The sequence below is a fragment of the Rhinopithecus roxellana genome, chromosome 3, assembly GCF_007565055.1.
Source record: "Rhinopithecus roxellana isolate Shanxi Qingling chromosome 3, ASM756505v1, whole genome shotgun sequence".
In the NCBI taxonomy this organism is placed as follows: domain Eukaryota; kingdom Metazoa; phylum Chordata; class Mammalia; order Primates; family Cercopithecidae; genus Rhinopithecus; species Rhinopithecus roxellana.
The window spans coordinates 164653159-164784127 of record NC_044551.1 but is presented as its reverse complement, the minus strand read 5'-3'; the positions used below and the strand labels follow the sequence as shown (position 1 = coordinate 164784127).

The following is a 130969-nucleotide window of genomic DNA, read 5'->3' as shown; positions in this document are numbered from 1 at the left end:
GGGTGGGGAGGGCAGGGAGCACTGCTGGGCTCTCCCAGACTCCCTGGCTCACCTGCTGGGTACACAGAGGTGTGGAGCCCTGCCCAGGTTCATCCCATGAATCCCTGCCAGCACCCCTTCCTCAGCCTCCTTCCTCACTGAACAGACTGGAGCAGGGAAGCCGGACGTAATGAGACCCCGTGCTTCCTTGGTGGCTGCGGCTGCTGTGGGCAGCTCGGTCCCTGGCACAGTGGGGTCAAGCCTCACGGGAGGGCCCTGGGGATAGCACCAGCGCTTGTGGGCCTGGGCCCAAATTAGTATTGGAGGTTTGGCACTGCTGGCTGCCAGCCTCTCACTCCAAGGAGGACAACTGTCTAAAAAATGGGAGCTGAGAGGCCGGGCGCAGTGGCTCACACCTGTAATCCCAGCACTTTAGAAGGTCAAGGCAGGCGGATCATGAGGTCAGGAGATCGAGACCATCCTGGCTAACATGATGAAACCCCGGCTCTGCTAAAAATACAAAAAATTAGCTGGGCATGATGACACACACCTGTAGTCCCTGCTACTTGGGAGGCTGAGGCAGGAGAATCGCTTGAACCCAGGGGGCAGAGGTTGCAGTGAGCCGAGGTTGCACCATTGCACTCCAGCCTGGTGACAGAGCAAAGCTCTGTCAAAAAAAATAAAAATAGAAAAAAGGGAGCTGTGAGACGGCAGAGGAGAATGAGGTATGAGGTCCTGGTGACATCCTTTGAGCCTGGATCAAGCTTTGCCTGAAGGCGGAGCCATTCCTGGAATTTCAGTCTTCGCTTAAGCCATGTGGGTCAGCTTTTCTGTCGCTTTCACCAAATGCCCTGAACCCACAAGGCAGGAACCTGCTCCCCCTCCCCACAGCAGGGGAGGGCCCCGGACAGGGAAGGGGAAAAGGAAGTGGTTGAGAGCCGGATCAATATTGACCCGGGGACGGTGCTGCAGACGGGCACTCAGGATGTGCCCACGACACTGCCCAGCACCCCAGGGCCCACGGGGCCGAGCTACGAGGAAGGAGGACGGGGGTTGCGCAGGGGGTGCTGGCAGGGATTCATGGGGCGACCGTGGGCAGGGCTCCACGCCTCTGTGTACCCAGCAGGTGAGCCAGGGTGCCTGGGAGGGCGCAGCAGCACTCCCTGCTCTGGCCTTACCTGCCGGGCATTGCCACACCCCAGCCTGCTCCCCACCAAACCACTTCCCACTGGCACAGGAGAAACCCGGAGTCCCCGCTGGAACAGGCGAGCTGCCTGTCCTTGTGGCCTGCTCAGGGCAGCGTGAGGGGGGTCTGCTGCCGGCCGCTGTGGTGACCCTGGTCAGGAAGACTTCCCCGGGGGGACTTGGGGGTTGTGCTGACCGGGGCTGGGGGCCGAGACCAGGCTATGGCCTGGAGCCCCCACAAGTCCCTTGAGAAAGAGTCCCAGGACCATCGGGAAACACAGGGTGCCAGCTGATGACACCAGGGCTGCCCATCGGTCCCACCTTCGGGTAGGAAAGTTTGCTCAGAAGGAGTGAGGAAGGGGGTCTTGGGGCCGGGGTCCAGCGCCTGCAGACATAGAACGAAGAACAGTTTCTATTGGAACAGCACCACAGACTCTTCACAAAGCCCAAAATCATTACAGCGTGGAGGGCTAACCTAACCAGGGCCCAGCCGCCAGGACACCACATGACAGCCAGCCATCCCAGGAGAGCAGCGGTGGGCATGGAGGGGCCCCAGAAAACTACAGCAATGAGCAGTCACCAAGATGCCTGCTCTGGGGGGAAGCTGCACTCACCTGCCCAGGTGAGCATATCAGAGAGGCATGAGTGTCCGGAGTTCAACCCAGTTTGCTTAATAATTTATGTACTGAAGGCATTAGGAAGAGAGGGCACCAGAGAAAGAGGGATATCAAAGAGAGGGGCATCACAGAGAGTGGGGGCCTCAGAGAGAGAGGGGGCATCAGAGAGGAGGGCATCAGAGAGGGGGATGGAGGCATCAGAGTGGGCATCTGCTGCCTGGACAGCCCTCCACAGGTGTCTGCGGAAGCACCGCCACAGTGTGGGCTGGGCAGAGGCACCATGAGCCTCTAGGCTCCCCCAGCAGGAGCACCCAGGGGCTGAGTACCCTGCTCCAAGGCCCTGAGGTCCTTCAATGGGCCCCGAATTCAGTATCTGGCCCCTTTCCCAGAACCGCAAAGTGCTTCTTTACCTTCCAGCTCTTCCTGCATTTCGTGGGAGCGAGCAAAGTGTGCGTGTTTGTTTTGGCCCAAAAGATGCCCTGCAAACACCGCCCAGGACAGGCTGACCGTGTCATCTGCAGACAGTGCCAAGCACTTTCCCAGTGTCTCAGCAGAGCTGTGCCCGCAGGGGCTGCGAGCAGGAGTGGCAGGGAAGGCCAGGCTGATGTGAGGACGCTGTGCACCTGCCCCGTCCCACGCTGGGTGGACTCTGACACCCACCCTGGAAGCCTCACCTGGCCTGGCCTTCAAGGGGCAGGGCAGCAATTAGAGGGCATGGCAGCCCCCAGGTCCATCCACACCCCAACTCCTGGAACCTTAGAATGTTAAGCTCAGCAGGGACAGTCTCAGCAGCCTGATTGGGGGCGTCATTGTGAGATGGGAGGACTGTCCTGGATTACCTAGGTGAGCCCTAAATGCAACACCACACACACTCATAAGATGGCGGCAGAGGTTTCACACTCACACCCACCCATACACACACACATTCACACACACTTGCACACAATTCAAACACACACACGTATATCCACACCTATCCTCCCTCCCACACTCTCACTCCCACATACACTCAGACTCACATCCACACACACTTGTACACACATTCACACACTCAAACACACCCACAAACACACCCACACTCACTCCCCTTCACACACACAGTCTCATTCTCATTCACTGTCCATCTCTCACACACACTCACACACACACACACAAGAGGAGGAGGCCATGTGACCAGGGAGGCAGAGACTGGAGTGATGCCGTCACCAGCCAAGGGACCCTGGCAGCCCCCATAAGCAGGGAGAGGCCAGGAGTGGATAAGCTCCTCCAGCCTCTGCAGGAAGAGCGGCCCTGCGGACACCTCGCCTTCACCCCTGTGACACCACACTTCTGGGCTCCAGACCTGTGAGTGGTGTAAATGTGTTGTTTTCAGCCACCAGGTATGTGGTGACTTGTCACAGCAGCCTCAGGAAATGAATACAGGGGCAGCCGCTGACCCAGCTGTGCAGGTCTAGGCGCAGGCCAGACCCTCAGCCTGCCTGACCCCCAACTGCTGCAGAGGCTTCGCCAGGCGTGGTCCCCAGAGCCAGTGTGGGGGTGAGGGGCTGGCCCAGCCTGGGGTGACCACGGCAGCTCAGGAGAGGAGAGCCCATCCTCTGGCCCTGTCAGCGGTGAAACGGGGACACGTTTCTCTGGGGATCTGGGGGATGGATTTTTGGAATTTGAAACCTTGGGGCACTGTCAAACGAGGGCCTGTCACCACCCTGCTGGCTTGTGGGAAATGGGAACAGATCCACCCGAGGCACCAAGAGCCGGAAGGGGGAGCAAGGTTATTTTGAAGACAAAGAATCCCTGGAGGCAGGTGCAAGGGGCTGCTGGAGTGGCCAGGACGCCAAGCGCTGCTGGGGACCCACGGATGACCGTCTCCCCTCCTCTTGGCCTCCACATCACCTGGTCTTTCCACAGGCAGTGTTCTCCGGTCCCCAGGCAGCACGGGGAAAGGTGGCCCCAAAGTCAGCTCCCAAGATGCGTCCACTGTGATTGCTTGGGCCAAGGCGCCAGACCCTGCTCGGGAGAAGAACAAGCATCACGAGGATGTGGAGACACTGGGACCCTTGTGCGTTGTTGCTGGGAAGGCAGCGTGGTGCCGCTGCTGTGGGAGAGATGGCAGATCCTCGCCAAATGACACATGCAAATACCACAGGCTCCAGCCATTCTACCTCTCAGGAGCCGCCCAGAAGAGCCAACAGCAGGGTCTCAAAGAGGCATTTGTACAGCCGTGTTCATGGCTGCATTACAGCAGCAGTTAAAACATGCAAGCGCCTATGCGTCCACCCACAGGTGAAGTGAATGGGTGAAGAAAATGTGGCACAGCCGTGCAGCGGAGTAGTATCCTACCCTAAAAAGGAAGGAAATTGAAGGTCGTGAATGAACCTTGAGGATATCACGCTAAGTGAAATAAGCCAGACACAAAAGACAAACACTGCCTGATTCCACTCACGAGGTGCCAGGCGGTGCCAAATTCAGAGATAGAAAGCAGAATGGTGGTGCCAGGGGCTGGGGGAGGGGAGTGAGGAGTTGTTTAATGGGCTCAGAGTTTCCGTTTTACAGGAGGAAAAGAGTTCTGGAAATGGACTGTGGTGATGTTTGCACAACACTGTGAATCTGCTTAATGTTAATGGAATGTACCCTTAAGATGGTGAAGATGGGCTGTGCAGGGTGGCTCACACCTGTAATCGCAGCACCTTGGGAGTCTGAGGCGGGAGGATTGATTCAGGCCAGGATTTTGAGACCAGCTTGGTCAACAAAGCGAGACCCCATCTCTACAAAAAATAAAAATAAATCAAGCCAGGCGTGGTGGCTCACACCTGTAATCCCAGCACTTTGGGAGGCTGAGGCAACAGTATTGCTTGAGGCTAGCAGTTCAAGACCAGTCTGGGCAACATAGTGAGACTTTGTCTCTACAAAAAGTAAGCAAAATTAGCTGGATATAGTGGTGTGCACCTGGAGCCCTAGCTTCTTGGGAGGCGGAGATGGGAGAAGCGCTTGAGCCTGGGAGGTGGAGGCTGCAGGGAACCAACATCACATCACTACATTCCAGCCTGGGTGACAGAGTGAGACTCTGTCTCAACAAACAAACAAAAAACAAAATCAAAATCCACTGAGTGTGGTGGCTGTCACCTCTAGTCTCAGCTACTTGGGAGTCTGAGGTGGGAGGATTGTGTGAGCTCAGGAGTTTGAGACCAGCCTGGGCAACATGGCAAGGCAGTGTCTTTACCACCACCAAAAAGGAATTAATTTCAAAATGTTTTTTAAAAAGAAAATGTATTTCCCATTAAAATTACTTCCATGATGACCAACAAAACACAACACAACCAAACTCCAGATTTATAATGCAAAAATCTCCCAAACAAAATAGTCAAGAAAAAGCGTAAGCGACACGCCTGGAATCCCAGCACTTTGGGAGGCTAAGGCAGGCGGATCACAAGGTCAGGAGATCAAGACCATCCTGGTTAACACAGTGAAACACCGTCTCTACTAAAAATACAAAAAATTAGCCGGGCGTGGTGGTGGCGCCTGTGGTCCCAGCTACTTGGGAGGCTGAGGCAGGAGAATGGCGTGAACCCGGGAGGTGGAGCTTGCAGTGAGCCGAGATCGCGCCACTGCACTCCAGCCTGGGCGACGGAGCGCGACTCCGTCTCAAAAAAAAAGAATAGAAAAGAAAAGAAAAGCGTAAATGAACAGAACAATGTGAATGCGTGCACCTGTTCCTGACAGTTAGCAAGCCACAACTGTCTGCAGGTGCGGAGGAGGCCGCAGTAGCTCCGGGTGGCTGAGGGATAAGACATGCTATCAGCCATGGCAAAGGCATTCCAGGACACTGCCTGAAGAGTCAGGTCTTCCCACCAGGAGCCAGTGTACCATGCATGCCAGCTACGCTTTACAAAATAAAAGAGAGGCTTTGCACCAACGAATGCTGAGATCAGCCATGAACCAAAAAGTGAGTCACTCAATGCTCGATGCCTGGGGTCAAAAAATAGAGGGGGAAAAAAGGGCTAAAAGCAAATTAATTTATGTATCATTTACAAAACTTTTCAAAAAGTGTTTTGCTCTCCATCTGTCACACTTCTGCAGTGACAGACGAGTGAGGACATTTAGAGAGACTCTGGAACAGACGAGGCCCATCCACTGGTGTCGAGGCTAGTTTCGAAGACAGAAAAACGCCCCAGTTCTTTCTGTGTTGCAACTATGGCTGCCTGTGGCCCGGCCAGGGAGGTGGCCAGGAATGAGGCCTGATCGTCTCTGGCGCCTCCACCTCGGCTTCCCCAAGCCCAGAAGGCGCCCACGAGGACCCCCATTGCCTGACATTGCCACGGTCTGGGATCAGAGGCAGGGACCACCGACCTGCTGCCGTCTCCCAGCCGGGACCTGCGCCGCCCGCGCACCTGCTCTGGCGCGAGGGAACCTCCGCCTCACCAGGGCCCAGCCCTGCAGTGAGGCCCACGGGGTCAGACCGCAAAGTGAAGGTGCGGGCCGGGTGGGCCTCGGGGAGACAAAGGCCAGGCCTGCCTGCTCTCAGACGGCCCAGCTCTGGGTCCCAGCCCCTGCCAAGAGGAAGTACCCCAGGCAGGGAAGGGGTCACTGGCTTCCCAGGGCCCGCCGGCCGCAGCAGGAAGTTGGCCAGGGCTCGGCCATGAGCGGAGCAGGGAGGGCTTTCTCAGGAGCATGGGCGAGGCCGGCCTGGAGGGGCGAGGACCGGGTATATGAAGCCCCGTGGCCAGGCCCGGGCATCCGCAGGTCCCCAGCGCGCCCCGAGCCCCTGCGCCATGAAGCTCACCGCCGCCCCCCTGGGGCTCTGCGTGGCCCTGTTCTGCAGCTCCGGTGAGCGCCCCGGGCTCCTGGCCCGCACGGTGGGGCCTGAGGCCGCGGCGCCCGCCGTGCCCCGCCCCTGCCTGCGCCGATCCTGGATCCCAGGGTCCTTCCAGCCTCGCCCAGCGCCCAGGGGGCTCCGCCACCCCGCGGCCCGTCCCGGGGCCCCGCGCCTGCGCTTCCCGCGCCTGCAGCCCTAGGCCTCCCTCCTCTCAGGGCTCTCTCCAGCCTCGAGCCAGGACAGGGGCCGCGCCTGGCCTGGGAACAGCCGTCTGTCCCCTCATCCTGCAAGGTGCAGCGCGAGGGTCCTCTCCTTTGGGAGCCCGCCCTAGAGCCGGCACAGAGTTCACCGGTCCTTCCGCCACCCTCAGGCCACTCTGGTGTCCCTGCAGCGTGTCCTCGCGGGGCCGCCTCCCCAGAGTCCCCTGTGTCCCGGGGGCTCGCTCCCGGCAGGCCTCGGCGCAGGAGGGAGAGGGCGGTCAGGGAGCCGGGCAGGGCGCGACGGTTCCTGGGCGCCTTCCGCGGGGGCGCGTCCTGGGCCCGCCTTCTGGGGACCCCTGCGCGCAGGCGGTGACCCCTCCCTGTTTGCTTGCAGCTGCTGCTTTCTTTGTGGGTTCGGCCAAGCATGTGGCCCAGCCTGTCACTGAGCTGGAGTCGGGAGCAGAGGCTGCGGCTGGGACCCTGGCCAACCCCCTCGGCACCGCGGCCAACCCCCTCGGCAGCCTCAACCCCCTCGGCAGCCTCAACCCCCTCGGCACCCTCAACCCCCTCGGGACCCTCAACCTGCTGAAACTCCTGCTGACAAGCCTGGGCATCCCCGTGAACCACCTCGTAGAAGGCTCCCAGAAGTGTGTGGCTGAGCTGGGCCCCGAGGCCCTGGGGGCCGTGAAGTCCCTGCTGGTAACGTGGGCACCCCGGGAACCCTCCCTGCACGGGCGTCCCTTCCCGGCCAGCCTCAAAATTGCACCAGAGGTGTCCAGGCCCTACGTCAGGGCTGTTTCCTGTCCAGCCCCTCCAAGCCCTGTCCCTGGAATAAGCCTGGGTTTCCCGGTGGGAACTGGGTGGGGCACATCCGAGCTGCAGGGGCGGGGAGGGCTGAGGTGGCCCCGCGCGGGTGCGCATACCCCGGAGACGCCAGCGGACCCGCCCCGCTCCCACTCCCGACAGAGCCGGCCGCTGCCGCGCCCTGGCCTGAGTTCTTGGGGGCCCTCAAGCTCGGCCTCTGCTTTCCAGGGGGTCCTGACAATGTTCGGCTGAGCCGAGAGTGGAGTAGCTACACCTGAGGACAAGACGCTGCCCACCCGCGGGGCCTGAAAACCCCGCCACGGGGCGGACCGTCCCATCCCCTTCCCCGGCCCCTCTCAATAAACGTGGTTAAGAGCAGCTTGAGCCTGATATTTTCTCACCCAAATGCTGATGCCTGTGGGGGACCGAGAGTGCCAAGTCCCAGATTTGGTGAGGGGGTGAGGGAGAGAAGGAGAGAGGGAGGGTGCGAGAGTCTGCGGGTGGCACAGAGATGGGGCCAGCATCAGAGGTAAACTGGATTTGGAAGCAAAACTGGCAGGTCTTTCTTCCTGTTGTGCTCTGTAACTGTTTAAGAAGCATAAACATTATCTACTCCTTGAAGACTGGCGAGATTGCAAACGCGCCAAAGTTATTTGCTGCTAAAATTGGAAAGTTTTTGTTTTTTCCCTCTGTAATTGTAGATTTCTTCCTCGGAAATGGGGAAGGAATGAGGGCTTCAGGAAATTCGCTGCTGGGCTTGTTTTCCCTGTGGTTTCTGCTGGTTTTGCTCACATAACCTAGCGGCTTTGATTCCTTCTGCTCTGCCAGAGAGACCACCTTTTGTCCCCTGATCCGAGTGTTGCCGGGAAGGTGCCCAGGGAACCCAGACGTCCACGTCCATTTCAGGGGAAGCTTCCCAGTAAACTTCCTTGCCGGGAAAAATAACTGCCGCACGTGGCTTGAGCAGGGCTTCTCCGCCCCCCCCCACCATCGTGAATATCCACACAAGATTTAAAAATTTTTTTGGTTGGGCACAGTGGCACACACCTGTAATCCCAGTACTTTGAGAAGCCGAGGCAGGTGGATCACTTTAGTCCAGGAGTTTGAAACCGGCCTGGGCAACATGAGGAAACGCCGTCTCTACAAAAAATACAAAAACTTGGGGGGGGGCGGGGCGCGCGGTGGCTCATGCGTGTAATCCCAGCACTTTGGGAGGCTGAGGAGGGTGGGTCACGGGGCCAAGAGATCGAGACCATCCTAGCCAACATGATGAAACCTCGTCTCTACTAAAATACAAAAATTAGCCGGGCATGGTGGCTCGAGCCTGTAGTCCCAGCTACTCAGGAGGTAGAGGCAGAAGAATCGCTTGAACCTGAGAGGCGGATATTGCAGTGAGCCAAGATGGTAGCCGGGCGCAGTGGCTCAGGCCTGTAATCCCAGCACTTTGGGAGGCCGAGGTGGGCGGATCACCTGAGGTTAGGAGTTTGAGACCAACCCTGACCAACATGGAGAAACCCCATCTCTACTAAAAATACAAAATTAGCCAGGTGTGGTGGCACATGCCTGTAATCCCAGCTGCTCGGGAGACTGAGGCAGGGAGAATTGCTTGAACCCAGGAGGTGGAGGTTGCGGTGAGCTGGAGATTGAGCCACTGCACTCCAGCCTGAGCAACAAGAGTGAAACTCCGTCTAAAAAAAAAACAAAACAAGATCGTGTCACTGCACTCCAGCCTGGTGACAGAGTGAGACTCCGTCTAAAACAAAACAAAACAAACCCCAAAATACCAAAGTTATCCGGGCATGGTGGCCTGTGCCTGTAATCCCAGCTACTCGGGAGGCTGAGGCGGGAGGATCACTTGAACCAGAGAGGTCAGGCTGCAGTGAGCCGTGATTGCACCACTGCACTCCAGCCTGGTCAGCAAAGAGATAACCCGTCTCAAAATACATAAATAATACAGTAAAATAAAAAGTTTGGCCATTTTGATGAGTTCACAAGCAAACCACAACAGGCAAGAAGCCACCTGGATCCAGATGCCATGAAATCTTATCCACACATTGTCCCCAAGGCCCTGCAGGGCTGTGGATCTCCACGGGGTGGGGAAGGCTTTGGTCTGGACCAAGAGTGAGAATCACAAGGTCATGCGGACACTGACTCCACCATGACCCCAAGCCCACCTCCCCCAGTATTATATATCCAGGCTTTTTGCAGGTTGTCTGCTAACAATTCCTTAACTAACTGGATTAAAACATCCGGGTAAATCATTATGGGAACATGTAGAGCCTGTTGGAACTGACGGTGGGTGGGCTGTGGTACTATCCTGAGATGGCCCTGCTACCCTCCACCCCTGGAATCTTTCCAGGAAAACAACAGGGGGAAAGCGAAGTGCTTAGTAAAAAAGGGAAACTGCGAATACCAGTTGAATTTCCAAGACCAGCTACAACGTCTAGCTTCCTTCCTCCTGTAGATTCCTGGAAGAGAGACCAACATAATCCTGGAGGTGCTGGTCCCAAAGATACTGTTTGTCAGTGAGCAGGTATATGCAGACCTGCCCCCAAAGACCCAGGGAGCTAAGGGGCTGAAGAAAGAGTCTGACAAGTTCAGTTTCTCAGAAATAAACATTTAATAGGGACTTAAAACCAGAAGCCATGTCTCGGGTGGACTTGAGGTGGTGCATCCCCCGCTGTCAACTTCCAGCCCCAGGCTGTGTACATCACGGGGAAAAGGTACACATGCTTCAGCAGGGACGTGAGAGACAACGGAAGTCGACCCCTCAAAGGCAAGAGTGCTTATGGCCAAAGTGCTGGGACTGAGGCATGACCCATGGCGCCCAGCCCAAGGATAAAATGTTTTAAAATGGTTACTATTTCAAAAATATTTCATATTGCCACAAAAGACCAAACACATTCTTTAAAGCAGCCTCTAAAAGTGGAAGTTAGGAAAACAAATAAACTTAACTTGGTTTCTAACGGGGGCCTAACCACCAAGGAACTATTCTAAGTAATGTAACAATGTAGTAATTTAATTTACGCCCTGGGATGGGTCCACCCCAAGGACAAGAGGAACTGTGAAAACAATTTTAAACTTCTCTTATTGGCGGCATTGCTATACTGAGGCCGTTCTGTGCATATTCTGTGACAACTCAGATGTGTAATCAGGTTACTCTCATTGAAGTCAGATTTCTGGCAAAGTTAAAAGAAGATGCTGATGATGTAAGAGTAAGTAAAACCTTAAGGCTCAAGATCACACTTGGAAGTATAATTGTAAATGCCTGATGTTTTTAGATGTGGAGTCTCACTCTGTCACCCAGGCTGGAGTGTAATGATGTGATCACAGCTCACTGCAGCCTTGAACTCCTGGGCTCAGGCGATCCTCCCACCTCAGCCTCCCAAGTAGCTGGTACTATAGGTGTGAGCCACTGCACCCAGCTTTTTTTTTTTTTTTTTTTTTTAATTTATGGCTGGCATGGTGGCTAATCCCAGCACTTTGGGAGGTTGAGGCAGGAGGATCCCTTGAGCCCAGGAGTTCAAGATCATCCTTGAACAAGGGCAGTAAGGTAAGACTTTATACAGAATATTTTAAAAATTAGCTGGGTGTGGTGGCGTGCATCTGTAGTCCCAGGTACTTGGGAGGCTTAGGTGAGAGGGTCACTTGAGCCCAGAAAGCGAGCTGTGATTGTGCCACTGCACTCCAGCCTGGGTGACAGAGTGAGACTCCTCTGGGTGCCAAAGCAAGCCCCTGTCCCACTCCCCCCAAAAAACACCCCAGCATTAACAGGCGTTTGGAAGAAGTTGATTCCAGTCTAATGGATAACCAAGGGGTTCAAGGCTTCAGGTAGTAACTGCAGATGTGATAGCAATAACAAGAGAACTTGAATTAGAAGTGAATCCTGACTGAAGATGTGGCTGCACTGCTGCAACCCCATGATAAAACTTGAATAGGTAAGGAGTGGAGTGAGGAGTTACTCCTTATGGATGAGCAAAGAAAGTGGTTTATTGAGACGGAATCTCCTCCCAGTGAAGAGGCTGCAAACCTCACTGAAATGACCACATAGGAGGTAGTTTTAGAAAAGAGTACACACACTTAGTTGACAAAGCAGCAGCCGGTTTTGAGGGGATTAACTCCAATTTTGAAAGAAGTTCTACTGTGAGTAAAATTCTATCAAACACAATTGCATGCAACATAGAGAAATCTTTTGTGAAAGGAAGAGTCAATGCTGCAAACTTCATTGTCTTATTTTAAGAAGTTGCCACAGCCACCCCAACTTTCTGCAACCACCACCCTGATCAGTCAGCAGCCATCAACATTGAGACAAGATCCTCTACCAGCAAAACGATTATCACTCACTGAAGGCTCAGATATCTAGGCAATGAAGTATTTTAAAATTAAGGCATGCTCCTTAAGACATAATGCTATTGCATACTGAATAGACTACACTATCGTGTAAACATAACTTTCACATGCACTGAGAAACCAAAAAGTTCACGACTTGGTTTACTGCAGTGGCCAGAAACAAAGCCCTCAGTATCTCCGAGGTACGCCTGAATTCAGCTGTCCCAGCACTATTCATTGAGGATGCTACACTTTCCGCTATTGAGATATCTTGGCAAGTCTGTCACAGATCAATTGATGAGAAATGTAAGGGCTTATTTCTTAGGATTTAAATTCTATTCTATTGACCAATATGCTATCCTTATGCTAGAACCACACTGTCTTGATTACTGTAGCTTTGTAATTAGTTTTAAAATCAGGATGTTTTAGTCCTCCAACTTTGACCCTCTTCAAGACTATTTGGCTATTTTGGAGGTCCCTTGGATTTCCATATGACTTTAAAGATTAGATTGTCAATCTCTGCAACAAACAAAAAGTCAGCTGGGATTCTGATAGAGACTGCATTGAATCTGTAGATCAATTTAGGGAATATTGCCATCTTAATATTATCCTTCAATCCAAGAACATGAATTCCCTGCTTTCTCGGGGGAAAGTCTTAGTCTTTCATCATTAAGTATAATATCAACTGTAGGTTCAGATTGAGGAAGTTCTGGGTTTTTTTGTTTGTTTTTGAATGGAGAGTAAGTTTTGTCAATGATCCTATGCTTCTCCTTTATTCTACTGATACAATGCATCACATTAATTGCATAAATCCCACTTGGTCATGGTGCAAAATCCTTTTTTATATGTTGCTGAATCCTATTTTGCTAGTATGTTTTTGAGGATTTTTGGATCTATATTTAAAAGTGATTGGTATGTAGTTTTCTTTGAGATTATCTTTGTCTGGTTTTGATATCAGGGTAATACTGACCTCATAGAATGAGTTAAAAAGTGTTCCCTCTTCTACTTTTTGAAGTTTGTGAGCAATTGGTATCAACTTAAATACTTGATAGCATTCACCAGTGAAGCCATTAGGGCCTACGCTTTTCATTTTGTAGTTTTTTCCATTACTAATTCAATCTCTTTATTGCTGTACATCTATTCAGATTTTCTTTTCTTCTTGAGTCAGTTTTGGTAGTGTCTTTCTAGGAATCTATCCATGTCATCTACATTGTCTAATTCATTGGCATACAATTGTCCATAGCATTCCATAGTAATTCTTTTCATTCTATAAAGGTTGGTAGTAATGTCTCCCTTTCATTCCTGATTTTAGTAATTTAAACAGTTTTTTATGTTCAGACTACTTAACGGCTCATCAATTTTGCTGATCTTTCCAAAGAATCAGTCTTTGATTCTCTACTGTTTTTTTTGTTTTGTTTTGTTTTGTTTTGTTTGTTTGAAACAGAGTCTCCCTCTCTCACCAGGCTGGAGTGCAGTGGTGCGATCTCGGCTCACTGCAACCTCTGCCTCCCGGGTTCAAGCAATTCTCCTGCCTTAGCTTCCTGAGTAGCTGGGACTACAGGCGTGCACCACCACACCCAGCTAATTTTTCTATTTTTAGTAGAGATGAGGTTTCACCATATTGCCCAGGCTGGTCTCCAGCTCACGACCTCGTGATCTGCCCACCTTGGCCTCCCAAAGTGTTGGGATTATAGGCGTGAGCCACCACGCCTGGCCCTATACTGTTTTTCTATTCTCTATTTCATGATTTTCTGCTCTAGTTCTAATTACTTCCTTCTTTCTGCTTGCTTTGGGTTTGGTTTACCATTTTCCATTGTCTTAAGTTGAAAAGAAGATTTAAGATCTTTTTGCGATTTTTGAGATGGAGTCTTGCTCTGTCACCCAGGATGGAGTGCAGTGGTATGATCTCAGCTCACTGCAAGCTCGGCCTCCCAGGTTCACGCCATTCTCCTGCCTCAGCCTCCTAAGTAGCTGTGACTACAGGCGCCTGTCACCACACCTGGTTAATTTTTTTTTTTTGTATTTTTAGTAGAGATGGGGTTTCACCGTGTTAGCCAGGATGGTCTCGATCTCCTGACCTCGTGATCCGCCTGCCTCAGCCTCCCAAAGTGCTGGGAGCCACCGTACATGGCCCCAAAACCTTTTAAAATGTGTTTATAAATTTAAGTATTGCTTTCACTGCATCCCCATGTTTTCGTGTATTGTCTTTTCATTTATTTCAAAGTATTTTCAAACTTCCCTGGTTTCACTTCATTGATTGGATAATATATTTGGTATGATTTCAATCCTTTTGAGCTTATTATGGCTTGTTTTATAGCATCGCATATGATCTGTCCTAGAGAATATTCCATGTACACCCGGGAGAAATGTATATTCTGGTATTATTTTACTTGTCTATCAGGTTCAGTTGGTGTTTCCTATTCACATCGATTAATGCCTAGCTGTTCTATTCAGAGAAAGGTACTGAAATTTCCATTTATTATTGCTGAATTGTCAGTTTCTCCCTTCCATTCTGTCAGTTTTTGCTTCCTGTAGTTTGGGGCTTTGTTGTTTGTTGTTGCTTATCATTAGAAGATATCCTTCTTTATCTCTAGGAACATTTTGTTTCCTAGTCTATTTTGCCTGACATTAGTATAGCTCCAATTTTTATAGTTCCTGTTTGCATGACATCTTCTTCCATGCTTGTACTCTCAGCCTATGTGTCACCTTTACATCTGAAGTGCATCTCCTATAAATATCACATAGCTGAATCTTAAAAGTTGATTCACATACCAAAGTTGTACCAAATATACTTGTTTTATAACTGAATCAAATCCCCAAAATCATTTAAAAATTTTTTTTGGACCCACATCAACAAACCTGCTATTTCCGTTTTATGGGAATCTATTGAACTTTGTAGCAAAAGTATTTGTTTCTAAGTACTCACGAATTCTTGCATTGACTCTAGAATATGAACATCAAATTCAAAGCAGTAATGCATAATTTAAAAAACTCTAAATTTTATTTTTTCGAGACAGGGTCTCCCTGTATTGCTCAGGCTGGTCTTAAACTCCCAACCTCGAGCAGTCCTTCTGCCTTGGCCTCCCCGAGTGCTGGGATTACAGATGTGAGCCACCATGCTTGGCAGCTACTCTAAGTTTATCAGTGTATCAACAGTGTTCTTCAAATTTTACTTGTAGTTTTTGCAGCTTATAAAATGTTAAATTACAATTAAAATTTTAAATGTCAGAAAATGCATCAAATTCATATTCCTGATATAATTATTTGCATTATAAAGTTTCAATTTCAACATAAATTATTGTACCTGTCTGTGAACATCACAAATAAGCTTTTCCTTTCTTTGGAGCTTCACCTTTAGTTCACTCATATTCAGTGTGATATTGAGAGAAAATGTGCACCATAGACTGACGTATTTTGCTTTAGATTATTGCATACATGACAGCATTCCTTTTGTTGCAAAAGAATCTTAAATTGGAATCAACAGAACAATGAATCACTAAAACTCCTTCACAATTCAGCAAATAATAATTAGCAAAGATATGATCTTTAAACTGTCTTATTTATTATCGTTATATTTTTTGAGATAGTCTCGCTCTTGTCACCCAGGCTGGAGTGCAGTGGCACGATCCCGGCTCACCGCAACCTCTGCCTCCCGGATTCAAGCAATTCTCCTGCCTCTGTCTCCCGAACAGCTGGGCGCCTGCCAGCACGCCCGGTTAATTTTGTATTTTTAGTAGAGACAGGGTTTCACCAGGTTGGCCAGGCTGGTCTTGAACTGCTGACCTCAGGAGATCCACTCACCTCAGCCTCCCAAAGTGCTGGGATTACAGGCATGAGCCACCACTGATTTTAAATTTAATAATTTGTATGTATATATGTGTGTATATGTGTGTACATGTATATCTGTGTGTGTGTGTATATATATATATTTGAGAGTCTCCCTCTGTTGCCAGTCTGGAGGGCACTGGCATGGTATCAGCTCATTGCAACCTCTGCCTCTTAGGTTCATGTGATTCTTCTGCCTCAGCCTCCTGAGTAGCTGGGACTACAGGCACACACCACCATGCCTGGCTAATTTTTGTATTTTTAGTAGAGATGGGGTTTCACCATGTTGGGCAGGATGGTCTCGATCTCCTGGCCTCATGATCTGCCTGCCTCGGCCTCCCAAAGTGCTGGGATTACAGGCGTGAGCCACCACACCTGGCCTCATGTATATTTTTTAAACTAGAAAAATATGAACATACATCTCACTTTACTAATTAGGATTTACATAGGCACAGTAACTGTCTGCATATAACATTTAGATAAATACACTATAATGTTACTTTGGTTAGTAGTAAAATACTGTTAGAATGAAGTCAATTCTTTGATACCATCTGGCAATGTGTTTATGTGTCATACAAACAAGCAATGTATTGGTTCTCTATCTTAAACAATGCAACAATTAAAAGATAAATGTGATCCTATAAACATGTGATCCTATAAAAATCGTTTTGCTTAACAAAAAAGAGTATTTTTCAGTACCAGTCACAACAGCCATATTTCAAATGCTCAGACGCCACACATGGCTAGAGGCCACCACGCTGAACACCGCACATGAGTGGGGTTTCGCAGAGCTGAGGATTCTTGGATCCCTCCCTTCACCGGTTGTGTGCTGCTCTGCCCACACATCTTCCAATGCTGGGTCTTACCAGCAACCTCAGAAAGGCAGTCTTTTTACATTTAAACTATTTTCAGTAATACAAAAAGTCAAAGGGAAACAGGCTAAAAGAATTAATTTAGCATCAAATGCTACCTTTTATCATTTTCTGGAATTACTACGCTGTTTAGTAGGGGCACCATGGATCTCTCTTGCAGACTAAAATCTGAATAAATGATAATGGGGAATGAAGTAAAATCCAGCTTGAGAAACAAGATTCTTCAACTAAATACTTTTGTCAGATGGGTAAAGGAAAAATGGGGGCCTTGGTGGCAGACACAGATTTTGAGTCAGGGTTAAACAACTCATTTATCCGTCTCTTCATCCACACAAGGCAGGAATTGATATTATTACTTCCCTTTCCTAAATATTTCAAAATTTCCTTTCCTTTCTAGGCTTGCTGCTCTGCAAGCCCGCCTCAGCTTAGCTGTCAACTGGACCACACCAGAAACCAGCTAACTAGTGTGACACCAAGTATCCATCTCCCCTTTTAACGCACCCTGCACAGCGCCGCTATGGCTACCTTCCCAGTAGCCCGTTTCTTCCTCCACACCTATCGCATCTTCAGCACCCAGTGCACTAGATTTACGGTCAACGAACAACTGGAAGGATGATGCCTCTAAATCTTTATTTCCAAACTAAGCACAGAGTCTGACAATTGCAAATCTCTCAATTTTAAGTAAGCTTAGGCAACTTACTACTGGGTAACTCTGTAAGCCCAGAAGCTTTGATTCACTTTGCTGGTAAGCTGGAAGGTATCCAGCAATTAAAGCTCTTGAAGCTGGCCTCAGGTCGGGCTTGACAGAGCAAGCCAAGTTTCCTGTAACAGACCCAAACTCCTTTAACAGATTTTGGGGAGATTAGAGTGATCTAAAAGTTTGTGATTCAAAGAAAATGAGGAAACTGACATCTCCTCGTTCATTTGATTAAAAATGTTAAATGTGCTGAAACTGCAGAAACTGGTTTTCATGTTACTTTGCAATCCAGCCGTCCTCCCAACCCCTAGCTAGACTAGCTGGTTAGACTCATTTATGTAACAATCTATTTAAAATATTATTCAGGGGAAATCTACTTACAAAAACATTTCTCAAATTCTCATAAAATTCTAGTAGAAAACTATCTTCTACAAGTTTCTTCTAATACATAACCACTCATTATGTTAAAATTCTTTATAATACCTGTAAAAGCTTATTTTAAAGTCAATTTGAATACCTAAATAATAGTCTAAAAAGGGAATAAAACTCTCAATATATAACATTGTTATCTAAAACCTAAAAACTTTATTCTAAATATATTTCAGTTCATGTCTTTTTAGGTACTTGTTCCTTTAAAGAACATTAACTGGAATTTATCAAGTAACATGGCACATACTTCATTAATTTTTTTGTTTTTTTTAAGACAGGGTCTTGCTCTGTCACCCAGGTTGGGGTGCAGTGGTGCCATCCGGGCTCACTGCAACCTTAGCCTCCCGGGCTCACGCAATCCTCCTGTCTCAGCTTCCCGAGTGGCTGGAACAATAGGCATGCACCACCATGCCCAGCTAATTTATATATATATATATATATATATATATATATATATTTTTTTTTTTTTTTTTGAGACGGAGTCTTGCTCTGTCACCCAGGCTGGAGTGCTGTGGCCGGATCTCAGCTCACTGCAAGCTCTGCCTCCCGGGTTCACGCCATTCTCCTGTCTCAGCCTCCCGGGTAGCTGGGACTACAGGCGCTGCCACGTCGCCCGGCTAGTTTTTTGTAGTTTTTTAGTAGAGACGGGGTTTCACCGTGTTAGCCAGGATGGTCTCGATCTCCTGACCTCGTGATCCGCCCGTCTCGGCCTCCCAAAGTGCTGGGATTACAGGCTTGAGCCACCGCGCCCGGCCTAATTTTTATATTTTTTATAGAGGTGGGCTTTTACCATATTGCCCAGGCTGGTCTTGAACCTCTGGGCTCAAGTGATCTGCCCACCTCGGCCTCTGAAAGTGCTGGGATTATAGGCATGAGCTACTGCACCCAACCTATTAACTTTTTTATACTTATTTTTTGACAATTATATGGAGGAAGAAAAACTAGAGTGGTAAAATTGCATAGTCATGCACCGTGCATAATGACATTTTCGTCAAAGACTGACCACATATATGAGGATGGTCCATAAGATATAACAGAGCTACCTATTCAGATTTTTTTTTTTTTCTCAGAGTCTCACTTTGTCACTGAGGCTGGAGTACAGTGCCACAATCTCCTCACTGAAACCTCCACCTCCTGGGCTCAAGCAATTCTCCCACCTCAGCCTCTTAAGTAGCTGTGACCACAGGCATGTGCCACCACGCCCAGCTAATTTTTCTGTTTTATAGAGATGGGGTTTCACCATGTTGCCCAGTCTGGTCTTGAACTCCTGGCCTCAAGTGATCCGCCCACCTCGGCCTCCCAAAATGAGATTACAGGCATGATCCACTGTATCCAGCCTCAGACATACCATTGTTTTGACTCTGTCGCCCAGGATGCAGTGCAGTGGTGTGATCTCGGCTCACTGCAAGTTCTGCCTCCCGGGTTCACGACATTCTCCTTTGTCAGTCTTCTGAGTAGCTGGGACTACTCAGGCGCCCGCCACCACGCCTGTTCTTTAATATTTATTTATTTATTTATTTTTTGAGGCGGAGTCTCACTCTGTCGCCCGGGCTGGAGTGCAGTGATCGGATCTCAGCTCACTGCAAGCTCCGCCTCCCGGATTTAGGCCATTCTCCTGCCTCTGCCTCCTGAGTAACTGGGACTACAGGAGCCCGCCACGTTGCCTGGCTAGTTTTTGTATTTTTAGTAGAGACGGGGTTTCACCGTGTTAGCCAAGATGGTCTCGATCTCCTGACCTCGTGATCCACCCGTCTCGGCCTCCCAAAGTGCTGGGATTACAGGCTTGAGCCACCGTGCCCGGCCTTATTTTTTAGTAGAGACGGGGTTTCACGATGTTAGCCAGGATGGTCTTGGCCTCCCAAAGTGCTGGGATTACAGGCATGAGCCGCCGCACCTGGCCTACTCTATCTTTTCCATGTTCATGTCTTTTCCATGTTTCCCGGCCTATTCTGTCTTTACCATTGTCTTACAACTGCTTACAATGTTCACTACAGTACCATGCTCTACAGGTTTCCAGCCTAGGAGCAACAGGCTAAGCCACAAAGCTGAGATATGTAACAGGCTACACCATTTAGGTTTGTGTAAATACAATCTGATGTTCACACAATGGCAAAATCGCCTAAGGATGCATTTCTCAGAATATATCCCCCTAATGTGCATCACTGTATTAAGGATTAAGTAGAACATGCCTACTTTAAAAATTGGAGATCAAAGCAAATATTCATTTTATCTAAACTGTCCAGATTTTGAATTTTTCCCACATGTACATAAAAATTTACGTTTGCTGTAGAAGTAGTTTCTAAAAGCAAAGGAACTCATGTTTTCTCAATTGTAAGCTGACATCTGAAGACTTACGAAGTCACACGTTTTTAAAGTTTACATATACAACAAAATAGAGGCAACAAGTAAAACATTTAATGAATTATTATAACCCCGACACAACGTTTGCTACTGTATTTAAAAGCATTTATTTAAAATATGTCAACCTCCTTCCAAAAGACGGAAGACACATGAGCCCATTTCTTATATCATGAGGTATAAGGTAACAACAACGAAAATCCTAAATGCAAAAGGACCATCAGTTGCCTAAATATAAAATTGAACTTTGGCAAAGATATAAGTGTTATACAGAATAACAGCCAATAAAGAAATACATTAGTTTACACCATTTCCCCATATCATGGCCCTGTCCCCCTGCATTCTTCCCTTTGGAAGGGTGAGTTACAACCCTGTCCCAGATGATTCAGAATTTTAAATACGCGGTCTGCTGATTAACATCTATTTTTCCTCAAACCTCAGTACTACAGCTATACAAATTACACTTCTAAAATATTTGAAACAGATATTGAATTTATTGGTTGGCTATGAGTAGGAAAATACATCGGTAAAGAAAAAAGACCCTGTATATAAATATAATACTAGCTAGTTACAATTTGACCAAGAAGGTTCCACTGAAAAGAACAGTACAAGCCCTTGTCACCACCAGTCCATATGGTATATTCAGTTTCCCACCACCCTCATCAAAGAGCTGCCTGGGCGAATGGGACATTCTTTGAGCTTATAGTGCAGATAATGTGCTGGGTTTTGTTACATGAATGGTAAACAAGAGTTAGTCCAGTGCATTACACAAGATAATGTACTGTGAATAAAGACTAGATACTTTATTTTAGACACTACTTCAACATACCAGTTACTAAAATTTATGTAACCAAAAAGAAGAGCAAAGTGAACATCTTAAAATACTGTTTATGAATGGTGAAGAACATCTGCTAAAGGAGTTCTTGGAATTATCTGCAACATTTGTACTGGATATTCTGATAGCTTTATTAAAAAAAACAATGCTGTAATTGTTTTGCCTAGCTTGGTTTCAGTCCTTATATATGACCCCAAAACCTTAGAAGTCAATATGGAAACTAGTTTCCATAAATTTAAATAGTACAAAGTGAAACTCTAAAACTTGAATGTTATTATTGAGAACCTGAATCTCAAAAGAGCTTTGAAATTTTAATTTAAACATTTAGAAGTGCATTCCATCCAATTTAATAATGTCCCTAAGTTTGAAAGTGCTAATAACCCCAAGTAAGTTTTCCTGGTTGTCACTAAATCATATTAAAAACACACACACACACACACACACACAAAACCCATATTTTTGGAGATGTTCTCTGCCTATCTTTGGGACTATTAAAGTTGCACTCAACAATTCATTTCTACAACTTTAGCTTAAATTATGCCATAAATTAATTTAAATTCTCAAAGTATAAATAATTACCATTAATATGGTGAAGCTGTACTTCAAGAGATTTGCAACAAGGACTTGAGTGCCTTCAAACTTCTGATCTTTAAAACAGAAAACATGCCCTAAATTTTTTGTAAAACATTTCTAAAATGGATTTATCCAGCAAAAACACTGAAATTACATTATGGCAACACATTAAATATATTTGTTACAGAATTTTTGAAAAAAAATCTACACCATGAAAATATACTAGTTTTTATTGCATTTGAGGGAGTATAGATTATTGAAAATTATTTAGGACACAGAAAATACCTAAAACATGAAACCTTTCTTAACAAAAGCATCATTGTCTATTTTGGTGTGACTGTTTATTTCCTACAGACCCCAAATATTTCTTCCTCTTTTGAAGGTTACAGTTGTAAATCTACACTCTTGGTTCAATTTATCACTGTCCAAATAAGGTGGAGAAGCTGTTCAAACTGATCCACAGAATGCAGTATGCCTGGAAGAGGCAAAACAAGTATTTTCAAGACATAACAGGCCATTATATCTTAATATGCTGCCCCAAATTCAAATATATTGTAGACAATAACAAATACAGATGAATACATTTTGTGTAAAGCTCAAACCTTTAGCATCTAACAAGTGCACTCTAGCTCCAGCATCTATGAAAAGATGACATCCTCCATTAACAAACACAAAATGAGTAAGTGCTCCTTCTCTCCCGCTTCCATAATGCTCTCTGGACCTGTGATTACATAATGCAGATCGTAGGAAAAGCTGCTTCCTCAGCCTCATTAGTCTAACCAGCTCCAGCTCACCTTCACTGGAAATTGTCATGATGCATATTACCAACACAGTGTTCAGGAAAAATGAGTAAACATACCTTTTATTCACACTCTACAAAAAAACCAATAACAAAACCCCATACAAAGTTATGCACTGGTTCTACATCAATACGAGCTTTCCAATGTTCTGATTATAAACTGGATGTGTTTGGTGTCAGCACAACTTAAACAAAAAGCAGAAAACAAAACCAAAACATCACAATGAAATCCTAGAAAAAACAAAAAACAAAAAACCCTCAAAGGAAAGAAACAGGTCCAAGACAAAGATTCAACATCAAAACCTTTTGGAGAATTTTTTAAAAGGAAAAAAAAAAAAAAAATCATTTCCCAAATGACTCATTCTCTATATAAAAATTGTTAGTAACAGTCAATATTTTTTTTCCTAATGCTCACATGGTGTCCTTTTGCTCCCCTGCCTGCAGTTGAAACAAAAGCAGTTTGACCAAACTCCCTCTGAATTCATTTGACTTTTGAGAGAAGAATTAATAAATGAGAACAGACCATGTACACATTCACTTTGCAAAGTTAAAGCTGGTTTTCATCTCTATTCTACTAACGGCACTACAGGCAAAATAGAGGGTGTGATGTAACTTTTATCTTGGTTGACACACTAAAATGACTTAGTCATTTAAAAAATGATCTGAAGAATTGTCTTAGGGACCTGTTTTGAAAATACATCTAATTCATACTGCTTCATAAATGGAAAATTACTTCTTCTTAAAAAAGGATTAAAAAAAATAACAAAAAGACTAAGGAATACACGGACAACAAAAAGAATTCACATGATAGTAGTATTCCGGGTGACAAGCAGCACACTGCAACGACACCGAGAAGCAGTGCTTGGATCTGGTGAGCAAAGATCCAGGGACTCACCCTATAACATGTTCCAAAATGTGATATTCAATGCTTCACAATGGGAAAAAGCCACAGCTCATACAAAAGCATTTTCATAAAATTCTCACAAATGTTAAACAGTATTTTAAAAATATAAAAGAGGATGCACAGATTTTCTCTGCATGCACAGGCAGTGCTTGGTGAGAACAAATTTAGGCAGGCACAGTGGAGATTGGACAGGAAGTGTCTCAAAAAAGAGTTAAGAAGCTGTACCTAAGCAGCTGTAGTTTTTTAACTTAAAAAAGTTAGATTTAAAAATATCAGAATGTACATATATCAACCATTACATTCAGTCCATAAATGTCTACAGATCATCACTGTTTGGCTTATCTGTCCTGGTAGATAGTTTTCATAAAAATTCATGAATAAGTTGCCTCTGGTCTGAAAACATCCTCAGGTTTAAGCAGATTTGTATGTAAAGAACCATGTTCTCAATTTAAAAATAAAGTAGTACAAAAGGGCTAACAAAACCCTAAGAGTGCAAACCACAAGCAGAGAAAGTCTGTTGCAGCTTCTTTTACAAGCTGGCCTTTATAACACATGAAACGGGTTCTTTTTCTTTAAAAAAAATTTAGCCTTAGTTTACAATACAATCATTTCCAAATGATTTTTTTTAGTACAAAATTTCATAAATCAGGTCTTCTGTGGATCATATACAATCATAAAGGCTAAATTCAGATTCTGTATTTTACAAACAAATCTGAAAAAGGAGGGAGTAAAGTATGGAAGAATGGTCTCTGGATGTTACTACTGGCCTCAAAAAAGTAGTGCTACAGATTTCTGTGCAAAGAGAATATGCTGTTCAAACATTTTCCTATTTCAAGGCATGAAAATATTATATTGGATAGAAGAAATAGGAAAATTTCTTATAACAAATTAAAGATAGGTGCAAACACACCAATCCCTGTCTAGCAGTATAAAGCATATTGGGCTCAGAATTTGTCTGTTGCTAGCACCTGGCTTTCATACTATATCCTTATCAAATAATCAGATTGAAAATCCAAATCATTCTTAAGCAAACAAAAATCCTCAGTGGCCATACCTCACTCCCCTATGTTCAGATTTTCACAAGTTTACAAGTGAATCAAGGCTGTCCTCTGAAGGTGCTTGACTACCTCCTGCCAGGAAGGTGGATGCCGTTGACTTGGGGCAGGAAAGGCAGTAAGAGCTCCAGTTGTGCAAAAAGTGAGAAGTGGTCAGAGGGAATGAGGGGGTGCGGGCAGCCACTGATGTTATTCTCAACCAGCCAGTGGTGGTCCAGAGGGCCCAGGATGCCTAAGGTATTCAGCTGAGGTTTAGAATAGAAAATGTAGTCGATTATACCCTGAAAAACAACAGAAAAAAAAGATAAGCACCACATAAGACAACACTAAAATCCTGAGTGCTTTCAAGACAAGTCTTTCCTGTCATGTTTGGTGAACAGAACAAAACAAGTGAAACGTACTAGCTTGTAGGATGAGGTCTGTACTACATACACCAAATGGTCCCCTTGCAAAATGTCAAATCTAGCAGAACGAAGCATTCTTCTTATCTGGATCTTTAATAAGACCTAAAAGACCCTTTAGGATGCAGCCTCTGCTTCTCTTTCCTAGACTAATTTGTGCCACTTTCCCTGCTGCCACACTAGCCTTTGGAGTTAGAAAGGGGTGAGGATGGGAGGGGAACCTGTAGGTACCAAGTTCTTTCCTGCCCCAGGACACACACACACACCCCACACTCCACCCAGCATTTTCCTGCCCCAGGACAGACACACACACTCTCTCTCTCTCTCTCTCTCCCCCCTGCCGCCATTCTGCCTGGAACACTTTCTTCTACTTGTTATGAGGTCAATTCCTTCTTAATCTTTCAATGTCAGGTTCAACTGCTTTCCAAAGACCTTCCTGAATCCTGCTCCTACCTACTTAGCTACCCTACCTCCCACCACTGATTCACTTCCCTTGCTAATGGCCATCTCAAGGTGTATTTATCTCTTCATTTGTGTGGTTGAGACTCATCTCTCATCACACCTCAGCTCCACGAGGGCAGGACTGTCTCTACCTGACCCCCTTTTCTCTCAGCAGCACCCCGCCATGGCATCTAATAAACTGTTCCCATCTGATGGTTCTGCTCCTCTCCTCGACATGCTCTTGGCCAAATGTACTGAAGGACAGTCAAGTATCTTCTTCCTGCCTCTGTATCAGCAACAGAAAGAAAACCCTAAGCTTTCCCACCCTTTGGTTACTATCCATGCCTTCTCTTCAATGTCTCCTGAAGAATCTGAAAGGAAGGGGCACTTGAGGATCAACAGGGGTTTACTTTCTATGCTCTAAGGTGCAAGAGCTCCTGAGATACTGTCTAAACTCTTATTTACACTCTGACAATCTCATCTAAATGATTACTTTTCCAGCAGCTTAGAAACAGAAAGCTGGGAGTTGAGAACGCAGAAATGCAACAAGTAGTTTAAAAGGCAGCTGAGTCAGATGCGGTAGCTCCCGTCTATAATCCCAGCACTTTGGGAGGCTAAGGCAGGAGGAATGCTCGAGGCCAGGGGTTCAAGATCAGGCTGGGCAATATAGCAAGACTCTGTCTTTACAAAAAATTACCCAAAAAAAATGATTTGGGTATGGTGGCGCAAACCTGTAGTCCTAGTTAGTGGGGAAGCTGAGGCAGGAGGGTTGCCTGAGTCCAGGAGTTAGAGGCTGGTGTGTTATCATCACATTACTGTACTTCAGCCTAGGCAACAGAGTAAGACATCTCTTTTTAGAAAAAGGACAGCTGAACACAAGAAAGTGACAGCCCTAAACAATCGCTAACGTTAAAAATGATGATAGTCTGACCAGGGGCGCCTATAATCCCAGCACTTCGGGAGGCTAAGATGGGTGGATCACATGAGGCCAGGAGTTTGAGACCAGCCTGGCCAACATGGTGAAACTCCGTCTCTACTAAAAATACAAAAATTAGCCAGGTGTGGTGGCAGGCGCCTGTAATCTCAGCTACTTGGGAGGCTGAGGTATAATAATCACTTGAACCTGGGTGGAGGTTGCACTGAGCTGAGATCGTGCCACTGCACTCCAGCCTGGGCAACAGAGTAAGATTCTCTGGGGGGTAAAAAAAAGATGTGTCTTAGAAACACTTAAAAATGGCTAATATAAACCACATTTTGGCATGCAAAAGAGTTTAGTTTCAATTAAAATGTTAAGAGACGGAACATCTTACCCCAAATGTCACCCAAATTAGTTACTATGATGCTGTATATCTAGCTATTAGTAAGCAGAATATAAGAAACATAATTGTGGCCAGGCGTGTGGCTCACGCCTGTAATCCCAGCACTTTGGGAGGCCAAGACGGGTGGATCACGAGATCAGGAGATCAAGACCATCCTGGCTAACACGGTGAAACCCCGTTTCTACTGAAAATACAAAAAACTAGCCGGGCGAGGTGGCAGGCGCCTGTAGCCCCAGCTACTCGGGAGGCTGAGGCAGGAGAATGGCGTGAACCCGGGAGGCGGAGCTTGCAGTGAGCTGAGATCCCGCCACTGCACTCCAGCCCGGGCGACAGAGTGAGACTCCGTCTCAAAAAAAAAACAAAAACAAAAACAAAAAAACAAAACATAATTGTCCCTAAAAGGTGAAAAAGTCAACTTAGGAATTTTACAGATTATTTCATCTGACTTCTTATCCTGAAAAATATTAGAATAAGTATCTACAAAGGACTTCTAAACAAGGCAATAAAAGAATATTACTGGCTGAGCACAGTGGTTCAAGCCTGTAATCCCAGCATGCTGGGAAGCTGACGTGCAAGAATCATTTCAGGCCAGGAGTTCAAGACCAGCCTGGGCATAGTGAGACCCCCCCCCCCATCTCTACAAAAAATACAAGAATTAGCCAGGCATGGTAGTAGGCGCCTGTAGTCCCAGCTACTAATGATGCCGAGGTGAGAGGATCATTTGAGCCCACATGGTTGAAGCTGCAGTGAGCCATCATTGTGCCACTGTACCCCAGCCTGGGTAACAGAGTGAGACCTTGTCTCAAACAAAAAACAAAGAATATTGCTGTCAATCAATTCAAGATTGCTTCATTCCAGTCTGAACACATATCCACATTTTTAAAGACATAGTGATGCATCAGAAGACTTGCTAGTAAAATAGAGGTTTGAAAAACTTATCAGTCTCAAGACACACCTTGAAATCAAATGTGTAATTTGTGTAAGGCATCAGGCCACTCTCATAGGCACTCTTTAACTTGAAACCATGAGTGATCCTTCCATTGGTGGTTCCATTCTTCCCGTGGCAGCTGAAGTTGGTAAGACTTTCATTATACCTCAACTCCTTAAAGTCTTTGTGATTTGTTTCTACTCCACCCGTGCTCAAATATTCTACAACACCTACAATGAAGACAAATTTTTTTATTGTCAAATACAATATAAACAAAAAGTAATTTTAAAAGATCATGCAATAGTAAAAAGTTTTTAACTATACATAATCCCACGTTCCAAAATGTTTCCTTTTACATTTGCCAGGACTTATCCAAATCTATTTTTACACAGCTGTAATCACAGAATACTGAATAGTTTATACTTTGCTTTATGAACATGTGTCTTCCCAACTATCATTCTTTAATGCACAATGCAACTGGGCTGGTGGATAATATTTATGGTTACTTATTTTGTAAAATGCAGGTAGTTTCCACTTTTTACAAATAATTAAAGATAACACCACAATCAACATCTTACTATGCAGACTTCCTGCTTATGCTCAATTATTTACTTGGTATAAAATCCCAGGATTAGGACTGAATGTGCCATTTTATGATACTGCCAGCTATGGAACAGAATACCACCAGCTAGTTACAGAGCAAGCGTCCACATCCCTAGTCAAGTACTTTCCCAATTGACTAAGCACAGATGGGCTCTGAAAATAAACTTCCATTTGCATTTTATTCACAAATTAGCAAGGCTGGACATTTTCTGACCTGCCTGCTATTATAATATTGTATTTCTCAATGCTGAAATGGGTCTTGGATATTAATGTGTGACTAGATTTTCTCTTTACCCCTCAGATACTTTGTAGCTACACAGAAAGTAGAAAGCATGTAAAGAAATTGTCAGAGACTACTACTCAACTGCTTCAGCAGCAGTAATCCCCAGACAACCTGATGAGATGAAATAATTACAGATTTTAGATAGCTTTGATTTTCCCTGAAATCGAATTTTTTTTTTTTGAAACAGAGTCTTGCTCTCTCTCTCAGGCTGGAGTGCAGTGGCGTGATCTCGGCTCACTGTAAGCTCCGCCTCCCAGGTTCATGCCATTTTCCTGCCTCAGCCTCCCAAGTAGCTGGGACTACAGGCGCCCGCCACCACGCCCAGCTAAATTTTGGTATTTTTAGTAGAGACGGGGTTTCACCGTGTTAGCCAGGATGGTCTTGATCTTCTGATCTCGTGATCCACCTGTCTCGGCCTCCCAAAGTGCTGGGATTACAGGCGTGAGCCACTGCGCCCGGCCTGAAATCGAATTTTAACTCAGTTTCTTTCTTTCTTTTCTTCGGAGATAGTCTCACTGTCACCCAGGCTGGAGTGCAGTGGGACAATCTTGGCTCACTGCAACTTCTGCCTCTGGGGTTCCAGTCATTCTTGTGCCTCAACCTTCGGGTAGCTGGGATTACAGCCTGTACCACCACGCCTGGCTAATTTTTGTATTTTCAGTAGAGACGGGGTTTCACCATGTTGGCCAGGCTGGTCTCGAACTGCTGGCCTCAAGTGATCCGCCCGCCTCGGCTCCCCAACGTGCTGGGGTTTTCTTTCTTCCTAATGGCTCTATCTATTGTGATGTCAATAATGTGCTTCCCAATGCACATGTGTGTGTGTTCATGCATACATTCAAGTCCAAGGAGAAGTATTCCTGTGTGTATAAATGAGTAGAAACACGAAAAGGAAGAAATAGTTTGTTATTACAAGGGCTATTGTTTATTGCATACTATCTATGGAAAGAGCATTCCAGATCAGGCTTTCTGTATTCTACATTTTAATAATCAAGATCTTTGTTAAAATCGCTTGACTGATATGTGTGTAAATAAAGGAGCTCAATTTCTACTTGAGGTGTATTTTTCTAATCAAGTTACAAATACGTGCAAAATTGAGATTCCATAATTTTAACTCAAATTTAAACTATGATTATATTACCAGATGCTGGAATCCTAAAGGGGTTGTCTCAATAACCATAATTATCTCTGACTTGGGGGTAATAAAACGGAACTACATACGTTCTTTAAAGAGTTATTTCACGTTATTGGTTATGTGTTTATTCAAGATGATTAACATCCTTCTCCTCAAGTTTCCATAATATCATTTCATCTTCAAAATGGCCCCTCCACCCCAACGTGACGTTTAAAACCTGCTCACAGCTGCCATTACAAACTGAATTTTTATTTGCACTTAATTTGGAATGATCAGAAACAAAACATTACTAAATCATTTTACGTCAAAAAATATTCTACATAAAATCACATTATTTTCTTACCAGAGTCTGGCAAGGAATTAAGATCTGCACATAACACAAGTGGAATAGTTCCAAATTCTCCCAAAACACTGGATTTGAGGTTGCGAGAGGCTTTATCAATAATGTTCTTCACTTCTGAGAGGAACATCATAGTCTGCACCAACTTCACATCGGAGTACTCAGGGTCCCAATGCATGTGCGCATTGGCCACGAGAATGAGCTGTTTTTCTGTTTCAAGATGTGGCTTTCCAGCTACATTAGATAAAAACGAAACAAAGAAAGAGACAAAACCCGCCCATCAGCCCATATATTCTTACGGCGTGTGAAAGCAAATAATCTCTGAGTCCCAGAATAGAAAAGACACCTAAAATTTCCACCGGATGCCTGAATGTGCCCTACGACAAATCCGAGAAATACACATCTAAACCTGGGTTGGTGCTTCCAGCACAGGGCATTCACTACTTGTGCAAAAACAGCCCTATTTGGGACAGCTTGATTTTTAAAATTCTGTCTCCTTGAAACTTTTGGTCTTAGTTTGGATGTCCTATATCAAGCCTCACAAAATTACATCTAAACCCACTTTCTTAGATGTAAGTCCTATTTCCATTTTTTCTATACTTCACATTAACTATCTCTAGTTCCAACTGTTCCTCAAGGGACACAAATTTCAGCTCCCAGCATAACGGTCACTTGAAATATACTTTCAATTTGAAGTGGTCCATTTATCCCAAACTCAAGACCTTTAAAATAATTATTTTATTTTATATTTTTCTTTATTTTTTTGAGAAGCAGTCTCACTCTGTCACCCAGGCTGGATGCAGTGGGGCAATCTCAGCTCACTGCAACCTCTGCCTCCCAGGTTCAAGCAATTCTCTCCCTCAGCCTCCCAAGTAGCTGGGATTACAGGTGCCTACCACCACAGTCAGCTAATAAAATGATTACTTTAAATAGATCAGGAAAAGAAGTCAGCTTACAGGATATCCTTGCTTCCAAAAAATTATAAACGTGTATGGAGTTCTTACCCCTGAGCAGTTATTTTAACTAATATTTACTTCAACATTTCTTTTTTATATGAAAAATTCTTAAGCGCAAAAAAAAAAGTTTCTTAATGCTTTTCAAGGCTTCTAATACTTTAACAGGCAATGCTTTCTCATGTTGTTTTGTGGTAGAGAAAAAGAGATACATTTCAGGAAAGACAACTTCTCACTGAGTTTCTTCAGGTGTTAGACAAGACCGTGAATACACAATGAAATTTCTGTTTTCTATTCTTTTGAAGATTTCTAGTCAGAGCTAGTCAATTTTACAGGAAGTGAAGGGCACTCACACGGCATTTCAATCGATTCCTTCCGAAGTTCTAGCAGTACTGCAACCCCAATGTTATCTTTTGTCATGACTCTGTTCAGCATAGCTTCAGACCCCTCAGAATTTGCCATGGCTAGCTGATTAAATTCAACAGTGTGTTTCTGAACCAAAGTAAATCTAAAACAAAAACAACACACAACACACACAGAGTTGGGAATACCAAGAGGTTAGCTTTGTGGGAAATGTAGTTTTCCCAAACTTCCTTCACAGATACGATGGCACTTAAATCACATTATGGAAAATCCTCCACGGTTAGCACCAAGGTTCGCACATCCATTTAAAGTTGCTCTCAGTCTGTTATTGATACAAATAACAACTTGAAATACTTTTACAACTGAAGAAAATGTAGTAATCTTCTGTTTAGGTTTTATGTTGGAATATTCTACCTTGTAATTTTTAAACAATTCTTTTCTAAAGTATGGGTTTAAGAATCCCTGTATCGTCCTAGAGGGAATTTTAAATACATGGTATTTCAATTAACAATTGGAGTTAAACCCTAGTAAACACCTGAAGAAACAGCAGTACTTTAAGCATGTCTCCAAAACAAGGTTATTTCTGATGATTAAAAACAAACAATCCCCTAGGTCAAACAGTATCATTTTCTTGAGTAATAATATAGTGCCTCATTCTCTCATTTGCCAATTCATTTCCCCACCCTTGGCCCCCACCCTGCAAATACTGAGAAAATGTTATTTTTCAAAAATAAGATGACTTACTTTTCTGTCTTGAAGAATATTGCACAGCCATCAACATGTTTCCTTTCTTGTTCTGACATTGTCCTAGCTCTAGACTTAGGACTGAAGAATCCATTATAGCCACGTTCTTTCAGTTCTACCAGAAAAAAACTGTAATACTGTTCCGTTTCAACCTCCTGAAAAATTGTAAACAGCACAGTCATTTCATAAGAAAAAAATTAGTCTGCATATTAACTTTCATGTATAGTTTGAGAGCTTGAAATGATTTCCAAGGACTCGTCTGCAGATTAAAGAATGTAACATCTTTTCACACCAGGCTTGGTGGCTCATGTCTGTAATCCCAGCACTTTAGGAGGCTGAGGCGGGCGGATCACTTGAGGCCAGGAGTTCCAGAACAAGCCTGGCCAACATGGTGAAACCTCTTCTTTGCTAAAAATACAAAAATTGGCCAGGCGTGGTGGTGCATGCCTGTAATCCCAGCTACTAGGGAGGCTGAGAATTACTTGAACCCAGGAGGCGGAGGTTGCAGTGAACTGAGATCATGCCACTCCACTCCAGCCTGGGGGACAGAGCAAGAACCTGTCTCCCCACCCAAAAAACAAAAAAAAAGAAAAAAAAAAGGTAACATCTTTTCAATGCTCTTTATCTGAAACCAACTGGAACACCTACTTGTCATTTTACAGGTACCAGGTGCCAAGGACAATTCATTGTTGTTTAGGAACAATGAATGAAAGACACATACTTCTATGTATGTATATTTCCTTATGTCTTAGAACTGATGTGGAACAAGAATCACAGAGATCGAAGAACTTTACAAATCATAACTTCAGAGCCTTGGGGAGAAAGTAACATGTCTAAGATTATGCAAGTGACTATAAGAGCTGGATTGAGAACCCAAAATGATCGTGTACCAGGTCAGTCCTTTTTACACGGTGCCTTAATTGTTCTAGTAACATGGTCAGCAATGCAAAGTTATAGCTTGACCATGCCAGAACTTCAGTAACTTTGCCACCCAATTCAAAAATAGTGCAGGGGCACTGGAGGAAGGAGGAAGGTGAGTATTTAGTGGTCATGGCAAATGCAAAAAAACCAGCGTAACTCATTTGCTTATTTTGCAACACAGCACTGCAAAGCAAAGCAGGCAGTACTCCCAGGATTCACTAATAACAGCAAAAAGCAGTACTTTAAGAACTACCGAAGCTGAAACTTCAAATGTGTCAGTGTAATGTAGTCCTAGTTTGCTCCTTGCTTTATCAATGCTAGTTCGACTCTCTTCTGACTTACCTGAAGACTTACGATATCAGCATTGCAGCTCAAGATTTCTTGAATAATGGCCTTTTTCCTGTAGTCCCAGTTTAGTGCCCATGATGGACAGTAGCCGTATAACTGCCGGGTCGCATATTTATCACAAAGAACATTATAGCACATGACAGAAAACAAGGCTGTAGGAAAGATAACTTTACTTATTCACACACGTGGCAGAAAAAAAATATATAATTAATTTCAGTAATGGTTTTCACTTAAATGTTAAGTTTGACTGTATTCATTCAATCTATAGTCACTGAAAAGCTACCATATGCCACACATGGGGGATAAATAAAAGACGGTAACACAAGCAGGATAGATAAGTGAACAAGTTAGAATACGACGTACTACCTGCTACAGAGGCAGGCACAGAGGTTTGGAAGTAAAAAGTCTAAGCTTGTGAGCCCTTCGGTCTCTGTCTAACATTCCTCATTTCTATACTCCTACCATGCTACCAACTGTTCATGTAAGATGTGGAAACTGGATAGGTAGTCCTTAATAGGCATGCCTCATTTTCTTCTACAGCACAACTATTATTATCTCATGCAAAATGAAAACAGTATCATAGACCAAATTTTGTTACACGCGCCATGAAAGCTCCCAAATTATTTTCATAGAATTTAGGTTAAAAGGAGATGAGCAGTCATTAGTTCCACTTTCCTCTTAAGTAAGGGTTTAGCTCTCTTGTAACTCGGTAGTGTCAAATCCATTTGGAACATGCTAGGATTTGAAAACTTCTCACAGAGAAAGATTTGGGTGTATTCATTTTAAGTGAATTTCATCAGTACATTACAGAAGGGTTTCTCAACAAGAGTGGCACTACTGACATTTAGGTGAAGTCTGTTGCGGGGGCCTGTGCCATGTACTACAGAATGCTGAGCAGCATCCCCAGCCTCCATCCACTGGATGCCAGCAGCACTTCTCCCCGGTTATAACCATCAAAGTTGTCTCCAGACATTGCCAAATGCCCTCTGGGGGATAAACGGCCCATTTGAAAAGCACTGCTTTATAGTACACTTTCTATATAGCACAATGTAATACACATAGAGGTCATGTGAGCAAGAATTCTTTTTCATTACCTCCCAAACCAAATCAACCTTAAACATTCTATCTTAATGCTACCTGTAATCTAAGCATGCCGACAATACTGTTAGGCTTATAATAGAGACTGAGCAAAAATAACAGTTAAAAAATAAAAGACTACCAACCAGTTGGCCTTGTTCTATCTGGTTCTTGTAACATAATCCAAGACCTTGGAGGTGGTTGTTCTGTTGTAACTAGTGGAGTAGAAAATACAGAATTAAGCAATATTCTTACACATCTTCCTAATAAAAAAGTATAAACAAATAACCACTTACTTCTTTTTGCAGTACCTGACAAATTATCAAGCAAATAGTTCAGCAGCCGTCTTGTTCCATCTGGTTCCTGATAAAGGTTCAATATATCCTGGGTAAGGGGATTTCCTGGAAATAATTTTTAAAAAGTAAAATGAAACTAAGCACTAAAATGTTTCAAAATTTTATCACGTACCAAAATTATCAGATCATCTATAACAATGTTATAGTTACTAGCAAGATGTCAAACTACAGAAAATGTTTTTTCAGTTTTTGATGTAAGAGTAAAAATGATTCACACCATGTTCTATATACACATTCAAAACATAACATGAATGGGCCGATGTCAATCAGAAAGGCTCTAGCAGTGCTCTGTATCTGACCTGCCTTGGCAATATTTTCAATAACACAGATGGTTATAACAAACGAGAGCCAGTAAAACAGGAACACGGCAGCCAGGTGACTGGGGGAGTGAGTGGGCAGAGGAAACAGTGAAAGGAAGGATGAAAGCCAGCGTAATGCATCAGAGAATCAAAACTCTACAATGTCCCACAGCTAACAACAAAACATCCTAATGACAAATAGACACTTGCACTTAGATCTTTTAAAGTCATACTGAATAAAGCAACAACATGGGGCTGACTTGGCTTAAGAATTAACTTACTAAGGAGCGGGAAAAAATCCCAGGGCCATGAGCCGTCTGTAAATTCAGTAACTGCTTTGTACCAAAATGAGAGCAAATACAATGATTTACATACACCCACAAGAGCCTCAAAATCTCTCAGAAGGATTTCTTATGTACATGAGAAATAAAAGTACAAATAACAACAGTACAGTGCAGGGTTTCATGGACCAAAGTTCCTATCCATTCTACACAAGCGTTGTGTATTATTCTGGATGCCACAGCGCCATTTTAAGAAAACCAGACAAATTCTGCAGTTTGAAGAAGGCAGATAAAATGGTCAAAGATCTTAACCATACCAAATGAAGAAAAACTAAAGGATATAGTAGATAAGAATGATCACAACCTAAAGGAAGTGTTTTTTCCTATTCTCTCATAAAAGACTGGACTCAAAGAGCAGAAGGAAGACTGAGAGATAAGATCTAACAGGAAAGGCCAAGGCAGAATAGAAGAGGTTGGCAAACACTGTTAGCTATTTGAAATGCCCTGTGCTGTGGGGCAGTGGAGTATCCTTCAAAGAAGCTGAGTTGCATGGATGGGAAAAATGGCAAAGTTCATTTACCTTTAAGATCTCTTTCAGTTTTAAGATTCTAGGATTCTAAGAATTATAAAAAGTAAAAATGTGCTGCTCTAAGTGCAAAGTAGGTATTTGCAGGAAGACAATTACAAGAGCACCAATCTCTCACATGTGTGGTTCTTTATACCCACCAGTCTTTTCATGTTTTCACTGAGTCACAATCCTGTGAGATAGGCAGTTACAACCTGAAGCTTATCAGGACCCTTTGTGAAACACATCTTGAGAAAACGAAGTCAACCGAAAACTTCTCAGTATCAGGTAAACAACTCATTCTAACCAGACCTACAGCGATGCTGTTTTTTTTTTGTTTTTTTTTTTTTTTTGTCACGGAATCTCGCTCTGTCGCCCAGGTTGGAGTGCAGTGGTGCGATCTCGGCTCACTGCAAGCTCCGCCTCCTGGGTTCACGCCATTCTCCTGCCTCAGCCTCCTAAGTAGCTGGGACTACAGGCGCCCCCCACCATGTCTAGCTAATTTTTTTTTTTTTTTGTATTTTTAGTAGAGACAGGGTTTCACCGTGTTAGCCAGGACAGTGTCGACCTCCTAACCCTGTTATCTGCCCATCTTGGCCTACCAAAGTGCTGGGATTACAGGCATGAGCCACCGCGCCTGGCCGATGCTGTCTTTACACTACTTTCTAGTGCAAAGAATATTGACAGGTGACTGCTTCTACCTATGTGATCCCCCCTTGTAAGATCTTGCTTTATAAACTAAAAAGCATCCCCAAATACAAAGACCTACTTATGACTCTAATAAATGCACCTGAAGCCCAATGGTGTGGTGGACGTCACCTACATCCGCTTGCTTTCGGGAATTTTTTTTTTTTTTTTTTTTTTGAGACAGAGTCTCGCTCTACCACCCAGGATGGAGGGCAGTGGCGTGGTCTCGGCTCACTGCAAGCTCCACCTCCCAGGTTCGCGCCATTCTCCTGCCTCAGCCTCCCGAGTAGCTGGGAGTACAGGCGCCCACCACCACACCCGGCTAATTTTTTGTATTTTTAGTAGAGACGGGGTTTCACCGTGTTAGCCAGGATGGTCTCAATCTCCTGATCTCGTGAACCGCCCGCCTCGGCCTCCCAAAAGTGCTGGGATTACAGGCGTGAACCACTGCGCCCGGCCGGGATTTCTTTTAAATTGAAAATTAATCTGCTCTTCACTACCTGGAAAAAGAAAACAATATACATGAATAAAGTCAGTAACAATAAAATTCTGGAATTAAAACATTATACTGAGTCCTGAGAAAGGAACAAAAGTAAATGAGAAGTTAGAGTAGATGGAGTAAAAACACTTTTCTCTGTTCATCCCGATAGGTACAACTAAAAGCACTGTATATTATGTGTAAAACAAACATAAAACTCTGAAACAAGGAGAGAAGGAAGAATAGCCAGAGAATGCAGGACTGACGAATGGCACAGGGGTGAGTTCCCATGTTTACTTTTTGCCTCAGATATTCGAGACATGCAGCTAAGGAGCCACTAACATGGAAACACCAATGGGTACGGACCCAAAAAAATCCCAACAAAAGCCAAAGGACCAGGGAAGGGCTGCCTAAAAAGACAAAAATTTTAGATAAGAACCACTCTACTCAAGCTTAACACTAAGGAAAAAAACGTGGTCCCATCTCTACCCACACCAGCATGAGCAAGTAGAGAGCCTGGCAGACCTTCTGCTGCAAGAGAAAGAAAGGAGGTGATATGGAGCTCCCCCTCCTCCCTCTGAGGTGGTGTCAGAGGAGGCCAAGTAGAGTCAAGACTTTCACCATCTCTCTACAATAAAGAGGACACCCCGTCGGTGGAACCACGTGAGGAGCCAAAACTACCACCTCCACCAGCAGTAACAAGGAGTCCCTACTCCCAGGTGTCAAGGAAAGCTAAGTGGGACCTGAACTTCTACCTTCACTGGCAGTAAGGAGACAATGCCCTGGTTCCCTTGCCACGGCAGTGCTAGGGAAAGAAAACCAAACTAAAGAGTTTAATGAGATCTAGAGTCTCATAATATGAGTGAGTCCAGTTTCAAATGAAAATAGCTAATCACACCAAAACACGAAGATACCAAATGCAAACAATAAATAGCTTCCACCCTGAGATGACAGAAACAGAATTACCCAACCAAGACAAAGGAATCATGACAAAAATGCTTCAATGAGAAATTACAAACATGCTTCAAATAATAAAAAAAACCAGGAAGACTGAGCAAAGAAAAAGAAGGTTCAGGCAAATAAAACATTTAAAACCAAATGGAAATGTTAGAATTGAAAATAAAATAAATGAAGGCTAGGCATGGTGGCTCATGCCTGTAATCCCAGCACTTTGGAGGCTGAGGCAGGAGGATCACGTGAGGCCAGGATTTCGAGACCAGCCTTGTTAACACGGCAAAAGCTCGTCTCTACAAACAAACAAACCAAACTAGCCACGCATGGCAGCGCGTGCCTGTGGCCCCAGCTACTTGGGAGGCTGAGGTGGGAGGGCTGCTTGAGCCTGGGAGGTCAAGGCTGCAGTGAGCCAAAGACAGTGCCACTGCACTCCAGCCCAAGACCCAAGCTCCTGATTGACTGATTGGCTGATCAGAACACAGACCAACAACAATAAAAAGAACAAAGTCTCTGGGACTTGCGGGACTATAACAAAGGATCTAACATTCATGTCATCAGAGCCTTGGATGCTGAGGACACGAAGGACAGGGCTGAAAAAGTACTCAAAGAAATAATGGCTGAAGATTCTCACAATATGGCAATAAATATAAACCAACAGATTCAAGAAGCACAGTGAACCCCTAAACAGGAAAAACCCAAAGGAATCCACAGCAAGACACATCACAATTAAACTTCTGAAAACTAAAGACAAAGAAAAAACATCTTGAAAGCAGCCGGAGAAAATAACACCTTACCTGCAGGAGAAAAACAAATCTGAATGACAACAGATTTCTTATCATAAGTCATGGAGGCCAGAAGGAAGTAGCAAAATATTTTTCAAGTGTTGAAAGAATTGTCAAACCCAGAATCTTATATCCAGTGAAAACATCCTTCGGGAATGAAGGGGAAATAAAGACAATCTCAGATCACAAAAAAACTAAGAATCTGTTGCCAGCAGATCTACCCAAAGGGAACCACTAAAAAAAGTTCTCTAAATACAAAGGAAATGATAAAAGAAGGACTTTGGAACATTAGGAAAGAAAACAATATAGGTAAACAAAAAAATATGGGCAAATACGAGATTTCCTTAAGTTTTCTAAGTCATGTTTGACAGTTTAAAAAATTCTGGCCCAACATGGTGGCTCACACCTGTAATCCCAGCACTTTGGGAGGCCGAGGTGGGTGGATCATAAGGTCAGCAGTTCGAGACCAGCCTGACCAACATGGTGAAACCTTGTCTCTATTAAAATTCAAAAATCAGCTAGGCATGGTGGCGTGTGCCTGTAATTCCAGCTACTTGGGAGGCTGAGGCAGAAGAATAGTCTGAACCCGGGAGGCAGAGGTTGCAGTGAGCTGAGATTGCGCCACTGCACTCCAGCATGGGCGACAGAGCGAGACTCCATCTCAAAAAAAAGAAAAAAAAAAATCATAAAACTAATGTGATTCTAAATTTATGTAAAGAAAATATTCTGAACTGTTATCAATGGCAGTGAATGAAAGTGAATAAAAGGATGTAAAGAGAGTTAAGGTTTGATATTTCCCTTGAACTAGTAAAATAACACCCACTTAGACTGTGGTAAGTTATACAGATAGTGTGACACCTAGAGGAACCATGAAACACATCTATACAAATAGACACACTCAAAAACACTACAGAAGAATCAAAATGGAATCTAAAAACTGTTTAACCCATAGGCAGGCAGAAGCAAAGAGAAAAAGACAAAAGATGAAGAAACAGAAAGCAAAAAAATAAAATGGCAGACTTACATCCTAACTTAATTAACTTTAAATGTAAATGGTCTAAATATACCAATTAAAAGATTGGTAGAATGGATTTAAAAATATGACCCAACTATATACTGTCCACAGAAACTCACTTCAAATGTAATAATAGAGGCAGGAAAGGAATGGTAAGAGATATATAATATAATGCAAAAGTTGATCAAAGAAAAGCAGGAGTGGTTATATTAGTATCAGACAAAGTGGACTTCAGAGGAAATAAAATTGCCAGAGATAGAAGATAACATTATGTAATAACAAAGGGTCAATCCCTTAAGATGACGCAGCAATTCTAAGTGTGCTTCCAAACAAGAGAAGTGCAAACTATTTTATGCAAAAACTGACAGAACTGAAAGGAAAATAGAGTCTACAATTACAGCTGGAGACTTTAACACCTCTCTCCCCACAACTGACAGAACATGACAAAAACCCCACTACCATCGACCTAAAAGACATTCAGTTAATATATAGGAGCTAATAGATATTTATAGAACATTCCATCCAAAAACAGAAAACACATTCTTTTCCAGTACTCAAGAAACATATGCCAGGATGGACCATATCCTAGGCCATCAAACAAACTTCAACAAGTTAAAAAGAATTGAAATCATACAGAATGTTCATTTTCTGACCACAATGAAATCATATCAAAAATCAATAACCGAGCTGGGAGTAAAGTGCTTGTAGTCCCACCTACTTCAGAGGCTGAGGTGGGGGGGATTGCCTGGGCCTCAAGAGTCGGAAGCCAACCTGGGTAACACAGCCAGACCTCGTCCCAAAATAATAAACAAATAAAATATACTGAGCTAGTGAAAATGAAAATACAAATATCAAAATTTGTTGCTGGACATAGCTTCTAAAGCAGGGTTGGGAGGAAAATGCATAAAGACAAAAGTCTAAATAAAGACAGAAGCCTCAATTCAATAATCTAAGCTATCGCCTCAAGAAGCTAGAAAAAAAAAAAAGCAAATGCAAGAAGGAAGGAAATACTAAAGAGCAGAACTCAATGAAATAAAAGTCTCCATATTGTTTTTATCTAAAAAGCAATAGCAGTTTTTTTTTTTTTTTTTAAGTTGCTTCTGCTGAAGGAGGGCGCACCTTCCTGGGCTACGCTGGAAGCACCGGCTACCAGGCCGGCTTTAGGCCACACTGTGAGGAGCAGGGGGCCCAGCCGGGCCAGCCCCAACCGCCCAAGGTCTCACTCTCCACAGGGCCCTCCTCCCATGGCATGGATCCTGCACCAGGCTCTCCACTCATCACGCCTCCAGTTATCCAGGTCCTTGCCATCTCCCTCTCCTCCCATGCGTCTCTCTTGGCCTCTGAGACTAAAGAACACTTCTTTTCTCCTCTCTGTGGACCACGTCCTGATAAAAGTGCCAGGTCACTAGACCCCAGTAGCCTGGAGTGTGTTCCCTGTGGCCACACACGGCTGCACCGTTCTGAGGCTCAGTCCAAAAGCCAGTTCCTTCCTGGGGCTTCAGAACTGGTTCTGCAGATGTTGGCGGAAGGATGGACACTTAGATCAATGAAACATAATAAAAAATCCAGAAACAGATTCACACAGATATGCTCAACTGATTTTTGCCAAAGGTGCAAAGCAATTCAATGGAGGTAAGATCATCTTTCAGTAACGCTGCTGGAGCAACTGGACATCCACAGGCCACATACGCACACAAAAAGAACCTTGAGCTACTCCTCACATCTTTTAACTCAACCTTAAGTCAAAATGGATCATAGACTTAAATGAAAAACATAAGACCACAAAGCTTTTAAAAGAAAACCTAAGGGAAAAATCTTTGGGACTTAGAGCTATTCAAAGAGTTCTTAGACTCGAAACAAAAATCAGGATCCATAGAAGAAAAAACTGATAAACTGGGCTTCATTAAAATTAAAAACTTTTGCTGTGCAATGGCCTTGTAAAAAGCTACATACTGAGAAATACGTGTAAACCACATATTCCACCAACGACTAGTAGCTAGAATATATAAAGGACTCCCAGTAAAAAAGCAAACAATCTAATTAGAACACGGACAATGACAAGAAGAAATGTCACTGAAGAAAAACATTACAGATGACAAATAAGCACCTGCAAAGATGCTGAATATCTTTAGTCATTGGGGAAATGTAAATCAAAACCATGAGATGACTACACACCAAAAGGCTAACACAAAAATAGTGACAACACCAAATGCCGGTGAGGATGCAGAGAAAGTGAATCACCCGTGCACTGCTGGTTAGAATGTAAAACAGTACTGACACTACAGAAAACCATTTAGCAATTTCTTAAAAAATTAAATACACAACCCTCAAATGACCCAGCCACTGCCCTCCGGGACATTTACCCTAGAGAACTGAGTAACTCACACAATAACCTGCACACTGAATGTTCACAGCAGCTCTTATTTGTAACAGCTCCAAATTGGAAGTCATCCAGATTTCCTTCAGCAGGTAAATGGTTAAACTAACCACGAGACATTTCTATCATAGAATACTCCTCTCGTCCATTTAAAGGAACAAATTATCAATACATGCAACCAGGACAAATATCCAAATAATTAACCTGAGAGGAAAAGCCCATCTCAAAAGACTGCATACAGTATGACTCCATTCAGTGGCATTCTTTTTTTTGAGACAGTCTCGCTCTGTCGCCCAGGCTGGAGTGCAGTGGCGCGATCTCGGCTCACTGCAACCTCTGCCTCCAGGTTCATGCCATTCTCCCCCCTCAGCCTCCCAAGTAGCTAGGACTACAGGAGCCTGCCACCACGCCCGGCTAATTTTGTTTTTGTATTTTTAGTAGAGATGGGGTTTCACCATGTTAGCCAGGACGGTCTCGATCTCCTGACCTCATGAGCTGCCTGCCTCAGCCTCCCAAAGTGCTGGGATTATAGATGTGCGCCACTGTGTCCAGCCCCATAGCATTCTTAAAAGAGCAAAACTTAGAAGGAGTGAGCTGGGGCAGGAACAAAGTAGGTATGGCTATAAGAGTGCAACAAAAGGATCTTCTGGTGATAGAAATGTTCTACAATCCTTTTCTAAATGGACATATAATTGTATATGTTTATGGGGAACGGTGTGGTATTTCCACACAGTTATTCACTGTGGAATGATCAAATCAGACTAATCAACATATCCGTCACCTCAAATACTTATTTCTCTGTGGTGAAAACATTTAATATCCATTCTTTTAGCTGTTTAAAAATACAAATTATTATTAACTACAGTCACTATGCTATGCAACAGATCACCAGACCTATTACTCCTGTATATATGAAACTGCGCACTCTCTGACCAACATCTCTCCTTTCCACTCTGTCCCCTGTCCCCAAGCCTCTGGGAACAACCATTCTACACTCTACTTCTATGAGTTTGACTTTTAAAGACTTCACACATAAATGACATCATGTTGTTTTTGTCTGTGTCTGGCTTATTTCACAAAATATTCTGTATCTTGACTATTCTGTGTACGATAATGTGAAACTATAGTTTTGAAAGATGCTACTACTGGAGGGAGTTGGGTAAACGGGATAGGATTGTTCTGCATTATTTCTTGTAAGTGCATGTGAATCTACAAGTATCTCAAAATAAACAGTTTAAGAAAAAAAAAAAAGTGAATGGGCACCTAAGGTCACAGTCCTGCCTTTCACTGTAGCACAATTTTGAAGAGCATTTAAAAATGTAGAGGAAAAGGTGAAGGCTGCCAGCCATCCTGCAACAACTTCAAAGAAAATGGTATGAACTGATTCATGAGGCAGAAATACTTTGGTTCTGCAAGAATGTATGACATATAATAGCAAACAAACATGACTCTGAACTAAGTGATATATATTTTCTCTCTTCCAAGCGGATGCCAGGAGAAATCAATGATAGTTTTCAGAAGGCAGAGATGACACAATTGCTTTAAGAAGTAAAGCAGCAGATCTACCCCAAAATGGATCATTCCACCCAATGTTCCGACACAACATTAGAATTAAAGCGTAAACTGCAAAAGCTCAGAAAAATAAAAGGATTTGTCCAAAGGAGGTATAAACCAATAAAAGAAGACTGCTATGACGAATGTGTAATGCTGTCCAACAGGATATGTGAGATAAACAAATGTCTCTTTGAAACTACACTTCCAAGAAAGAAACACAGATGTCTAGAGGTGATAAAGTAAAGCATCTGAAATGGAAAAGCAAGGGATCATCAAAAATGAAGGAGCCATAAAGAACTGCCCCTACCGCTGCAGCTGCAGGCATTTACACTTAGAGGCTTTCATATACATTAAATCAGTATGCAAATTTACGGCCGGGTGCAGTGGCTCACACTTGTAATCCCAGCAATTTGGGAGGCCAAGGAGGGTGAACCACTTGAGGTCAGGAGTTTGAGACCAGCCTAGCCAACATGGTGAAACCTCGTCTCTGCTAAAAATACAAAAACTTAGCTGGGCATGGTGGTGGGTGCCTGTAATCTCAGCGACTCGGGAGGCTGAAGCAGAAGAATCGCTTGAACCTGGGAGGAGGAGGTTGCAGTGAGCCGAGATTGTGCCACTGCACTCCAGCCTGGGTGACAGAGACTCCATCTCAAAAAAAAAAAAAAAAAAAAGAAAAGCAAATTTGTGACTGGTGACCCTAACTTCAAATAAAGTTTGTGAAAAGCCTTAGTGAGTACGAATTACAGTTTGTAAAACATATACTGTAAGATTATGAAAACCCTGAATTGGAAAAATATACCTCTGCCATGAGGAAGACTGGAAAAACAAAGAGGGTCTCAACATTCTGTAATGTTCCATTTCTTTTGCATTAAAAAAATTATACATAAAAATGATAAAGTATTCACTGTTAATTCTGGCAGTTAGTATATGGACACTTTGCCACACAGGACTTTTCTGTTCTTCAAATTTAGAAACAGCTAGACTGGGAAATATAACAGAAAAGGGCATCTTCATCTTGCATTTCACTGGCCTTTATTTTTAGAAGCCTTAGCTAGTTCAGCCCACACAGAAAAAACATTCCAAACCATTTACAATGCTGATGTTTGTTGAATATGACTTTCCATACATTTTAAAAGATATATTTGTATTTTTTATTTTTTTTAAAAACTTATTTTATGATATATAAAATATTTATAGGACTAAAACCTTTTATATAACTATTTTTAATAAACTAAGAGTGGAATTCCTTTTTTTTAAAGACAGAGTTTCGCTCTGTCACACAGGCTGGAGTGCAGTGCCACAATGTCAGCTCACTTCAACCTCTGCTTCCCAGGTTCAAGCAACTCTCATGCCTCAGCCTCCCAAGTAGGTGGTACTATAGGTGGGAACCACCATGCCCAGCTGACTTTCGTAGTTTTGGTAGAGATGGGGTTTTGCCATGTGGCTCATGCTGGTCTTGAACTCCTGGCCTCAAGATACCCGCCCACCTGAGCCTCCCAAAGTGTTGTGATTACAGGTGTGAGCGACTGAGGCCGGCCTACGGGTGCAAATCTTGGAGCCTTCATCCAGTGACTTTTTTGAAGAAGCAATTGTACAGTAGGCTAGACACACCTACCCAGGGCTGGTGAAGAGCCGCTTAACATGATAAAAAATTTATAGGCATTGATGCATTGTCAAAATGTAACTTTTAATATTGTTGGCTTAAAAAATATTTATTTTCTAATAGTTCTTGCTGGATCAGTTATAGCCCTATAATCAAGTCCTCATAAATCAAGAAAAATATGCTTAAATCTTGATCATCAGCAGGTTCAAACGGTCAAAATTTTCTACTTACTGTTTTCTGTATATATGAGCGGCTCCATTTTTTTGAGATTTGAATCTAAGAAAAACAGCTGTTTATAACATTATGAAATAAAGAAAGTATAGCCCCAGGGAAGTATCCCCAGAACACAGGGTTCATTAAAACACAGTCTAGAAAAGAAGGGCTGGGCCCGGAGCAAAAAAAAGAAAACAAAGACTAGTAGAGAGTCTATAGCTGAGCAGAGAAGAATAAAACCATTGCCATATAGCTAAGAAACTGATGAAGTCTGGGGGAAAATGAGTCTTTAAAGAATCCCCTAGCAGAAAGATTCTTGCCTTCTTTAGATTCAAAGACATATATACAAACCATAAGAAGTACAAATACGGAAGTCATACCTTTCAGGCCTAAAGTCTGCAACTGAAACAGTTTTCCCAGCTCAAAAGGTAGAACTCGTAACAGGTTGTTATTTAAATGGAGCTCCCTGTTGATGTAAAAATTCCAGGAAGTCAGAAAACTATGTTAGCCTTTAACAGTTAAAATCAACAACACAGTTTCTAGGAATATAAGCACCTAACAATGAAAAAATGTTACATTATATTTCAATGTCTAGTACAGCATTTCTTAAACTACATGTGGTTAAAAAAAAAAAAAAAAAAAAAAAAAAAAAAAAAAAAAAAAAAAAAAAAAAAAACTGCCAGAGAATAAAAGAAACAAATTACTAGAAAAATGAAATAATGGGGGAAAAGGACAAAATACAAGTCCCAATTTTTAAAAAGTATTAGATTTAACAGACATATAAAATTACTCAATTGCTATATTAATCTCACTGCAGACTGGCAAGACAGTTTGCAAACTGGCCCCAGGTCACAGACCACACTGAGTATCACTGGTCTAGCACATGTGGGGTCTACTACACATTTAAGAAAGTGGAAATGATAAACTAGCCTACCAGGTGAATTCTTAAAAGAGAACTAAAATAATCATTTATGACTCAAAAGAGCTTATAACAGCTGCACAATTAAGCTTATGATTGCTATTAACTAAAGTTGCATTTAAAAAATAACAGTAGCTGTATTAACTATTCATTATTATTCTTAATAATTTGTTTTGCAGAGATAGCCATAATATAAATATCAAAGGAATCTTCAAGGGTTGCGGCAGAGCGGGGGGAACATTCGGGGAAAGAACAACCAGAGACCCAATACTGACACAGTGGCAATGTTAACACATTCAGTTTTATCTGTCTTTTTTTTTTTTTTTGAGACAGAGTCTCGCTCTGTCGCCCAGGCTGGAGTGTAGTGGCACGATCTCCCCTCACTGCAAGCTCCGCCTCCCAGGTTCATGCCATTTTCCTGCCTCAGCCTCCCAAGTAGCTGGGACTACAGGTGCCCGTCACCATGCCCGAATAATTTTTTGTATTTTTAGTGGAGATGGGATTTCACCGTGTTAGCCAGGATGGTCTCCATCTCCTGACCTCGTGATCCGCCCGCCTCGGCCTCCCAAAGTGCTGGGATTACAGGCGTGAGCCACTGCGCCCAGCCCTATTTGTCAATTTTTAAGTGTGCAGGATATATATTTCTAAAATCTTTGGTTTTTGACATTTAAATGAATCTTGGTTACCGAGCAAGCCAGAAGGTCTGTGTGGCTGTAAACTGAACAAGAAGAGCTAGTTCTGATATCTGGCTCCTGTTTATTTCCAAACACAACACACAGAAAAAAGGAGGTCCCTTGGCTGGCCGCAGTGTGATCCCAGCACTTTGGGAGACTGAGGCAGGCAGATCACTTGAGGTCAGGAGTTCGAGACCAGCCTGGTCAACATGGTGAAACCCCGTCTCTACTAAAAATACAAAAATTAGCCGGGCATGGTGGCACACAACTGAAATCCCAGCTACTCAAAAGGCTGAGGCAGGAGAAATGCTTGAACCCAGAGTCAGAGGTTGCAGTGAGCTGAGGTCACACTACTGCACTCTAGCCTGGGTGACAAGAGTGAAACTCCATCTCCAAAAAAAAGGAGGTCCTTCCTCTGTTTCCAATAAAAAAAAAAGGAGGTCCTTCAAGTAAATTTGTTTCAGAGGACTAAAAACAGTCATAGAATAAACTCAATAATTAAGCCTAAAAAAAAGTAGCTGGGCACGGTGGCTCACTTTGGGAGGCCGAGGCGGGCGAATCACGAGGTCAGGAGATCGAGACCATCCTGGCGAACACGGTGAAACCCCGTCTCTACTAAAAAAATACAAAAAACTAGCTGGGCGAGGTGGCGGGCGCCTATAGTCCCAGCTACTCGGGAGGCTGAGGCAGGAGAATGGCAGGAACCCAGGAGATGGAGTTTGCAGTGAGCCGAGATGGAGCCACTGCACTCCAGCCTGGGTGACAGAGCGAGACTCCATGTATAAAAATAAAAATTAAAAAAAAAAGGTCAAAAGGCTGGAGTAGGAGCAACAGAGGCAAAGACCTTTCAAAAGGTCCTTATTCCTTTTTACTACATGGCTAATGGCAGAAGACAGCAAAAAAGCCAGTGGAACCATGTCAAGAAGTCAGTTAATATGAAATAGTACAAACTATTCCATTGGGGTTAACGCAATACCTGGAATTTAGCCTTATATTTAACTTGGTTAGATCTTATCTACTTTATAAAACAGAAGTAAAATAGTAATAATAATAATGGGCCAGCCACAGTGGCTCATGCCTGAAATCTCAGTTTTCTGGGAGGCCAAGATGGGAGGATCTTTTGAGGTTAGGAGTTTAAGACCTGCCTGGGCAACATAGTGAGACCCTCATCTCTATCAAAATAAAAACAGCAATGAGCATTTCTTCTCTTTCTTTTTTTCTAGAGGGCAGGAGGGTGGAGACAGGGTCTGTCTTGCTCTGTCACCCAGGAAGGAGTGCAGTGGCATGATCTCTGCTCACTGCAACCTTGACCTCCTGGGCTCAAGTCATTCCTGCGCCTCAGCCTCCCGGGTAGCAGGGACTACAGGTGCACGCCCAGCTAATTATCTGGGGATTTTCTTTTTTTAGAGACCAGGTTCTCACTATGTTGACAAGACTAGTCTGAAATACCCGGGCTCAAACAATCAGCCTGCCTCAGCCCCGCAAAGTACTGGGATTACAGATGTGAACCACCTGCGCATGCAGCCTGCAATTACCATTTCTTGAAATACAGTCTATGCCAGGCAAGGTACTAATTTTTTTTTACCCATTATCTCAAATATCCCTTATCCTTGGTCAAGAAGGTTGTCCAAGATCATACAACTCATAAATGGAAAAGTTAAGATTCCAACCTGAACTTACACGTGACTCCAAATGCCACATATTTCATGCTATACGCCCCCAAATTTAATAATTAATTCTAGCTCTTTCAAGTCCAGGCTCTACTACTATCAAACATACAAGCCCTGGGATGGCAAAAAAGGTTTCACCAATTGGCAATGGTTTCCTGGACCCTGTGTTAAGGATGGTATGGTGCCCTGTTTGTCATGGGGAAGTATGTGGGATACCATAAGTGCCTTGCAGTCCAGCCCCTCTCTGTCCAAACTTTTTCATTCAAAAATAAAGTATATTACACAAAATACAGTAATTAAAAAATTCAGCCAATCATCTACATATTATTAGCTGACATTCAGTTTTCCCAAAAACAAAACTATAAAGTTATAAAGGATATAGTTATGTTTCCTTTTATTCAAATACCATTAAATGAATAGTTTTGGTTCCTAACACAACGCTGTTTTATTTATTTATTTTTTTTTTGAGATAGTCTTGCGCTGTCACCCAGGCTGGAGTGCAGTGGCGCGATCTCAGCTCACTGCAAGCTCCGCCTCCCGGGTTCACACCATTCTCCTGCCTCAGCCTCCTGAGTAGCTGGGACTACAGGTGCCCACCACCACGCCTGGCTAAACTGTCGTATTTTTAGTAGAGATGGGGTTTCACCATGTTGGCCAGAATGGTCTCGATCTCCTGACCTCGTGATCCTCCCACCACAGCCTCCCAAAATGCTGGGATTACAGGTGTGAGAAACCATGTCCAGCCTATATTTTGTTTTAGGGGTCATATAGTTAGTATGTATTAAGTTGTATCTGCATACCTGAGTGATACCATGTTTCCGAGTTCTGCGGGTAAGCTACGAATTTTATTAGATGACAGGTCCAAATATACCAGATTGTGAAGCTTGGCAATGTCTGAAGGAATTCGGGACAGGGAATTGTCACTCAAATGCAAAGCTGTCAGGTGAGTCAGTGACCACAAAGATGCACTTAAGCTTCTTACTTTTCCTGTAAGAGAAAAAAAATACAGGAACGGATTATATAGTTTTCTCTACAATTTGTTCTGTAGATTCAGTAAGATTTAGATGTTGTTATGAGTAACTTAAATGTATCCAAAAAACTTGTGGGAAGGGGTTAACAGGAAATCTTACCTATTCTACAACAATTCATTGCTATGATTAAGTTATAAGCTCCTCACTTAGCAGGTTAAAATAAAAAGTTAATGTGCCAACACTACTTAGATTGCATCTTTATTTTTAGGAGCACAAAAAGAACTTATCCTTTAAAATTATCTCAGATATGAGAGGGAAACATGATTAATTTATAGTAATGATAAATCCAATATCTGAACATCATGACTGGTTTGGACTTATGCAAAATAACACAAATTCTACTATCTCAGAGGCTGTTCATGATCTCCAGAAAACAAGAATCTTGCCTAAAAACAAAAAGGAGCCGGGCGCGGTGGCTCAAGCCTGTAATCCCAGCTCTTTGGGAGGCCGAGACGGGCGGATCACGAGGTCAGGAGATTGAGACCATCCTGGCTAACACGGTGAAACCCCGTCTCTACTAAAAAAATACAAAAATCTAGCTGGGCGAGGTGGCGGGCGCCTGTAGTCCCAGCTACTCAGGAGGCTGAGGCAGGAGAAAGGCGGGAACCCGGGAGGTGGAGCTTGCAGTGAGCTGAGATCCGGCCACTGCACTCCAGCCTGGGCGATAAAGCGAGATTCCGTCTCAAAAACAAAACAAAACAAAACAAAACAAAAAGGAACACAAGGTATTCTTAGTTGAGTTTTAGGACCAGAGTACCCAAGTGATAACTGCATGAAGAACCACAGAGCTAAGCAGCATCTGTATTATGTGTTAGCAAGTAAAAACACTTGCCCAGAAACACTTCAAATATTAAGTCAGACCTTTCTAATCAAATAGTAGTAGGCATAAGATTCAGTGACTAAGAATAGAATGATAAAATCTTTCAATGCAATAATAAATTTGTACTTTGTGTACTTCTTGATAAATTGTCAATGGTTTCTACAATCTAAGAATGTTCCCCATAATCTCCTTACTGGTTCAGGATCTAATCTGAGAGAGAATGAAACAAATGTAACGAAAACATACCAGTCTTTCAGAACTGACTAATTTTGTATTGGCTGAAGAAAACGCAACCTTGAGACTTCTTACCAAGATAGAGTAACAATAATTAAATTTACCATGCCACCTGTGACAACTATCATATCAGATAATATACATGAATCAGCAAATTTCTAAGATGAGACACCAACCAGTGCAGGAGAGTCATTCCTGAAGGGTGGGAAGCAAACAAGGTAGACCCTATAACTGTCTCAGCTTACTCCTTGGACAGCACTTACAGGAGGCAGCCCAAGGAGGGGAATCCCAGGTAGAGGATAGTGATCCTCCCTGAGTTCCAGAGACAGAGAGTCCAGGGAAGCCAAGGTAATTAGAAATCAAGAGGCAGAACATTAGAGAGAAGAGAAGAGAACAGAGAGAAGTCCAGAGATCTGAAGGGGCCCCCAACTCCCTGGCTTGTTGTCAACAGAGTATTGATCGGCACATGCATGTAAGAAACTGCCTGAGCCAGAGGGAAAAAAACACCTGAAAGGATTGTGGAGGCAGCAACCCCCAAGTTCACACAGAACTGAGGCTAGATTTTGTTCCTAAATGTCAGAGGAAGGACTGCTAACGGGTGCAGGGTTCCTTTTTGGGATGATGAAAATGTTCAGATTGTGGCAAATGTGGCACAACTCTGTGAATATATAAAACCCACTAAATTTGCACTTTAAATGGGTGAACTGTACAGTGCGTGAATTGTATCTCAAGTTGTTACACAAGAGAAAAAACAGCAGAAAATGTCTATGTTTGACGAAAACTCTAAACTCACAGATACAAAAAACTCAATGAGGGCAGGATGCAGTGGCTCATGCCTGTAATCCCATCACTTTGGGAAGCTGAGACAGGTACATCACCTGAAGTCAGGAGTTCAAGACCAGCCTGGCCAACATGGTAAAACTACAAAAATTAGCCAGGTATGCTGGTGGGTGCCTGTAATCCCAGCTTCTAGGGAGACTGACGCAGGAGAATCACTTGAAACTGGGAGGTGGAGGTTGCAGTGGGCTGAGCTGGCGCCACTGCACTCCAGTCTGGGTGACACAGTGAGACTCCGGCTCAAAACAGACAGACAACTCCATAAACCCAAACATATGAAAATTTCATAAAAAGGAAGAAAAGAAAATTACATGTACATCTTAATCAAATGGCTTAAAAGAGAAAATCTAAAAAGCCACCAGAGGAGGGGGAAAACATTCCCTATAGGAGGAGCAAAGATAAAATGCAGCAGACTCCCAGCTGTAAACAATAAGAGAGACTGACAGAGGAGCAAAATCTCTTTTTTGTTTTTGACGGAGTCTCACTCTGTCGCCCAGGCTGGAGTGCAATGGCAGGATCTCAGCTTACTGCAGCCTCTGCCTCCCAGGTTCCAGCGGTTCTCCTGCCTCAGCCTCCTGGGTAGCTGGGATTACAGGCGCACAGCACCATGCCCAGCTAAGTTTTGTATTTTTAGGAGAGATGGGATTTCACCATGTTGGCCAGGCTGGTCTCGGGCACCTGATCTCAGGTGATTTGCCCACTTTGGCTTCCCAAAGAGCTGGGATTACAGGTGTGAGCCACGGCGCCCGGCCAGGAGTAAAAACTTTAAATGTACTCTAAGAAAAAAAAAAAAAATTATGTCAACCTAGCAAATTACCAAAAAGAGCTTCCAAAAATGAAGGCAAATTAACTTCTGACAAAGCCTGAGCATCCCTAATCCAAAATCCAAAATGCTCCAAAACCTGCAACTTTTGGAACAATGACATGAAATAGAGACTTCCTTGCTTTCTCATGGTTCAATGTAGATAAGCTTGGTTTCATGTACAAAATTTAACATATTGGATAAAATTACCTTCAGGCTATTTGTATAAAGTATATATGAACCATAAATGAATTTCAAGTTTTAGACTTGGGTTCCATCCCCAAGATATCTCATTACATACATATATGTAAATATTCAAAAATTTAAAAAAAAATCTGAAATCTAAATCACTTTTGATCCCAAGGGATATTCTAGTTAAGAGATACCCAACCTGTAAAGAAAAGGTGAAATGATTCACTGCCAGCTCATCTACCTGACAGGAGACACCATGAGCCTTAACTAATAAAGTGTTACAGCCAAAAAAGCCAAACAAAGGAGGTAAAATGGAATGATTTTTAAAAAGCTCTATTATTTCAAAGCAAGATGTGAAGAAAAAATAAAGAAGCTTTATTATTTCAAAACAAGACAGTGAAGAAAAAATAGAACAAAGAATAAATGATATGAATAAAAAACAAATAGCAAGATGGGGAATTTTAAATCTAACGATAGGAATAATCATATTAAAATCAAATGGTTGGACCGGGTGCGGTGGCTCACGCCTGTAATCCCAGCACTTTGGGAGGCTGAGGCTGGTGGATCACGAGATCAGGAGATCGAGACCATCCTGGCTAACACGGTGAAATCCCGTCTCTACTAAAAATACAAAAAATTAGCCGGGCGTGGTGACAGACGCCTGTAGTCCCAGCTACTTGAAAGGCTGAGGCAGGAGAATGGCGTGAACCCGGGAGGCAGAGCTTGCAGTGAGCTGAGATTGTGCCACTGCACTCCAGCCTGGGCGACAGAGCAAGACTCCATCTTAAAAAAAAAAAAAAAAAAAATGGTTGAAAGAACCCACATAAAATGGACTGTCAATCAGCATTTTAAAAAAAGACCAAATTCTGCAATGCCTGCAAGAAACACACTTCAAATACAAAGACAAATAGAATCTGAGTATGAATAAATGTAAATAATGCTAATACTGGTTAAAAAAGAAAAAAGAAAAAGAAACAGCTATACTAATAGCAAAGCAGATTTTAGAGCAAAGAATATTCCCAGGGAGAAAGAAGGTCACTTCATAATGATAAGTCATAATGATAAATCAGTCAGCTCATCAAAATGACATACAATCCTAAATGTTTATGCAACTAGTAACAAAGTATGAGCAAAACATGACAGAACTTCAGGAAGAAATAGACAAATCCAGAGAGATTTCAGAAACTTTCTCTCAATTAACAAGAAAGAAAATCAGAAGGGATATAGAAGACCTCAACAGAACTATCAATAAACTTGACCTCATTAATATTTCTATAATACTTTACCCAATAACAGTAGGATACACTTTTTTTTTTTTTTTTTTTTTTTGAGACAAAGGCTCACTCTGTGCAGTGGTGTGATCTCGGCTCACGACATCCTCCACCTCCTAAGTTCAAGCGATTCTCCTGCCTCAGCCTCCAGAGTAGCTGGCATTACAGGCGCCCACAACTACGCCCCGCTAATTTTTATATTTTTACTAGACACTGGGTTTCACCATTATTGGCCAGGCTGGTCTCGAACTCCTGACCTTGTGGTACACCCACCTCGGCCTCCCAAAGTGCCAGGATTACAGGTGTGAGCGGCTGCGCCAGGCCAGAATACACATTCTTTTCAAGTACACAAAGAATATTTACCAAGACAAATCACATGCTGGGTCATTAAACAAGTTGAAAAATTAAAAGATTAAAATATCAAACAGTACATTTTCTGACAAAAATATGTTGGAATTAAATTAGAAATCAACAAAGATATCTGGAGAATACCCAAATATTGGAAATTAAATAACTCCCTGGTCAGAAGCAATCAAAAGACTAATCAGAAGTATTTTGAACTGAAAGAAAATGAAAACATAAAAAGACACCAAATTGTGTGGGATGTAGCTAAAGCAGTAGAAAAGAATTAAAGTCTCAAATCAATGACCTTGGCTTCTGTCTTAACAAACTAGGGGGAAAAAATTTAAATGCAAACTAAGCAGAAGAAAGGAGGTAAGTCTAAGAGCAGAGATCAATGAAATATATAAGGGAAAACCAACTAATCCAATAACCCAAAAGCTGGTTCTTTGAGAGGTAGAGTGAAACTGATAAACCTCTGGCCACGCTGATCAGGAGAAAAAGGGAAAAGATACAAATTACTATGACCTGGAATGAAAGATCAAAACCACTATATATTTTTAAGTATTAAAAAGATATAGATCATAAAAATCTGTTCAAATGTTTACAGTGGCTTTATCATGATTTCCAGAAATAGCAAACAACTCAAAAACAATTCTTCAACTGGGAAAGGAACACATAATGATACATGAAGACAATGAAATGCTACTGAGTAATGAACTACTCACTCATACAACTTCTATGAAATGTAAAAGGCTACATACTCTATTATGCCATATATATGGCATTCTTACAAAGAAAAAAACTGTAAGAACAGAAAAAAGATCAGAGGCTCTGGGTGAAGGAAGGAGGCTGACTACAGTCACTGGAGATTTGGGGGAACAATAGAACTTTTTTTTTTTAATACAGACAAGGTCTCACAATGTTGACCAGGCTGCACTTGAACTCATAGGCTTAAGTGACACTCCCACCTCAGCCTCCCTAGTGGTTGGGACTAGGGACAACAGAACTATTCTCTCTTTTTTTTTTTTTTTTTGGAGACAGAGTCTTCCTCTGTCGCCCAGGCTGGAATGCAATGATGTGATCCCAGCTCACTGTAACCTCCGCTTCCGGGGTTCAAGCAATTCTCCTGCCTCAGCCTCCCGAGTAGCTGTGACTACAGGAGCACGCTGCTATGCCTGGATAATTCTTTTGTATTTTAGTAGAGACAGGGTTTTACTGTGTTGCCCAGAGTGGTCTCGAACTCCTGAGCTCAGGCAATCCACCTGCCTCAGCCTCCCAAAGTGGTAGGATTACAGGTGTGAGCCACTGGGCCTGACTTCTATCTTGATTTTAGTGCTAGTTACACAACTGTAGGTTTGCCAAAACTTCTATAACTATACACTAAAAAGGGTGAAGTTGCCTATAGGTAACTATACCTTAATTATTAAAAGATTATAAAAATATTTTGAATATTATTCCAATAAATAACAACAAACCACATGAAATGGACAATTTCATACACAGAGGGTACCAAACTACACTCAAAAAAAGAAACAGGAACCTAAATAGACCAATAATACATTACAAAAATTGAATTTATACTGAAAAACCTGCCTACACAAAATTCTACCACCACACTGGTTCACTGGTAAACACCACCAAACATTTAAAGACAACATAATGCCAATTATACTCAAATCCATGCAGAAAGCTAAAGATGAAAGGGCACTCTCCACATTATTCTGAAGTATCACCCTGATACCACCCAGGCAAAAACAGTACAAGAAAAGCACAAAAAAACCTTATGAATATAAATGCAAAAATTCTTAACAAAATCTTAGCAAATCAAATCCAGCAGTATACTGAAAAGATAACAACCAAGATTATTTCAGAAATTAAAGGTTTAACATTCCAAAATCACTGTAAATTTATTATCTTAGCAGACTAAAAATCATCTAAATAGATGCACTTTAAAAAACAAAAAAAAGACTGATGAAAATGCAATATCCATTCCTGATTTTAAAAAAAAGAATGCAGTAAATTAAGAACAGAACTTCTTGGCTGGGCACAGTGGCTCACGCCTGTAATCCCAGCACTGTGGGAGGCCGAGGTGTGGGGAATCACCTGAGGTCAGGAGTTCAAGACCAGCCTGGCCAACACAGCGAAACCCCGTCTCTACTAAAAATACAAAAACTTAGCCAGGCGTGGTGGGTCACACCTATAGTTCCAATTACTCAGGAGCGGAATGCCTTGAACCTGGGAGGTGGAGGTTGCAGTGAGCCGAAATCATGCCACTGCACTCTAGCCTGGGCAACAAGAGTGAAACTCCATCTCAAAAAAAATAATAATAAATAAATATAGAACTTCTTAACCCTGTTAAAAGACTTCTACAAGAAGCTTAGTGGTAAAGGAATTAATGGTTTCCTCCTAACATGAGAAACAAAGCAAGAATGTCCACTCTCACTATGCCCAGTAAGCATTATACTGGAGGTTCCAGCCAATACGATAAAGCAAGAAAAACAAAGGATTTGGAAGGCAGAAGTAAAACTGTCTTTACAAACAGCACATGTATGTAACTAATCCCATGTATTTATATAACTAATCCTATGGTATCTACAAAAATGTCACTAACAAGAAAATTTAGCAAGGTCAATATACCAAAAAAGTGTATATTTCTGTATAATGAACAATCAGAAACTGAAATCTAAAATGACACAATTTACAACAGCATCAAAACTATCTGACCAAAAAAATGTATAGTCAAAACTACAAAACAATGCTAACAGAAAGTAAGGAAGTCCAAAATAAATGAAGAGATACATGGAGTTCACAGGTGAGAAAACTCAGTATCAAGAGGTTAGCTCTCCCCAAACTGGTCTACAGAGTTAACACACAATTCCCCCAAAAATGCCAAGTTTGAAATTTGTAAACCGATCCTAAAATTCATATGGAAATTCAAAGGACTTAGAAAACATCTAAACAATGTTGAGGCCGGGTGTGGTGGCTCACGCCTGTAACCCTAGCACTTTGGGAAGCCGAGGTGGGTGGATCATGAGGTCAGGAGATTTGAGACCATCCAGACCATCCTGGCTAACACAGTGAAACCCTGTCTCTACTTAAAATACAAAAAATTAGCTGGGCATGGTGGTGGGCGCCTGTAGTCCCAGCTACTTGGGAGGCCGAGGCAGGAGAATGGCGAACCAGGGAGGAGGACCTTGCAGTGAGCCGAGACTGAGCCACTGCACTCCAGCCTGGGCGACAGAATGAGACTCTGTTTCAAAAAAAAAAAAAAGAAAACATCTAAACAATGTTGAAAAAGAACACAGCTATAGGGCTAACATTACCTAATTTCAGGGCTTATCATATAAAACTCTCAAAATTCAATATTAAGAAAACAAAGCAGGGCATGGTGGCTCACACCTTTAATCCTAGCACTTTGGAATGCGGAGGCGGGAGGATCGCGGGAGGCCAGGAGTTTTGGTCTCACTATGTTGCCTAGGCTGATTTCAGTCTCTAAAAAAAGATTAAAATTAGCCAGACATGGTGGCACACACCCATAGTCCCAAGCTACTCGGGAGGCTGAGGAGTGAGGATCACTTGAGCCCAGGAGTTCAAGGTTACAGTGAGCTAAGGCTGTGCCACTGTACTCCACCCTGGGTGACAGAGCAAGACCCCATGTCAAAAGAAAAAAATAAAAGAAAAAGAGACAAAGAAAGAAAAAGGGAGAGAAAGAGTGACAGAGACAGAAAAAGAGGGGCCAGGTGCGGTGGCTCACGCCTGGCACTTTGGGTGGCCAAGACAGGCAGACCACTGAAGGTCAGGGTGATTCAAGACCAGCCTGGCCAATATGGTGAAACTCCCATCTCTAATAAAAATACAAAAATTAGCTGAGCGAGACTGTCTAAAAAAAAGGAGAGAAAGAAATAAAACATAATTTTCAAACCGAGTGAAATATCTAACAGATACTTCACCAAAGAAGATATAAACAGATGGCAAATAATCACATGAAAAGATGCTCAAAATTGGGAGTCATTAGAGAAATGCAAATTTAAACCACTCTGAGATAGTACTACATACCCAGAAGAATGGCTAAATTTAAGACTTGTGCTGGTGAGGGCATGGATCAAAGACATCTAGTAGGAATATAAAACAAGACGTCTTTGCAAACCAGTTTCAGTTCTTTTTTTTTGAGACGGAGTCTCGCTCTGTCGCCCAGGCTGGAGTGCAGTGGCCGGATCTCAGCTCACTGCAAGCTCCGCCTCCCGGGTTTACGCCATTCTCCTGCCTCAGCCTCCCGAGTAGCTGGGACTACAAGTGCCCACCACCTCGCCCGGCTAGTTTTTTGTATTTTTTTAGTAGAGATGGAGTTTCACCGTGTTAGCCAGGATGGTCTCGATCTCCTGACCTTGTGATCCGCCCGACTTGGCCTCCCAAAGTGCTGGGATTACAGGCTTGAGCCACCGTGCCCCGCCTCAGTTTCAGTTCTTTAGAAAGTTAAACGTACGCTTACCGTATGATCAATTCTATTTTTAGGAAATAAAAGTTATGCCCACACAAAGGGGAATGTTCACGGCAGCTTTATTTGTAATAGTCAAATATTGGAAACAACCCAAGTGTGTTCAATAGGAGAACAAATAAACAAATGCTGGCATAGCCATACAATGAACTACTACTCAGTAATAAAAGAATGCACTACTAACGACCAGCAAAACACTATGGATGAACTACTGAGTAAGTACAGAGGGTAAGAGCAGAACAAAATCACCAAAAACAACAACAAAAAAATGCAAGGTGTCCACTTGCATGAAAAAAAGAAAAAAGTGTACATACTAAAAAACATCATTTATACAAAAATTCCACAAAATGCAAACTAATCTATAGTCATAGAAAGCAGAACAGCGGTTGCTTAGAAATGGGGGAAGGAATGGAGAAACAGGAGAGGTGGGGAAGGAAGGATCACAAACTTTCAGGACAGACGAATATGATCATTCTTGATTGTGGTGATGGTTTCACAGGTGTACACAGTCAAAATATACACATTATTCACTTCATGCATGCCAATTTTTGAATGTCAACTATACTTCAGTAAAACTGTATAATAAAGTCTATCTTAATCCAAGAAGGTATTTCCCTTACTTTGCTGTAAACAGAACAGACACCATACCACAAACTGAAAACACACAGCTGACAGTCAGTATGAATAAGGCATTTAATATAAAACAATTTGTTGTTTTTTTGAGACAGGGTCTCATTCTGTCACAGTGTTGTGCTTGCTCACAGCTCACTGCAGCCTTTAACTCCTGGGCTCATATGATCCTCCTGCCTCAGCTTCCCAAGTAGTTGGAACTACAGGCGTGAGCCCCTGTGCCTGGTTCCCTACCATGTTTTCTGTGTCTTTGCCCGCTTCACTCAAGAGAGGGGAAGGGTATGCCTAAAGAAGCAAACAGAGCTCCTGAATGGAGACATACAACTTCTATGGATTTATGGAGGTTCATTTTAAAAGTCTGCCAACTTGTATACCTCGTTTTCCCATAGAGGGTGATCATAATTCTATCTGCCAGAAAAATAAGCTGACATTTCAAGAAGGCAGAAGGTAGCCAGAAAGAAAACCACAAAGTCTGTGAATAAGGGAAAGGAAAAAAGCCAAGTAAAAGCATAGATCATATATGAGGTAAAGGCAGGAAGACAAGGAGAACTCAGATCTCTACCATACACACATATAATTTTGGAATAAATTTCTAAGTACCAAAAAACCAGGAAAGAAATGAAACAGAATAGTTCTCAGCATAACTCAAATCCTAGAATCCAAACATGAAAACAGTTGTCAGGTTTGAATTCATTAAAACATAAAACTTCTTTCTATATGGGGAAGACACCAACGTGTACGGAAGCTAACCATTCATCAATTTTCAGTATCCACCATGCTGGTATGGGGACAGAATGGTAAATAATACCATGTCCCTGCCCTCATGATTTCCTGTGAGTTGTATAATGAGAGAAAAGAAAACAAACAGACGAAGAAATCAACAGGAAAATGAACAATGGGTGAGAACAGGTCACTTAAAAAACAAAGCATATTAAAAACAAATCTTCATACTCAGTAATAAAAAATGTTTATGATAGCAAAATAAAAAAGACTAATATCCAATATTGACAAGGCAAAAGGGGAAACAGACACATTCTTTCATTATGGGAAAGATGCAACTATTTGGAAGCCAATCTGGTAATATCTACTAAAATGTTACACCTGAGTATTCTTTGACCCATCAATTCCACAATTTGTGATTTACCTTATGAAAACACTTGTTCAGGTATGCTAAGATAATATATTGTTGGTAGTTGGGGAAAATGAGAAATATAAATGATCATTAATAGAGCATACTTAATTATGTTTCATTCATATAATATTCCTTAGCCATTCTCTTTTAGAATGAAATCGTTATGTACACTGATGTGGAAACAGGTTCACAACAAATGAAGCAAAAAAAAAAAAACAAATTTCAAAACGTGGTACTTCATTTTCGTTTAAAAAATCAGAGTTTACGCCGGGTGCGGTGGCTCACGCCTGTAATCCCAGCACTTTGGGAGGCCGAGATGGGCAGATCACGAGGTCAGGAGATCGAGAAGACCATCCTGGCTAACACGGTGAAACTCCGTCTCTACTAAAACTACAAAAAAATTAGCCGGGCGTGGTAGCGGGCGCCTGTAGTCCCAGCTACTTCGGAGGCTGAGGCAGGAGAATGGCGTGAACCCGGGAGGCGGAGCTTGTAGTGAGGGGAGATCGCGCCACTGCACTCCAGCCTGGGCGACAGAGCAAGACTCCGTCTCAAAAAAAAAAATTCAGAGTTTAAAAGATTAGTAACAGAAGTAAAAGAACATAATGTACTGGAGAAAGATAAATCTCTACCACGGAACTATGCAATACAAGAAATTAAGGATCCTAATTTTCTGGAAGAGGTCAATGAACAAAAAGGAAGTCACCGTTTGATAATCTCATGATACTTATCTACTTCTTCGCCACAAAATTATACATACTCCTAAGTACCCCAAAACTTGCATTTACTTTTAAGCAGTTAAGTGACTGGAGGAATTAAACTGGGATTATCCTGACCTACGTTAAGAGCCCTGTTTTGATAAGTGATTTCATTCTAAAATACCCAGCACCCTTTATTGCTAAATGCCAAGAGACAAGAGAAATCAATTTGTGTGTTCTGAAATCAGGCGGGTGATTAGCAAACACTAAAAGAACTAGGTGTAATTAGTATACCTACCAGGAAATCAAAATAACTATGCATTTGCAGATATAGAAAAAAACTAACAAGCAGCTGGGTGCAATGGCTCATGCCTGTAATCCCAGCACTTCGGGAGGCCAAGGCGGGTGGATCACTGGAGGTCAGGAGTTTGAGACCAGCCTGGTCAACATGGTGAAATCCCGTCTCTACTAAAAATACAAAAAATTAGCCGGGTGTGGTGGCGCGGGCCTGTAGTTCCAGCTACTGGGGAGGCTGAGGCAGGAGAATTGCATGAACCCAGGAGGTGGAGGCTGCAGTGAGTCGAGATTGTGCCACTGAACTCCAGCCTGGGGAACACAGCAAGACTCCATCTTAAAAAAAAAAAAAATAGAGCTACATGTAATATTCTCTTTTTAAAACAACCTCAGGGCCAGGCATGGTGGCTCACGCCTATAATCACAGCCCTTTGGGAGGCCGAGGTGGGCGGATCATGAGGTCAGGAGATTGAGACCGTCCTGGCTAACACAGTGAAACCCTGTCTTTATTAAAAATATAAAAGAAAGTAGCCGGGCGTGGTGGCGGGCACCTATAGTCCCAGCTACTCAGGAGGCTGAGGCAGGAGAATGGTGTGAACAGGGGAGGCGGAGCTTGCAGTGAGCAGAGATTGCACCACTGCACTCCAGTTTGGGCAACAGAGTGAGACTCCGTCTCAAAAAAAAAAAAAAAACAACAACAACAAACTACAACCTCGGAAGAGCATAATCTAGAATTTGAGAGATATGGTCTATCATTCCTTCATGGAAAAATAAGTATGAATAGAGCCAACATTCTCGCTGTTTCAAGGCTTCAAAATGTTGGAGAATGCCATAAAGTAAACCAAGGCGAAGGTGGGGACTATAGGCATCTGACTCAAAGATCATTTAGTGACTATGAAGAGTTCAGACCCAAGTGGATTTTCTGGAAGCTTCCTGAGTGTGGCTCTGATTAGTACATTTCTCTGCCCTGCACTGCCATCTCAAGGGCCTAGGACAAGTACAGCTGTTGTGGGCTACAGGTGTCCCTCAAGAGCAGGCAACCACAGTGCTGTACCCATGTAATAGAAACAAAACAAACATAAGAGTTGTTTGATATTTTCAGATCTTCAGGCAGTATTTTAAAGTTTGTTCATGTCTGATTTCAGCTTCCTGTAACAAGAGTAGTTTGTGTTGACCAACCATTCCAATGAGGGAAAGAAATACGAGATTTTTAAAAACCGCACAAAAGCACAACTTCAAAAGCACAGGAGAACTACAATGGCAGGAAAGGTGTGACAAAGAACCTGGAGAGAAGGGAAGTACTGACAGGTAATAGGAGGACATGTCCCACCACTTTACCTCTCTAGAGGAAAAGAATCACAAGCAGCAGCTAAGAGGCAAGTCAATGAGCCAAAAGCTGGAAATGAGAGAATGAGGCACTCAGCAGAACTAGCCATCTTACACAGCTGGGAAGAAGACTCTCTTAAACCACCAAGTTGGCTGGGTGCGGTGGCTCACACCAGTAATCCCAGTACTTTGGGATTACACTTGGGAGGCTGAGTCGGGTGGATCACAAGGTCAGAAGTTCGAGACCAGCCTGGCCAATATAGTGAAACCCTGTCTCTACCAAAAATATAAAAATTTGCCAGGCGTGGTGACAGGCGTCTGTAGCCCCAGCTACTCAGGAGGCTCAGTCAGAAGAATTGCTTGAACCTGGGAGGCAGAGGTTGCAGTGAGCCAAGATTGCGCCACTGCACTGGAGTCTGGGTGACAGAGACTCTGATTCAAACAAACAAACAAACAAAAAAACCCACTGAATTTCAGCTGGCAGCTACAAATGGAATAAGGTGACCCAGCAATAGGCCAACCCTCACAAGCACTGAACATCTGATTCAAATTCAATGAAACTGTAATTATTATTACTTTTTTCTTTTTCTTTTCTATTTTTTTGAGACAGAGTCTCGCTCTGTCACCCAGGCTGGAGTGCAATGGCATGATCTTGGCTCACTGTAACCGCTGCCTCCCAGGTTCAAGCGATTCTCTTGCCTCAGCCACCCAAGTAGCTGGGAGGTGCCTGCCACCACGCCCAGCTAATTTTTTGTATTTTTAGTAGGGACAGGGTTTCACTGTGATGGCCAGGCTGGTCTCAAACTCCTGATCTCAGGTGATCTGCCCGCCAAGACCTTCTAAAGTGCTGGAATTACCGGCCATTGTGTCCTGCTAAAACCCTAGTAAGATTAAGGCCATTTACCCCTCTACAACTGCCGGGGAAACACAAAAGTAAATTCACTCCTAAGGAAGAAAATACCATCAAGACATTCTACTATTTCCAGCATTCAACAAATTAACAGACCAAAGGAACCCCCAGAAGATTCAGATACTGAAGTTATCAGACACGGTCTTTTAAAAAATATATATGATAGGCTTACTAAACTTTTGGATAAGATAGAGTAACAGGAACTGAATTTATCCTCCTACCTACAACAACTAAGAAACCAGACAAAATATATTAGAAAATCATTTTTTAGACACTAGATACCACACAGCACAGGACAGTGACGAGTAACAGATAGGAAACCACAAAGTGAGCAGTGATCACAGTTCCAGCTTACTGGAACTTTCCTGATAGTACTGCAAAGGGACAGAACCCAGGTAGTCTATGTAATACACAAGTTGAGGAAATGAAGCTAGGAGTCTGGAGAGGCCAAGGTGGCTCGAGTCCACAGGACAGACTGCCAAAGAGGAACGAGCTACACAGATACAAAGCTCTGGAGATCTGAAAAGGATGGGGCCTGCCCCCTGAGTCTTCGACTGCACAATGATCAGCAAATACATGTGAGAAATAACCTGAGGCCAGGGACCAAGGATGGGGTGGAGAAAAATTGAAAACAGCAGAGCGGGCCGGGTGCGGTAGCTCATGCCTGTAATCCCAGCACTTGGAGAGGCCGAGGCAGTCGGATCACCGGAGGAGAGGAGTTCAAGAAAAGCCTGGCTACCATAGTAAAACCCCGTTACTGCTAAAAATACAAAATATGAGCTGGGCATGGTGGCGGGTGCCTGTACTCCCAGCTACTCAGGAGGCTGAGGCAGGAGAATCACTTGAACCGGGAGGCGGAGGTTGCAGTGAGCCGAGACTGCACCAGTGCACTCCAGCCTGGGTGACAAGAGCAAAACTCCGTCTCAAAAAAAAAAGCAAGCTGAGGGAACAATCCTTGGGGATCACATGGGTCAGGAACAATTTGTATTCCACCAGTCGGCATAGGAAACCTATTAACAGAGTATTCGGGAAAGTATTACTTTAAAGTAAGCTTTAAGTGAATCAAACTGTTTCCAAATAGTTTAACTGTATCTCAGAAGAAAGCTCAAGAGTACTTCTAGGGATATAATATCTGGCCACCAAAGAAGGTAAAATGCACAGTACACTGTGTCTGATAAAAAATTACCAGGTACGGCCGGGTGCGGTGGCTCAAGCCTGTAATCCCAGCACTTTGGGAGGCCGAGACGGGTGGATCATGAGGTCAGGAGATAGACACCATCCTGGCTAACACCGTGAAACCCCGTCTCTATGAAAAAATACACAAAAACTAGCCGGGCGAGGTGGCGGGTGGCTGTAGTCCCAGCTACTCGGGAGGCTGAGGCAGGAGAATGGCGTAAACCCGGGAGGCGGAGCTTGCAGTGAGCTGAGATCCGGCCACTGCACTCCAGCCTGGGCGACAGAGCGAGATTCTGTCTCAAAAAAAAAAAAAAAAAAAAAAAAAAAAAAAAAAAAAATTACCAGGTACACGAAGTAGAAGACAGAAATAAATTAAAATCAACCCAGAAATGAAAAAGATGAATCAGTAGGTAAGGGCATTAAAAGGTACTTGTATTAAATATACGCAAAAAAGTAGGGAAAATGTTCAGTAACAGCATGAATGATATAAAAAACATCCATGGCTCAATTTGTGATGAAAACTATACTATTACTAGATGGAATTAATGGCAGATTAGATACTGCAAATAAAAATATTAGTAAAACTGAAGAAACGGCAATAAAAACTGCCTAAAATATTTTTAAAAAAGAAAATAAAGGCAAGAATAAATTAAACATAGCATTAGTTAGCTGTAAGACAACTTCAAGTAGCCTAAAATACAGGCAACTGTACTCCCCAAGGAGGGAAGGTAGGGAGGCAGAAAAAATTACTTGAAAAAATGGTAGCCTAAACCAGAAACCTAGAGCCAACGAGTTCAAGAAAACCTAAGCAGCACAAGAAAAATGAAAGAACAAACCAAAACTACAACAAGACATCATTATCACACTGCATAAAATGAGTAATGAGGAGAGACTCTTAAAGCAGCCACAGAAAACAGACACACATAAAAGAAACAAGGATAAGAATGACCTTTCCTCAGAAACAATGCATGCCAGAAGGCCACACAGCAGCACGGAAGAACTCACCATGACGTGCGCCTTCCAAATCATCACAGCTACTTGAGGCGCTGAGGCAGGAAGACCGCTTGAACCCAGGAGATCGAGGCTGCAGTGAAGCCGAGATGGCATCACTGCACTCCAGCCTGGGTGACAAAGTGAGATCCTATTTCCAAAAAAAAAAAAAGCCAGGCATGGTTGCGTGCACCTGTAGTCCTAGCTACTTGGGAGGCTGAGGCAGGAGGATCACTAGAGCTCAGAAGTTTGAGATTACACTACTCCATCCAGCCTGGGCCACAGAACAAAGACATCGTATCTCAAAACAAATAGATAAATGGGACTTAATTACATTAGGAAATTTCTGCGCCGCAAAAATAATGATAATTAACAGTCTAGAGAATGAGAGAAAATATTGGCAAACTACACATCTGACAAGGGGTTAATATACAGAATCTACAAGAAACTCAACTCAACATGAAAAAAACAACCCTAATAATAAGTGGGCAAAGAATATGAAATGATATTTTTCAAAAGACATACAAATTGCCAACAAATACGAAAAAAATGATCAACATCAATAATCATCAGAGAAATGCAAATTAAAACCACAATGAAATATCATCTTACACCACTCAGAAAGGCTACTATTAAAAAGTCAAAACCAACAGATGCTGGCAAGGATATGAAGAAAAAGGAATGCTTAAACACTGTTGGTGGCATTGTAAATTAGTACAACCTGTATGGAAAACCGTATGGAGATTTCTCACAGAACAAAAAATAGAACTGCCATTCTATCCAGCAATCCCACTACTGGGTATACCCAAAGGGAAAGAAATCATCACGTCAGAAAGATAACCTGCACTCGTGTATTGTAGCACTATTCACAATAGCAAAGATACAGCATCAACGTAAGTGTCCAACAATGGATGACTGGATAAAGAAAATGTAGTGTATCTATACACCAAGGAATACTACTCAGCTATAAAAAAGAATGAAAGCACATCTTGGGCAGCAACCTGAAGAGAACTGGAGGCTGTTATCCTAAGCAAAACAACTCAGAAACAGTCAAATACTGACGTTCTTACTTACAAGTGGGAGCTAAACAATGGGTATACGTGCACATACAGAGTGGAAAAATAAGACACTGAAGACTCCAAAACATGGGAGGGCGAAAAAGGTGAAAGAAAAAGTTACCTTTTGGGTACAATGTTCATTATTAGAGCAATGAGTACACTAGAAGGACAGACTTCACCACTACACAACATATCCAGGTAAGAAAACTGTACTTGTGACTCCCTCCACACCAGGGGCTCCCTTCCTAGCCAGATGGCTGGGTGTGCAGTGTCCTTGACCCCATGAACAAGTGAGCACATCTTCTGCGTCAGCCCATGCCATGGTGGATTCGGAGTGCCTCTCGGCTCCCCTGCTGCTGAAGTCAACTTCTTGTGCACCCAAAAGGGAATCCTCCAGGTTTGCTAAGATTACATTGTGCCTGGTGATCCTTATCTGCTTCAAGTGCCTCCACACCAGAGTATTCCTCCCTGTTGGTGGCTGAAATGATCCTTGCTGCTATTTTGTCAGCTACATGTGTGATCTGGACACCAAAATACCATTCATCAATTGGCCCTGGAGTAATTTCTTCCAAACCCTCTTAGCAGTGATCCTCTACCTAATCACCTCCATTATTGACCTTGCTGAGAGAGAAAACCACTCCAAAATCATCGCAGGGGTACTGGGCCTAATTGCTAAGGGCCTCTTTGGCTTTAATGCCTACGTCAACCTTCCCCTTTCAGTAGCAAAGATATACTGCAGCCCCCACTGGCCCCACAGATGGCCAGTGTAGGCAAACTCCCCTCATTTCTCTCTGTAACCTGCAAGTAAGTTTTCCATGGAAATAACTCTTCCCTGTCCCAAAAACAACACTCCCAGCGAACCAATTCCCACCCCACTATAGAGGTAAAAGTGCCTTCATTGGGAGAATACTGTCTTCCAGCCTGCCAATCAACTCTTGATGGGTGTGGCCACCTTTATGGGTATGCTTAGGTCCTGCTTCTGCAGTATCCAAAAGGAGACATCAGTTTTGCCTGAACCACGTCCCTCACCTAAGCCATAAAATGAGGGAGTAGGAAGCCTTAGATGTCAAGAGTCCAGGCTCTAGGTGGTGATCCACTCCAAATAATCTCCTTGGTGTGGGTGGTGGTTCTATGGAGGGATAAATAAATAATAAACAGACTGTTAAAATATAAAAAAGAGAACTGTACTTATACCTCCTAAATCTGTGAAAATGAAACAAATAAAGAAGCCAGTCTGGGCTGAGTAAGTTGGCTTATGTCTGCAAGCCCAGCACTTTGGGAGGCCAACATGGGAGGACTGCTCGAGGCCAGGAGTTCAAGACCAGCCTGAGCAACATAATGAGACCTCATCTCTATGAAAAATAAAAATTAGCCAGTGCTAGGGATATTTCTAGCTAGAGTCAGTCACTGTTTCTAAGGTTTCAATGGACAGATCTAGGACATATATATGTAGCCATATGCATTTATAAATACAAGGTATGAATATATTTAAGTTTTACATGATGTATGACAAAATATCAAATATACAAGCTAAAATCTTATGAAAACATACTGAACTTTTAATTCAAATTCAGGATAACAGGGCTTTTAGTTCCCCTCTTTTATAATTATATCCGCATCTTCTTTAATACTGACAGTCTTGGTTCTCAGGGACATGGGATGATAGAATATTTATTTATTTGCTTCATCCCACCAATATGACTACTGAGAGCAGATAAAACTGTGTGTGCATATCCTTTACCCGCCCTGCCCCCCTTTACATAACTGTGGTCCGTCTACATTGTCACAGTATGTACCCACTACATACTATCAGCTTTCCCATTTAACCTGCATACACTCCTATTTTCAGACTTAGTTTTTCAAGTCACTGTATATTAAATGCCCCCTACTAGTTCATACGCCAATCACTTTGTCTAGAAGCTTGTTCTCTAGATGATTCTTTAAAAAGTGTTCATAGCAACAGTATGTCCTATGTTTCCTGTATTTTGGTAACAGTTTGTGCCCTTTATATTTCAAAGCCAGTTTTGCTGAATTCTAGATCCTCGGCTCACACAATCTTAAAGTATCTTAAATATGTTACTCCAAAAAATTTTTTTGGTATGGCATAAAGCCTTGCTGCAGGTCTAATGACACTCTGCTTTTCTTACTAGTCACTTGTACTTGCTCTTTTTGCCTAGATGCCCAAAACATATGCTTTTTCCATAAACTCAGTAATTTTATCAGAATATATCCTGGTGTTGGTTTTTCTACATTGATATTCTCAGGTATACTGTGTGTTCTTTCAGTCGGTAGTTTGAATTTTTTTTTTAATTCAGGAAAGTTTCCTTGAATTATCATTTTTAGTATTCATTCTGATCACGTGCATTGATTTGCTTCAGAGGACTATTTCTCTGTATGTTGCTTATTTGTCACTCTCCCTTGAATCTTTAAAAAAAATTTCTTTTTAAAAAAATTTCTTTTAAAAAAATGTCAAAGTATAATCTACATACGGTAAAATTCACTCTTACTGTCTTATGATTCCTTTACAAATGCATAGTTACATAACCACCACAATTAAAATATGTAGTTGTTTTGTCATCCCCAAATATCTTCCCTGTATACATAATTTGGTGTTAAAGCTACAAGGAAAGACAAGAAAGTAACAACTATAGAAGGATAATGGTTAATTTTGGGAGCAGGGTGGGGGCTGTGACTGGCTGGGGCATATGGACAGGGTTTGGGGGAAAGTGAAAAAGTTCTAATTTTTGACCTGGGTGGTGATTACAAGGCTTTTGGCCTTCTAATAATTCACTAACATGAATTACAAGACCTCATCTCTAAATAATAATAATAAATGAAAAAAGGTTACTTTAGAGGAGTATCCCCTCTTCCTTCCTATGTTGTATTACGGTATTATATATTCATGTTTTCATACACGGTTCCTGGTTCCTAACTCCCATAGTCTTTGTTATAATGTTGGAGTGCTTAAGGTCTCGGGAAACAGGATCTCTCTATGACCTTCTCCTATCCTTCTTTCCCTTGCCCAAGGCAGAACTCTAATCTCACTACGGGGTCAGAAGACCCTCATTCCGGAGAGGGTCCTGCCCCATACCTTAGAGGAAGGAATGGTACACAGAAAAGCCCAAGAAAAGTCTGAGCAGATGTGCCTTGCTTGTCCAATAACCACATTTCTACAGCTTTCAACCATGCCTATGTAATGAAGCCTCCATAAAAACCCAAAAGAATACGGTTTAGAGAGCTTCTAGATAGCTGAATGCAGGAGATTCCTCCTGAAGGGTGGTGTGCCCAGGGAGGGCATGGACACTGCACTTTTTCCCCTACACCATGCCCTGTGCATCTTTTCATCTGTATCCTTTGTAATATCCGTTATAATAAACTGGTAAATGTAAGCAGATGTTTCTCTGAGTTCTTCTGTGAACCACTGAAGCAAATTAATTGAACTCAAAGAGGGGGTCGTGGGAACCCAAACTTGAAGCTGGTCAAAGTTCTAGAGGCCCAAACACGGGACTGGTGATAGAAGGGGGAGACGGCAGTCTTGGGGACTGAGTCCATAAACTGTGGGATGTGACGTTCCCTCTAGGTAGATAGCGTTGGAATTGAATTGGAGGGCACATAACTGGTGTCTGCTGCTTGGTGTGTGGGGAAAAGAAACCCACACCTTTGGTCACAGAAATCTTCCTTTGTGTTGATGATTGTGGTGGTGTGAGAGCAAAGAAAAAACATGGTTTGAGAGTTTTTCCCTATAAGTGTATCCAGAACTTCTTCCCAAAGTTCAGGGTAAGCAGACAACAGTGACTCAGAATCACCAAGGAGTTCACAGTATGTGGTGGAAGGAGGAGAAGGTGGAGGAGATTCTCCTCTCCTTAGCCTCAGAGATGTATCTCAATGACCTGAGTACTTTCTAGCATATCCTAATGCTGTAAGATAGGGGAAACTTCCTTACGAGCAAAGGAATTGTAATTCAAAAACCGCTAATAAGGGCTGAAAAAAGGAGAGGTAAATATAGTTAAATGCCAACCCTGAAAAAATTAAAAGAGAAAACTAGGAGTGGTGACAGCCTGTGCTTTGAGAATAACTACAAAATGAGAGTGCATATTTCCCTTTGGGCTCCCCTAGCACAGAAAGCCAAATCTGACAGGAGAGAGGAAGACAAATTTCACTCTCCATGACCACACCTACTTACTGAGCTGAACTTGGTTTCGTAAAGTGCAGCACGCTAGAAATCAGAAGAAGGAAAACAGGAGAGACCCATGTGTGTACCGACCTCTACTATGTCTGCAAAGGCAGGCATTTCAGTTTACTCAATACGTTAACCAGAAATTTTGAGCTGACAAAGGAGGAATGATATTATCCTTATTTCCTTTTTGCTTACTGTTATATAGCACTTTTATACCTAGATTTGTTGTGTTTTGTCTATTAGTTATTTAAACTTGTGCAGTCCCTTCCTCTCACTCCCTAATGTCATAAGCTCCATTAAACAGGGACTTTATATATCTTCCATGCACGTGGGCCAGCGCCAGGTAAAATGTTTTACACACAGCATATGCTCAGTATGTCTGCTGCATTAAATTTTAAAAAATCAAGGGCAGTCACATGAAACAAGACAAAATGTGTTTTGTACTATTTCAGAAGGCAAAAATCAGAACAAACTGAAAGGAAAGGGGAAGCATATTAGGCCAACAGTAACACCAAACTTCATTAGCACTGGTTGCCCTGAGAAGTACTGTCCCTTCACCATCTTCAAAATATTTAAAAAGAGGCTTTGTGCCCACTGGCAGAGATGCTGGGAAAAGGATATCCCTCACATCTGAGGGGTCATATATTTCTTTGAGTATGTCCAGATTGCATTAAAAGGGGAAGGAAAATTTGAGGTCCACTTCAAACTCCTAAGATTTTGTGTTTCTGAATAAGGCTGTCCTCAGTGACTCAGACTCAGAAGCCAACGAAGAAAATAAGGAGAAACAAATCTACCCCAAAACCTATACAGATCAGCCATTCCTACCCCACTAGAAATCCATCATTGCTAATGCAAAAGCTCAATCCTACTTTATCAGAGAATCAAATACCAGAACAAATACTTGACTGGGCACTAGTATTTAACATGTGATATTTTCATTTCATCCTTGTTATTATTTTACATTTATGTATTTTGTAAGAGGACACTGATACTGAGAAAATATACAATGAATGGGTTTTGAACTTTGACTCAACCATATTCTTTTCATTGAACCTTCCTACTTCTAAGATAAGCTACTAAAATACAATCATTTATAAACATATTACATTTGTAAAATATAATCGTTTCTTTCCTGTACTGGCATTAGAAAACTCAGTTTACTACCATATCTTAATTTCCATACCATAAATTCATGCTTCCATGTCTTACCACTTATTTCAAGCTCTGCCCAGTGGGATTTCTTTCCATTTGCTGCTTCCTCAGAAGACATAATTGTATACATCCTCCGAGGGTCAGGGGGCTCGTATTGTTCTTTGGGCATGCCTGTTAAAAAAAGAAACCAATCAGTATTCTAAAAAAATCAAATAAAAGCCACAACACCTCTTTTTTTTTTTTTTTTTGAGATGAAGTCTGACTCTAGTCACCCAGGCTGGAGTGTTGTGGCACAATCTTGGCTCACTCCAACCGCTTCAAGAAATTCTTCTGCCTCAGCCTCCCAAGTAGCTGGGACTATAGGTGCACGCACCACCATGCCAGGCTCATTTTTGTATTTTTAATAGAGATGGGGTTTCACCATATAGGCCAGGCTGATCTCTAACTCCTGACCTCATGATCCGCCTGCCTCGGCCTCCCAAAGTGCTGGGATTACAGGAGTGAGCCAGCACGCCCGACACACACCTTTTAAAAGTAGACACCCATATTACAATCTCTACCATTTCCCACTGGAAGAAACTAGGAGCTTCTTGCAGAAAATGATTATTTCAAGTGCAGGACAAGACAGATACAAACAAGCTGTGAGGCTAACAAGGGTGCAGCAGCTGTGGGGGACACAGAAGCCAGCTTGAAGAAGCTTCCACTGACCAAATATGAGACAATCTGAACATCAGAAGAATGACTGCAACTGAGTCATTATGAACTTCATGAGTTCATACTTTTATCTAAAAATCAAAAAAGTCAGTCACCAGAAATTAGAAAATAAAAAAAATCGGCAGGGCATGGTGGCTCATGCCTGTGATCCCAGCCCTAGGCCAAGGCAGGTGGATCTGAAGGTCAGGCAATCGAGACCATCCTGGCTAACACAGTGAAACCCTGTCTCTACTCAAAAATACAAAAAAATTAGCCGGGCGTGGTGGCGGGTGCCTGTAATCCCAGCTACTTGGGAGGCTGAAGCAGGAGAATGATGTGAACCCAGGAGGCGGAGCTTGTGGTGAGCCAAGACCACGCTACTGCACTCCAGCCTGGGCAACAGAGCAAGACTTCGTCTTGAAAAATAAATAAATAAATAATAAAAGATACAAACATTTATCCTGCATTTCTGGCAGAAACTAGGTGACTGTTTTTAACAGAATTCTAGCTAATAAATCCAAAAAGAGTTACGTAATTAGAAAATAATCAGTTTACCATCTCTAAGAAAACAATGGATCTAGGCAATGATCATCAATAGTTAATAAAACCATTAAGTGGAAAAAAATATCAGTGGAAAAATTTTAAATGGATGGATCAGGCTACAACAGTGATTCCCAACCTTTTTGGCACCATGGACCAGTTTCATGGAAGACACTTTTCCATGGATTTGGGGAGGCTGGTGGTTTCCGGATGAAACTACCACCTCAGATCATCATGCATTAGTTAGATCGCACCATAGGGAGCGCACAGCCTAGATCCCTCGCATGCGCAGTTCACAAAAGGGCCGGTGCTCCTGTGAGAATCTAACGCTGCTGCTGATCTGACTGGGCGGAGCTTGGGCAGTAATCCTTGCTCACCTGCCACTCACCTCCTGCTGTGTGGCCTGGTTCCTAACATGACATGGACAAGCACCAGGGTTGAGGACCCCTGGGCTACAAAACCTAAACCCAATGATCAGTATCATTGTTAGGACAACCAGACATTACTTGCTTCCCAATAAGACACTATGAGAAGTACACACAAACCACCTATGTCCTTGACCCCTCACCAACAAAGTTAAAAACTGAACCTGAATCAAATCAAGCCTCTCTAGATCTGATATTAGTTTACACAAAGTAAGGGATCTAGAGGAACATGTTTAAAATAACACCACAGGACACAACCATGTGAACATATTTAATACTACAGAACGGTACATTGGTTATGATAGTAACTATCATGTTGCGAATTTTACCACAATTAAAAATTTTTAAAGTAAAAATAATACAAGAATACAGCCACCCAGTCAGATGCAGAATATAAAAGTTCTAGATGACAAAAGACCAAATTTCTTGAACATATCAATGGTCTGAAAAAGAGGAGTAAGCAGAAACATATGGAATAAATGACTTAAGAGGCACAGCAATCAACTGCAATGTACAGACTTTGTTTAGTCCCAACTTGAACAAATCTGGTTTTTCTGATTTTGAAAATCAAAGAAACCTGAAGATAGACTAAATATTAGTTAATATGAAAGAAGTATTGTGATTCAGGCACAGTGGCTCATGCCTGTAATCCCAGCACTTTTGTGAGGCTTGGGCCCAGGAGTTCCACACCAGCACCAGCCTGGGCCCCATCGCTTATCAAAAAAATTAAAAATTAGCCAAGCATGGTGGTATACACCTATAGTCCCAGCAACTCAGGAGGCTGAGATGGGAGGATCACTTGAACCCAGCAGGTTGAGGCTGCAGTAAGATGTGACTGTGCCCCTGCACTCCAGCCTGGGCGACAGTGAACCCTGTCTCAAAAAAAAAAAAAGTATTATGGTTGTATGTGATTTTTAAAAATTCTTGTCCATTACAGATACATTCTAAACTATTTAGGTGAAATAAAACATCACTCCCATGTATATTCCCTCAAAGCCCTTGTTCTTGTCTCGCTTTTATTCTTTCGGATAAATCATAATCCTGGTTTAACCAAATGTTCACCTACTCTGTACACCCATGCAGCTAAACATAGCTGGAGAAAAACCTATGACCATGTAAGTTTAAAGAGTCAGTCAGCAATCATTCCTCAGACTCTGTACACTGCCCAGAAATAATACGTAAATTCCTAGTCTATCCCCTTCTCCTAGTTGTCTTCCATCTTCAAACCTCTAACACCTGCTCCTCCATCCTCTCTCTCAGCTGATGACCTTACTTTTTTTTTTTTTTTGAGACGGAGTCTCGCTTAGTCGACGTTGGCTTACTGCAAGTTCCACCTCCCGGGTTCACGCCATTCTCCTGCCTCAGCCTCTCAAGTAGCTGGGACTACAGGGGCCCGCCGCCATGCCCGGCTAATTTTTTTGCATTTATAGTAGAGACGGGGTTTTACCGTGTTAGCCAGGATGGTCTCGATCTCCGGACTTTGTGATCTGCCCACCTCGGCCTCCCAAAGTGCTGGGATTACAGGCGTGAGCCACTGCGCCCGGCCTGATGACCTTACTTCTATTTTCACAATGAAACAGAATGCCGGAAGGGCCCTTTCTAAGATCTCCCACCTATGCCCATCTATCCCTGCCCTTAGCATGTAAGCCATTTGTGCAATTTGATCCACCCCCTCATTCTGCCTATTCAAGGACAGGACTCTGGCAATCCCTTCCTTCCTCTCATCACATTCTGCCTCCCTCCTGGATCTTTACCTTCAGCACACATATACATGCTATTCCTTCCTCTATTAAAATAAGGCTTAACTTCATTTCTCGCTCCAGCTACTTCCCTGCCTTCTCTCATTCTCTCTATAGCAAAAACAATCCTCAGGAACTGTGTATGTTCTGTCTTCTATTCTCCTCTTCCCAGTTAAACCCATTCAAGTTAGTAAGTGTTTTCAACCTTCCACCAAAAACTATCAAGAAGAAACCCAGTAGCCAGGCACAATGGCTCACGCCTATAACCCCAACGGCTTTGAGATGCTGCAGATTGAGGATCACTTGAGCCCAGGAGTTCAAAGCTGCAGTGAACCACAATCATGCCACTGCACTACAGTCGGGGTAACAAAGCACAACCCTGTCTCTAAAAATACTCTTTTTAATCTTGTTTTTTTTAAAAGAAGAAACCCAGTGATCTTATATTCTTATTTCCAATGGTCATTTCTCTGACCTCTTTTTGCTTATGATCAGCATTTGATACAGATAATCACCCCCTCCTAGAAACACATTGCTTGCCTTCCAGAGTATCTGTTTTCTTGGTTTTCCTTCTATCTCTCTAGATTTAGTTTTTTACTAGTTCTTCCTGCAGAGTTGCAATTATCTCCATTTTACCAGAAAACAGAAACTCAAAATAGTATAAGCAATTTGCCCAGTGTTACAAGGCTGGGAAATAGCAGAGTCAGGTTTGAATGAGTCTGATTAAAAGTTAAAGCTACTTTATGCTATGCTGCCTCCCTGCTGACAGGAAGCAGACCTACTTTTTTTTTTTTTTGAGATAGGGTCTTATTTTGTCACCCAGGCTGGAGTGCGATGGTGCGATCTCTGCTCACTGCAGCCTTCACCTCCCAGGCTCCAAAGCCATCCTCCCCTCAGCCTCCCATGTAGTTGGGACTACAGGCATGTGCCACCACGCCAGGCCAATCTTTGTGTTTTTTTGTAGGGATAGGTTTTCGCCATGTTGTCAAAGCTGGTCTCGAACTCCTGGGCTCATGGGATCCACCTGCCTCAGCCTCCCAAAGGGCTGAGATTAGAGGCATAAGCCACTGCACCCGGCCTACTTTTCAAACACAGAAATGGGTTTTGACTGTTTACTCAAAGCACAGAAGGAGGTAAGCAATCCTAAAAAGCTGCTTTAGAATATAAATGGTGAGATAAAACAAACTGGTCTTATACCTTAGTTTATTCAATATAGAAATATAATAACTACTGTTTTTAGACTGATACAAAATACCCAATACAAAAGAACAAACATGAAGAAGTGTTCATTCTGTCTAGAGGTAAGGGAAGTGCTCTTTCTGAATGACATGCATGTATCAGTAATAACCTAGAAAATATAAAATGCTCTGTTCTGTGCTACCAGAGCTTGATGACAGCATCCCTTAAGAACACCTAAATGGCACAATTCTGACCAGATTTCACTTACAAAGTAACTATCTGATCTTCATCAGCTTTCCCAAATAGAATTTTATAATGGTAAGAAATTGCTTTGACCAGCTGAGATTAGTATTTTAGTCCTATTAATCATTTGAATTATTGATGAAAGTTCAGAAGTCTGATTTATCAATCTCAGGTAAGCTTAGTGTGAATCAATGTTCAGTTTGATCACACTTCAGGAAGTGTTACTGGACTAAGGAATCTGAAAACCATGCCCTGTACCTGTGGCCAAACAGTCTTGATTTCTGCCTGGGCAGCCAACCATTCCCTTTCTTGGTTTTTCGTATTGTGAGATTGGCGGTCTTAAAATTTAAAGTACTCATCACTCTAAGTACCAAGGCACTGAAAAACCCAATCCATTTTTCTGGGAGTCTGACAAAGGACAGCACTGAAGACCAGGTAAAGGAAAGGATACAGGAATACAGGCAGTTTAGGATATTTCCCAAGGCTCTGAAATCAACAAGCAGTTCTTGCTCTCTAAAAAGTACAGTATGTCACCAAAGATTACTACCTAAAATAACAAAAGTATTCCAAAAAACACCTGAAAACTTTCAAGGAGAATTACAAAAGAATTTTTTTTTTAAACAGCTAAGCCAGAGTCAGAGTCAGCAGGCATATAGCACCTAAGTAGTTAACATCTTACCAATTAAATGCCAGACATCGCTACTGATTCTGGCACAATCAAACAAAAATCTCTACCTGTTTCAGATCTCAGAGCACTTTTTTATGATCTTAGAATAATTACTTCACTCAAACACAAAACATTACTTGTATTTATTAGAAAGATATGCTTTCATATTTGTTCATGAAACAGCTTAAACATACAAAACCTACGGCCATTCTGGGAAAGTTAGTGGTGCAAAGAAGAATTACAAACCATGAAAAGACTATCCAGAAACATTTACAGAGCGGCCTACATGTATACCATAAACTTTGAATGTCTGCCAGAATCTAGAGGGAGAAAAAAAACCTTCAGGAATCCAGTCTACTTCACACTTTCAGAAATGCTGGGGCCTAGGGGGAGCTGGGGATAGGAATCACAGTGAGGGGTTACACGAGACTTAGCAGAATATGAAGTAGAGTGAAAAGAAAGAAAAGTTAAGAAAACCAACTGGAATGAAGATACCCACAAAGGCAAAGTAGAAAAAGTCACATTTAAAGCACTTAAATATATCTGAACCTCCTCTGGTTAAGAGAGAGGTGAAAAGAAATAGCTACTGAAAAGAGAAACCTAAGAAAGGGGGAGAGCCTCTGGTCTATTTTTCAGTCAGGAATCAAACATGTCCAGTGAAAAATAGGGACAATCAAACATTTGAGTGTTCCCCCTGGGAAAAGGATTGGTAGTTACAAAATAATAAAAACCAGAGCCGAAATCCACCCATCCTAACAGTCCCTAGCGAGCAGATATGCCACAACTCCTCCTCTCCCCAACCCCAGTAAGCAAAAAAAAAAAAGCCATCTATACTTAACCTTCAAAATGAGTATCTAAGGGGAAAATAATAGGGGTGCCTGACTCTACTGTGAAAGAAAAGGCAAACCGTTTTTCCTCTACACTCACACTTAACACGAACGCTTCTATGACCAGATGTGTGAAGGTTTTTCCCCACACACCAAGCAATTCTCCAGCATATACCAACTGAGTGTTCTATAGGTCAATTCAATCCTGACAGTATCTACCCGGAGTTAGCTCCCACTGAGATTATGGGCTCAGTCCCACAATACTGTCCTCTCTTCTTCAGACACACGTAAGGTCATCCCCCACACTTCTGATGACCGACTATAAGGCTGGGTTCCCAACACTCCCTCCTGGAGTTGGATTAATTTGCTAGAATGACTCATAGAACACGGGCAAACACATTCACTGGTTCCTTATAAGGATATGGTAAAGTATACAGATGAATGGACAGATGAAGTTGTATACAGGGTGAGGAACAGCGTAGGGGGGCAGAGCTTCCATGCCCTCTCCCATCTCAGCCTACTTTGGGACCTGAGGCGGAAGGATCACCTGAGCGCCAGGAGGTCGAGGCCACAGTGAGCAGAGATAGTATCACTGCACTCCAGCCTGGGCAAGAGCGAGACTCTGTCTCAAAAAACAAGACATACAAGCTGCCAACAAACACGAAAAAACACTCAACATAACGAAACAGAAAAATGCAAATCAAAACCACAATGAGATACCATCTCACACCACTCAGAATGGCTATTACTAAAAAGACAAAAACCAACAGATGCTGGCGAGGCTGCCCAAAAAAGGGAATACTTATACAGTGTTGGTGGGAATGTAATTAGTTCAGCCATCGTGAAAAGCAGTTTGGAGATTTCTTAAAGAACTAAAAATAGAACTAAACCAGGCCCAGTGGCTCATACCTATAATCCCAGCATTTTGGGGGGCTGAGGAGGGCGGATCATCTGAGCCAAGAATTGGAGACCAGCCTGGGCAACAACGCAAAACCCCATCTCTACAAAAAAAATACAAAAATTAGAAATCGAGACCACAAAACCCCATCTCTACAAAAAAAGCATACAAAAATTAGCCAGCATGGTAGCATGTACCTATGGTCCCAGCTACTTGGGAGGCTAAGGTGGGAGGATCGTCTGAGCCTAGGACGTGGAGTTTGCAGGGAGCTGAGATCACACTACTGCACTCCAGCCTGGGTGATAAGAGTCAAACTCTGTCTTGAGAGAGAGAGAGAGAGAGAGAGAGAGAGAGAGAGAAATAAATAACAAACAACTATCTGTTTGACCCAGCAATAGATATAAACAAACAAACAAACAAACAAACAAACAAACAGAACCACCCGTTTGACCCAGCAATTCCATTACTGGTTCTATACCCAAAGGAAAATAAATCTTTCTACAAAAATGGTACATGCACTGGTATATTCACTGCAGCACTATTCACAATAGTAAAAACATGGAATCAACCTAGCTGCCATCAACAGTGGGCTGGATAAAGAAAATGTGGTACATATACATCATGGAATACTACATAGCCACAAAAAAAGAAAGAAATCATATCCTTTGCAGCAACATGGATGTAGCTGGAGGCCATTATCCTAAGTGAATTAATGTAGGAAGAGAAAATCAAATACTGTATAAGTGGGAGCTAAACACTGGGTACATACGGACATAAACATGGGAACAATAAAACTGGGACTATTAGAGGGAGGAGAGGGAAGGACTGTAAGGGCTAAAAATCGACTGACTACCTGTGATGGGATCGTTTATGTCCCAAACCTCAACGTCACACAATATACCCATGTAACAAACCTGCACATGTACCCCTTGGATCTAAAATAAAATCTGAAATTATTAAAAAAAAATTATTACTCAATCTGTAACTCAGCACATACACCTCTGAGTATTTACCCAAAAGAAATGAAAATATACATACCCCAAAAGATATGTATATTGCAAAAATAACTAATTCAAAAATCTAGGCTGTTGGAACTTGTTAAATATTTTGAGCCTTAAAAGAATGTGATTATGAAACCTGAGTCACTTAAACAGGCAACTGTAACCTAGGAAGCTGTAGCTTTTGTTTCTCTGATTATACATTAGCCTTATTTCTTACCTACATTGTTCTGTAAACTGTTGTAAATGACTAACCAGTGAGTGCCAGGGAAGATGTCTTGCCTCTTCCTATTAGCTGCTGATATTCATTACAGATTAATTTCCCTCTTTCCTCTCTCACACACACACTTCATGACTACCACATGGTTCAAGATGGAATGTGGAAGGGCGCAGTATCTCACACCTGTAATCCGAACACTTCGGGAGGCCAAGGCGTGCAGACTGTCTGAGTTCAGGAGTTCGTGACCAGCAACATGATGAAACTCCGTCTGTACTAAAAACACAAAAATTAGCTGGGCGTGGTGGTATGCGCCTGTGGTTCCAATTACTCGGGAGGCTGAGGCAGGAGAACTGCTTGAACTCAAGAGGCAGAAGTTGCAGTGTTGATATTACGCCACTGCGCTCCAGCCTAGGGAACAGAGTGAGACTCCATCTCAAAAAAAAAAAAAAAAAAAAAACAAAAGATGGAATGTTAAACACACTCTTGGAAAGAAAAAAAATTTAAAAACAAGTTATATGGAAAAGAAAACAATCTATAACTAAACTGTTGTAACTCATAAATGAACCTTGCAGAGAAAATATTGTAATCCTGTTAAATGTCTTTGTTTCCTGCCCATATAAGCAGCACCCTAACTTTTTTATGTATTTTGAGATGGAGTCTCACTCTGTTGCCAGGGTGGAGTACAGTGGCGCAATCTTGGCTCACTGCAACCTCTGACTCCCTGGTTCAAGTGAATCTCTTGCCCCAGCCTCCCGAGTAACTGGGACTACAGGCAGGCGCCACCACGCCCAGCTAGTTTTTGTATTTTTAGTAGAGACGGGGATTTTACCATGTTGGCCACGATGGTCTCGATCTCCTGACCTCGTGACCCGCCCGCCATGGCCTCCCAAAGTGCTGGGATTACAGGTGTGAGCCAGTGCGCCTGGCCCAGGCCCTTAACGTTTAACTTTGAAGCCCAGATCCCTGTGCTCTGAAGTCCATATTCCCCAGATAGTCATTCCCAGATTTTCACTTAAAACTCTTATTCAAAAACTCTTTGAAACTGGATTCTGTTCAATTATTTCAGGTTGACAATACAGTTGTTCATCACAACTTTATTCATAATTGCCAAAAACTGAAACCCCAAATGTTCAATAATAGTAAATGGATAGGCTGGACGTGGTGGCTCACGCCTGTAATTCCAGCACTTTGGGAGGCCAAGGCGGGCAGATTACTGGAGATCAGGAGTTCAAGACCAGCCTGGCCAACAGGGTGAAACCCTATCTCTACCAAAAACACAAAAATTAGCTGGGTGTGGTGGCACATGCCTATAATTCCAGCTACTCGGCGGGCTGAGGCAGGAGAATCCCTTGAACCCAGGAGGCGGAGGTTGTGGTGAGCCGAGATCGAGCCACTGTACTCCGACTAGGCAATACAGCGAGATTCCTTTTCAGGAAAAAAAAAAAAAAAAAAAGCAAATGGATAACCAAATTTTAACATACTGACACCACTAAATACTACTGAACAATAAAAAACAATGAATCGATGAACTGATACAATCACAAATACGAATCAATCTCAAACATTAAATAAGAGACCCAACAGATTCCATTTTTATGAATTCGTGGCGATAAAAATCAGAACATTTTGCCTCTACAGTGATGGAAATACTCAATATATTAATTGGTGCATGGTTTATATGGATATATATATTTATCAAGACTCAAATTATACAGTTAAGGTCTACATGTACATTGCATTTTATGTAAATTTTACCTGAACTAAAAAATATTCTATATTCTAACACTTTGCCAGGTGAAAAGACTTTTTCCAGATGAGAAATTACTAAGGACACAAACAACCCACAAACTTTTGCTAAGTAAGTACTCTTTACGACACTGTTAATGACATTAGTGTGAAAGTTATCAGTATCAAAATGGAGTGACTAATGTCAAGCTCTAACCAAATGGAGACCTTACTATGCAAGGAATTCCTCAAAATGGCAGTGTCCCAGATAACCTGCTTGTACAATTGCCTGACACAGCTGTCTCTACCGATGAACCAATGAACCAACACCAACTCCTGCAATAAGCCCTTGTAACCAACAGTCTTTGTTTCAAAACAACTTACTTGGACTTTCTATTTGTCTTTAAAAGTTTCCTCTTACCCCAACCTCTTTGGATGCACCTAAGATTCCTTAAAGCACATGTCCCTGATTATAATCCCCTGCTATTCCCGAATAAACTCTGGAAAGTTGGTCTCTCAGTAGCTCATTTTAGCTTCATCTTAGGAACCCAAGATAACCTGGACAAGGTGGCTCATGCCTATAATCCCAGAACTTTAGTAGGCCAAGGTAGGCAGATCACTTGAGCCCAGGAGTTCAAACCTGGGCAACATGATGAGACGTCTCTACAAAAAATTTTTTTAAACAGCTAAATTAAGTTAAATTAAAAGCAACCAAGATTTTCAGAGAAAGGGTGCATTTATAAATCAAGGAAATTAAATGGAAACACTGGCCAGGCTCATGCCAGTAACCCCAGCACTTTGGGAGGCCAAGGCGGGAGGCCTGCTTGAGCCCAGAAGTTCGAGACCAGACTGGGCAACAAAGGGAGATCCCTCATCTCTACAAAAACTGAAAAGAAATCACCCAGGTGTGGTGGCACATGCCTGTAGAGGCAGGAGGACTGCCTGAGCCTGGAAGGTCAAGTCTACAGAGAGCTAGGATCACACCACTGCACTCCAGCCTGGGTGACAGAGTGAGACAGAGTGAGGCAGCTGTTACAATATGGAGATAGGTAACTAAAGAGAAAGATGTAAGTGGTTACGCCTCAGCAGGAACTGGATTCAGAGTAATCAAACAGCCCCAGTTTAAGAAAAGCCCTACCTGGCCAGGCGCAGTGGCTCGCGCCTGTAATCCCAGCACTTTCGGAGGCCGAGGTGGGCAGATCACGAGTTCAAGAGATCGAGGCCAGCCTGGTCAGCACAGTGAAATCCCATCTCCACTAAAAATACAAAAACTAGCTGGGCGTGGTGCCTGTATGCCTCTACAGGACTACGTGCCTGTAGTCCCAGCTACTTGGGAGGCTGAGGCAGAAGAATCACTTGAACTCGGGAGGCAGAGGTTGCACTGAGTCGAGATTGCGCCACTGCACTCCAGCCTGGCGAGAGAGAGACCCTGTCTCCAAAAAAAAAAAAAAAAGAAAAGAAAAGAAAAGAAAACCCCCACTTTACAAAACAATGACAGCTAATAAATTATGAAATAATCTTTTAAGACAACATCATTTTATAATTCCTGTTTGACATTAATCAAGGATTATAAAAACAGCCGGGTGCAGTGGCTCATGCCTGTGATCCCAGCACTGTAGGAGGCTAAGGTGAGCAGACAGCTTGAGCCCACGAGTTCAAGATTAGCCTGGGAAACACAGCAAAACCCTGTCTCTACTAAAAACACAAAAATTAGCTGGGCATGGTGGTACGTCACAGCTACTCGGGAGGCTGAGATGGGAGAATCACCTGAGCCAGGAATGGGGCAACAGCGGGCAGTGATCATGCCACTGTACTCCAGCCTGGGCAAAAGGAGTGAAACCCTTAGGGAAAAAAAAAAAAGCATTATACTGGGTTAAAAGCATTAGATGAGTATTGGCACTAATGAAATGCTAAAAGCCACCAGCACACAGATTCTACATAGACTACTTTCTGATCATAAGGTAGAAAATGTTTAATGGAGGAATAAATTGTTACTCCCTTCACCAGTCTTACCAACACTATGGAGGACACGTCAATAATGTTTACACCTTGATTTGAAAACTAGAGGAACTGGCCAAATGATATCAAAGGAGAAATGAGACAAAATGAGAATGTGGGACTTTCTGCAGGTAAACTGGCCTGTTGCCTTCAACAAACTGGTGTCAGCACTATTCTAGATTTGAAGAGACTTAAGGAATACATTCAGATGCAATGAACAGTCCCTACGTTGGACCCACAAACCAGCACTAAAAAAAATTTTATGGACAGTGAGAGAAGACATGTAATACCTACTTCATGTTTACATTAATGATTTGCGTGATGTTACTCTGACCAGGTATAAAAATGTGGTTTTTTGTTAAAAGGCTCTCAGATGTTAAACCATTTATTTTAGTGGGCCAGACTTTCTTCAAGGGAAATGAGACTGAGTTACAGGCAATCTTAATTGACAAGATAAAATTCTGAATTTTCCCAGCACTTTGGGGCCGGGTGTGGTAGCTCACATCTGTAATCCCAGCACTTTGGGAGGTCAAGGCAGGCGGATCACAAGGTCAGGAGATCGAGACCATCCTCGCCAAAAGGGTGAAACCTTGCCTCTACTAAAAATACAAAAATTAGCTGGGCGTGGTGGCACGTGCTTGTAGTCCCAGCTACTCAGGAGGCTGAGGCAGGAGAATTGCTTGAACCAGGGAGTCGGAGGTTTCAGTGAGCCAAGATGGTGCCACTGCACTCCAGCCTGGCGACAGAGCATGACTCCGTCTCAAAAAATTAAAAAAAAAAAAAAAAAAAAAAAATCCTGAATTTTCCCAGCTCTTTGGGAGGTCTGGGCAGGCCAATCACTTGAGCCCAGGAGTTCAAGACCAACCTGGGCAACATGGAAGATCCCGTCTATACAAAAATTAGCCAGGAATGCCGGTGTGTGCCTGCAGTCCCAGCTACTTGAGAGGCTGAAGTGGGAGAATGGCTTGCGCCCAGAAGTGGAGGTTGCAGAGAGATGAGATCAAGCCACTGCACTCCACCAGCCTGGGTAACACAGTCAGACCCTGATCTCAAAAAAAAAATTTTTTTTAATCTTGAATTTGACATCTCTCTTTTCTTTTACTATGTTTTTCACATTTTCTTCTTCTCCATTCTTTGTGCTTTACTTCTTTTCCCAACCATAAAGGAGAAAACAAAGGGCAACAGAGGAAAGGAAGGGAGGTAAGCAGGAAGAAATAAACTCATGTGCAGAAAGACCCTTTTCTTGAGTAATCAGGCTCCTTAGAGCTACTATAAGTTAGGGCACATCTGAAAAGGCAGTGACACTAACCTTCATGCCAATCTACTTCCACTGAAGTTAATACAGACCTTCCTCATTTCTCAACTTCAAATATTACACATTCTCCCTACACTGCCAATGATTACCTTCCTCATATGCACCTGCTCACGCCACTCTCCTATTAAAACTTTAAATGGCCCTGCCTGCCTGCCTACATAAAGTTCAAACCTCAAAGTCCTCTACTACCTCAACTTAGCTATTTTCTCACTTATCTCCAGCTCTTTGACACATGCTACCCTATAATGTCCTAATTAGAGGAAACCTAGTTCTAAGACTTTTTTTGACACAAGGTCTCGCTGTCACCTAGGCCAGAGTGCAGTGGTGCAATCACAGGCTCCTGGGCTCAGGCACCACCACACCCAGCTAGTATTTTCTGTTTTTTTGTAGAGATGGGGGGGGCATCACTACATTGCCCAGGCTGGTCTTGAACTCCAGGCCTCAAGGGATCCTCCTGCCTCAGCCTCCCAAAGTGCTGGGTTTATAGATGTGAGCCACTACACCCAGCCTAAAATATAAGTCTTTCAACACATGCTAATCTCTTTACTAAAGACAACCTTCCTCCTAAACTCCTACTTTCTCTTCACAGGAACTCAGACGACATTTTACAGCCTCTGTAAGCCCTCCTCAACACGGGAACAAGTTCAGTACTCCCCACTCTGCATGCACACCATACATTTACCACAGCATATGTCACCTCCAAACAGTTTGTATCTCCCAATGTCTTGTGTAATACCTAGCAAATTACACTAATGAACTGTTCTATTTTTTTCCTTCATGACCAAAATCAGGTTTCCACAGAAAAAAAATCCAGAAGTCATTCAATATAGTGGAACCATGCTTTCTTAAGGAAGTTTTCTTTACAGAATCATTTATTCAACAAATATTCACTGAGCACCTTCAATGTGACAAGCACTCTGCCAGATACTATGAATAAAGAATTAATAAGAAATGCATGATCTTACAGCTTAAGCAACTAGAAAGCAACAAAAACCTCACAATCATGCACTCACACTACAATTCTCTTATTTTTGTTACCACCACTCGAATTTAGGACTTTAATTCTTGTTTCCTCAACCATTACAATGGCCTCTTCTAATTGGTACTTATGTTTTTAGGATTACAACTAACCTAAATACCACTTAGATTATTCTACCTAAAGCCAAGTGCTAATTACACTGCAAAATTCAGTAAAACAAGCTCTTTGTGAAGCAGACTTTTTTTTTCTTTGAGATGGAGTTTCGCTCTTTCACCCAGGCTGGAGTGCAGTGGCGCTATCTCGGCTCACTGCAAGCTCTGCCTTCTAGGTTCAAGCGATTCTCCTGCCTCAGCCTCCCGAGCAGCTGGGATTACAGGCGCCCGCCAACATGCGCGGCTAATTTTTGTATTTTTAGTAGAGATGGGGTTTCACCATGTTGGCCAGGCTGGTCTCGAACTCCTGACCTCATGATCCACCCACCTTGGCCTCCCAAAGTGCTGTCATTACAGTGAAGCTGACTTCCGACTATAAAATCGAGAAGTTTCAGACATATGGTGTGGCTCAAACCTGTTAAGTCCAGTACATTTGGAGGCCAAGGCGGGAGGAAACCAGCCTGGGCAACATAGGGAAACCCCTGTCTCTACAAAAACTAAAAATTAAAAAAAGGGCCAGGCGGGGTGGCTCATAACTGTAATCCCAGCACTTTGGGAGGCGGAGGTGGGTGGATCATGAGGTCAGGAGTTCAAGACCAGCCTGGCCAATATGGTGAACCCCTATCTCTACTAAAAGTACAAAAATCAGCTGGGCGTGGTGGCACGTACCTGTATCCCAGCTACTCTGAGAGTAGGGAGGCTGAGGCAGGAGAATCGCTTGAACTTGGGAGGTGGAGCTTGCAGTGAGCCGAGATTGTGCCACTGACTACAGCCTGGGCGACAGAGCAAGACTCTGTCTCAAAATAATAATAAAAAATAAAAAATTAAAATAAAAAAAAAAGCCAGGTGTGGTGGGACACGCCTATGGTCCCAGCTACTTAGGAGGCTGAAGCGGGAAAATCACTGGAGCCTGGGGAGGAGGCTGCAGTGAGCCTTGATTGTGCCACTGCACTCCAGCTTGAGTGACAGAGACCCTGTCTCAAAAAATAAATAAATGGTTGGGTGCGGTGGCTCAATCCTGTAATCCCAGCACTTTGGGAGGCCAAGGTGGGTGGCGCACGAGGACAGGAGATTGAGACCATCCTAGCTAACACAGTGACATGCCATCTCTACTAAAAATACAAAAAAATTAGCCGGGCATTGGTGGCGAGGGCCTGTAGTCCCAGCTACTCGGGAGGCTGAGGCAGGAGAATGGCGTGAACCCAGGAGGCAGAGCTTGCAGTGAGCTGAGACTGTGCCACTGCGCTCCAGCCTGGGCGACAGAGCAAGACTCCGTCTGAAATAAATAAATAAATGAATGGCTGGGCGCAGTGGCTTACGCCTGTAATCCCAGCACTTAGGGAGGCTGAGGCGGACGGATCACCTGAGGTCAGGAGTTTGAGACCAGCCTGACGAATATGGAGAAACCCCGTCTCTACTAAAAAATACAAAGATTAGCCGGGCATGGTGGTGCATGCCTGTAATCCCAGTTACTTGGGAGGCTGAGGCAGGAGAATCGCTTGAACCCGGGAGGCAGAGGTTGCAGTGAGCCGAGACTGTGCCACTGCGCTCCAGCCTGACAACAGATTGAGACACTGTCTCAAAAATAAATAAATAAAAATAATAATAAAATTTGAATGTTTAGCTGGAATGATTTCTGGTCCTATACCCACTTAAAATGATGATTCTACATCATCCCTTCTCTTCCCCTTTAAGATCTCTACTGCTGAGAAAAATTCATCAAGAATTCAAAATATTCTACCTTTCCAGATTTCTGTCCCAATACTTCCTTCTATATCTTTTGCTGCAACTGGCAGACAAACTGCCATCCTTCAGATATGCTCCACTCTTCCCTATCTCCAAGCATTTAGTGATACCATTTTCACACTGAAATTCTACCCGTAATTCAAGGTTAAGTTAAATGTTACCCCATCCTTCCCACCTAGCCTCCACAGTGGGTCTGATCACAAGCTGTTTTCTCACAAAACCAGAACCATGAATGCCTTATACAAAGCAAGATTAGACAAAACAAAAACGAAATTTTGTTAAGTATTCTTCAAAGACCATTCAGAAATCCACAACTTTCAGAAGACTAAAATTCAACTCATCTTTCCAAAGATCCTGTCTTTATTACAGTCCATTATTTTCACACATTACAGTGAGAAGAGAGCTGAATGAAACTCTACAAATTTCTAAACAGATGAAGAGCAATGAGTTCCAAGCCATGCTTTTGGTGGAAAGGGAAGAAGGAAGAGTGGTATGTTAAACACGGAGCCAGTAGTGGCACATGCCTGTAATCCAAGTTACTCAGCAGGCTGAGGTGGGAAGACTCCTCGAGCCCAGGAGTTCAAGGCCAGCCTGGGCAACAGAGAGACACGTTGTTGAGCAAAAAATAAAAAAATTTTTAATTTTAAAATTGTTTATTCTTTTTTCAGATACAGGGTCTCACTCTGTTGCCCAGGCTGGAGCACAGTAGCACAATCATGCCTCACTGCAGCCTCAACCTCCTCAGGCTCAAGCGATCCTCCCATCTCAGCCTCCCAAGTAGCTGAACTACAGGTGCAGACCCAGCTAATTTTTTTTTTTTTTTTTGAGACACAGTCTTGCTCTGTCACTCAGACTGGAGTGCAGTAGTGTGATCTTGGCTCACTGCAACCTCCGCCTCCCACGTTCAAGCCATTCTCCTGCCTCAGCCTCCCCAGCAGCTAGGACTACAGGTGCCCGCCACCATACCCGGCTAATTTTTTGTATTTTCAGAAGAAATGGGGTTTCACCGTGTTTGCCAGGACGGTCTCGATCTCCTGATCTCGTGATCCACCCGCCTTGGCCTCCCAAAGTGCTGGGATTGCAAGCGTGAGCCACCACGCCCGGCCTTTTTTTTTTGGTATTTTGTAGAGACAAGGTTTTGCCATGTTGCCCAGGCTGTTCTTGAACTCCTGGATTCAAGCGATTTCCCCGCCTCGGCCTCCCAAAGTGGTGGGATTACAGACATGAGTCACTGTGCCTGGACCCCCAAAATTTAATTATATTTAAAAATGGAAAAGGAATTAGGAATTATCCAAAGAAAGGAAATCAAATTACAAACATACGCCAAAAAAAATAACCTTCCTGTCTGGACGCAGTGGCTCACTCCTGTACTCCCAACACTTTGGAAGGCCAAGGCAGGCAGATCACCTGACGTCAGGAGTTCGAGACCAGTCTGGCCAACATGGTGAAACCCCATCTCTACTAAAAGCATAAAAATTAGCCGGGCATGGTGGCAGGTGCATGTAGTCCCAGTTACTCAGGAGGCGTGAGGCAGGAGAACAGCTTGAACTCAGGAGGTGGAGGTTGCAGTAAGCTGAGATGGCACCACTGCACTCCAACCTGGGTGACAAGAATGAGACTCTGTCTCAAAAGAAAAAAAAAAAAAAAAAGTAACTGTCCTATTTTTCATTATTATAAAACAAAAAGCCCCAAGTCACTACTCAAAAGACACTCACCCAAAAATTAATCCCTCTTTGAATACAATCTAAATGACAATTCATTTATAGGTACATTAAAAACTTTTAGATAATGAACATTTAAAATGTCATATAAAGACAATAATTTAATAAATACTATTTTTTTAATACCCATACTATGGAATTTCAAATTACAATTATGACTGAGATGGCAGGCCTACCACATTCTTTAATATATTCACCTGCTGTTTTTGACGAGTATATTATTTGAATTCTACAAATTAAAATTATGTGCCTCTAGTATAAATAAACCCACCTGGCTCCATTAGACTACAGTCATAAGCCTTTCTCACAGCCTTAATTCAGTTAAGGCACTTCTACTCTCACTTCAAACCCAAAATCTGCTGCCTCCCAATGTCATCACATTTGTTTCCTTCTCTTTCTAGTCAGGTTTCCTTCACATATTGGCCAGTTAAACTTTATGGATAGAAGTCCTGGCTACTCGGAAGGCTGAGGTAGGCAGATAGGGCGAGTCCAGGAGTTTGAGGCTATAGCATGCTATGACTGCACCTGTGAATAGCCACTGCACTCCAGCCTGGGCAACACAGTAAAACGACAGTTCTTAAAAAAAAAAAAAAAGTTTACAGATGATAAACCTCATTTAGAAGCTATCCTTAGTGGCAAATGTCTATCATCAGTCTCTCCTTGTGGGAAAACAAACAAAAAAAAAAAACCAGCAACAACAAAAAGCTTCTGCAAAAGATAACTACTCTTGTCCAACAGGCAAAACTTAAATCATAACTACACATTTTGAGACTACTTCTATAAACTGATGATGATACTATGGCAGGTATCTTGGTATTAGAACCCTGTGATAATCTCCCAAAGCCAACTATATGAGTTGCATAGGAGGAATTTAACAAAGAGAAGCTAGTGAAAAACAAAAAACAAAAAAACCAAGATATTAAAAAGGTCTTACTAAGCCATGACAGGAGGATCACTTGAGCCCAGGAGTTCAAGACTGGGTAGTGTAGGGAGATCCTGTCTCTACATAAAAATAAAAAATCAGGCTGGGTGTGGCAGCTCACGCCTGTAATCCCAGCACCTTGGAGGGCCGAGGCGAGTGGATCACCTGAGGTCAGGAGTTAGACCAACATGATAAAACCCCGTCTCTACTACATACAAAAAAAAAATTAGCTGGCTGTGGTAACACATGCCTGTAATCTCAACTACTTGGGAGGCTGAGGCAGGAGAATCACCTGAACCCGGAGGCAGAGGTTGCAGTGAGACGAGAATCTGCCATCACACTCCACACTCCAGGCGGGGAAACAAGAGCGAAACTCCATCTCAAAAAAACAAAAGCAAAAACAAAAAAAATCAGGCATAGTGGCTCACAAGTTGTGATCCCTGCATTTTGGGAAGCAAAGGCCAGAGGATCACTTGAGCCCAGGAGTTCAAGACCAGTGACATGGCAAAACCTGCTCTGTAGAAAAAATAACAAAATCAGCCAGGTATGGTGGCGCACCCCTACAGTTCCAGCTACTTGGGAGCCTGAGGTAGGAGGATGGCTTGAGCCCAGGAGGCAGAGGTTGCAGTGAGCCGAGATCGCACCACTGCATTCCAGCCTGGGTGACAGAACCAGACCATGTCTCAAAAAAATTAAAATAAAATAAAATAGTCCGGGCATGGTGGCTCAAGCCTGTAATCACAGCACTTTGGGAGGCCGATGAAGGTGGATCACGAGGTCAGGAGTTTGAGACCAGCCTGATCAATATGGTGAAACCCCGTCTCCACTAAAACTACAAAACTTAGCCGAGCATGGTGGTACGTGCCTGCAGTCTCAGCTACTCGGGAGGCTGAGGCAGGAGAATCGCTTGAACATGGGAGGCGGGGGTTGCAGCGAGCCAAGATCGCGCCACTGTCCAGCCTGGGCGATAGATCGAGACTTCCTCTCAAATAAATAAATAAATAAATAATAAAATTAATTAATTAATTAATTAAAATAAGATACATTAGCTTGGCATGTTGGCACATACGTAGTCTCAGCTATTTGGGAGAATGAGGTGGAAGGATTGCTTGAGCTCTGGAGATTGAGGCTGCAGTGAGCCATGATGGCACCTGTGCACTCTAGCCTGGGTGACCGAGAGACCTTGCCCTGAAAAAATAAAAACATAAAATAAAAAAATTTACTAGGCTGGGCATGGTGGCTCACGCTTGTAATCTCAGCACTTTGGGAGGCTGAGGCAGGTGGATCACAAGGTCAGGAGATCAAAACCATCTTGGCCAACATAGTGAAACCCCGTCTCTACCAAAAATACAAAAATTAGCTGGGCATGGTGGTGTGCGCCTGTAGTCCCAGCCACTCAGGAGGCTGAGGCAGGTGAATCGCTTGAGTCTGGGTAGCAGAGGTTGCAGTGAGCCAAGGTCATGCCACTGCACTCCTGCCTGGGTGACAGAGCAAGACTCCGTCTCAAACTAAAAAAACAAATTATCATCTTGGTCTTCAACCCTGCCCTTTCTCCTATGCTTACTACCCAGTTTTCCAAGCCAAAAATATGAGTATATCCTTGACCCTTCCTCACCTAATCACAGGCTTCATATTCAGTCTCCAACTCTAACCCATTTTACTTCCTAAATCTCCCATCCACTCTACCTTAATCCCCTCACCTCTTACCTGGGCTATTCAGTCTCAGACCCATGTTCTTTCTTCCACCACTCTCCCCGTCTCTCATCCATCCTAGATACTGTCTGATATGGTCTGGGTCTGTGTTCCTACCCAAATTTCATGTCAAATTGTATTCCCACCGTTGGAGGTGGGGCCTAGTGGGAGGTGACTGGATTACAGGGGTAGCTTTTCAACTTTGGTGCTGTCTCAGAAAGTGAGTTATCGCAAGATCTGGTTGTTTAAAACTGTGTAGCATCTCCACCCCAACTTCCTCCAGCTCTGGCCATGTGAAGACTACCTGCTTCCCCTTCACCTTCCTCCATGGTTTTAAGTTTCCTGAGGCCTCCCCAGCTACGTTTCCTGCACAGCCTGTGGAACCATAAGCCAATTAAACCTTTTCTTCAAAAATTACCTAATCTCAAGCATTTCTTTACAGCAGTGCAAGAATGTACTAAACACACTGTCCAAAGTGACAGTCCTAGAAACACAAGTACATCATATTCCTAAAACTGTTATCTTTTGTTTTGTTTTGTTTTGAAAACAGAGTCTCGCTCTTGTTGCCCAGGTGGGAGTGCAGTGGTGTGACCTCAATTCACTGCAACCTCCACCTCCTGAGTTCAAGTGATTCTCCTGCCTCAGCCTCCAGAGTAGCTGTGATTACAGGCACCCACCACCACACCTGGCTAATTGTTTTGTATTTTTAGTAGAGACGGGGTTTCATCATGTTGGGCAGGCTGGTCTCAAACTTCTGACCTTAGGTGATCTGTCCACCTGAGCCTCCCAACATGTTGGGATTACAGGCGTGAGCCACCACACTGGGCCCCTAAAACTATATCTTGTTCATCTCAACACCCTTGGAAACAGGAAACCCAGGCGCATTTACAAAACAAGTAAGTTGAGTTTGACTTGATCTCTGTAAACCTCCTTAGCATCATCTGGGATCTCCCTAACTCCCACTTACCCTTCACAAACTTTCATGCCTTAGCAATGCTATGTCTTCGGTCTGAAATGCCCCAGACACCAAAAGGCCCCTAGTCATCCTTCAAATGCCAACTCAGACATTCAACTTCAAAAGGTCCATTACAACCTTCTTCCATATCCCTCCCAAACACAGAAGTTTACTGTTTCCAGCTCTGAGCTATGCTAAACCTTGAAAACATGTCTACTGTTATATTCATTAACCCTGCCTTGGCTCACAGTTCAAGGCATCCGTGGCCACTCTGATGAAGAACCTACAGACCAAGAACCCAAACTATATTAGGTGTATCAAACCGAATGATAAAAAAGCAGCACACATCTTCACCAAGGCTCTAGTGTGTCATCAGATCAGGTACCTGGGGCTTTTGGAGAACGTCCGAGTGCGGAGGGCAGGCTACGCCTTCAGACAGGCCTATGAACCTTGCCTAGAAAGATACAAAATGCTTTGTAAATAGACATGGCCTCATTGGAAAGGACCAGCCAGGTCTGGTGTGGAGGTCCTATTTAATGAATTAGAGATTCCCATGGAAGAATACTCCTTTGGTAGATCAAAGATTTTCATCTGAAACCCAAGAACATTATTCAAATTAGAAGACCTGAGGAAGCAACGCCTGGAGGACTTGGCCACTCTCATTCAGAAGATATACCGGGGGTGGAAATGCCGCACACACTTCCTGCTAATGAAAAAAAGCCAAATTGGGATTGCTGCCTGGTATAGGAGATATGCGCAACAAAAGAGGTACCAGCAGACAAAGAGTTCCGCCTTAGTAATTCAGTCTTATATCCGGGGCTGGAAGGCTCGAAAAATTCTGCGGGAACTGAAGCATCAAAAGCGCTGTAAGGAAGCAGTCACGACCATTGCTGCATATTGGCATGGGACCCAGGTACGTAGAGAATACAGGAAATTCTTCAGAGCCAATGCCGGAAAGAAAATCTATGAGTTCACGCTTCAGAGAATTGTGCAAAAATACTTCTTGGAAATGAAAAATAAGATGCCTTCCTTATCTCCAATAGACAAGAATTGGCCCTCAAGACCTTACTTATTCTTGGATTCTACTCACAAGGAGCTAAAAAGGATTTTCCACTTGTGGAGGTGTAAAAAATACAGGGACCAATTCACAGACCAGCAGAAACTTATTTATGAAGAGAAACTAGAAGCCAGTGAACTCTTCAAAGACAAGAAAGTTTATACCCATCTAGTGTTGGGCAACCATTCCAAGGGGCTTACCTGGAAATCAACAAGAACCCCAAGTATAAGAAACTCAAAGATGCCATTGAAGAAAAGATTATCATTGCTGAAGTCGTGAACAAAATTAACCGTGCTAATGGGAAGAGTACATCTCGGATTTTCCTCTTAACAAATAATAATCTCCTTGCTGACCAAAAGCCTGGACAAATCAAGTCAGAGGTTCCCTTGGTGGATGTGACCAAGGTATCAATGAAGTCACAAAATGATGGCTTCTTCGCCGTCCACCTCAAAGAGGGCTCAGAAGCAGCTAGTAAAGGAGATTTTCTCTTCAGCAGTGATCACCTGATTGAAATAGCCACCAAGCTCTATCGCACAACTCTCAGCCAAACCAAACAGAAGCTCAATATTGAGATTTCTGATGAGTTCCTGGTACAGTTCAGACAAGACAAAGTATGTGTGAAGTTTATTCAGGGAAACCAGAAAAATGGGAGTGTCCCAACATGTAAACGAAAAAACAACCGTCTCCTTGAAGTTGCTGTCCCTTAACTGGCGCCTCCTCTCTACTTTCATGGACTTGTTTCTTTGTAATAGTGCAATTTGGTTTTGTTTTATTTGGGGTTCATTGTATGTTTGGGAATCACCAAAGGCTTTTAGAGTTCTTTGGCAAAATAAAAATATTTGACTAATCAATTTTTATTATCGGAATAGTTTTAACCTTTCATGTTCGGTCCTGGAGCAGGATTGTAGAAACTAACAGTGTCTATTTTCATGTCTGATGTGTTCTTCGTTTAGTCATCATGTTAAATCTGTGTACCCTAAATCAGCATATTACTCATAAATCATTAATTCATATAAGTATAGGAAATGGTCTTAAAAGATACTGCATTCATTCATCAAATATTTATTCCATGCTTACTCTATGCTAGGCCCTGTGCTAGATGGTATGAAAACTTATTAGGAACCTTTTTGTTTTTGAGACCATTGCATTCTGGCTGATTTGTGCTGGTTTAACGACATCTAAGAAGGTTTAGAAATGTTGAGACCAAAACAATAACTGTTAATGATGGACAGCATTATTAGGAACCCTGTAGTATGATATTTAACAATATAGGCTTCAAGAAGGGCTGGTCCTAAGAGGGGGCAGAGATGAACAACAGGGTTAAATCCCTCTACATGTGGTTTCTGTTTGAAAAAAAGAAAACTGACATTTGAACAGACTTTTAATTTGTTTAAACCTCTGGTAATTACTTGTAACAGTAGAAAATAGAAATCTTTCTTATTTTAGAAAAAGTGACAGAAGCAGTCCAGTAAGATTATATGTTTCTGTTTCTGGTAAATGTCATATATGATCCTCGAAATGATAATATCTCCAGAATATTGTTTTCACCCAAATTTGAGTAGATATTTTAAACACCTAACAAAGTAAAGGGCTAAAAGCCATTCGGATAGCAGTAAACATTCTGTATGATGTGCAATAAAACATCCAAGATCTTTTTTGAAAGTTTTATTTATAATACACATTTTTGTATGAGAAAGGTGATTGGTACAGGGTCCCTATTTTAGTCATGGATCAAAATTAAATTTATGTAATTTGCAGGGCTTGCTTTCTATTCCTTCAAATTTATAAGGGTTCATTTTGGAAACTACATTTTAAACTTTGGAATCAAATTGTTTCTTATTTGGGAGGATAATGTATATACATTGGTATTATGTTAAATAATAAAATTGTTCTAATTTGGTGCCATTTGCTGAATCACAACTGTATTTTTGTATCTCAAGCTATTTTCATATGTTGTGTGGCAATGTATCATTTCTCAGAAAGGCTTTACAATCCAAACATTATATGTTCTCTGTGTAACTGAATTTCACTTATCTTTTATAAACCAGAAACATTAATTGAAAATATTTTCTGGGGATTTTCTCTCAACTTTTGTATTTTTAAAAATTGCTCACATAAAGAAATTCTCAGAAAAAAAAAAAAAAAAAACCCTGCCTTAGTATTTTTTTATCTCACATTCTGTAACACAGGCTCCTTCCACTTAATCTTAAATATTTTTATAACTCCAGAACTTGTCAAATATTCAGGTAATGCTTACATGAATTCAAAGGGAGAAACCATGATAGTATAAAAGCAAACATTTTGTCAAGAGTGCAAAAGAAGCCTTAAAAGCAGTGCCTAACTTACTAGGAATAAGAAAAACTATTATCTGAAACGCAAAATCTAGAGAAAACAGAAAGGACTTCAATATCCAAGGGAACTAAGAATACTGGTTCTGGGATAGCCTGAGGTAAGAAGCAAGGGGGCAAACTTAAAGGTTAAACTACATAAAATCTATCTTAGGGACACAATGGCACAGTAAGAGCAAACATCAAACAGATAGGTGTAATGGCAAAAGGGTGTTGGGTACCTGTCTGCCATGTACTGCACTAGGCATAGAGTAGCCACTATTCTGTGAGCACTCATTACCTGCCAGGTCTATCCAGCACTTTACATGCATTGTCTCATTTAACCGTCAGTATTCTTATAAGCAGACACTATTATAATCTTTATATAAAAGAGAGAGGGTCCGGAGAATAAATAACTTTCCTGAGGTCACGAGGATACTAAATGGCACAACTGTTATTTTAACCCAAGTCTGATTCAAGTTTGTGCTTTCAACTACTACGCAATAATTTACCTATACGACCTCAATTTAATTCTCACAGCACCCCACAAGGTAGATTCTACCTTCATCTTATAGGAGGGGAAACTGAGACCCAGAGTTTACGTAATTTGTCCCAGATTGCACACTCAAAGTAACTGAGTTGTAGAGCTGGGATTTGAACCAGGGACAATCTAACTCCAAAGCTAGTCTTTCTATTCTACCACAGCCTCATTCTCAAGAATTTTATCATTTGCAAGACCAAAATCTTCTATTCATTATCCAAATATTATGCTGCTGGGACCATGAGCCCTCGTTTATGTCTCAGATGCATCATCTTTACCTCCTCATCTATACTTTATAGTCCCAAACCCTCCACAACACACTAAGACACTCAAAGTGTTTTGAGCAGATCTCAGGACCCTTCTCAGGGCCCTTGTGCACTCTTAAAAATTAACTAGTACCTCAGAACTTGCGTTGATGTGGGTTACAGTTATCAATAATCAATAAAAATCAAATTAAAACTGAGAACTTTAAAAATATTTACGAACTCTATAACAGTATTAAACCTATCACATGTTAAATGACATTTTAATAAAAACTATTTTAAAAAACAAAGTAAAATTTAGTGAGAAGAGTGACACTGACACTGTCTCACAGTTTTGCAAATCCCTTTAAAGTCTGCCCACTAATGTAAGGTATGAAGTCAAAACCATGATTTGTGTAGTAAAATCTCACCAAGATTAAAAAGGTAAGCAGTGGGGAAGTCACCAATCCTAAATCTGTTCTCTTACCATGAGACAAGCAACCACCATTTAGTTTATTGCTTCAGCACCGTAATATTTATGCCAACGTGAATCTTTGCATTTTTCTTACCTTTTGCCAGACTTTCCAAAATCTACTTACTGCCCCCGCTCTTACAATGAACCATAATATTCTAAGTACTACTATCTAGTGGGAATTTTGGTCTTTTGAGCCATTCAATATTTATTCTAGCTGCTAATTCAGATACACAATGACTTGGGAGGTTGTAGTGTATAAGCAATCAGTTTTGATCCACTAGTTTTTTCCCCTTAAAACTAAGAAAGAAAATTATTCATAAAATGTTGACCTTACAAAGCATCAAGAAGCCTTTAACACTAGAATCTTACTCTAAGGCCACTGATAATGTTTCAGAAAACGTGAAAGCTACACACTGCTTTTTGACTACAGACTGCCTTTTCCAAAATAATGAAATGTTTTATAACTGAATTTTTGACTAGCATGAAAAGTACTCTTACGTGGACTCTCGGGAGGTTTTTGATCCATAACCAAGAGAAGCATAAATATTAACACAGATTCTGCCACTTAGCTCTATTATGGCAACATGATCAACCACAAGTGTAAAGGGTTATAAATTTGGGTCAACAATTGGGTCTTCCTATATTATCAAATTAACCTCAAAGGACCAATCCAGTCATAAAACCATGAGAGTGTGTTAAGAGGAAAAAGGGGCCAGGCGCGGTGGCTCATGCCTGTAATCCCAGCACATTGGGAGGCTGAGGCAGGCAGACCACAAGGTCCAAGAGATCAAAACCATCCTGACCAACATGGTGAAACTCTGTCTCTACTAAAACACAAAAAATTAGCCGGGTGTGGTGGCGCACACCTGTAGTCCCAGCTACTCAGGAGGCAGACGCAGGGGAATCGCTTGAACCCAGGATGCAGAGGTTACAGTGAGCCAAGATCACACCACTGTACTCCAGCCTGGGTGACAGAGTGAGACTCTGTCTCAAAAAAAAAAAAAAAAAAGAAAAAGGAAGGAGGGCACAGTATCAGTAAGAATACAAACTGGGACTGGGCGCAGTAGTTCACACCTGTAATCCCAGCACTTTGGGGTGCCAAGTTGGGCAGATCACTTCAGGTCAGGAGTTCGAGACCAGCCTGGCCAATATGGCAAACCCCCATCTCTACTAAAACTAAAAAAAATTAGCCAGGCGTGGTGGCGCGCACCTCTAATCCCAGCTACTCGGGAACCTGAGGCTGGAGAATCACTTGAACCCAGGAGGCAGAGGTTGCAGTGAGCCGAGATTGTTCCACTGCATTCCAGCCTGGGTGACAAGAGTGAAAACTCCATCTCCAAAAAAAAAAAAAAAAAAAAAAAAAACCAAACTGGAGTCAGACCTGTATCAAGTACTGGTTTGAAATGATGGGCTTACAATCATCTTATTGCCTAAATTTCCTCACTTATAAACTGGTGATATCTATGTCACAATTTTGGTGTGAGGATTAAATGAGATACATGTAAAGCAGCAGAGCTCACTGCACCACTGGCATTCAACACTACTTTTTTCTTCAGTGGTTATGAATCCCTGAATCTTTTGAGTTTCTATAGTTTCCACAAAACTAAAAACCAAATGACAATTTTTTAGTCTCAAATAAACGATAGTTATCATTGTCATAATTTTAGATTAACAAAGGAAACTACTGGTCTAAAACATGGCAGTTAACTTCATCAAACATTGTTTTATGATGCTGAAGTGTTTACTTAGCAACAATACATAATCTTACAGAAGAAAAATATTTGCCTCCCAAAAGGCTGAGTGCAATACAATTTTTGATTTAAAGTAGTCAAGTCATATTTTCATCTGTTTGGTCTTTAATTAGGAGAGATTACTAATACATCTTTCTCCCTATAATCAAAATCTGCCTAATAAAACTATATACAATCACTCAATGCACCTAGAGAATCACCAGTAATGCTCTGTATTTGGACATACAGAGCCACTGGCTAACTTGTTTTATTAAGTCTCTATGTGTTTGTAGCAATAACTTGGAAAGAAAATGACCATGTCTAATGATTTCCTCTTTGCTACTACTTTACGCTTAAAACTGCATCAAATATTTAACCCAAGTTTAGGCAATGGAGCACAACATAAGTGCAAACCTAGCACAGGGCATAGGAAAGCAAATCTTATTCTTCTAGTAACTGAAGGCTGAAAGTTGTAGTATTATGATTTTACATCAGATAATCTCTACCTCTAATGAGGAAAAAAATTTATTGTTTTTGAAATCACACAAAATTCCACAGGCAAAACAATTTTGTGTGACCAAATAAAAATGCAATCATTTCAACCAAAAAATCAGGGGAACGTTTGAAAAACATACATGCAATATGTATTATAAAGTTAATTCCTAAGTTTTGGACTTAAGGAAACAAAGCTGGTGACGAACACAGGTGCCTACCTTCTCTCGACCCTGTCTCCTCTTTAAACTATTACCCTTCTTTCCTTCTCCTCTAGTTTAAATTTTTCCAAATAGTAGCCTATAACCTTCTTCATCTGAACCTGCCATTTGCTCCTCCGCCCAATCTACTATCTGACTTATATATTCCCTGGTCCCCCAAAAATTTTTCCTGCGTTCATTCTCCCACCTGCCAAATCCTATCAACCCATTTCCAGATCTCCTCATCCCACCCTAAACCTAGGCACAATGATCACTACTGAAAACTCCCTCTCTCTTGGCACTATGACCTCTCTTGGCATCTGCAACGTGACTCTCTCCTGGTCTGCCCTGATCTCTTGAACTACTTCAATCCTGTCCAAAACAAAATATCAGCTGTTCCTTAGGGTTCCCTTAGTCCTGTCCTCATGTGGTCCAAGAGTCAAGTTTCACACTTGCATATGTGCATACTTTCATTCTCTTCAGCAAAGTCCATAATTAACTGATTCTCAAATGGGGATCTTACCTCTGCCAAAAAGGTGAAAAACATTTGTTCACACACTCTTCTGAGTAATCCCCTAACTTCCAACACCAACTATACAATGACCAAATCTATCAAACCCCCAACCGCTGTCTGGTCCAGATACCTGTTAGACATATCCCCTAAGTATCCAGAAGGTATGTCAAACTTAACAGCATCAAAAATCAAACTATTCTACTTTCCTTGTCCAAATCTGTTCTTCCTTTTTTTTTTTTTTTGAGACGGAGTCTTGCTCTGTCGCCCAAGCTGGAGTGCAGTGGCCGGATCTCAGCTCACTGCAAGCTCTGCCTCCCGGGTTTACGCCGTTCTCCTGCCTCAGCCTCCCGAGTAGCTGGGACTACAGACACCGCCACCTCGCCCGGCTAGTTTTTTGTATTTTTTAGTAGAGACAGGGTTTCACTGTGTTAGCCAGGATGGTCTTGATCTCCTGACCTCGTGATCCGCCCGTCTCAGCCTCCCAAAGTGCTGGAATTACAGGCTTGAGCCACTGCGCCCGGCCCCACATCTGTTCTTCTATTTCCCAAGTTAAATCATACCAACAGTTCTCCAAGCTAAACAAGTTCTGAATCATACTCAACTCTTCCCTATTTTTTTATAGCTTATGGCTTCTCTGTCCCTAATTCTGGTATCCTGTGCTTTTCTATCCCCTATGCCAATGTACTTGAGCTCTCACAGGATGTAAATGAACTCTAACTCCTTTAATCCAGCTTCTACATTTTCATTATGTGCCTCCTGAAAAAGTATGTTACATGAACCATTTGCTCACCCATATCCACCTAAACTCTCACTGGATTTCTATCTACACAGGAAATCCCAACACTTTATGAAAAAGCCTACAACTATTCACGAGCTGTTTCTGACCACTCTTCTTGCCCCTCTCATCCCTGTGTCCTATGCTCCACCACCCAAGTTGTTCCCAACATGCTGTTCCTTCTCCCTGTCCTACTCAACCTAACAAATCCCTATTCATCCTTTAAAACCCAGCTTAAAGACCTCTGATGACTCCCTGGGTTTTCCAAGCAGAATGAGTTTCTCTTTCCTTAGCATGCCCAAAATGTTTTGTGCTTTCTTAATTACTGTATAATCTGATGAGTATTCTATTGGTTTGTTTGTCTTTCTCCACAACACTATAAACTTCCTTGGGACAAAAGACTGTAAGCCCCACAAAGGTAGCATGGGACCTGAGACATAGGTTGTTCAACAAGGATTTTTGAAACTGAGTTTTAGTACTACTTAAAAATGGTATTAAACAAGTATAATCAACTATAAAACTTGCTTTCAAAATGTGAACTTGAATTAGCTGGGTGTGATGGCGGGTCTCTGTAGTCCCAGTTACTCGGGAGACCGAGGCAGGAGAATGGTGTCAACCCAGGAGGCAGGGCTTGCAGTGAGCCTAGATGGTGCCACTGCACTCCAGCCTGGGCCACAGTGCGAGACTCCGTCTCAAAAAAAAAAAAAAAAGAAAAGAGAAAAACAAAACGTGAATTTGGCCAGGTACAGGGGCTTACACCTATAATCCTAGCACTTTGGGAGGCCAAGGCGGGAGGACTGCTTGAGCCCAGGAGTGTGAGACCAAACTGGGCAACGTAGAGAGACCTCATCTCTACTAAAAATAAGAAAAATCAGCCAGGTATGGTGGCACACACCTGTGATACCAGGTACTCAGGAGGCTCGCATGAACCTGGGAGGTCAAGGCTGCAGCAAGTCATCATCACTCCAGCTTGGGTGACAGAGTAAGACCCTGTCAATAAAGAAAAGGAAAAGGAAAAGAAAGAAAAAGGAAAAAATAGAAAGGAAAAGGTGAACTTGTTCCAGTGTAACTGATACACAAATTAGAGAACAATTTGAGCACAATCCATACCTTCTGTTTATTTATGCGCTATTTTGTCACGTAAACACTAGATGAAGGGAGAAAGTCTGCACCCAGTCGAACTGAACAGTGTATAAAATACATGAAACACACTTCAAACACCTACCAGCTAAGTCAGTTCACTATGTGTTAAGGGCCACACCTATTCGCTTCTGGTGTCACAACCTTCCATCTGATTATAGGTAATTCTTCCACCACTTCACAGTAACTCACAAGCAGCAACCTTTCTGACATCCCTTTCCACAAGCAAACCAGGCCTTTTCAAGGCAAAATGCCACATTTATTACAGCATCTATATATTTCTTAACCATTCAACACGTGTAAAACTGTTCTATCATTTTTACCAGGTTCCTTTTTTAAACGTGTCACTGATAAAGAGCTTCCTTTTTTAAATGTGTCACTGACAACCCCATTTGTCAGTCTTTCTACTGCACAATTCTGCAAAGGAGTGATTTTTTAGGAACCTATATGTTGCTTTACAGCAAACTGACTGTATAAATAACAGTTGTATGAGAACTTCTTAGACTTTAAGTTAGTCTCACTATTCCAATTCCAATAATTTACTAGAGAGGAAACTGCCATCCCAAAATTTCACAAAATGTTTACAACGCATATCCTAGCAAACCATCAGGATACTGATAATTTTTTAAGCTTGGTGGCTTTGATTTCAATTGGGCATAGGGTTGAATCTTCCAGCTTAAGGTTTATAGCCTGCCTAAGCCTAACTCAGAAGACAAGTGTTCTCGACACCTGAACTTTCATGAGTACCATTTTATGATTTTCATTGTTTTGACTGTTTTTAACTTCTTCCAAAACATACTGACATTTTGATTTTAAATGACCCTGTATTACAGAGCAACTGGGCATAGCCCTAAAGTCCCTTAAGGGACCACAGACTCAGGAGACACCATATCCAAGTTAAAAATAGATCCAAGCCGGGCACGGTGGCTCACGCCTGTAATCCTAGCACTTTGGGAGGCCAAGGTGGGCAGATCACTTGAGGTCAGGAGTTTGAAACCAGCCTGGCCAACATGGTGAAACCCTGTCTTTACTAAAAATACAAAAAAATTAGTCAGCGTGGTGGCAGGAGCCTGTAATCCCAGCTACTCGGGAGGCTGAGGCAGGAGAATGGCTTGAACCCAAGAGGTGGAGGTTGCAGTGAGCCGAGATCATGCCACTGCACTCCAGCCTGGGTGACAGAGAGAGCCTTCATCTCAAAAAAAAAAAACAAACAAACAAAAAGAAAAAAAATAGATCCAAAGTCACTAACTCCATACTATCTCAAATATACACTTGTACGGCCTCCACTCCATTCTCCACAGGGATGCCCAAGTGGTCTCTAAATTACCTTGCTCCCCTGCTAAAAATATTTTGGCTCTCTCTTCTGCTGTAAGATACAGGTATAAACTTCACTTTTAGCTTAGCAAGCATGGTCCTTCAAAACCTAGACCAGACACACCTTTGCAGGCTCATCTCGAGTCATGCCCACTGTTCCAATAACACCTTATCACTAGTCTTACCCTAACACTTGACACCTCAATGTACCCACAGTTCCTTCTGTTTAACATGACTCCCTCTCCCCAGTTTGGCAAATTCCTATTCAGTGTTATTTTCCGTTAACTGCCCCCACACCCTCGGCAAGTTTAATTATTCTCTGTTGTGTTCTCCCACAGCACTCTGTGCACCTAGTAAGCCTATACGCTATGAGAGGGCAAAATCAGAGTATTATTTGTCCTTGAATTCTCAGCGTTAAAACACTGTGACCAGTACATATCTTAACATGTAACTTAAGTTTCCAAGAAAATATAAATGGAAGAAGAAGAGGTAAAGACCAGAGAAGGGTAAAGTGAAGACGGCCTAAATGAGTCCCCATCTTGGATCAAATAACCCCCAACCTCGCTACTTATTCAAGTACCAAAATACAGTACATTCCATTATACTCTAATGCACCCCAGCTATGCATACAGTATATGTTTACAGTTTATTCTGCATTTTTTTTTTTTTTTTTGAGACGGAATTTCACTCTTTTTGCCCAGGTTGGAGTGCAATGGTGTGCTCTCGGCTCCACCTCCCATGTTCAAGCAATTCTTCTGCCTCAGCCTCCCAAGTAGCTGGGATCACAGGCATGTGCCACCACGCCCAGCCAATTTTGTATTTTTAGTAGAGATAGGGTTTCTCCATGTTGGTCAGGCTAGTCTCAAACTCCTAACCTCAGGTGATCCGCCTGTCTTGGCCTCCCCAAAGTGCTGGGATTAAAGGCATGAGCCACCACACCCAGCCTCAGCAATTCTTAATTTCAGATACATAGCGTTTTATTAATCACACTTTGTGATAAAATGACTACCTTGAGTAATGGGTATAAAGATATCTACAAATCCAACTCTGGTTTTCCCAGTAAAACATACATTTTTAGCTGAGCCTATTAGGACTTTTCCAAAGTGATAAATGCTTTAAAGTGGAGCTTCCCAAACCAGTGGACCTTACTTACATATGGGAATGGGTTCTAAATGTGCTGAACATATTGATCCCTCACCCCTAATGGCCCAAAGAATATAGCTGTGAGCTGCCTTAACCATTTATTTCAGTATGTCTTACATATATTATCCTTCTCTGTTACACCACGAAAAAGGTTTATGCTTTAAAGAATATAAGAAGGGAAATACAGGTACTGGAATGTCTAAGCATTAACCAAAATGCATACTTTTTTTTTTTTTTGAGACCGAGTTTCACTCTTGTTGCCCAGGATGGAGTGCAGTGGCAATCTCTGCCTCGCGGGTTCAAGCAATTCTCCTGCCTCAGCCTACTGAATAGCTGAGATTACAGGCATGAGCCACCACACCTGGCTAATTTTGTATTTTTAGTAGAGACAGGGTTTCACCATATTGGCCAGGCTGGTCTCGAACTCCTGACCTCAGGTGATACACCCGTCTTGGCCTCTGAAAGTGCTGGGATTACAGGTGTGAGTCACCACACCTGGCATAAAATGCATACTTTTAAACTACAGGTACAGTGGGCAAATTCCTACAATGCCTTTACACATTTGTAGTTAGGATCAAGTTCTATAAACCAACCTTATGTCTGCTCAAAAGAAAACAGTTTGAAATTTCCCAATAATTGTAGTTTTACTTTGCCAACATTTAAGAAACCTGAAAATACCTACAAATTTTTTTTTTTTTTTTTTTTTTTTTTTTTTTTTTTTTTGAGACAGAGTCTGGCTCTGTCACCCAGGCTGGAGTGCGGCGGCCGGATCTCAGCTCACTGCAAGCTCTGCCTCCCGGGTTTACGCCATTCTCCTGCCTCAGCCTCCCAAATAGCTGGGACTACAGGCGCCCGCCTCGTCGCCCGGCTAGTTTTTTGTATTCTTTAGTAGAGACGGGGTTTCACCGTATTAGCCAGGGTGGTCTCGATCTCCTGACCTTGTGATCCGCCCGTCTCGGCCTCCCAAAGTGCTGGGATTACAGGCTTGAGCCACCGCGCCCGGCAATACCTACAAATTGAACAGGCATATTCAAAAGGAGCTGCCTGGGCTGCATCACCACTATCAAGACACTATGTAAATTACCTAATGATTGGCTTTCAGAGAAAATCTTCAGTCTCACAAGAATATCTATGTCTTTTGTCACCATTTTTAAAAACTGATCAAGACAGGGTCTCACTACGTTGTGACAGTTATCACAGGCTTTAAATATTTCATATTTTTCTGAGACAGGGTCTTGCTGGTCTCAAACACCTGGGCTCAAGCCATCCTCCTTCCTCAGCCTCCCAAAGTGCTGGGATTACATGGTGAGCCATCATGCTTGGCAATTACATAATCTTTTTTGACCATTTCATTAAGCATCTCGTTTACCTACTGAGAAGTGACCTGAAATAACTTCTAACCATTAAAATACCCTCTACCCACCCAAAAGAATAAATCTCTAGCAATGAGGTCATACACTCACGTGCTCTCACATGCACACAAACCCAGTCCTTCCCCTAGTAATTACAGTATCATGGGCAAGTCACCTCCACCTTTCTAGGTCTGTTTTCTCATTAGCAGCTGTTCAAATATTTTGTTTAAAACAAAACACCTGGAGTAGATCACAGATCTAAAGATATTAAGCAATTTTTATTCTAAATTTTACTCTAAAAGTCATGACATTCTAAAGACTGTGATGGCCAGGCATGTTGGCTCATGCCTGTAACTGCAGCACTTTGGGAGGCCAAGGAAGGAAGATCGCTTGAGTTCTGGAGTTGGAGACCTGCCTGGGCAACAAAGCAAGACTCTACAAAAAATTTAGAAATCACCCGTGGTGGTGTCTGCTGGTAGTCCCAGCTAGTCAGGAGGGTGAGGCAGAAGGATCGCTTGAACCCAGGAGGCAAAGGCTGCAGTGAGCCAAGAACTGTGCCACTGCACTCTAGCCTGGGTGACAGAGTGAGATCCTGTCTCGAAAACAATAAATAAATTAAATAAAGACTGTGATAAATGTCTTAACAGCAATTCTCCAAAAAAGCCACCCTTTTGATCAATGGCCCACGTCTACTCCTACAGCCAACAAATCTGTTCTGGAGTGGTAAATTCTAGTACATTGTAAAAAATACAAAGTGCTACTACACACCATTTTATTTTTCAGTTATTCATATTCACTCTCTTCCTCTTCAAAGTTAAATTCCCAGATACAAGTAGGCAAGAAGATTCAGCACTAACAATGAGACAATCCACCTGGAAAACAGGTAAGTATGGGAACTCAAATTCAAGCAGATTATCTAAAACACATCAGCTTAACACAGTAACAACAAATCCAAGAAGGTCAAGCGAGATGACCATTCACAATGTTGTCAGTGGCAATAACAGTTAAAAACAGAAGGCTACAGGTGTTGGTTAGCAGGCTCTTCGCGGAAGGTGAAGGAGGTAAAGAGTCAAAGAAAGTTTCCAAAGAATATAAAGATCAGTGTTGAAAAACAAAAAGGAGGGGTGCAATTTGGGTTACCAGAGAAAACTGCTTCTAGAAACCAGTACGATCTCCGAGTCCTTAGCAATACTATAAAATAAATCTCTTCATTGCATGCTAAGTGCTTCTTTAACCTGTAACCCACCCCGTCCTCTCCCCCCAAAATCTGCGTTAAACTGAATTTTAAGAACATTTTAGGGGAGGGGTAAGCAGTGGGTTTCCCGCTTGACAGTAACTGCGGCCACAGAGTGCGAAGTTCCACACCCCACACGGCGAGCCACCCAGACAGCCGCTTCTCCAAAGTTGCCACCCGTCTTGGCCCCGAGTCCCGGGACAAGGACTCGCCTCCTCCGGCGACAGCAGCCGGGACCCGAGAGCCCAGCGCCGGCCCCCTCCCCTCTGCCCGCCGCCGCCGCCGTCAATCAACAACCCCCGGCAGGGACTCGGCTCGGGGGCGCGGCCCGGGGCGGGATCGCCGCGCGTCCAGGGGGCCCCAACAGCCGCCAGCCTGGGGAGCGGCGAGCCCGCTGCCCATGAAACTAAAGTTGCCCGCGACCGAGGCCGGCCGACGGGGCGGTCCGTGCGCGGCCGCAGAAAGAAGCGGCGCCCCGGCCGGGCCTCGGGCCTGCCTCGCTCACCTCTCGGGGTGCGCCGCCTTCCTCCGCCGCTGCCGCCTCCTCCTCCCTGTGAGTGCAGCGGGGTCTGACCTGTGGAACCACCATACCAGTCCCGCCCGCTGCTGCAGCGCCGCCACCGCCGCCGCTCCGCTGCCGCCTTAGTCGCTGCTCTTTGTTCCCCCTCCGAGAGCCACTGCTTCAGCCGCCCGCCTCAACCGCCCCGGCGGGCCGCCACTACGCCCTCCCGCCCGCTCGGCCCCCGGCCTCGCCCTCCTCGCTGCGCCCGCCGCTGCCTTCGCCTCCGCGCCGCCGACGCCGCCGCCACCGACGCCGACGCCTCCTCCTCCGCGCCCCCCTCGTTTTCATTGAAAGCAAACAAGCATCATGGCGGCGGCCGCCTTCCCTCAGCCAGCGAGCGCCCGGACCGCCGCCGGCACGCCAACATCCCGGCCGCTCATTGGCCGTCGTCGCTGGGCGCAACCATCCGGCCTTCGGCGCGGGGGTCGCTCCGGCTGGCCGCGGCCTAGGCCCCGCCCTCACCCCCGCGCTGAGGAACGGTGGCGCGGTCCGGCGCGCTGCGGGCTCTCCTCCCGGTCTGTCCTCATCCTCTTTCCGTCCATCCTTCGTCTCCTTCTGTTTCCGCTCTCCTCGCTCTTTTCCTGCCTTGGCACTTCTGTTTTCACCTCTCTTTAGCGCTCCTCCGTTTCTCATCTACTTCTTTTTCCGCCTCGGGTGGTCCACTTTTTTTTTTTTTTTATTTTTTGAGACGGAGTCTCGCTCTATCGCCCAGGCTGGAGTGCAGTGACGCGATCCTGGCTCACTGCAAGCTCCGCCTCCCGGGTTCCTGCCATTCTCCTGCTTCAGCCTCCCGAGTAGCTGGGACTACAGGTGCCCGCCACCACGCCCGGCTAATTTTTTTTTGTATTTTTAGTAGAGGCGGGGTTTCCCCATGTTAGTCAAGATGGTCTCGATCTCCTGACCTCGTGATCCGCCCGCCTCGGCCTCCCGGATGCTGGGATTACAGGCGTGAGCCACCGCGCCCGGCCGGGTTGTCCGCTTTTATCTCCTCTTTTCCCTCTTTTCCTTGATCCTCCTCTCCTTTTTCTCTCCTTTTCCTTTTCCTTAAGCCTTCGCCTGTCATTCACGTCCAAACACAGGTATTTGCCTGGAGCCAGTATCTGGATCTGCCTAAAGACAAAACAGTCAGTTGTGAACACGCGAATGTTATTCCTTCCTCAATGACGCAGAAAAAGAGTAAGTTAACATACCGTTTCAGTCCACTAATGGTAATTCATTCCAGTACATTAATGGACCGTATGGTGCTGGGGTCCTAGCCTGAGTAACGGACAACAGCTGCTGTGCTCAAAGATCGAAAGGTGTTCTGGGCAAACTCTGGTGGTTGAAGGTGAGCAGAGAAATGATTGGGCTGATTCATGATGCTTACGTCAGGAAATATTAGTTGACTGATGGTCAGGGCACAGGGATGAATCAGACCCCACCCAGCCATGAGTAAGCTCACAGTCTAGGGGCAAGAATAACACTCAACAGACTTAATATTGGAGGTATATTGGTCTGGCGCGGTGGTTCACGCCTGTAATCCCAGCACTTTGGGAGGCCGAGGCGGGCAGATCACCTGAGGTCGGGAGTTTGAAAACAGCATGACCAACATGGTGAAACCCCGTCCCTACTGAAAATACAAAAGATTAGCCAGGTGTGGTGGCGGGCGCCTGTAATCCCAGCTACTCGGGAGGCTGAGGCAGGAGAATCACTTGAACCTGGGAGGCTGAGGTTGTGGTGAGCCAAGATCGCACCATGGCACTCAGGCCTGGGCAACAAGAGCGACACTCTGTCTCAAAAAAAAAAAAAAAAAAAAAAAAAAAAAATTCGAGGTATATGCTGAAGGGTATGGCGTGAAGGAAAAGGGATAGCTGCCTGCCCACCTATGTGGCAAAGTAGGATAGGCTGCTAACTGCTTCCTGGAAAATCAACCCTGAAGAAATGGGAGTGAGACAGGTTCCAGGAACTAACGGTAGCAACAAACCAAGGCTTCTGCGTCACTGAAGGCTGTTGAGAGCTGGGGATGTGGGAAATGGGTTGCTGTTGCCTGGGGTGGAGGAGACGTGGCTGGAAGGGCGAGGAAAGGATGAGGGAAAAGCTGTTCAGAGATCAAGATGGTCTCCCTCTCCCCAGCATGGCCTTGGGATGCTCATTGCTTAGCACTGCCATGACATCAGTAGTGACAGCCCAGGCCTCTAGGGCCATAGGACACTGGGCAACGATGGCAGTGCCAAAGCCCAGGAGTCAGGAAGAACACATGCATACCAGCAAGCTGCCTGTGGCCATCCCTCCACAACCTCCTCCCGCCCCAGGCAGGGAACCGTGCAGCCCTGTGTTGTACAGAGCATCCCGGGCTGAGAGGCCAATGGGACAGACACCCTGCAGGGCTTCTCCTCCCTGTGTGAGTGCCCTGACCATCTGTGCTCCAGCCTGGGTGCCTTTTTGTAATTTGTATGACCAGAGGCAGCTACTCTCAGCCTGGTGCAAGGACTCACGCCTGTAATCCCAGCACTTTGGGAGGCCGAGGCGGGCAGATCACTTGAGGCTAGGAGTTCGAGACCAGCCTGGCCAACATGGCAAAACCCCGTCTCTACTAAAAATACCCCAAAAAAATCAGCTGGGTATGGTGGCAGGCGCCTATAATCCCAGCTACTTGGGAGGCTGAGGCGTGAGAATCGCTTGAATCCAGGAGGCAGAGGTTGCAGTGAGCTAAGGTTGCGCCATGGCACTCCAGCCTGGGCCACAGAGTGAGACTGTCTCAAAAAACAAACAAACAAAAAAAAACCAGAGGGAGCAATCCCCTTGTGACTGGCAGGATTGTGTGGAGGTGGGGAGGTCTTGTTGTACAAAAGTTGGTAGCATAAAGCAACAGTTTTACTGTATCTCATGATTCTGATGCTCGCCCTTGGGGCCTCATGCCTCTGCCAAAGGTGGCAACTGGGTGTTGAATATCTGGCACCTCGGTGCCCCCTAACGAAGCCTCCTTCTGCAGTGTCTCATCCTTAAGCCTTTGTGTATGGCCCCTCTCTCCAGCAGGAGGTGATCCTGCACTTCTTATATGACAACCAGGGGCTCTAAGAGGAAAGCAAAGCTGCCCGGCCTTCTGAAGAAGGCCACTTCCTCAATATTCTATTAATTAAAGCAGGCACAAGCCCAAGCCGGATTCAAGAGGAGAGGACATAAGCTGTAGCGGAGCTGCGCACACATACAGGGCGGGGTGGACTTACTGGAGCCCTCTGGGGAGACTTGCTACCACTGGGAGGGTACAATAGTGGCTCTGCTTTGCGTGCCCTGTTCTTTCTGCATATCTGAAGAGAACCCCGCAAAACACCTACTCACCTTTCAGATCCAGATCAAAGTGCTGCTCACATTAGGCCAGACCTCCCGTTGTAAGTTATAAAACTCGCAACTCAATATTTCTTTGCAAGAAAGAGGGAATTGAATTGCAAGAGGGAATGCGGACCCATTCAAACATTGTAAGGTGGCATCAAGAATCAGTCTCACCTCCCACCTTCCACCCTACTCTCCCCTCTGCTGGCCTCACACAGGTGGGAAAGATGCCACCAACACCTGCAGGCTTAGATTCTACCAGCTTCTCCGCTTAGAGAAGGTGCTTCTTTCCTAATGGCCAAAGACCCAGGGCAGGCTCTCACTGGCCTGGCCTGGGCCTTGTTTCTGCTGCAGCCAGGCAGTACCAAAGCAGGACCAATCTGGGATTGATACGTACTAAGCTAGGACAGCATGAATTGGTGGCAACCAGCACCATCTTCCCACCACGTGGAGAGATAAGACAGTGATGATGAAGATGTGGAGTCTCAGAGCAGGGGCCTGACAAGTTTGATTTCAGTAGTTTTTTCCTTTAGCCTGTGACCTATACCAGAACCTATTTCGGGTATACAATACTTTTTTTTTTTGCTTAAGTTAGTTTGAGTTTGGCTTCTGTAGCTTACAACCAAAATAACTCTGATTTGACCAGTAAATGCGTTGCACAGATGGATGCATCACCAGAATAGGGTCCTCATCCGATGTACACAGCAAGTCAGTGCGCCAAGACACCAGGCTACAGCAGAGGAACAGTTTTAATCCTAGGGCCACGGGATGTGGAGACAGGAAGAAACCAAATCTGCCTCCCTGATGAGTTTGGGGCAGGATTTTCCAGGGTTTTGGAGTGGGCTACAGAGTGGAGCTTGTCGGTTTGTCAAGGAGAGCAGGATGAAGCTGTGTTCTCATGCTGATTTGGTTCCTTTGGGTGAGGGTTAGGGGGGTCTTCAGACTGGTTGGCATCAGCTGTTCGACTGCAATTCAGGATCTGCTTGAGCACTTCTTTTATATTTATTTACTTATATTTTCTTTTATTTTTGTCTCTGAGACAGAGTCTTGCTCTGTCGCCCAGGCTGGAGCGCAGTGGCACAATCTCTGCTTGCTGCAAGCTCCGCCTCCCAGGTTCAAGCAATTCTCCTGCCTCAGTTTCCCGAGTAGCTGGGATTACAGAGGCACACCACCACACCCGGCTAATTTTTGTATTTTTAGTAGAGACGGAGTTTCACTATGTTGGCCAGGCTGGCCTCAAACTCTGGACTTTGTGATTCACCCGCCTCGGCTTCCCAAAGTGCTGGGATTACAGGTGTGAGCCACTGCACCCAGCCTGTATTTATTTATTTTACTGTATTTTTGCGACAGGGGCTCACTCTGTCAGCCAGGCTGCAGTGCAGTGGCATGATCACAGCTCACTGCAGTCTCAACCTTCTTGGGCTCAGGTGATCCTCCCACCTCAGCCTCTGGAGTGGCTGGGACTGCAGGCACACACCACACCCAGTTAATTGTTGTTGTTGAGATGGGATTTCACCATGTTGCCCAGGCTGGTCTCCAGCTCCTTCCCTCAAACAATCTATCCGCCTCGGCTTCCCAAAGTGCTCGGATTACAGGCGTGCGCCACTGTGCCAAGCTGCTTAAGTAATTTTTAAACAAAAGTCTTAGGACTCTAATGTCAGAAATCCCGTCTGTAGTAACGGCGGGGGTGCACAATGGTCAGTGTCTGGGAGCTACATGACTTTCTGTTACAAGGAAGTGGGTCTAAGTGCCACCTGATTAATGCTTAATTATAACTATATTTCTGTCCAGGATTCCTGTTAACTCTGAGAGGGGGGCCTCAGGTGGGTGGTTGAATAATGAAAACGGACACCTAGGTGATGGCCATGGTGGTTGATGTTGCTGTGGTGTGTGTCACTCAGACATGACTGGGGCATTGGAATTCCAACCTGGGACTGATGGAGAACGTTCTATAGTTTGAATATTTGTCTCCTCCAGCACTCATGAAGACAGAATTAACAATCAAAAGAGAAGCAAAGCAGACAAATTTGGAAAACTCAGCCTGGCCATGTAGAGTGAAAAAGCGTGTTCAAAAGCAGAAACCAAGAGTGGCCCAGTGGTCTTTCACTAAGATGAGTACAGAGAAAAAGGATCATCAAAGAGAATGGAGCCGGGTGTGGTGGCTCACGCCTGTAATCCCAACATTTTGGGAAGCCGAGGTGGGTGGATCCCCTGAGGTCAGGAGTTCACAACCAGCCTGGCCAACACGGTGAAACACCGTCTCTACTAAAAATACAAAAAAGTAGCCGGGCATGCTGGCAGTCGCCTGTAATCCCAGCTGCTTGGGAGGCTGAGGCAGGCGAATTGCTTGAACCCGGAAGGCAGAGGTTGCAGTGAGCCAAGATCGTGCCATTGTACTCCAGCCTGGGCAACAAGAGTGAAACTTCGTCTCAAAAAAAAAAGAAAACGGAAGAAAGACCTCTAGGGCATTTTGGAGGTCTTTGAGGCCGCCCTTGCTGTCACAGGCTCTGAGGCCTAGAGGGCCTGGAGGGCAGAACGATTTCAGGGGATGGCCCAGTATTGGGAGGTGGGGTCTTTAAGAGGTAATTGGGCCGTGAGGACTCTCCCAGGCTGGCAGATCGCTTGAGCTCAAGAGGTTGAGGCCAGCCTGAGCAACATAGCAAAACCCCATCTCTACAAAAAATACAAAAAAGTGGGCCAGGTTTTGGCAGATATTGCCAAATGGCTCATTGAAAAGGCTGTACCAGTTTATATATTCACGAACAGTGTATAAAGGTCTGTTTTTCAAGTCAACTAAAACTCTGTCTCTGACTTTGTTTCTCTCTGTCTCTTACACACATGAATAAGAGTCTAAGGGAAATAAGTATTTGAATTTCACGGTAGGTGTATGTGAAGCTAAATTCCTCAAAGCTTCTTTGACGATGTTCTCAATGGTAGGTTACCCTATTTTCTTTAACTGAAGTTAAGTTCAACCCACATGAATGAATGAATTCATTCATGGATTAATTAATGGGTTATCATGGGAGAGGAACTGGTGGCTTTGTAGGAAGAGGAGACAGACCTGAGCTAGCGCCTTCGCACACCCAGCCCTCTTGCCGTGTGATGCCCTGTGCTGCTTTGGGACTGTAGGGAGTCCCCACCAGCAGGAAGTCCCCACCAGCAGGAAGTCCCCACCAGATGTGGCCCCTTGACCTTGGACTTCTCAGCCTCCAGAACTGTAAGACATAAATTCCTTTTCTATGTAAATTACCCAATTTAAGATATTCTGTTATAGGCAAAAGAAAACAAATGAAGACAAGTGTGCACCATAACTATATGAGTCCAGCAATTGGATTTTCCAGGGCCCCCAGAGATACACAGTGTTGATTACAGACTGACCACAAGAACCAAAATTCACAGGAGACTGATGAATGAAGCAGGTTTATTTGCAACAAAAACTTGAACAGCCGTGTGACAAACCCTCTTCTAGTAGGAAAGCACATTCTAGAGGGAAGCAAAGCCATTCAGAGGTTGTTTGGTGAGTCTGAAATACAGACCTGTGGAGCCATTCAGCTCTTAACAGTCTGACACCTCCTCTCTAGGGTTGCAGGCTTGGTGGCCAAAGATCAGCACTGGTGACAAAAATTTCCCACTGCCATGCAGTGCCAGAGACATGGACACACCCTGGACACCTGTCTCCCCTTCTGTGGACTTGAGGCTTGCAGGCCACAGTTCTCCTTAGATAGGACCTGGTATCGTAGATGAAGTTTCAGGGCCCAATCATATCTTACCCATATTATCCTTTGTCCCTGAGCCCATTGTATTAGCCCGCAATTGGTTGAAAACCTAACTCAAACAGCTTTAAGAGGGGGACAAAGGAATTAGTTGCCTCAGACCGCATTAAAAGACCAGGAAGAGTCCACTGGCTGCAGGTGTGGCTTGATCTCGGAGCTAACGCCACTCAGTTCTGTTCACCTCCATGGTGACTTTATCATCAGGTGCCATATTCAAGAAAAGGGGATACCAGCTCCTTCAAGGTTCAAGCCTGGCAGGAAAGAGAACGTCCCCAGAATGGTCGAACAGAGGTCCTAGGCCTGACTCATTTCCATGTCTGAATCAAGCACCAGGTTCTGAGGTGTGTCATACACCAGTCAGGAAGAAGTCACAGGCAGATCGAAGTGGAGGCAGATCATCTTCAGCTGCACTCAAGCATATGTGGAAAGAGTTGATGGGGGCCGGGTGCAGTGGCTCATGCCTGTAATCCCAGCACTTTGGGAGGCTGTGGCAGGCAGATCACTTGATGCCAGGAGTTCGAGATCACCCTGGCCCACGTGGTAAAACCCTGTCTCTACTAAAAATACAAAAAATCCGCCAGGCGTGGTAGCGCATGCTTGTAATCTCAGCTACTTGGGAGGCTGAAGCAGGAGAATTGTTGAACCTGGGAGGCAGAGGTTGCAGTGAGCCAAGATCACGCCGTTGCACTCCAGCCTGGGCGACAAGAGCAAAACTCTCTCTCAAAAAAAAAGATTGATGTGGGGTCGTCAGGAAAATCAGGGATGCTGTTGCTGGAAGAAAGAGGAACAGAAGCAGCAAGGAAGAGAGAGGGGAGGCCTGCGGTCCACGTTCTGCCAAGCATCCACCTTCATGGCACAGGCCTCCTTCCAGCTGCTTCCTTGGGCACCTGTCTCTTCCTGGCCTCACACTCAGTATGTGGAGCTGAGAAGATGCCTTGGGGCCTCAGAATGTGGGAGATGGGCTTCCCATGCAGAGCTCAGATGCGCTCCCCAAACTTACCTTAGAGAACTGATGGGAGGGGGAAGAGGCGGCCCATCTGGTTTTGTTTCTGGTTTTGCTTTTTGTTTTCTCTCTCTTAACTTCTTTTTCCTTATTCTTTAACACAGCATCATAACTATACTGATGCTTTTTGTTTTTTGAAGAGATGGGGTCTTACTCTGCCACCCAGGCTGGAATGCAGTGGAATCCGCTTGCCTCGGCCTCCCAAAGTGCTGGGATTACAAGCGTGACCCACCACGTGTGGCCACTGCACCCTAGCCTGGGCGACAGAGTGAGACTCTGTCTCAAAAAATAAAATAAAAAATAGTAAAACTTAAAAAGCAGAAAGGCATGAAAAAGGAAGTGGATATCTCATCCCTATCCCTAGTCCAGCCACACTCCCCAGAGACAAGCCTTTGAATTGATTACCATGCGCTGGCCTCTTGAAAAACAAACCCATTGCACTTACTGACTCCTGTGACGAGAACTCCAGATACAGGCAGCCTTTAGGGCTGTTTGACTTGAGGCTTAATACGGGTGTCTAAAAGGCCTAGCAACAGGACAAATTTGTTTTTAAACAGCATGTTGAGCACATTTCAAATAATATGCTCTGTATGTTTTTCTTCAACTGTTGGATACTGTTCCAGATGAATTAACCTCTAAATTTAAACCAGTGGGTTTGATTGTCAATCGGGGGAAAAAAAAGAACCAAACAGAACTCTAGGCTGTTTAGACAGTCTGTATTGTATTGATTGTACTCCCCATAGGAGTTTCTGATGGTCGGGTGTGTGATGTGAGAGGCAGGGAGCGTTGGGGCACCACCGGGCTTGGGCCTGAGGGGCTGGAGGGTGGGTCTGTTTGGCTGCAGCGCCTGGCCAGGGTGGAGTTCCAGGGAGATGTCCCAAGATGCCAACGCCTGCCGGCAGATTAATCACTGATACTCCCCTGGGAGAAAAACATTTTGAGTTGCCCTGCTACTTATTATGGGATATGACGTATTGGCCTGAGAGCAGGAGGCTGACGTAGGACAGGCTTTTTTTTTTTTTTTTTTTTTTTTTGAGACAGAGTCTCGCTCTGTCACCCAGGCTGGAGTGCAGTGGCACGATCTTGGCTCACTGCAAGCTCCACCTCCCAGATTGACGCCATGCACCTGCCTCAGCCTACCGAGTAGCTGGGACTACAAGCACCTGCCACCACGCCCGGCTAATTTTTTGTATTTTTAGTAGAGACCGTTTCACCGTGTTAGCCAGGATGGTCTCGATCTCCTGACCTCGTGATCCACCAGCCTCAGCCTCCCAAAGTGCTGGGATTACAGGTGTGAGCCACCATGCCTGGCCTTTTTTGTTTGTTTTTTATTATTTATTTATTTTAGATGGAGTTTTGCTCTGTCCCCCAGGCTGGAGTGCAGTGGTGCAATCTCAGCTCACTGCAACCTCTGCTGCCTGGGTTCAAGCGATTCTCCCGCCTCAGCCTCCCAAGTAGCTGGGATTACAGGCACACGCTACCATAACCAGATAAATTTTTTGTGTTTTTTGGTTTCGCCATGTTGGCCAGGCTGCTCTTGAACTCCGGACCTCGGATGATTTGCCCGCCTTGGCCTCCCAAAGTGCTGTTATTACAGATGTGCACCACCACACCTGGCCTGGACAGGCATTTATTATGGATATTGCCCTTGGAAAGTTGAGAGCAAAAGTCACCACAAAAGTGGTGACTTTTGTTCCTGGCAGGTTAACAGGAGGCTTCCAAAAGTTAACACAAAGTTTCCAAAAACTGACCTGACTGTCCCCAGGACGCCACAACATGCCAGCTGAGGAATGGCCTTTGTCTCAAGGATACCCAAAGGGGTATTGTGCACTGAACGGTGGCCCCATATCTGCTCCCCTGCCTCTGCAGGCAGTGGGTTAGTCTAGAACCCCTGTGCGGGGTCTCCAAGAGGAACATCAGCGGAGCCGAAGGCAAAAATCTGAAGAGATGCAAAGGATGTGGGTCCTCCCAGAGATGGAGGGGGCCACAGGGTTTTATCTAGGAGCCCCGGGACAGGAGTCCCAGCTTTCTTCATGCAGAACTTGATTCATAGGCCGCTGTCTGAATTTATTAGGACTCATTCAGTTTCTACCGTAGAAACTGATTTAAAGTCATTTAAGCAGAAATGAGAATTTATTGTCTCAGGGTAATGCTAGCTGCTCTAATAAACAAATAAAAACAAAATCTGTGGGTTGCTACACTTTCAGTTTATTTCTGGGCTAGCTATCCATTGAGGCGTTCCGATTCCGCTGGTGACTTCCCCTGTGTGATTCAGGGACCTAGATCCCTTCCTCTTATGGTCCTGTCATCCCCTAAGGCAGGGATTCTTACTCTGGGGTCCGTGTACCACCAAGGAATCTGGATAGAATTCAGGCAAAGGGACTTGTGAACTCAATTGAGAAGAAATTTAGCACTGTCATTTTGAGTATAGGTAACAGATCCCAGTGGGATGAGCAGTCACCTTGTTTATCACCAGTGGAAGCCCCAGCCAGATACTTCCGTACCCTATCACAGTTGTGGGAAGATCTCCCCACCCCCAGTTCCTTTTTTTGAGATGAAATTCACATGATATAAAATGAACCATTGTATACTATTCAGTACTATTTAGTGCACTCACAATGGCATGCAACCACCACCTCTCTCTCGCTCTAAAACATTTTCATCACCCTAAAAAAATGTTGGGGGCCGGGCGCAGTGGCTCACGCCTGTAATCCCAGCACTTTGGGAAGCGGGTGGATCACGAGGTCAGATCGAGACCATCCTGGTTAACATGGTGAAACCCCGTCTCTACTAAAAACGTAAAACATTAGCCGGGCGTGGTGGCGGGCGCCTGTAGCCCCAGCTACTTGGGAGGCTGAGTCAGGAGAATGACATGAACCCGGGAGGCCGAGCTTGCACTGAGCCGAGATTGCGCCACTGCACTCCAGTCTGGGCAACAGAGCGAGACTCCGTATCAAAAAAAAAAATGTTGGGGTATCCTGAAATATGGGCCAGGTGCAGTGGCTCATGCCTGATATCCCAGCACTTTGGGAGGCCGAGGCAGGTGGATCACAAGGTCAGGAGATCGAGACCATCCTCGCTAACACAGTGAAACCCCATCTCTACTAAATATACAAAAAAATTAGCCAGACGTGGTGGCGGGCACCTGTAGTCCCAGCTACTGGAGAGGCTGAGGCGGGAGAGTGGCATAAACCCAGGAGGCAGAGCTGGGAGTAAGCCAAGATCCCGCCACTGCACTCCAGCCTGGGTGACAGGGAGACTCCATCTCAAAAAAAAAAGAGAAAGCCGAAGTGCTTCCTAACCAGCTCAGCCCAAAGCCACCCACATCACTTCGTCTCCTGGCCCATTCACAAGAACCAGTCATACCTCCCCACCAAAAGCAAAGAAGATTTGGGAAGATCTCCACAAGCCTGGAAATCACGTGCTCAATTCTGTCTGAGCACCTGCTTCCGGCAATAAATCTGTACAGTAGAAGACAGGGCATGAATTTTGTTGAACAAACATTTCTGACACGGTCCAAATACCTGATCGCCAGATATCCACGTTCACACCTCTTCCGATGAGTGGAACCTACTCTTCCCATACCCAAGGGAGGCCGCGCCTATTGCCGCCTCCTCCTGAGCCTGTCTGGAGCGGGGAGCCGGCATCTGGGACCATGAGAATGAGGGCCACGAGGTCAGAGTAAGAACGGGAGCTGCAGGAAGGCTGGTGGGGTCCCGAGCGTCCTGTGAAGCAGGGACGGCACAGTAGCTGTAGGCTGATGCCACCAGAATCCAGTGGTGGATGTGTGACGGAAGACAAGGTTGATGCTCTGCCGTGCAGAGACAGAGCTTGCTGGCCAAAAGTGGACTGAGGGTGTTGGCTTCTAAACCAAGTGGATGATTTCAAAAATGGCCTCGGATTCGTTAAATTGTGAAACTGGATAACAAGCAGAACACAAAAGCAAATAGGTAAAGGACTTGAGTCTTAACGTTTAAAAGCTGTGTCCAGACAAGATCTTTGGCAGTGAGTGCTTGTTTTTTTTTTTGTTACATAGGAGTTTTGCTCTTGTTACCCAGGCTGGAGTGCAATGGTGCGATCTTGGCTCACCACAACCTCCACCTTCCGGGTTCAAGCGATTGTCCTGTCTCAGCCTTCGGAGTAGCTGGTTTTACAGGCGCGTGGCACCACACCCGGCTAATTTTGTATTTTTAGTAGAGACAGAGTTTCTCCATGTTGGTTAGGCTGGTCTCGAACTCCCGACCTCAGGTGATTCACCCACCTCAGCCTCCCAAAGTGCTGGGATTACAGGCGTGAGCCACCGCGCCCAGCCAGCAATGAGTACTTTCACATGGAACTAATAGGTTGAGAATAGACCAGATGCCTACTAGGTTTGGGAGGGAAAGGTATTGCCAAAGAAACCACAAATATGGCCTGCAATTACATAATTAACCTCAAAGGCAACGCCCAGCCCCCCAAGCCTACACCAGCAGGAAGCAGGTGCTGAAATTCCCAAGTCCAGTGTGACCATGAAAGAAAATAAACCTAGAAAGCAGGGACAAGATCCTTTTCAGTCAGTGGGCAGAGGGTTCCCAGATGGGCTGAGCAGTAGCTCACTGTACCTCCAGAGCAGAGGGACTGCCGAGGAGAGGAAAAGCAGATGGGCAGGGAGCAGGCCCGCTGTGACTCCGCCATCCTCCCGCCTTCTGAGTTACGCTGCTTATTTGTTTGCTGCAACTGTTCTATTCCTCACACGAATCATAGTCTTTTAGTTCGTAGGCTCTAGACCACAGAAGCCATACTGGGATGTAGGCCTTCGGGTCACCCCCTTGGAGAAAGTGTGAGAATGGGATAATATATGAAAAAAGGGTGTGCCTCACTCAAAATTAACATCATATATAACTATAATACAATCTCTCTCTCTCTCTCTTTTTTTTTTCTTTTTGAGACAAAGTCTTGCTCTGCCACCCGGACTGGAGTGTAGTAGCGCGATCTGGGCTCACTGCAACTTTTGCCTCCCAGGTTCAAGCTATTCTCCTGCCTCAACCTCCCGAGTTGCTGGGTCTACAGGCGCACACCACTACACCCAGCTAATTTTTGTATTTTTAGTAGAGACGGAGTTTCACCATGTTGGCCAAAGTGGTCTCAAACTCCTGACCTTAGGTGATCCACTGGCCTTGGCCTCTCAAAGTGTTGGGATTACAGGTGTGAGCCACCACGCCCGGCCTCTTTTCGTTTTTCTTTTTTTTGTATAGGTGGGGTTTCACTGTGTTGCCCAGGCTAGTCTTGAACTCCCGAGCTCAAGTGATCCACCAGCCTCAGCCCCCAAAGGTGCTGGGATTATAGGCATGAACTACTGCACTTAGCCACTATAATACAATCTCGAACCCAGAAAGTTGACATTGGTTCAAGTCATAGAGTTTATTCAGATTTTACCAGTTACACATGCACTCATTCATGTGTGTGGGGGAGAGGGGTTCTCTGTGCAACTTTGTTACATGTAGCTTTAGGTGTCCACCACCACAATCAAGATACTTCCCTGGGGTGGGCGCGGTGGCTCACGCCTGTAATCCCCGCATTTTGGGAGGCCGAGGCGGGTGGATCACAAGGTTAGGAGATCGAGACCATCCTGGCCAACGTGGTGAAACCCCGTCTCTACTAAAAATACAAATTTGGCGGAGGCCAAATTGTTTGTATTTGTAAAAATACAAAAAAAAAATTAGCCGGGCGTGGTGGCAGGTGCCTGTAATCCCAGCTACTCAGGAGGCTGAGGCAGGGGAATGCCGTGAACTCAGGAGGCGGAGCTTGCAGTGAGTCGAGATCGTGCCACTGCACTCCAGCCTGGGTGACAGAGCGAGACTCCATTTCAAAAAAAAAAAAAGATACTTCCCTGGGCCGGACACAGTGACTCACACCTGTAATTCCAACACTTTGGAGGCTGAGACAGGAGGATCACTTGAGCCTCGGAGTTGAAGACCAACCTGTGCATCACAGTGAGACCCTATCACTATAAAAAATACTAGCTGAGCGTGGTGGCACCTATAGTCCCAGTTACTTGGGAGGCTGAGGTGGGAGAATCACTTGAGCCCTTGAAGTTGAGGCTGCAGTGATCACACCACTGCACTCCAGCCTGGGTGACAGAGCGAGACACTGCCTCCAAAAGAAAGAAAAGATACCTGTGCCGTCACCCCAAGGTTTATAGCCACACCCACCCGTCCCCCGCCCATCTCTGGCTCTGGTCAATTGCTCTTTAAACGTCTTTCATTTATTTTTTTCATTAAACTTTATTTAACATAACAACAGTTTTTTTTTGTTTGTGTGTTTGAGACAGGGTCTCGCTCTGTTGCCTTGGCTGGAATGCAGTGGTGCAATTACGGCTTACTGCAGCCTCCACCTTCCAGGCTCAAGCGATCTTCCCACCTCAGCCTCCTAAGTAGCTGGGACTAAAGGTGTGCACCACCATATCCACCTAATTTATTTTTATATTTTTATTTATTTATTTTTAGACAGAGTCTCCCTCTGTCGCCCAGTCTGGAGTGCAGTGGTGCGATCTTGGCTCACTGCAACCTCTGCCTCCCGGGTTCAAGCGATTCTCCCACCTCAGCTTCCCGAGTAGCTGGGTCTACAGGCACATGCCACCACTCCCAGCTAATATTTGTATTTTAGTAAAGACAGGGTTTCACCATATTGGTCAGGCTGGTCTCGAACTCCTGACCTCGTGATCCATCTGCCTCAGCTTCCCAAAGTGCTGGGATTATAGGCATGAGCCACTGCACCCAGCCAATTTTTATTTTTTTGTAGAGATGAAGTCTTGCTATGTTGCCCAGGCTGCTCCCAAACTATTGGGCTTAAGCAAAGATTTGGGACAAGGTGGCGCGCACCTGTAACCCTGCTACTCAGGAGGCTAAGGCAGGATGATTGCCTGAGCCCAGGAGTTCGAGGCCAGCCTGAGCAACATAGGGAGACCTCGTCTCAACAACAACAGCAACAAAATTTGAAAGACTAAACACTTAGCGTAGTAAAGACGTAAATTCTCCCCAAAATTGATCTATAGGTGTACCAAAATTTCTATTAAAATCTCAGCAAGATTTTCTAAATAAATAAAAACTTGTTCCAAAATTTCTATGGGAAAGGAAAGGCTCTAGAATAGCCAAACAATATTTAAACAGAATAAAGTGGGAGTAATCACTCTTGCAGATGCCAAGTCTTTACTATTAGCGGCAGTAATTAAAACTGTGGTACTGGAGGAGAGACGAGTCACGTTGATCAGTGAGACAGAGAACCCAGAAACAGATTTATACAAATATACCCAATTCATTTTTTGTTGTTGTTGAGACAGGATCTTGCTCTGTCGCCCAGGTTGGAGCGCAGTCTTGGCTTACTACAACCTCCACCTTCCGGGGAAGCTCAAGCGATCCTCCCACCTCAGCCTCCCTTCCCCAGCCGCAGTAGCTGGGACTACCAGTGCGTGCCACCATGCCCAGCTAATTTGTATTTTTAGTAGGGATGGAGTTTTGCCATGTGGGCCAGGCTGGTCTCAAACTCCTGGCCTCAAGCAATTGTCTTGCCTCAACCTCCCAAAGTGCTTGGATTACAGGCATAACCCACCTCACCCGGCCTACTCAATTAATTTTTGATGAGATAGTAATTCAATGGAGAAAGGGGTCACCTTTTCGATAAATGGTGCTGGAGCAATTATACATTCATCTTGCAAAAATCCCACAAAAAAAAATCCTGAACTAATCTTCCTATCTTCTACAGTTTTTAACTTAAAATGGACCTTGGACTTAAATGTAAAATTACAGGACATCTAGAAAAAAAAAAATAATAGGAGAAAATCTTGAGGACCCACTCTAGGCAGAGTTCTTAGACTTGACACCAGAAGCACTATCCATAAAAGGAAACGTCAATTAATTGGACTTCATCAAAATTAACTTTTGCTCAATGAAAGACTGTTAGGAGTCTGAAAAGACAAATTATAGACTGGGAGTTGATGTTTGCAAGTCACATATCTGACAAAGGAATTGTATCTAAAATATATAAAGGACTCTGTAATCCCAACACTTTGTGAAGCTGTGGCGGGCAGATCACCTGAGGTCAGGAGTTTAACACCAGCCTGGCCAACATGGCGAAACCCCATCTCTACTAAAAATACAAAAATTAGCCAGGTATAGTGGTGCGTGCCTATCATCCCAGCTACTCAGGAGGCTGAGGAGGGAGAATTGCTTGAACCTGGGAGGCGGAGGTTGCAGAGAACCAAGATCGTGCAACTGCATTCCAGCCTGGGCAACAGAGCAAGACTCCATTTCAAATAAATAAATAAAATAAAGAACTCTCAGACCTCAGCATTAAAAACAACAATCTAATCAGAAAATATGCAAAAGATGTACAGGAATTTCATCAAAGAGGGTATACAGATGCCAAATAAACACCTAAAGTTCGATGTTGGCTGGGCACAGTGGCTCACGCCTGTAATCCCAGCACTTTGGGAGGCCGAGGCAGGCGGATCATGAGGTCAAGAGATGGAGACCATCCTGGCCAACATGGTGAAACCCCATCTCTACTAAAAACACACACACAAAAAAAAATTTTTTTTTTTTGACACACGCCTGTAGTCCCAGCTACTTGGGAGGCTGAGGCAGGAGAATCGCTTGAACCTGGGAGGCAGAGGTTGGTGACTCTCAAAAAAAAAACAAGAATAAAAAAGTTCAGCATCAGCCGGGCACAGTGATTCACGTCTGTAATCCCAGCACTCTGGGAGCCCGAGGCAGGCGGATCACAAGGTCAGGAGATCGAGACCCATCCTGGCTAACATGGTGAAACCCCGTCTCTACTAAAAATACAAAAAATTAGCCGGGCGTGGTGGCAGGCACCTGTAGTCCCAGCTACTTGGGAGGCTGAGGCAGAAGAATGGCGTGAACCCGGGAGGTGGAGCTTACAGTGAGCCGAGATTGTGCCACTGCACTCCAGCCTGGGCGACAGAGTGAGACTCCGTCTCAAAAAAAAAAAAAAAGTTCAGCATCATTAGTCAGTAGAAAAATACCAATTAAAACCACAATGAGGTATCACTATACACCTATTAGAATGACCAAAACAAACAATAGTGATGACACCAAATGCTGGCAAGGATGCAAAGAAACAGTTTAACTCGTACATTGCCAGTGAGAATGTAAAATGATACAGCCAATCTGGAAAACAGGTTGGCAATTGCTTTCAAAACTTAAGAATGGAGTTACCATAAAACTCAGTAATTATATTCTTTGGCCTTTGTCACAGAGAAATGAAAACTTATTTTTGTGGAGAAAATTGTACATGAATGTTTATAGCAGTTTCATTCATAATATCCCTAAACTAGAAACTATTCAGATGTCTTTCAACAGACAAATGCTTAAACAGACTGTGATGCATCCAAACCGTGAAGCACACTCAGCAAGTAAAGAAAAAGGAGCTGTCAAGATGCACAGCAACGGGGATGAACTGCAAGAACTTCATGCTGAGCTACTCTCAAAAAGACACAAGCGGCCGGGGCGGTGGCTCACGCCTGTAATCCCAGCACTCTGGGAGGCCAAAGCAGGTGGATCGCGAGGTCAGGAGTTCGAGACCAGCCTGGCCAATGTGTTGAAACCCTGTCTCTACTAAAGATACAAAAAATTAGCCAGGCATAGTGGCACACGCCTGTAATCTCAGTTACTTAGGAGGCTGAGGAAGGAGAATCGCAGGAGGTGGAGATTGCAGTGAGCTGAATCGCACCACTGCACTCCAGCCTGGGCAACAAGGTGAGAATCCATCTCAAAAACAGACAACAACAAAAAAAACCAGCTGGGCATGGTGGCTCACATCTGTAATCCCGGCACTCTGGGATCCTTTCTCCAAAGAAATCCACACCAAGACACATCATAATTAAACTTCTGAAAACTATAATAATATAGTAATAACAATAAAATAATAATATCTTTGTGGTCTCCCCAATTCTGGAATCTGTAGGTTTATGTCTTTTGCCAGGTATGAAAAATTTTCAGCCACGATTTCTTTGAATACTTTTTTTTTTTTCTTTTTTTGAGACGGAGTCTCGCTCTGTCGCCAGGTTGGAGTGCAGTGGTGCGATCTTGGTTCACTGCAACCTCCACCTCTGGGTTCAAGCGATTCTCCTGCCTCAGACTCCTGAGTAGCTGGAATTACAGGTGCACCCCACCATGCCCAGCTAATTTTTGTATCTTGAGCGGAGACAGGGTTTCACCATGTTGGCCAGGCTGGTCTCAAATTTCTGACTTTGTAATCCACCCGCCTTGGCCTCCCAAAGTGCTGGGATTACAGGAGTGAGCCACCGTGCATGGCCGGTTTTTTTGTTTGTTCGTTTTCTTGTTTGTTTGTTTTTGTTTTTGTTTTTGAGACAGGGTCTGGCTCTGTTGCCCAGACTGGAGTGCAGTAGCACGATCTTGGCTCACTGCAACCTTTGCCTCCCAGGCTCAAGGGATTCTCCCACCTCAGCCTCCCAAGTAGCTGGGACTACAGGCACACGCCACAATGCCCAGCTCGTTTTTGTATTTTTTTGTAGAGATGGGGTTTTTGCTATGTGACCCAAGCTGGTCTCAAATTCCTGGGCTCACATGATCTGCCCACCTTGGCCTTCTAAAGCGCTGGGACTATAGGCCTGAGCCCCTGTGCCGGATCTGGGATCCTCAATCCTATTTCAGTCCTCTGTTTCAGCAGGCAGTTGCCCAGGTTAGCATGTAGGTTCTGTCTACTTGTGGGCTTCAGTTCTGACGGCAGTTTAGTTTTCTGAGCCCTCGCAATGTTAGTCTCCTATGCTTTGTTCTGGTGCCACTGGGGTACCCTTTCGGTCCCTGCTGGTGGGGGCAGGAGCACGTCCCTGGTTGGCCTGGTGTTGCTAGATGACTTGCGTGGGAAAAAGGGGCAGACGCCACTGGGTAGGGGGCAGGGAGACATGAGGCTTTGCAGATGCTGCCACTGCAGAGCCCACCAGAGCTTTGGTGGTAAAGCAGGGTGTGGGACACTCCCAGGCTTTGCTGCTGCTGAGGGCAGGTGGCACCGTGCCAGGGTGTGTGGTGTGAGAGCTGGGTGGCCAGGGCCTGTGTGTGGAGTGAGAGCTGGGTGGCCAGGGCCTGTGTGTGGAGTGAGGGCTGGGTGGCCAGGGCCTGTGTGTGGAGTGAGGGCTGGGTGGCCAGGGCCTGTGTGTGGAGTGAGGGCTGGGTGGCCAGGACCGTGTGTGGAATGAGGGCTGGGGTGGCCAGGGCCTGTGTGTGGAGTGAGGGCTGGGTGGCCAGGACTGCTGCTTTGCTGATCCCAGTGGATCGTAGGGCCCACGTTGTGGTGCAGGGGCTGGAGCCGTTTTGAGATTTTCATCCTGTTTCTCAGCTTTCCTCTCTTCTGAATTAGTTTACGTTGTCTGAACTCTAAGTCAGTTATGACTCAAATACCCACTTTTCGTCTTCCGAAACTATTGTCATTCCCCCTCTCTGTTCTCCCTAGTTTGTTTTGTGGGTTTCTTTGTGCATCCCCACTCCTTTACTATAGTTTTCATGGAGTTTTGGGGATGAGAGGCTGTAGATAATGTGTCATATTAAACAGTTCTTTCTTACAGTTTTTAATTTCTTGTATATCTGTGGTTATATCTCTTTCTTCATTCCTAACATTGCCCATATCTGTTGCTTATTTTTCCCTCTTAAAGTTAGACTTGGCAGAGTTTTGTCTGTTACTATATCCTTTTAATTAGCTTTAAAAAATTCTTACCTCTTAAATTTTTTTTTTTAATGGAGACGAGGTCTCGCTATGTTGGCTAGGTTGGTCCTGAACTCCTGGCCTCAAGTAATCCTCCCTCCTCAGCCTCCCAAAGTGCCAGGATTACAGGTGTGCGCCACCGTGCCCAGCCAGAGCTTTCTTTAACATAAGTATTTTGCTGGTGTATTTGATTGGCATTTTAGAAAGCACTCATTTATGGGTGCTACTTTTGTATTTCTTTCTTTCTTTCCTTTTTTTTTCAGGGTCTCACACCCAGACTGGAGTACAGTGGCTGCAGTCATGGCACCCAGGCTGGAGTACAGTGGCTACAGTCATGGCTTACTGTAACCTTGACCTCCCAGGCTCAAGTGGCCCTCCCACCTCAGCCTCCTGAATCACTGGGACTATAGGTGTGCACCACCACACCCAGCTAAGTTTTAATTTTATTTATTTATTATTTTGAGACAGAGTCTCACTCTGTCACCCAAGCTGGAATGCAGTGGCACAATCTCGACTCACTGCAAACTCTGCCTCCCGGGTCCAAGCAGTTCTCTGCCTCAGCTTCCCAAGTAGCTGGACTACAGGCACCCCCTACCATGCCTGGCTAATTTTTGTGTTTTTAGTAGAGACAGGGTTTCGCCATGTTGGCCAGGCTGGTCTTGAACCTCTGACTTCAGGTGATCTGCCTGCTTCGGCCTCCCAAAGTGCTAGGATTACAGGCGTGAGCCACCCGCCCAGCCTACTTTTCTATTTCATTCATTTCTTTTTTATTTTTATGAATTTCCTCCCACTCTCTTGGTATTTATTTTATGATTCATTTACTTTCTAGAAGTAAGTGCTTAGCTGATTTGTTTCCAATTTTCTTTATTTTATAAAATTTCATAGGACTAATTTCCTGAGTTTTCGCTTGTACTCAGTAGCTCTTAACATATAACATTCTTATTTATATTACTTTATAAATTAATACTTCACTTTGTGTTTCTTCTCTAACAAACAGTTACTTATGAAATTGTCAACCTTCCAGATGGCTTTGGAATTCTGCACAGGTGAAGGGAGGTGGGGTGGAGCAGGAAGAAGCTCCCCTTGGTAGTTAATTTCTCAGTTTTTGCTTCATGGTGAGAAAATATTCTGTATGATTTCTATATTTTAGAATTTACTCATGTTCTTTATGGCTGAATAAAACAATTTTGATAAATGTTCCATGAGTATTTGAAGGGAGTGATAGTTTCTGTGAGAGACTCTCACACTTGTACGTCAAAGATAAGGAAAATAGTTTTCATTGCAGCTCTTAAAAAAGAACGAATATGGGTTGAGTTCCTATTTTGTGCCATGCTCTGTTCTGGGGTTTCTCAACCATGGCCTATTGATATTTGGGCTGGGCAGTTCTCTGGGGGGATGTCCTGTGCATTGCAGGAGGCTTAGCAGCGTCCCTGGCTTCTACCCCACTGGACACCGGTAGCATCTCCACCAGTCATTTCAACAACAATGTCTCCAGACATTGCCAGCTGTCCTCTGGGTGTAAAATCAGGCCCAACTGATTACCACTGCACTATTCTAAAGGCTTACATTTATGAATCCATTTAATCATCACAAACCTGTGTGGTAGGTTCTCCTACTGTTATCCTCATTTTCCAAATAATCATCTGTAAACAGAAGCCGGGTGAAGTTAAAAGTAATTTTCCGGGCCGGTTGTGGTGGCTCATGCCTGTAATCCCAGCACTTTGGGAGGCCGAGGCGGGCAGATCATGAGGTCAGGAGATCAAGACTATCCTGGCTAACACGGTGAAACCCCGTCTCTACTAAAAATACAAAAAATTAGCCGGGCGCGGTAGCGGGCGCCTGTAGTCCCAGCTACTTGGGAGGCTGAGGCAGGAGAATGGTGTGAACCCGGGAGGCGGAGCTTGCAGCGAGCTGAGATCCGGCCACTGCACTCCAGCCTGGGCGACAGAGCGAGACTCTGTCTCAAAAAAAAAAAAAAAAGTAGTTTTCCAAGGTCACAGTGCTATTAAGCACATTTGTAATTGCAGACAAAACCAGAAAACTCAGACCCCAGAATCACCTTACATGCCATTCGATGAATTGCAGTACATACATACAAAGGAATGTAGGGCACATTCCCTGGTTGATTTGATTTATGTTTAATGAAGAAATCTCAGAAGCAACATTGAGAGAGAAAAAAGCAAGTTGTAGCTATCTTCCAGATGAGGAGAAAATATGCAATCTCACCTGAAATATCTGGTAATTCTAATTTCAGTTTCCCTTTGCAATTTCCTTTCCATTCCCAGAATTTTCCTTGCATTTGCGGGAGCCATGGTTTGGGTC

The 130969-nt window shown here is 43.8% G+C and overlaps 2 protein-coding genes and 1 pseudogene across 10 annotated transcripts; 2 read left to right on the top strand and 1 right to left on the bottom strand.

Annotated features, from left to right (window-relative positions):
- The first annotated feature begins 6436 nt into the window (after positions 1-6436).
- Positions 6437-7973, top strand: SCGB3A1 (secretoglobin family 3A member 1). Its single transcript, XM_030927835.1, has 3 exons — positions 6437-6602; positions 7186-7490; positions 7824-7973. Exons 1-3 carry the CDS (start codon positions 6485-6487, stop codon positions 7845-7847), a joined length of 447 nt encoding a protein of 148 aa, XP_030783695.1. The 5' UTR covers positions 6437-6484; the 3' UTR covers positions 7848-7973.
- A 12218-nt stretch (positions 7974-20191) lies between these two features.
- Positions 20192-109172, bottom strand: CNOT6 (CCR4-NOT transcription complex subunit 6). Of its 8 annotated transcripts, XM_030927215.1 has the most exons (13): positions 108788-109172; positions 107817-107920; positions 72173-72286; positions 49352-49538; positions 45669-45754; positions 34421-34525; positions 34271-34339; positions 33042-33199; positions 31779-31933; positions 31025-31179; positions 29722-29952; positions 27388-27590; positions 20580-24552 (listed from the first exon to the last, which is right to left on the bottom strand). In XM_030927215.1, exons 3-13 carry the CDS (start codon positions 72282-72284, stop codon positions 24340-24342), a joined length of 1674 nt encoding a protein of 557 aa, XP_030783075.1. In that variant the 5' UTR covers positions 72285-72286; positions 107817-107920; positions 108788-109172; the 3' UTR covers positions 20580-24339. The 8 variants fall into 8 exon arrangements, with proteins under 8 accessions (XP_010373331.1, XP_030783075.1, XP_010373332.1 ...); XM_010375029.2 differs by lacking the exon at positions 107817-107920 and having other exon boundaries at positions 20192-24552; XM_010375030.2 differs by lacking the exon at positions 107817-107920 and having other exon boundaries at positions 34436-34525.
- Positions 93994-96708, top strand: LOC104671526 (annotated as a pseudogene). The gene has a single exon (XR_749293.2). The product of XR_749293.2 is annotated as an unconventional myosin-Ib pseudogene (transcript).
- Positions 109173-130969: the final 21797 nt, after the last annotated feature.

Bases quoted from the DNA above. Each gene is read 5' to 3' on its own strand.
- SCGB3A1 (XM_030927835.1), top strand. From the start codon at position 6,485: ATGAAGCCCCGTGGCCAGGCCCGGGCATCCGCAGGTCCCCAGCGCGCC. The intron at 6,603-7,185 runs GTGAGCGCCCCG...GTTTGCTTGCAG, and splicing joins GGCCCTGTTCTGCAGCTCCG to CTGCTGCTTTCTTTGTGGGT. The intron at 7,491-7,823 runs GTAACGTGGGCA...TCTGCTTTCCAG, and splicing joins GGGCCGTGAAGTCCCTGCTG to GGGGTCCTGACAATGTTCGG.
- CNOT6 (XM_010375029.2), bottom strand. From the start codon at position 72,284: ATGCCCAAAGAACAATACGAGCCCCCTGACCCTCGGAGGATGTATACA. The intron at 49,539-72,172 runs GTAAGACATGGA...TTTCTCTTACAG, and splicing joins GGCAGAGCTTGAAATAAGTG to GAAAAGTAAGAAGCTTAAGT. The intron at 27,591-29,721 runs GTAAGAAAATAA...TCTTCATTGTAG, and splicing joins TAATTCCTTGCCAGACTCTG to GTGTTGTAGAATATTTGAGC.